At 34.5% G+C, this 144,179-nt stretch overlaps 7 protein-coding genes across 7 annotated transcripts in view; 5 read left to right on the plus strand and 2 right to left on the minus strand.

The window, feature by feature from the left end:
- Positions 1-3,553: 3,553 nt before the first annotated feature.
- On the minus strand, positions 3,554-24,064 carry fbxl3l (F-box and leucine-rich repeat protein 3, like). The gene is made up of 5 exons (XM_056472350.1): positions 23,909-24,064; positions 19,965-20,337; positions 15,341-15,463; positions 9,152-9,323; positions 3,554-6,952 (listed from the first exon to the last, which is right to left on the minus strand). Exons 1-5 carry the CDS (start codon positions 23,941-23,943, stop codon positions 6,309-6,311), a joined length of 1,347 nt encoding a protein of 448 aa, XP_056328325.1. The 5' UTR covers positions 23,944-24,064; the 3' UTR covers positions 3,554-6,308.
- Positions 24,065-29,922: 5,858 nt separating this feature from the next.
- atp7a (ATPase copper transporting alpha) lies at positions 29,923-74,910 on the plus strand. The gene is made up of 23 exons (XM_056471748.1): positions 29,923-30,257; positions 32,980-33,106; positions 36,225-36,714; positions 38,996-39,667; positions 42,727-42,942; positions 46,622-46,785; positions 46,874-47,035; positions 47,286-47,362; positions 49,402-49,624; positions 49,717-49,950; positions 51,718-51,809; positions 51,917-52,044; positions 53,981-54,135; positions 55,242-55,376; positions 56,177-56,371; positions 57,846-58,028; positions 60,369-60,579; positions 60,701-60,847; positions 64,361-64,503; positions 66,037-66,240; positions 67,418-67,535; positions 68,198-68,300; positions 71,335-74,910. Exons 2-23 carry the CDS (start codon positions 32,987-32,989, stop codon positions 71,606-71,608), a joined length of 4,446 nt encoding a protein of 1,481 aa, XP_056327723.1. The 5' UTR covers positions 29,923-30,257; positions 32,980-32,986; the 3' UTR covers positions 71,609-74,910.
- Positions 74,911-78,846: 3,936 nt separating this feature from the next.
- On the plus strand, positions 78,847-80,205 carry sowahab (sosondowah ankyrin repeat domain family member Ab). The gene has a single exon (XM_056471855.1). It carries the CDS (start codon positions 78,865-78,867, stop codon positions 80,203-80,205), a length of 1,341 nt encoding a protein of 446 aa, XP_056327830.1. The 5' UTR covers positions 78,847-78,864.
- A 7,415-nt stretch (positions 80,206-87,620) lies between these two features.
- gdf9 (growth differentiation factor 9) lies at positions 87,621-94,196 on the plus strand. The gene is made up of 2 exons (XM_056472697.1): positions 87,621-87,975; positions 93,295-94,196. The coding sequence occupies exons 1-2, from the start codon at positions 87,621-87,623 to the stop codon at positions 94,194-94,196; spliced, it is 1,257 nt and encodes a 418-aa protein (XP_056328672.1).
- Positions 94,197-96,957: 2,761 nt separating this feature from the next.
- nudt22 (nudix (nucleoside diphosphate linked moiety X)-type motif 22) lies at positions 96,958-105,135 on the plus strand. The gene is made up of 7 exons (XM_056472530.1): positions 96,958-96,978; positions 97,204-97,350; positions 99,467-99,974; positions 102,422-102,535; positions 102,736-102,833; positions 102,939-103,032; positions 104,944-105,135. The coding sequence occupies exons 2-7, from the start codon at positions 97,265-97,267 to the stop codon at positions 105,040-105,042; spliced, it is 999 nt and encodes a 332-aa protein (XP_056328505.1). The 5' UTR covers positions 96,958-96,978; positions 97,204-97,264; the 3' UTR covers positions 105,043-105,135.
- Positions 105,136-107,982: 2,847 nt separating this feature from the next.
- On the minus strand, positions 107,983-121,135 carry si:ch211-107m4.1 (heterogeneous nuclear ribonucleoprotein U-like protein 2). Its single transcript, XM_056472584.1, has 14 exons — positions 120,441-121,135; positions 120,197-120,326; positions 118,462-118,541; positions 118,212-118,351; positions 118,001-118,103; positions 117,755-117,867; positions 115,563-115,826; positions 115,361-115,483; positions 113,320-113,430; positions 112,684-112,852; positions 112,413-112,595; positions 110,562-110,617; positions 110,400-110,489; positions 107,983-110,295 (listed from the first exon to the last, which is right to left on the minus strand). The coding sequence occupies exons 1-14, from the start codon at positions 120,967-120,969 to the stop codon at positions 110,236-110,238; spliced, it is 2,151 nt and encodes a 716-aa protein (XP_056328559.1). The 5' UTR covers positions 120,970-121,135; the 3' UTR covers positions 107,983-110,235.
- Positions 121,136-123,358: 2,223 nt separating this feature from the next.
- Positions 123,359-144,179, plus strand: part of smyd5 (SMYD family member 5) — a 24,106-nt gene continuing 3,285 nt past the window's right edge. Inside the window, exons 1-12 of the mRNA XM_056472117.1 lie at positions 123,359-123,471; positions 123,798-123,906; positions 127,945-128,084; positions 131,305-131,426; positions 131,683-131,752; positions 133,847-133,951; positions 135,095-135,157; positions 136,319-136,389; positions 136,933-137,039; positions 138,971-139,027; positions 139,210-139,304; positions 143,812-143,882. Coding sequence (XP_056328092.1) covers positions 123,379-123,471; positions 123,798-123,906; positions 127,945-128,084; positions 131,305-131,426; positions 131,683-131,752; positions 133,847-133,951; positions 135,095-135,157; positions 136,319-136,389; positions 136,933-137,039; positions 138,971-139,027; positions 139,210-139,304; positions 143,812-143,882 — 1,103 coding nt within the window. The 5' untranslated portion in view covers positions 123,359-123,378. The remainder of the gene's footprint in view (positions 123,472-123,797; positions 123,907-127,944; positions 128,085-131,304; positions 131,427-131,682; positions 131,753-133,846; positions 133,952-135,094; positions 135,158-136,318; positions 136,390-136,932; positions 137,040-138,970; positions 139,028-139,209; positions 139,305-143,811; positions 143,883-144,179) is intronic.

Here is a 144,179-nt window from a genome sequence, read left to right on the forward strand (position 1 = left end):
CAAGGCGGTTTTATGTAATGACGTGTTTCTATCAGGCCGCTACTGCCATCTAGTGGCAGCCTGGCGAACTCGAAACACTACCGTCCATTTAGAGAGAGGAAAGACACAAGATGGTTGATGTCTGACTGTCAAGAGGACAGATTACTTATTGAAGCCGCTCATTTAGTAAAAGATTACTTAAATGGCAGGTATTGTGCCTTGGGTGAAGAGGCTTTGATTAAATTTCAATAAAAGTGTAAATAAGAATGTATTTTTTGTATATTTCTATATTTTTGTATTTTAATAATGCAAGTTTGGGATACTGTTTGAATGAATATGGGCAAAATAGTATTTTATTTTAAGTGAAACAAACAAATGTCGCATTTATTTACGTAAACAGTTTTTTTTAAATAATATTTAATAAAAACATGCAGGCCTGTATGTGAAAGGGTGTATAATGAGAATATTACACTTTACAATAAGCTTGCATTAGTTCATGGTAGTTTATGCATTTACTAACATGAACAATTGATGAACAATACCTTTACTATGGTATTTGTTCATGTTAGCTAACATTAGTTAATAAAAATAGAGTTGTTCATCCCCATTATTATTAGGTTAGATTTAGGTCATGATGTCAGGTGACCAAATTTCAATGTCTAGCCAGCATCTAAGGACAAGGTTATTTTGAGACCCAATAATGACGAATTACGTTAATATTTGGTTGATTTTAGGTTGTGTTGGAAAGTGATCAAAATCCAACATCTGATAGATGGGTGGGGGGTAGGCTAAATTGTCCGAAGTGTATGTGTGTGAATGAGTGTGTATGGTTGTTTCCCAGTGATGGGTTGCAGCTGGAAGGGCATCTGCTGCATAAAATATATACTGGATAAGTTTTGTGGTTCATTCCGCTCTGGTGACCCCAGATTAATAAAGGGATTAAGCCGGAAAAAAAAAGAATGAATGAATAAGTATTGTTCATAATTAGTTAATATTAGTAAATACATCAAGGCCGCACTGTGGCGCAGTGGGTAGCGCTGTCGCCTCACAGCAAGAAGGTCACTGGTTCAAGCCCCAGCTGGGTCAATTGGCATTTCTATGTGGAGTTTGTATGTTCTCCCTTCGGGTGCTCTGGTATCCCCCACAAGTCCAAACACATGCGCTATAGGTGAATTGGGTAAGCTACATTGTCCGTAGTGTATGTGTGTATGTCTTGGTCCTAAAGGTTGGGGGTTAAGCGTTGGGCTAAGACCCACCTCGTAAAAATGAGATGTTATGAAACACCAACTTGGTGCGGCTAAATATCAACTTCGATATAAAACAGCCCTGGAAGTTAGTAAGTAGTAAATACACCAACTAATGAAGCCTTATTGTAAAGTGTGACCTATTTTTTTTAAAGATACCCAGTGGGCACCTTGATGTCAAAATAACTTTAAAAAAATTGTAAAAAAAATGTAAATCGATTTTATGTCAAAAATGTTACATCTATTTGGCATCCACACTTTGATGTCCCATTAACAACCAAATAACAACACAAAAAGTACCAGAATATAAGAATTGTTTTATTCGTATTAAAGCTTCCAAAATTGTACACTGGATTTTGTATGGCTACAAATGACTGTAAACTACCATGATATCAAACATTTTTGACCCCAATGTTGGATGTCAAATTGACATCAAGGTTGTCAATTGATTTCAAAAGAATTTGCATTATTGACGTTGTTTTGACATCAAGGTGCACTCTTGGCAATTAAAGACATAGTTCATTCAAAAATGAAAATTAACCCCCATTTACTCTCCCTCACGCCATTTTACCCATTAACCAGCATTCTTCAAAATATCTTCCTTCAACATAAGAAGGAAACTCAAATAGGTTTTGAACACAAGTGAGTAAATGATTTCATTTTGGTTGAACTATCAATTTAAAGAATAAAGAAGAAAATAAAGTTGATAGTATGGGTTTATTTATTTATTTGTAAACACAAACTTACATTATGATTTATGTTTATAATATGAACAAAGCAGAAAAAAAACAGCTTTTGAACGATGTTATGTAATTCTGCAATGGATGAATTCGAAATAAATAGTAATGTTCATTTCTGTGGCCTCGTTGATTTTTTGGTGCTTTTTAATGGACCATTTTCACTGTTATGATGCATTTAATGATCATCATAATCTTGAATCCTTGAAAGTTGTAAAAATTTTGATTTAAAAACATTTGTATGAACATTTATGTGTATTTATGAATGTATTATATCATCCTTGGGTCAAATTACAAATAACAGATTACCGCTTATGCGAGGTGTTTCTAATGCAGCGTCTATGGGGCTGATAGTACTTTTGATGTTGTTCTCTCCTCAGGCTGTCGTTATCAGTCTCACACTATTTTTTCCCTTTTTCTGAAAGTTTTGATAACACCATCGAAGAGTTTTTCTTTCATTATCTCAGCAAATAGGATTGAAAAAAAATACTTGTTGTACTTTCCGATTCACTGCGCTCTAATTTTACCTAACCATGATGCCTTTCGCTACTTAGAAACCCGAAAAAGTGTAAAAGGTCTATTGTATTTGTATCATTTAATTGTATTAATCCTTTTTAATAATTGTGAAGCATCAAACGTTGGTACCTTCTCTCGCGATAAGACCAACACAAAAAATTGAAGTTAAATTAAAATACCCACTTAAAAAAACAGATCTGGATTTTAGAAAACAATGTAAAACACGTTTTGTTACAATATGTCTATTCATAATATTGACCTCCCTTTGAAATAAAAATATTTATATATCATTCTACATACCAAGCATTGGTACCTACATACAAACATTATGAGACTTGATAAAGTCTAGTGATATAAAGTCCCATAACAAAGAATTCTTACAGTGGATTTCCATTGATCATAGTGTAAATGTATGTAAAAATGTTTATAAATCTAAAAAAATAAACAAGAGCACAGTGATTCAACGGGTCAGAATACTGTGGTCACAATTATAAAACGTGCAAGAATAAATATAAAAATTCATTTGATTAATTCATGACTTTAAAAAATAGATGTAGTGTACAAATAAAAAAAGTTATGTGCAAATTTATTATCTCGCCAGAGGATGGTTGTTCTCAGTGTAGCAACTCATAGTTCATTCATTAATTAACACATTAATTCATTTTCTGTAAAAAAAAAAGGTAACATCAATAAGGTCTCACTTGTTGACATTATTTACATCAGGGGTTCCCAAACTTTCCAGCTCGCGCCCCCCAAAATAACAATTCCAGTAACTCACGACCCCTACTATACTCGTAGGTGGTTATAAACATACACACACAACAGTGCACACACACCAATAGGAACTAAATAAACAAGCTTACTAACAACACAAGAAAAGTCCTATAGTCTAACAACCATATATATTTTAATATTTTATATTATTTATCTGGTTAATGTAATATTAGCCTCACTTAATGAGAATGGTGAGCACGATGTTTACAACACAAGACTATACTTGGTTTAATTTTGGAGACCGCCACTTAGAGATCGTCCTCTGTGTTCAGTCGTGGCCTTTATTTTGAATGTACAGTACATGAGCGCCGTAAAGGTGTCAAAGTTTAACATTGTGAGGTAAAATCAATCTGCTGCAATTAACACTGTTGCTTTGTCATTAATCTAGCATAGTAACCCCAGGGGTCGCAATCCAATGCAAAAAGAAATGAAAGGCTGATGGCTTTTTATTTGCATGTTGTTATTTTATGTAACTATTAAATACTATTTTTATCTTGTAGCTTATGGATAAAATAATTCTAATAGTTTAATAACATATATGATCTTTTTGGAAATCACCAAATGACCCCCCAACATTGTCTCGCGACCCCCACTTTGGGAACCACTGATTTACATGAACAATGAGAAATATTGTACAAATATTTCTAAAATAAAAAGTGTATTTAAGCCTGCAAGATAACTATATAAATAACTATACTAAATTAGCGTTAGCATATACTGTACTACATTAGCACACTACCAGCCACATGAGTGGACAATGCTTTTCTGTTTATTATGATCACATGCTGCAGTTTTGTTGTCTGCTACTTTAAATGCTCAAGCTCTTTAAAGCAGATTTAATTCTGCTGTCAGTGTCTTTATTGTTCATTGACTAGAGCAAAATAAAGTGCAAGTCTTTCCAACTAAATTGTTGCTCTTTGCCGTTATACTGTAATAGTCATGGTGTGCACTGTGCTTTTATTTTATTTTAAGAACATTTTTAGAACTACAGTCCTGGGAAAAATAAGACAAGTTATTGTTTTTTAAAGGTATTAGAGGCAGTTATTAAAGGGTTTAATGGTTAGTGAGTTGGACTTGTAACCCAAAGGTTGCTGGTTCAATTCCCAGTCTCAAAAGGAACAGAAGATGGAGGGAGTGAATGAATCACACTCTCTACATCTTGGATACCCAGCTGATGTGCCCTTGAGCAAGGCACCTAACCCCTAATTGCTCCCCGGGCTCGGGAAGCTATTGCTACCCACTGATCTGGGTGTATGCTCACAATAGTTGCGTCCAAAATTGCCTACTACTCAGTAGGTACTGCATTTGAATTTAAATTTACTATTTGACCATTAGAAAAGTATGTTCTATACAGTATTAATATAAGTAGCATGAATGGAACTCAGACATACTACATCCGCCATTTTGTCATCATCACATGACCTACCCGTGCCAGTTGCGTCGCTTCACTCCCATTCATGAATTCTCTCGTGGTGTATTATGGGACAGCGTAGTGTCCATCAGATGCACACTTCAGAATCTCACCGGAAGTAGTACGTCATCCGGGTACGTCTCACAAACAGTTTTTCAAATTCTAGGAATTCGGACATACTACTTGGCTAACATGCTGTTTTTAGCATACTATACTATTTGTATAGTTTAAAAGGAGAGGACTAATTTCGAGTTTGGGTAAAAACCTTACTTGACAAGGCTCACTTCTCTTTTCACTTATTAAACCCCTTCTGTTATTGTTAGAGACATTAAATTTCTTCATATTTGAAGACACATTTTCAGTAGTTTCTAAAATAAACACTATTAACACACTTATTAGATCCAGAGAACTGATAATAATTCATCTGTAACTAGTTCAGAAAAGTACCAAAAACATCCTCAAAACAGAACATAAGCCTTCAATGGTTCAATCTGAATATTTTCAAGCTACGAGAATCCTTTTTGTGCACATAAAACTAAAATCTCCTCAGTGTCAGTATATTGCGCATGTTCATGATCACTGTTTTGAGAATGTTTTTTCTTTGGTATTTATCTGGACTCAATGCGAGTTGGGAAGCTTGAAGTTGGAAAGTGAGTACCCAGCAACATTTTTTGTTTTTAAAACATGTCTAATAGACGTCTAAACATAGTCATCTTGGCTAAAACAAAGCTAAATTTGGGCTGTCAGTGAAAATCTAATAGACAAATAAGAATGTGCCAAAACTAGACTAAAGATGAATGACTACACATATAAAGTCTGTCTAATCTCTTTCTATTTGACGACTATTCTAGTTTTGGGATATTTCTAGATGCCTATTAGATTTTCACTGACAGCCCCAGTTTAGTCTTGTTTTAGCCAAGCTGTCTACGTTTAGATGTCTATTAGACGTCTATTAAATACAGAATTGTTTGCTGGGTAAGCTCTCTGATTTCATCTAAAATATCTTCACTTGTATTCTGATGATGAACGAAGGTCTCAGGAGATTGGAACCACATTTGGGTGAGTAAATAATAAGCACGTTTACATTTTTGTCTGAACTAACACTTGACCTACCAAATGTTGAGCTTATTGTTATCTTAGAATAGTAAATGCTGTAGATCAATCAGGTTGACTAATGTAGTTAATGAATGTCAACAAATCAAACCTTACTGTAAAGTGTCACCAAATTACCATTGGATTCGCAGATTGTTATTGTTATAAACGGAGAAAAGTGAGTCATCTTTTTTCAACAATTAGTAGCTGAAAGTATTCCGGTTATGTCACAAAATACAGGTTATTTTAACAAGTCCCACAGAGTCATTCTGTGCCCATTGAATACCACAGAAAGTACGGCTTTCATGTGCGTGCACTTGTGTGGATCTGTAAACACTTTGCATTCAAATCCCATCGTCGAGATCCAATCACAAATGATGTTTCTACTACAGCAGCACTTCCACACTAATGATCCAGATGTAGAGTCAGATGTTCCGTTTCCCATGCTAAATTTTAATTACCCAGTTCTGCCTAATGGCTGCCATGCCTGCCAAATGCAAACGGCTTGTTTACATAGGTAGACTGGAGTGGATTTGTCGAAATGTTTGGATTTATCTACCATGTGGGCATCATATCCGGAAACCAAATGCGGCCCAAATGTTTGGAGACCTCGCTGTGGATCTGCTCAATGTTGTAGGTGTTGTCTGGGATGAGCACCTCCTCCATGATGGACAGCTGGCTCAATCGCCCTCCGCACATCTTTACGAACTCCATGAAGCCGCTGCAGGTCACCTCGCATTCACCTAGGCCGATGGCCGTCAGGCTCTTGCAGCGCTCTGCGATACGAATCAGCTCCTCGTCAAGTGGCTCCAGCCCATTTGCACACACCACCAGCTCCACCAGTCGTGGACAGTTGAGTCCGATACGACCCAGCATGTCTTTGCTGACCGCTCGACCAAAATACAGATGTGTGACGGGTGTTTCCTCGCGGAAGAAGGGCCCGAACTCCTCCTCGTACAGGAAGAAGTACATGACGATGTTGACCTGGGGCGAGTGGTGGATGAGGGCATCCCAGCTGCTCTTCTTGATGGTGTGGAACTGAGTCTGGCCCGGGTTCTCGCTCACCACATCAATGCGCAGGTGCTCCAGGTGGACGTGCTTTTCAGAGGAGAGCGCCAGCAGGAGCTCGTCGCTCAGCAGGTGGTAGTTAAGAGCCAGTTCCCGAAGGCCGTGACACTGATCAGCCACACATAGGATGCCTGGATGAGCAAGAAGCCAACAGGTGAGCTTGTGTTCATAAGCGAGGGGAGATAATTATAGGACCAGGGTTGGGGAAGTTACTTCAAAAAAAGTCATTGATTACTAATAATGCAGGTTAACTATGTTTATACAGTATATAATAAATGTAACCGTTAAGAGCTATTAGTTACTAGTTAATTAGTTAAAGGTGTAGTAGGTGATCTGCCTAGATGCTAACTGGTTAGCATAATATCTCTCAAAATAACATCCCTCCCCAGTCGTCCAAAGCCATGCCTCCTGAAAACACGAACACGCATGGTAAAGATTACAGAGACCCACTAGTTCATGTAATTCGCCAGTTAAAAAACTTCATAGTACTTTATAATACTACAATTCAGAAGGAAAAACTGTATTATATCTAGCATGTTTTCAGTTGTGCAGCAAGCAAAACTTGTCATCACTCTCTCATCAGTCTCACTCTCTCACATGCTTTGTCCTAAAGCAACTCTGCTGTGTGGTTGGCCGGCGGGGTGCAGGAATTTCACTTTTTACTAAGCCACTTTCACGCCATTTGAGTGCGAATAATTAAAGTAGCATGGTAAACAATATAGGGAGGGCATCACAGGCTGTCATTGTTCAAAAATGAACCAATGTGAATATAAAACCAACTTCACCTGCGTACACATAATGTTTCCCTAGAGGAGGTCCTGCCCTCAATTGCTGATGATTGTCTTACACAGTTCAGGGGACACAAACATCAATTATCTCTAATTTATGAAAGGTTATTTGCAGCCACTGCAAAGATGATCAGAAAGAATGGGAACGAGAGATTGGCATCGAAATTTCGGAAGAGATTTGGCAAAATAGCTTAGAGGATATTGATAAGCGATCAATCAACACTAGATTATGCTTCATCCAGTTCAAGGTCCTACATAGGCTACATTTCTCCAAAAAGGAATTACATATATTTTCCCCAATATATCTTCCATTTGTGATAAGTGCAAATCAGAAGAAGCTGATTTATCTCATAGTTTTGAATCCAGTCATAAAATACAGGCATTCTGGAATGAGGATTTTAAAGTGCTTTCAGATGTTCTTGATCAACACGTAAATCCTGACCCAATGCTTATTATATTAGGACATTCTGATTGAACATAGTCATTGAGCAGTGCACAACAGAAATTCCTTACATATTGTTTGATTACAGGCAAAAAGCTGCTATTATTATACTGGAAAAATGTTAATCCTCCAACTGCAAAACTATGGCTTGAAGAATTGATATCTACTCTGCACTTGGAACAAACCGGATATATTTTAAAAGGCAACATTGGACAATTTCAGAAGATTTGGGGCCCTTTCTTTTGTCACTTTATGGGGAATTCTTCCTCCCAAAGCAATGTATTGTAACTAAAAAGTTGTTTTGATTATCACTGTATTGTATACTTCCAGGCTGGGCTTGGGGTGTTTGTTTTTGTTTTGTTTTCGTTTGTTTTTGTAAATGTGTGCATATCAGAAAACTAATGCTGGAATCTGTGATTATTGTAAGTTTATTCAATGACCAAATAAAAAACTTATTTGACAAAAAAAAAAAAAAAAAAAACGTCCCCTCAGTAAAGTAGGCTAGGTAGAATAGCGCTATTCTACCTAGATATAAAGTAAAATAAAAAATAAAATAAAAATATGGTTTAAAAAATGCCAATCATTGTAAGGCCAATTTATCTTAGCCAAATCATATCACACAATATTAATATGGGAGTTTATCAAATAAACTTTGATGAAGAAAATCAGTGCTTTAACACTAAACCTTTACAATAAATCCTTCCCTTAAAAAAGGGGGAGTTCTTGCTATTTTTGGCAAAAATCCTTAATTTTAATTGAAACAAAATTTACTCTTACAGTAAAATTAAATATACCTGAAAATGTGTTGTGGTTAAAAAGAGCGGTGTGTTTGCTCTTTTTGGTGGAATACATCAAAAGAATAATCATAAAAAATGTAATAAAATAGATATTCAAATGTGAGTTTAAGCACACCTGCAGTACAGTATTCTACAACCCTACTTAAGCTTATATTAGTTTGTCAATAAGCAAATTAAGTAATTAAAATCGTGCACAGTAAGAACAGGAAGAGGTATTTTAAAAAGCCGATTTCTTGTTGCCTTCAAAGCAGTGTATATTCTCCCCTATTAGATGTGTTATGACTCAGACGGTGACGTACTGACCTGCAGGAGAAACATGCGGACAGCTACTCATCTTCAGCAGCTTGAGCGTGTCACTGTTGTTGGCGACCAGTACCTTCAGGGACGGGTCATCAACCGGTGTGTCATCGATTTTTATAGAGGATAGAGACTTGGAATTCACAAACACCACCGTCAGGGCCGAGACAAAGTGTGACTGAGAACAGACCAGACAAGACGGGCAAAGTCAGTGCCGCTGGCTTCCCATAGCCTTTACACGAGGCATTATTTCATTATTTCATTGAGGTCACCCTGCTGTGCTGCTATTTGTATTGTAGGCATGCTGGTACATTGTCTTGACCTATAAACACAACCCTAATAACATGTCTTAATAAAACGATACACGGTATACAGCATATAATAGTATTTATTTACAAACAAAGTCATGAAGAATTCACAACCAAACTACAATCAGTTCAATGTAAAGCATGTCAATCTACTGTTGAAGACAAAATGATTAGCCCTCCTGCGATATTTCAATTCTTTCTGTGATGCTTAATAGAGGAATGAGCATTTTCACAGTATTTGCTCTTGTATTTTTCTTTTGGAGAAATTCTTTATGGAGAAAATCACACTTAGGATCCTTGGCTTTTACAGAATAGTTAGCCTACATAAGGAAATATACATTTTTAACATTTTCTTCCTAACTTTGTATTTAACCCATATACTAAACAAACATGAAACTATGCCATAATTTGGCTTATGAATAAAAGAATTGAATCGCTGAAATTCTGACCTAAATTCAATCTAAAAGGTTTCTGGATATTGGCTCATAATTTAGGGAAAATACTGCCATCTGCAGGTTAGAGAATAAACGTCCTGTTAAAAAAAAAGAAAGTGCAATTTCCACATATATCCAGCGGGGGTCTATGAAGGCTCATATGTTTAAGGCAGGGGTGCCCAAAAAAGGGCCAAAAACCAAACTTGATTGAGGTTAGTGGGCCAAAGATAAGTATAGTTGCCATGAGTAATTTCCTAATTTATTTAATAATATTTAAAAATAACTTATATTAACTAGTACAGTATAATTATTTTGTGTACATTTTATAATTAACTTATTACAGTCAAACAAAAACAATCTAATTTTTTAACAGAATGGAGTTACACTAGGTTTTGCCTTGATTTGCTCGCCGATGTCTTCTGCGTAGCATTTTAAAATCTCATTTAATTGAAACATTTAGTTTGCTAGCTTTTTTGCTTATCAAAAAAAGATAAGATGGTGGGCCAAATCAGTGGTTACAATTGGCCAACTTTGGACCGCAGGCCCTACTTTGGGCATCTCTGGTTTAAGGTTATTTTTCATCACGGTTTATGGGAACATTAAAAAAATAAAGTAAGAAAATCTGGGTCACCTGTGGGCCAATAAAGGGTTAAGCTAAATACTAGTGAATATTTAGTAAAACATTATGTACTGCCATCATGGCAAAGACAAAAGAAATGAACTATTAGAAATTATATTTATGATGTTAACTATTATGCTTTAAAAAACTAAAATGTTTTTTTTTTGGGGGGGGGGGGGATCTCTCCATTAAACAACACTTAGGAAATATATGAAAACAAATAAACATTTACAGGAGGGCTAATCATTTTGCTATCAAGTGTATATGTACGTATATACTGCATATGCAAGTTAAATTGTCTGTTATATGATGAAAATACTAGTTCGTAACAATCTTGGTTACTAATTGTAGGTTTCTGACTAGTTTTAGATGACTTAGATTTACTTATTTAATCTTTTTTAAACCTTTAAAAGTAAAAATAAGGAAAATACATTCTTTTATTTAATACCAACATCTAAAATGCATAAAATGATCAATTAGATCAGGGTTTCCCAGAGTGAGGTGAATGTAAGAATTAGTAGTCAGTTTGTGAGTTGATGAAACACTACAATAGGACTTCAACACTTAAAAATATTTTATTTATTTTGTTCAACATTTCTTATGGGAGTTACTAATTAAAGTTACTAGTTAAATAATTACTGTACATGCCTTTTTGTCCAAACTTCCAAAATCAACAGTTACTAAAAATCCTGATATATGTTGAGTGTTTCACAACTATACATCACCAGCGTTTAACTTGAATTATTATTTGTTTCATACATGATCACCTAAATTGCTTGAGAGGAGCTTTCCCCCCACAAATTCAGAAATAGGGATTTATTTTTACATCACATTTACATGGCTATTCAATAATGTTGATACAAAAATCTAAATATGACACATATTTTTTGAAAGAAAAATTGAAAAGAGAATAAAAAAATTAGGAAGAATCATTGAGTTATGAACAATCTTCTCCCATTGTGTGAATAATATGCAAATAATGCAGTGTAACCTATAAAAAGTTATCTTGAATCTTACTATGAGCATTTAAATGTAATTGACCGTGGTTACAATTCCTTAATGTTTGGAATTTTAATATATAACTCAAATAATTTCTTATAATTAATGAATACTGCATATGCCCTTCATTATGTAATTTGATGTACTTATTAAGAGTGAGCAGAGTGTATTGACACAACTTCAAGTTGTTAAACATTCATTCATTCATTCATTCGTTTTCTTTTTGGCTTTGTTCCTTTATTAATCTGGGTTCCCCACAGTGGAATGAACCACCAACTTATCCAGCACATGTTTTACGCAGCGGATGCCCTTCCAGTCGCAACCCATCACTGGGAAACATCCATTCACACTCATACACACACATACACTACGGACAATTTGGCTTACCCAATTCACCTGTACCACATGTCTTTGGCCTTGTGGGGGAAACCGGAGCACCCAGAGGAAACCTACGTGAACACAGGGAGAACATGCAAACTCCACACAGAAATGCCAACTGACCCAACCGGGGCTCGAACCAGCGACCTTTTTGCTATGAGGTGAATGTGCTACCCACTGCGCCACCGTCTCACCCTATTATTTGTATTTATTTTTATTAATTAAGCGACCTTCTTGAGTCAACCAGCTAATGAGTGTGAATGGATGTTTCCCAGTGATGGGTTGCGGCTGGAAGGGCATCCGCTGTGTAAAAACATGCTGGATAAGTTGGCGGTTCATTCCGCTGTGGTGACGCCAGAATAGTAAAGGGACTAATTAAAAGAAAATGAACTAATGAATGAATTTGTAATAACTAATGTCTTTTGTCTTTGCTATGATGACAGTACATAACATTTTATTAGTTATTTAGAAGTAGTCATGGGCCGGTATAAGAATCTGACAGTATGATAACTTTGGATAAAAATATTACGGTTTCACGTTATTGTGATTACTGCTCTAAAATATTTTCTTTTTTTCTTTTTTTAATTGTCTGGGTAAAAACAACAATTCTTCCCTCATTGAACACAATATATTTTATTTTAAGAAACATTTAAAATATTTTGGAACAGTAAAACATGCGTCATTAAAATACAGTATGCTGTAAATCGAAATACAGTAAAACAAATGAGTGTGAAACATGACCAATCACAGAAAGAGATTTTCTTTTCTGCCTGGAGAAAGAAAACACAGATGCAAAAACAAGGTGTGCGCAAATGCTCTTATGTTTCTAAAAGTTCTTTATATTCTTGGCTTAATTAATAAAAATAAATACAAATAATAGGGTGAGACGGTGGCGCAGTGGGTAGCACATTCACCTCATAGCAAGAAGGTCGCTGGTTCGAGGCTCGGCTGGGTCAGCTGGCATTTCTGTGTGGAGTTTGCATGTTCTCGCTGTGTTTGTGTGGCTTTCCTCTGGGTGCTCCGGTTTCCCCCACAAGTTGAAAGACATGTGGTACACGTGAATTGAGTATGCTAAAATTGATTGTGTGTATGGGTGTTTCCCAGTGATGGGTTGCGACTGGAAGGGCAAATATATTTTTCGCTGCGTAAAATATATGCTGGATAAGTTAGGGACTAAGCCAAAAAGAAAATGAATAAATGAAAATACAAATAATAAGTAATAAAACTAAATTTGTGTCTGCATCACTTAACGACGTGTGGTTAAAAGGCTAAAAACTAAAAGAAGTAGATGTTAAAAAACAAAAACAACAACAAAAAACTTACATATACCTATGGCAGAAAATTCTTGTGGTTTTAAAACCATGACCTCTCCAAACCGCGGTAAACCTTGAAACCGGTGATCATCCCGTGCCTATTTATAAGATACTTGTTATGATCACAGTTCACTAAAGAACTACAAATTTGCCGTTATATGGATTACAAATCATGCAGAGATAAAGCATGTAGAGATAATAGGTTCGAACTCAGGGTGATGCAGCTATAGATGTTAGGTTGAAAATGCTCTGTTGTTGTAACGTGTTTTGTTTTAACATTTGTCTAACATTGAACACTTTGTGAATAAATCTATCTTGTTTTGGTCATAAAACAGGGTAGATTGTTGCTAGATCATATTCGGTTGCAGTCCACAAAAAGTATGTATGTTATTCATTAAATTTCCCATTTATTGTATTTTATTAATGTCTACCCCAACCATAAATCCAACCATCACAGTACTGTAAAAATAATAATTATTGTTATACAGTGTTACAAAAATTATGCTGTATTGATGGTGTATCCGCAGCGGTATACTATCTAGACCAGTGTTTCCCAACCCTGTTCCTGGAGGCACACAACAGTACATATTTTGGATGTCTCTGTTATCTGACCCATTAACTTCAGGTTTTGGAGTCTCTTCTGATGTTATGATAAGATGATTAAGGTGTGTTTGATTAGGGAGAGATTGAAAATGTGGACTGTTGGTGTGCCTTCAGGAACAGGGTTGGGAAACACTGATCTAGACTACACCATAAAACAGTAACATTATTAAAATACATAAAATCATAATTTCGGCGTATTTGTACAAGTCGAGATTCAAACCCAAAAGCCATTTGCAGCACAGTAACTTTGTGCACACGAACGGTCCATGAGGCTATATGAGACAGAGTTTTATTCTGACCCTGTCAGCCAAATGAATATTCACCAGGTCTCGAAACGCTTCTGAAATGTTCGGTGTGATTGTGACCGTTGCTTGCCTGACCATTCTCAATAAACCTGCATTTGAATCTGCACCTCCCTTGTCAGCAGGTCCACTTCCACATTACAATACTTGTATTCAGATTAAGGTGGATTAATTAGGTTAATTAGTCTTTTGACAACAGTGATCTATACAATATGGTTTGTTCTGTAGCCAATCAAAACTAATCCTTTCTAAAAGGGGCCAATAATATTGACCTCAGTAGTTTTGACCTTAAAATTAACCTAAAAGAAGAAGCCACTTATCTCTTCAAGAAGCCACTTATTTAAAATAAGCTGAATCAACACAATTCTTGAGTCTTTTTTTGAAGGACAACTTGATTGTTTGATGTTCAATCCACTTAACTTAAAAATAATTAAGTTAACTTAATTTGTGTTAGGACAACATGATGTATTTGTGTGGAACCCAGCAGTTTTCACAGAATAGTAAATACCATGAAAAAATGTCCCTGATCTGTGAAACATATTGAAAAAGAATACAGATTTCAAGCAGGGCTAATAGATCTCGGTCTTGAAATATATTATCATTAAAAATCCATTTCCATATAGAGAATATGATAATGCACTTCTGAAGCCTGGTTGTTAGCCTCTGTTCATCCTGTTGATTTATTATTTCTTCATCAGGGTGTTTTGAGGAGCCATTTCCTCTCTGGAGAAAATGGCTCTGACCTCAACAAAGTACACTAGACGAGAGTGAAATGACGACTGAAGGATAATCAAGCCTCCAGGTAAGGGCACTGACTCATCCAGATCTTCCTGACTGTTGTTTACTGTGACGCCAGTAAGTTAAAAGAAGCACACAAACAACAGATCCTGAGCTGCAACTGACATTACAGCGCCATTACTAATCCTGTAAAAATCCCACTATTAAGTCAGTGCCTCACAGTTAAATAAGGACACACATTTTTTTTTTTTTTTGCAGTTGTTGTTCTTAAATCTTTTGTGACTAGTATACACTACAACGAGCCTCAACTTGTCACTTTCAATACTGATTTTACTGCAGCGTTTCAGGCTGTCAGGGTTTTGTAGAGGGTGAAATTGCACAAGTTTGACAGTGGCGACATTCTAATATTTACTAGCGACTGGGTTTAAAACAGATGTTTGATGTTATATTCAGCTACAAGCAAACGCTGTATGGTAAAGAGTAAATGTGTTTCTGTTGTACCTGAGATACGTCCATGAAGCTCGGCCGCGCTGTGGAAATCAGACCCAGTGTCTTAATGGTGCAGTTCACCAGCTGAGAGAGAATGTTGCAGGCTGCTTCTGCAGATTCTGTGCAGCTGTCAACCTGAAAAAACAACAGCATATCCATATATGTTTTATTATTTTATATATAAAAACTATTAAGTATCCCTGTTTCAGGTCTAATAGATATTTTAAGGCCTTTATGTGGAATTGAGAAACGCTTGCTATCAGCGACCCCTGTGGTCATTATGTGAACTGCAGCTAGCAATGTACGTGCAGGTCCCTAAAAGCACATAATAATGTAATGTACAAGAGACTGAATATGATTCAAGGACCTGATATACTCATGACAACATTCTTTTTATATTCTTCGATTGTACGCAAAGAAATACTTTTGTAGCAATTAAAAAAAAAACATCCCCCAAAAAAGGTCAATCCTCATGTGAGGGACTTCCATCATAAAACGTCAAAGGCATTTAAAAAGATTTGCGACCGACCAAGAAGAGGTTTCCACAAAAGCACCGCCTATCAACAAACGTCTTATATTCAACACGCACATTAAATTATTTTATTAGATTCATTTAATTATTATAGTCACTTTCGATATGCAGCCAGGGGCCAGAAGTTTTAAAATGAGTGGACCTAAATAGGGTGGACTCTTAAACTATAAGTGTATAATAGCTTGTTTCTTATATTTATGATCTCTGGTAATATACTAATTGATTTAACAAGTGGCATTTTTGAATATCCAACCCTTTTGCTAAAATAAATAAATTGCAAAAATGTGTCAAGAATGCAAAATCATTCACTTTGCCACGAGGCCAATCGAAAACTGAACTTGTAATTCAACAATAAATATATAAAAATAAGCATTTTTAAACTGTGATTAGGATACTGAACTTATTTTTCTTTATTTAGCTAGAAACAACAAAAAAAGACAATGAAAATATGACAACATAAACTAGCTGTTTATTTGCGTTATCACAGGCTGTTGTAAAATTATAGGCTGCAATAAATTATAGGCAACCATTGCAGAGTAAAGGTGATCTAGGAGTCAGTAGCTAGCGTCAGTAATTGTTTGTTTAAACAAGATTCATATTATTCAAAATACAAATTAAAACATAATTTAAAATCTTGACTTCCCATCACCCCTGTAGAAAACACAGCAGAATTAAAATGCAATCAAGATTACTACACTGGTTAGAATACTACGTTACAATGAAACAACCAAAATAAGGCATTTCATTTAATACTGAAAACAAGTTAAACAAGTTATTATACCTCTTCTCTAACACTCATTTGCCATTTTATTTCTTACGTCCTTGACCAGCAAATCAGAAAAGTCTATTGGCCAGCACTTTCTGTTTTGTTTTCAGAGATGCTGCGAACTCCAGTCAAAAACAGCGCTCATCAGTGCAAAGTTGGACAGTTCCATTTTTGTGCCGAGGGGGACTTTGAATTTGATTGACAAACTTACAATAACTAAAGTGTTCTGTTAATCATAAACATTAAATTACATTCATATTCCGCCTTACACCCATTACGTTTTCAATGCAGTTTTTTTCTTTGCTGCTATCTCCATGGTCTCTGGCCAGGGGGAAGCTAAGCCTTCCCCAGCCTTACACACGATCCGCCTATGGTCAAAGGTATCTAGAATATCTATCCTTCTATCTATTCTTCTATTTTTTTTTTGTTTTGTTATTTATCTAATTTGAATTTATTTGTTTTAAAGGCCCCTATTTTACCCCTTTTTTAAGATTTAAAATAAGTCTTTTGTGTCTCCAGAAAAAGTCTGTAAAGTTTTAGCTCAAAACACTCATCAGATAATTTATTATAACTTTCAGAAGTTTGTAATTTACAGCTCTGAGCATTGTAGTTGTTTTTTGTTGCTTGTGCCTTTCATTTGTAAGTCGCTTTGGATAAAAGCGTCTGCTAAATGACTAAATGTAAATGTAAATGTAAATGCAAATGAGCTAGTTCTCCCCGCCCACTGTGCACGTGCCTGTCAGAGTGTCTCCGTCTCCTGCTGTGTCAGATAAAAAGCACAGTGACAAACTTGAAGGAAGCAGATTTCACGTAACATTTGTGAGAAATACTACAGTAAGAACTTTACCAATGATTATCTGATGTCTTAGTTGTGGAGTTAATTCATGCCTTTCTGCAACGATGGGTCACACACAATGCTGTTACAAAATTCTGTTATGTGAATGTACAAAAAAACCTGATTTAGTGTCTACAAACTGGGATTAAAGCATGTTCTTATAATTGTATACTGACTTGCGCCTGTGGTGATGAATTACAGCAAATTTACTGTCTTTAACTTACTTTATTACAAACATGCAGTGTTTTAAAAATGTTTTAAACTTGTAAAACTCATTCTTGATCACATTTGATGATTGATGATCACAGCGAGCTGAACAGATCTTTTAATCCCAGCTTCTTTGCGCACGTCCTGTTTTGTGGATATTATTATACACGTTACTACAGCGACATGTTAATACGTGGCTGTCAATCAATTTGGTGGGTGGGAAAAACCACACTCCTACATCACATTGTGGTGGGCATCAAAATGGGAGGGATTTGGATCCTATTTTAACATCAAGAAATTAAAAAAAAAGTGAATTACTGTGTTTATATCACCCCCATAATAATTGTGGACACACTATACCTGCACTCAGTTCTGTCCAAACAGCTTACAAAAGATGATTTTCATCATAGGTGCCCTTTAATAACTTTTTGGAATATTTATTTACTCAAACATTATTTAATCATGTAATTTCTACTATAAATATTATTTTACTTGTAATATATTTTATTTATGTTTGATTCTTTTACACTGTTGTTAGATATGCTTTTTTATATTAATTTATTCTTTTATGCTATTTTTATGCTATTTCTCCAAACATTTCAACAGCTCTCAGCACTCTTTTGAGGCCATTTGGGGGTCCCTCAGACCCCAGTATTAAAAACATTCCTAAAATATCAAGTAAATGCTCAAAAGCATGTTTTGTGGTCTCTAAAGAAATATAAGCAGCAACTGTGTTCATCACTAACAATAATAAGAAATGTTTTCAAATGTATACAAATCATTTCTAATGGCTCACACTGAATCCTGAAGTAATAATGCAGAAATTTTAATTTTTAATTTTAAAGGGGTGGTCCAGTGTGTACTGTAAAGGCTTGGTTGAGTTTATAAGATGTAAAGCAATGTGTGCTCATGCTTCATTTGTTTTTTATATATCTTTTTTTATATATATCTTACTTTAATTATATAAGGCTACTCAGCCATCATGAAAATAACAATCGTATTTCCTAGTTCCTCCGAAAGCCCACCCTCAAGAGGATCTGATTGGTCAGCTAACATAATGTGCTGTGATTCGCAGATCGGCTCCACATCACCAGGAAGCGTCACATCCAGTCATGCCTCTACTCCCACGCGCTGTGCCTCTGCTGTGTGAATACTGTCAGTCAGTGTAGCCGTGTCAGTCTGAGCCTGAGTTACACAGAAAATGAAGAGGACACAGCTGTACTTTACGCCTGCTCTCTAAAATAAATCTGACAAGTGTCTTTCATATATATTCGTGTTATAAGCATGTGTAAGTAATATGAAACGTTCACATATCTTTTGTGAGTTCGTTATTTGAGATGTAGAACGCACAGAAAGCATCTGCATAGAGAGACACTGCAGCGCTGCTGAAGATTGTGGTTGTTTACAGCAATTTGACAGATAAATATGAACTTGTAGCTAAATTGTTAACAGTGCTAAACAGCATCTCTCATTGTTTACATCCTTGCTACAACATACCGTTAACGGTAGAAACTGTGCATGTAATTGATCAATTTTAACAAATAAAATACTTACAAGTTGTGGCTCACAAACCACAGCTTCTTCTATTATGGTTGGAGCTGCTCCTTCTTTGAAGAGTTTTTAGCCGAATCTAGCACTGAAATGGGAGAGATTTTGAAAGCTCTCCTTTGTCAAATGCGAGCTATATATTTTTATAATTCTCTGGAACATAATTAAAATTAAACTGTAAGTACTTCTTTATTTATGTCGTGTCCTTTGCAAGCCCAAATACAGAAACAGAACACGCTCTGTGGAAATAGCAGCGTTTGGATAGCATTTTAGCTCTCTCTGCTATAACATAACAGCGCCTCTGGCCACGCCCCTTCGCTGCACGTAACCTCAAGCATTTGTGATCTCACTAACCCTGATGTATTTTTTTTGTAGTCCCCAAACTTTGTTTGCTGTAGGCTTTGCTAAGCTAACTCTGTAAAAGCCAATGTCTCCCTTTGCATTGAACTTTGAGCGTATTACATTCAGCGATGTTGTTTAAAATATGATATCATAGTGCACCACCACTTTAAAACTGCTGCACTAAAATGTAATTATGTCTCAACTTGAGAATTTTACTCCATATTTCATTAAATAAATCACACACCTTCCTCTAGCTCCAAAAGTAGAGAAATTAGCAACACCAATTTTGAGAATTTGATCCACAATGAAAACAAGAACCCTGGGAAAGTGTGTACTTTCTATTGGATAAAGGTGCCAAAAGTGTGTAACTGCTATAAGAGTCTGGCTCTTTCTCAGACAGTCCTACCTTGAAGCTGACGTATTGCAGATGCTGAGCGTGTCTCTTGATGATCTGCTGGATCAGATCCGGATGTGTGGACTTCAGGTAAGATGTAGCCGGCTGGTTCAACTCGAACTCAAACCTCCTCCACAGATCTGGGATGTGAAAGACTTCATTCCAGCGGCGGCACACAGAAGACGCTCGAGCCCGGTCCACCAGAGACAGATACTGGAATATGTGCAGGACCACGTGGTGTGGCAGATTGCCCCATGTCTCCTCTGTGGCGTTCTGTAAATTGGTGGAGCCTGTCTGGGCATACACTGGTGCGGTGCTTCTGTGTCTCTTGTTTCTGCCCTCTAATGGGGGGAAGCTCTGACACTTTGATCTTTCTCTTTTCATCCTGTTTAGAAGAAAAACAATAGGATTCAGAGACTAACTGAACAGCTTTTGGATGTATATGTGATGACATTCATTTAGAGCGCACTAGATAACATGAAGTTGAACTCATAAGGAATTAATTCTTACCCTGACATACCAAGATACAAAATTTTTATTTTTTAGGTGAAACATTGAAGGCGAAAGAGTAGTTTTTCCTGCCTAATCACTTTTTTGATAGATTTTACACATTTTACTTTGATAGAAAGTATAAAACTTTTTAAGTATTTAAAATGTGTTTAAATTCAATTGTAGGTGTTTATTTTATCAATTTGTGTCTGTAGGTTTCAATTACAATATAATTTGAAAAGGTTTGCAGTCTTTTCTAAATTATTAAGTGCTAAAAACAGAGTCCCCTCTATAAAGTACTAAACAAGAATTTTAAATCTGACTACTTATAATGTTCAGATTTTTGTGCAGTAAATGTATGCAAATTTGCATGTTTAATGAAATAATGCCTTATGTACATATTCAAACCAAACATTTTAGAAACCTTTAAAAATCTGAATTCTTAATGCAATCAATCAACTGGGGAAATATAGCAATAACTTTATTTTATCTTCTTATTTACTTGTGGTGCCTTCTCCAAAAGTGACAGCTGATTTGTTACAGTACTGGTCCTCTAAAGGGACATGACGTGAGGGCGCAATGTTGATCATTCAACAATCAACAACCAGATTTTTAACCACTGTTATTCCGCTCTGTTCAAAAGTCTGAGATTAGAGCTTTTTAAAATAATTAGATGTAATTATTCATCAGGACGGTCGTCACGGTGGTGCAGTGGGTAGCACGATCACCTCACAGCAAAAAGGTCGCTGGTTCAAGCCCCGGCTGGGTCAGATGGCATTTCTGTGTAGAGTTTGCATGTTCTCCCTGTGTTCACATGGGTTTCCTCTGGGTGCTCCAGTTTCTCCTACAGTTCAAAGACATGCGCTTTAAGTGAATTCAATAAACTAAATTGGCTGTAGTGTATGAGTGTGAACGAGAGTGTATGGGTGTTTCCCAGTGTTGGGTTGCGGCTGGAAGGGCATTCGCTGCGTAAAACATATGCTGGATAAGTTGGCGGTTCATGCTGCTATGGCCCCTGATTAATAAAGGGACTAAGCCGAAAAGAAAATGAATGAATGAATGAATATTCATCAAGACCACATTAAACTGATCTAAATTGTCAGTAAATGCATTTAGAATTTTGCATAATATTTCTCACTCACTTTCCTTTGGCTTATTCCCTCATCATCAGGGGTTGTCACAGAGGAATGAACGGCCAATTACTCTGGCATATGTTTTTTTACGTAGCAGATGTTTTTCCAGCCACAACCAAGCACTGAAAATTTACTAACTCGTGAACCCCCAGTACTGGGAAACACCCATTCACTCTCTCAGACACACACATTCATACACTATGGTCAGTTAAGTTTCTTCAATTCACCTTTAGTGCATGTCTTTGGACTGTGGGGGAAACTGGCACACCCGGAGGAAATCCACGCGAACATGAGGAGAACATGCAAACTCTTATTTCTGTTTATTTAAACAAGTAATTAAGGAAGTAAATGTTGTTTATTTGAGCAGCAAAGTGTTCTAAACAAAAAGTGTGGTTTCTACTAAAAGTTTTAGGCAGCACATCTGTTTTAAGTATTGGTAATAATAATAAATGTTTCTAGAGTTAATTTGTTCTCAATACATCTTGCATCATAAGAAAATGTATCTTAAAGGACAGCTCAAAATGCCCATCAAATAATTTATTATACTCTACGACAAATGTTCTTTTGGGGTCTGAGAAAATTGTTGCTGTTTTTGTAGCCTGTGCCTGTAAAAGCAAACGAGCTGGTTCTCCCTGCCCACAATTCTGACATGCAAGTCTGCTTCTCATGCTTCACATCAGAAAAACAGCAGTCAGTGACAGACATGGATAAAGCACAGATCCCATTTTTGAGAAATACCACAGTAAAATTGAAGCACGAAGTGTCCCAATCGTTGTTTGATGTATTTGTTGTGGATTTTATTCAAGCATTTCTACAACAATTTTTGCACATCTATTCGCAGCAAATGTGACAGAATACAAGTTAATACACACTGCTGTATGTACTGCATATCCATTATGTTACTGTACAAAATAAATCTGATTTAACGTCCACAAACCAGGATTGAAGCATCCTCTTTTATAGTTGTGGTCCTATGCAGCTGTAGTGATTCCAGCAGTTATGAATTGCATAGCAATTTTACTCTCTTTTCTTTATTACAAACATGCACTGTTTTAAAAAAACGTTTTAAAGTTGTAAAAGTCATTCTTGATGTGCAGCTGATCACAGAGAGTTGGAACAGATCTTTTGATCCAAGTTTCTTTGCAAATCCTGCCTTGTGGTTATGATTATATGCATTACTATTGAGACATGTTAATAGGCGGCTGTCAATAAATTCAATGGGAGGGGAAAAGGAGAAAATGTCATGTTTTGGTGGGCCTCAAAATTGTTGGGATTGGATCCTATTTTACATCTGGAAATTAAAAAAAAGAGACTTGTTGTGTTTATATCGCTTCAATATGACTCTGGGCACAGCACACCATACCTACACCCAGTTCTGTCCAAACAGCTTCTAAAAGTTGATTTTGCATCATAGGTGCCCTTTAGATGTAACAATGTAATGTAACAATGTTTATATATCACTATTAGAAACCCAACAATATTGAAAAATACATTTTTTTAGTTTATTTTAAGATTATGATTTTCTAATCTGTTTTAAGACATTTTTGATGCTGTAACTTTTGATAAAAGGTTGAATTATGACCTGTTGAGACCAGTAGAAACCCCTGCAAAAGTAAGAAATGTTAGAATGAAGTATAGATATTTTAATATCTATACATTTTCAATTATACAATTTTTTTAATGTATTATTCAAAAGGTTGCTGATTCAAAAATATATATGGGTTTTTAAAAATCTTGGAGTTCATGCAGCTAAAAGTGCATTCCCAAAAAAATTCCCAAACTCTAGATAATTTTTCAAATTATCAAATTAAAGTAAGTTATTAATAAGTTATTACAATGTATATTAAAAGTAAAGTTGCAGCACAATATAAACTCATATACTTTATAATACTAATATAAAATACTATAATAATAGATAGATAGATAGATAGATAGATAGATAGATAGATAGATAGATAGATAGATAGATAGATAGATAGATAGATAGATAGATAGATAGATAGATAGATAGATAGATAGATAGATAGATAGATAGGCTACTAAATAGAACTAGCATGCAGTCTATCTATTAATCTATCTATCTACACATACTGTATACTGTTAGTGTCATACTGTAACTAAACAACATTTAAAGGTCAACACATTGAAGGTCAGTATGACACATTGGACAATTTCTAAGCATTGTTTTCTGTCTGTATATCCAATGTAGGCCTATACTGTATGTCGCCCAAGACTCACACAAACAAACAGTCCGAACTATGATATCTTCAAAACAATATTCTGTACGGGAGATAAACATGGCTATTAGCAGTTGACTACGAATTTCCTACTTACTTGTTCCAACCTTCTGCGTCGACATAGAAAGGCATACCATCCCCGGACACGCCGAATCTGATTTGGGTGAAGTTTTACCTATACCAAAACACGATCAGTGACACTGAGTGTCTCTCTGTTGCTCAGCAGCGTCCCATTATAAAGAGAGTCCCTTCCACAGCTCCACTGCTCTGCACGGGGAGCGCGCGGGCACGTGAGCTCCTGAAAACATGTATCAGACTTATCAGGGCGCGCGCTTCAAATGGATGTAATTTCAGCTCAAATCTTAAATCAATATGGGTAATTTTTGTAATAATTAATTTAAAAATGCTTTTAAATAAATCACTGTGTTTTCATGAGCATGCACTTTTAATCCTAGGGGTTTTATTGTGATTGTAATTTCTTTATAGATTATTTATAGATCGCAAATCAAATGACATACTTATTAGGATATTGTTAGTTTTGCTGGGTTACCTGAGTGAGTTAATAAATAATCTTCAAAGGAGTGTTACACACACGCACGCGCACGTATCGCACAAAAGTAGGTCAGTGTGTCAAAAAGAAACGTCACATGCGTTAAGCCTCTCACGAGCTCAGTATAATGAGAATCTGGCGCAGTTGACAAGGTAAATAAGGCGTCCAGTCGCTCGTCTTTGTGTTTACTGGCTGTCTTCAGTATTCGAGTGTTCTCATAAAACTTGTTTTTCGGTTTTGTTTTGTTGGCTTAAGTACGGTAACACGAGAAACTGCAGTACATGTATGCTATTGGAGTAAAATCCCCAGCTAGTCGTTCTGAATATAATCAGCGTATTAGCTTCAGCTGTTATTCAAAAATACAAAGTACGTGTTTAACCTGCAGTAGTATATAAAAAAACATTAAAAAAAAAATAGCATTTACATATTTACAGTCGAAAAAATAAATAAAATAAAAATATTCATGGAATATCTGCTTAATATTGTAATGATTTTTGGCATAAAAAGAAAAAACTAATTTTCACTCAAACAATGTGTTTTTGGCCATTTCTACAAAAATACCCAAGCAACATAAGTCACACACACGTACAGTGATTGGACCATAAAACTGAAACGCCTGTTTTAGACCACAATAATTCATTAGTATTGTGTAGGGCCTCCTTTTGCAACCAGTACTGCATCCATACTATTCATCTTGGGAATGACAGATACAAGTCCTACAAAGTGGCCAGAGGGATTTGGGTCATTCTTGCAGAATAGTGGCCAGGTCACTATGTGATGCTGGAGGAGGAAAACATTTCCTGAGTCACTCCTCCAAAACACCCCAAAGTGCCTCAGTAATATTTAGATCTAGTGACTGTGCAGGTGTCATGTTCATCCAACCACTCTGTCACTAGTCTTGTTGTTTGTATTGGTGCATTTTCATCCTGATACACGGCACTGCCATCAGGATACAATGTTTGAACCACTGGGTGCACATAGTCAGCCAGAATGGTTCGGTAGTCCTTAACAGTGACACACCCATCTAGCACCACTATCGGGCCTAAAGGGAATGTCATGATATTGCAGTCCAAACCATCACTGATCCTCCCCCATGCTTCACTATGGGCATGAAACAGTTTGGGTGGTACAATTCTATGGGGCTTCTCCACACCGTAAATCTCCCAGATGTGGGAAAGACAGTGAAGGTGGACTCATCAGAAAACAAAACATGTTTCACATTGTCCACAGCCCAAGATTTTTGCCGCTGGCACCATTGCAACCAACATTGGCCCAGCCATGTATATTGACCCTGTGGAGCTCCCGACAATTTTGGTGGAAACAGGAGAGTTAAGGTGCACATTTAATTCTGCAATGGGATGAGCAGCTGTGGTTTTATGTTTTTGTATACAATTTGGGTTAGTACATGGGCATTTCCTTTCAGACTGATCCTTTTGAATCCACAGTTACTCATGTTGGATGTGGCTCATTCTTCTTGGTGATTATTCTATTATTATTCAATCAGTGAAGCTCTGAACACTAAATTGGCCAGTGTTTCAGTTTCATTGTCTAACCCCTGTATGCACTGTATATATATATATATATATATATATATATATATATATATATATATATATATATATATATATATATATATATATATATATATATATATATATATATATATATATAAATAAATATATATATATATATATATATATATATATATATATATATATATATATATATATATATATATATATATATATATATATATATATATATATATATATATATATATATATATATATATGTATATAACAAACAGGGACATTCTTGCTGTGAGGCAACACTGCTAGCCACTGAGCCATCGTGCCACCTACACAGTGGTGTAAAAAAGTGTTTGCTCCCTTACTGATTTCTTATTTTTTGCACATTTGTCACATTTTAATGTTTTATTGAAATAACACAAGTAAACACATCATGGAGTTTTTAAGTGAAGGTTTTTATTATTAAGGAAAAACAAAACATTAAACTATGTAGCCCTGTATGCAAAAGTGTTTGCCTCCTAAACTTAATAACTGATTGGGCAATCCTTAACAGCAACAACTGCAATCAAGCATTTTTTTTTATATAACTTTCTTTATTGTTTTTTGATTTTATAACACAACAACTTACATCTTTGGACTAACAAACACAAACATTCACACCACAATTGACAATAAAGCGTGTAATATACAAACAATCTGTATATAAATATGGTAATAATAGATTAATACAAAAAATAGTAATAATAATAATAATAATAATAAAAATAAATAAATAATATTAAAAAAATTAAAAAAAAGAATTTGAATTGAAATTAAAATTACAAAAAGAAAACAAATAATAAATACAATATTAAATAATTAAGAGTAAAGAAAATTTAAAATAAAATAATAATACTCTTCTGTTTTTAAACTAAATTGGTCTAATCCTCTTCAATTTGACTATTTCCTGTCGAATTTATGTCTTTGAAGTAAGCCATGAAAGGTTGCCAGATTTTATAGAATTTGTCTTCTTTCTTTTTTAGGGAGAATCTGATTTTCTCTAGTTCCATATGTTTCATTACATCCCTCATTAGATGTGTATATGTACAATCAAGCATTTTTAATAAGCAATTACAGCGCTGTGGAGGAATTCTGGCTCACTCATCTTTGCAGAATTGTTGTAACATTCTTGGCCTTTTCAAGATCATGCCACAACATCTCAGTTGGATTCAGGTCAGCACTTTGACTAGCCCATTTCAAAGTCTTCATTTTGTTTTTCTTTAGTCATTTGGAATTGGAAATGCTGGTAATAAGCTTTGGATAATTGTCCTGCTGCAGAACCCAAGTTTGGTTTAGCTTGAGGTCACTAACAGATGGCTGGACATTCTCCTTCAGGATATTTTGGTACACAGCACATTCATGGTTCTATTTATCACAGCAAGTCCACCAAGTACTGAAACAGCAAAACAGCGGTTTTATTTTTATGCCACACATACTGGAACACACACCTTCCAGAATGTGTAACTTTTGTATTTTCATTCCATAGAGTATTTTCCCAAAGGTCTTTGGTATCTTTAAAATGTTTTCTGGCAAAGCTGAGACGAGCCTTTATGTACTTTTTGCTCTGCAGTGGTTTTCTTCTTGGAACTCTGCCATACAAACTATTTTTGCCCAAAAATTCTTGTTCTTATGGTGAAGGCATGTTCACTTCACCTTAAGTCAAGAGTCAAGTGAGGGCTGCAGTTCTTTGGATGTTGTTGTTTTTTTCTTAGATGAGTTGTCGCTGCTCTCTTGGGGTAATTGTGGTTGACCGGCCACTCCTGTCCTGTCATTTAATAATTAAACACTTTATTTAAAAACTGTATGATGTGTTTACTTGAGTTATCTTTGACTAATATTCAAAGTTTGATGATCTGAAACATTAAAGTGTGACAAAAAAAAAAAAATAAATAAATTAAAAAAAAAAAAAATAATAATAATAATAATAATAATAATATATATATATATATATATATATATATATATATATATATATATATATATATATATATATATATATATATATATATATATATATATATATATAAATCAGTAAGGGGGCAAAAGCTCTTTCAGATCACTGTATATCATAATTTATTAGATATTAATGTTTGCAATAGTATCTGGATACAGCCTTTATAATGCAAGCTGAGATTGCGTCTCTCAGCATTGCAATGTCAGACACAATGCACTCTAGTGACATTACCGTGAGGTGTAGAGTTAGGGATGGGGTTAAGTGAGCCCATTAAAAGATTGCATGCAGCTCAGATTGTATCTGCACCAGGTCTGCATCCAGATCCCTCTCAATGTTTGTGCATATATTTTTGCCTAAGATAATATTGTATTTTTCCTTTAGCAGTAATTATTTCAGCATCATACTGTCCTTCAGAATGTAATTATTTTTGAGTGATTATTGATGATTTGATGAGTTTATTATTTTGGGTCATGGTTGCCTTACAACAAGAAGGCTGCAGGTTTGAAGGAAAGTGAGTTAATGTTTTATTTTATGATTTTTTTTATATTTTAATATAAAAACAAACCATTTATAATTAAGTCTACCAATTTTCCCCTCCAAAGACACTGCAAAACATATCATTTGAGAAAGGGGGATGTATTTTAATAGTCCTTTTTAATGTATTTGGATCTGTTTTGACCCTCACACCTATACAAATAAGGTTCAGTTCTTTACAAAAATGACTGTGGCTCTTAAAATGACGTATGGAACAAAATTATTAGTTAATTAAAATATTAAATAATTTAAGTATTTGAAATAAAAAGCTTGTTGAATAGCACTCTTTTGGTTTGTATTTAGGCTTTGTATTGTTAGGTCCTGGAATTTAACATACCTGTTTTTTAAGCTGTCAACTAAAAATATTTAACTCATATTTTTATACTTAGCTAAATTCAGTACTTCATATTCACCTTCCAGAATCACTTTTAAGTGATTTACTTTCAGTTCATTTTACTTCACTATAAAAATTTGCTTCCATAAATAAATATAACCAGAAATTAATATTTTGGAAGTGAAATTTGGAAGGTGAATATGAAGTATTACATTTCAGTATAAAAATGTATGTGAAATACTTTTTGTTTAAATACTCACAGCTTAAATAAACAGCTCTCAGGACTTACAAACCCTATGGAGGACGATACCTGCAAAAACAATAAACAATAGATATGCAAATAAATAAAATAATTATTTAATAAACCCACAAATTTCTGCATAAATAAAACAATAAATAAATATGCAAATAAATAAACAAATATATATTAAATACCCACTAATTCCTGCATTATTAAATATATAAATAGTGCAGGCAGATTAAAAAATTAAATAAATTACACTGATGTTGGGGGATAAGAAAATGCTAAACTAAAAGTAGATTTTCCCCCTTTCACACCCCCCTATTAATTATTTGTATATTTATTTATGCAGGAATTTGTAGATTTATATAAACATTTATTTATGTATTTGCGTATTTATTTGTTTTGTTTTATTTATGCAGTAATTTATGTATTTATTTATTTATTTATTCATTTATTAGCGTATTTATTTTTTATTGATTTATTTATGAAGAAATTTGTGTATTTATTCAATTATTTGCGTATTTATTTATTTATGGTTTTATTTATACAGGAATTTGTGTATTTACAAATTCATTTATTTGCGTATTCATTTATTTATTGTTTTTGCCAGTTTCGTCGTCAATAAAACCCTGACAATTCACGTCATTTAAAAAATACAAGCATTTGTTAATTGAATGCATTATTATTATTATTATTATTATTTTTACAAATAATGCTATTCAGCAAGCTTTTAATTTCAAATACTTTGGGCATTAATTTTGTTCCCTAGTCGCTCTAATAAAATACTATCTGATACATCTCAAGCCCTTATACGAAGCTACAAACAGCTCCAAAAATACGCTTTACTGAAGCTCTTGAATCTGCCACGACGCCTATCGAGACTGCGCATTTGGCAGCGGTTGATGATGTTCTCGAACACACTGGGTACGTCGCGGAGCGTGCGCCCGAGCGACATCGAGATAGCAAACATTCCGCATGGATTTAACACTCTTCAGCGTGACTTCTGTAAGCACACACTCTCCTGCTGTCTCCACACACCACACAAGGCTGGGTTTTGTCCGATGGGGGCAGCTTACCCCATAGGTTTTAAGGAAGCGAGGACTTACTGGCTGCTGGAGACTAACAAAGTGTATGTTAGCCAGCTAAGTGAACTGCTGTCACCGTAAAAGTGACAGTAAAACTTACCTAACTGGTGACAACAGCGTCCTATGAGGATTAAACTTGTTGGTCCTGTGACTCAGCATCAGCACTTCGCACGAAAGGTAAAGAAATCCAGCTGTTTTGTTGCTCTTCGTGTCTGTGGTTTATTGTTAGCTTTAGGCTCAAGAGCAAACATCCCACATCTGCATCAAAGGACTCTTTCTGCTTACGTTATTTATAGAATAAATGTTTGTTTCTAGCTAATGACACTTCAAATGTTGGGTTCTTTAATACCTTGGAAATCATGTAAGACAAGTGATGGTCATGGGGTTATTATTATATTTTCAACTCTCCAAGCGAAAGAGATTAGCTTCATAATAAAGCTAATCTGTATTGCTTGGAGAGTTTATATTAGTTGATGATGTAATGCATAATAAGGCTAATCCATTCGCTTTTACGATGAGCAAAACTTTTGTTACAGTATTTATTTGTCTTGACGTTTATTAATAAGAATACAACTGTTGATTGTTTGTTTATGTAAGTTCTGGTCTATGTTATTTTTTTTTTTAAATGTGGTACTTTAGTAATTGTTTTGTGAATGACGCAGTGAGAATGAAGTATAGGGTTAATAAATGCTTTAAAATGTATTTTGTTACAATGCGTTTAATATGAATGTTGAACAGATATAAACTTATCGTTATTGTCGGTGTATTATCATTATACCTTATCGGTAAAAATACAAACATTGACACTATTGTTATTGTCGGTATATTATCTGTATATCTTCTTAGTAAAAATACATAGAGGTAAAGTTGATTTTATATTCGGATATTCAGACATTCTCCCTAATAACATAATTTCAGAAAAGTATTCTTTGCAAATTCTAAATTGGGAGATCATATTAGCAGCCAATGATTATCAAAGTACAACATTGTTCACAGTAAATTAGACGGTGTTAATGTTGTTTAGAAGTCATATTTGCATGCTAATTCCAATCGAATATTCAAAGTAACAGGGTAAACAATATAGGGACTACTAAATGAACAAATGTGCGAATATAAAACCAACTTTACCTCTATTAAAAATACAATCCCTGACGCTGTCAGTATATTATTGTTATACCTTATTGGTAAAAATACAAACCCCGACACTAACGTTATTGTCGGTATATTATCGTTATAGTATCGTTATCGTTATCAGTAATAAAACAAAAGCTTGACACTGTCGTTATTGTAGGTATATTATCATTATAACTTATCGGAAAGTTTTTTGTTTTGAAGAATTGAATTCAAAATGGGATTCAGCAGGGTTGAGATTTTATACTTACTTTGTTGTTTTTACTTTGACTTTTTGTCAAAGTTGTATTCAGATTAGGGCTGATCAATGTAAAGTTTCAGCATCGATACTGCAATGTGTGTGTTCACAATAGCATAGTCACATCGCAGGATATGCAATGTTGAGTTGCGATTATAGTCGATCAGCACAACAGTTGAGAATGCATGAGATTTGTGGAGTCATGGCAAATTACACCAATAGCAGAGTGAAATTTTCACTGTATGTTTAACTTTTATTTTTGATCTGTCATATTTATATTTGCTTGCAATTTGTGATATTTCCACTGCATAGAAAAAGACTTGATCATCCCAGTCAATCTAAAATAATTAAATCTTTCTAAATAGAGCTATTCAAATATTCTGGTGAAGTTTTATTCATATCGCAGTATATATTGCAACAAAAACAAAATGTCAGATAGTTCCTATATCGTGCAGATTGAGGTAAAGTTGGTTTTATATTCGCACATTCATTCAGTGACATCTTGGGACATGCTCTCTATATTGTTTAGCATGGTTCTTTTCAATATGTGGCCTAAAATCATGTAAACATGGATTCAAAGCAACACTAGCACTATTTATTTGACGGTGAACAATGCTGTACTTTGATTGTCATTGGCTGCTAATATGATTTCACTATTTGGTGTTTGCAAAGAAAACCTCTGAAAATGAAATTATTTATATTTTTAAGGAGAATGTCAGAATGTGTGAACATAAAACCAAATTTACCTCAATATCGTGTAGCCCTAATTCAGATGTACAGTAACTGCCCGGGTTTGTGATGTCAGACTGTGTAAATATTGATTTGTTCTAGCGTACGTTTGTGTAAGTCACGTTTATGTTTCTCATAGAAGAGGTGCTTTAATTAAAGCTTGATTCAGATGTGTCCGAAACATTCAATTTCAGAGTGTTTAGTGGGTAAGTTTAGACAGCAGTGTATTTAATATGAGGCTGATATTGTATTGCTATTATTTAATTAGCATTTTATATACTGTACTGTACCATCTTTTGTTCTTGCATCTTCATAACACTATAGTATTTTTACTAGTACTTTAAAATACCATGTGGCATACGTAGGTTTCATTCAGAATTAGCTTTATTTGTATTGTATGTTTTAGATTCACTTGTTGCTAGAAAAGCATATGGAGGAATTATGATAAAGTCTAAAAAAATGCAGCTCTGAAAAAACAAAATATAAATAATAAAAGCCATTGTTTATATATAAATTCTAATGTACTTCTATGCTGTAAATAAAGTGCAATTAAAGTGTATCAGTAACATTTAGCGCTTAAGGTGGCTAAGTTTGGACAGCCTCATTTTTTATTTATAGGATAAGATAAAAATTTGACTTGAATGTGGAAAAAAAAGAAGTAGAAAGAAAAAGCCTTAAAATTAAAATGACTGATGATTGTGGGTCAGAAAGCTGCATGTGTATCCAGTGCACGTTTGTATGTCAGTTTTGCACATCCGTCTGTAAAACCTCTTAAGTTTTTTCATGTTTTTCATCTTCCAGACGAAGAATGGCGTTGAGCACTAACCTGTGTCGTCTGACACTAGGGGTTGAGGGCATGACCTGTGGCTCCTGTGTACAGTCCATTGAAGGCAGGATTGGAGGTCTGCCAGGAGTCTTTCATATACAGGTTAGAGATATGGATGCTAATTACACCAAAGAAACAAAAATGTTAACTCTTTGAAAATGTAAAATATACTAACAGCCTATTATAATTTTCTTTCAGTGAATATTAATTAAACATTGTGTGCAATATTTGTTATTGGGTCAAAAGGCATTACTCAATGTGCTTTTCAAAATTTGATAAGCTTTTTTGATATTTTGAAAGGAAGTCTCTTATGTTAACAAATAAGGCATTTATTTGATTGAAACACCAAAGAAACAGTGATATTGTGAAATTTAATAGAACATTTAGTAAAAAAACACAATTATATCCAAATTATTATTATTATTTTTATTTTACTCATAAATTTTAAGCAAGGCAACAGTGTTCAACTTTGTTAATAAATATTCTCATTTTCTTTGGATTTATGATTGATAGTTATTTGTTTAGGTAAAATAACATTTTATTTAATATTTTGTAAACTACTGGTGACATATACTTGCAGTTTGAAAATATATAATGTGTAAAGAGTTCAGAAATCAATATTTAGTGAAATAACCTTTATTTTCATTCTCAATCATCACACAAACATTATAAATGACAATATTTTATTGGGAACTTGAAAGAAAAGGTTTTCAGACTTTAATAGAATTAAACAAACAATATTATTTTACTCTAACACATGTATAATACATTTAGTAAATTAATAGAAATTGCGAAATTTCAAGGGATCTCTTTTAAAAATTATATTTATTTTTTAACATTGATATATGAAATGATCACATGTACTTTGTATTATTTTTAGGCTGACACCTTAACACATTTCAAAGCACCAGCTTTTAAACTTTCCCATCATGTTGTAAATGTCATCCTGTATCCCTAAACAAGCGCATAAATGTAGCTGAGCCACAGATTAAATTTCCAGGTGTCGTTTTCCATGAATCATTGTATGAGATACACTCCAGGCTTCTCTGGGAGGCTGACAAAGCAATTTGACAGCAATATATGGTGGTAATAATATTTACCAGAGCCTACCCTCCAGCAACTGCCACATAATTGAAGAAGGCCACCCGTATTTTGAACTTAGACACAACCTAATTATTGGAAATTTGTCCTGCCCTTTTCCTTAAAACCCATTTGCCCTGCAGACAAGGGTCAAAAAGCAAAATAATTGAATCAGTTGTTTGTCTAAGATGCTGTTTTAACCTTTGAAAAGCCAACTGCTTGTATTACTATTGACCAGTACTGGCACATGCTAAATACTATGAATGTGACAAACAATATGTCTCTTTCTGAGTGAGCAGTCAATATACTAAACACAAAAAGCAACTCTAAAATTGTGCTAATTGTGCAGAAACAAACTTCCAGTTTATTCGTGAGATTTCAGGGTTTAAGGGTCATGTGATGATAGGAGTAAGTCACCAGACTAAGCTGCCTGAGGAATCACATTGGGTTCATCGTCACACTCATGTGCAAGTGTAATGATCAAGCCTTTTTAGCAAAATGTGCTTAAAAGCAATACTTCTTTTTCCAATAATTGTGGGCTAAAGCTACATATAATAAATGTAGAATAATCTTATTTGCCAGGTGAAAAATTTTGGTTTATCGACTTTGTTAAAAAAATACAGTTGTGAAATATTAATACTATTTCAACTGTTTACTGATTTAATTTAAAAAGTTGTTTATTCTTGTGATGATTAAGCTGAATAAATGTCAAACTATCAGAGAAACAATTATTCTAGTTTACTTTCTGGTTTTGTATCCTGTTTACTGCTTCAGTTCAAATTCAGGAACTTGGAGTTCAGGAACTTAAAATCTGCTGCCTATTGATAAAACTGTGACTGTTTTGACTTGTTAAACTATGAGAAAATAAAGCATTGGCATGATTATTTCTGAGTTTATGAGAAGAAAAGTGGGTTTTAGTGATTAACAATTTTACTGTTACTTCACAACAGAGACAAAAACCTTAAGGCTCATCATGCACACAAGAAAGTTTATCACGTGCAGTTATCACTGACGTCTAAAACCTCATGACTAAACAAAGGGTGCTAGTGTGAGTGAGCACACCGATGCACAAAATTACTTGATTTTTTTCCCTTTCCTTGAGCTGCTGCAGAAGTTACAGTTGCACTTTCTTTCTTGCAAATTTTTGACCAGCTGTTTGTAGATGTGAAAAAGCCTTCATGAAAAACACGCAAATAAAAAGTTGCACAGCTCCACGTTGTGTACTGGACAATTTCATTCATTTTCATTAAGCGCCGTCTCATGTCAGGGAGTGATTTTGTACGGTCACTCATCATCGACATTAAATGTCAAGTAAGAGTTGAACTTCATAATTCCAGCACACTAGCTAGCAGGAACATTTCTAAAAGAGGTGATTTAACAATTGCCTTCAGTTGGTGTTTGGTGTTACACACTCTTCACTGATACACACGCTGGCTGAATATCTTAATTTTAGTACATCTGCAATAATGTTTTATGCAACCACATGCACGTGTGCAATTTCTGGTTACTGGAACAATGCTGTTCTGGATAGCTTTTATTGGGCAATTTGAAGTGTACTGTTTTAGAGGACAAGTTAGCACATTACAGAGCAGATTTACTATCAGGATGAGCTAGCCTATTGTGTCATTGAAAAAAGACACTTTTTAAAAAAAAATATAAATAAATAATAATATAAAATAATAATAAATTATTAAAAAAAATATATGTGGATGCAGTTAACTTTGCAAAATTTCTTGAGGAGATTATTGGAATGAAACATGCAACATGATTTACTAAAGTTCGCATTAGTCAGTTTGACTGTATTTGCACCCTAATCTAGCTGTACGTATCTCTAGAATGTAATATAGGAGGAAAGCTTAGAACAAGACAATGTGTGACAGAAGTTTTTCAACTTGTGTTCGTTTATGTGGAATTCAAGAAGATAATGGTATCCCAGTTTTGAATATTGATTACTAAATGTTTAATTTGTGCTGTTTCATGCACTTTCTTAGTCATTAAGGAAATGAGCTGATGCCTCTGCTTTCCTTTATTTGTGCATCGTCATTACAATCATCAGCAGAAGTTTCCTCTTTCATTTGCAATTTTATGGCTGCACTGTCATGCGAATTTAGTAAATTGGGGCATTTATTTTGTTCCACAGGTGTCTCTGGAGCGGAACAATGCGACAGTGACATATGACCACACTCAACACACTCCAAAATCCATAGCAGATGCCATTGAGGATATGGGCTTTGAGTGTAGCCTGACAAACACTACATCAACACCAGTTCAAACAGAAACCAAAGTCTTCAGCAAAGCAGGCTGTAGCGCAGACTCTGTCCAACAAGCTCTGAGCACACTGACACAGATGAAAGGGGTGATTGAGACTCAGGAGAGTGCTGATAACCAAGACCTTGCTGTTACGTTTGTCCCATCTCTGGTCAGTGAGGACCAGCTTGGGGAAGTGATGAAGTGCCTGGCTCCCGACGCAGCCTGTGGGCTACCGCTCAGCCCAATAGAAGGGTCGACTTCTCGCAGCTCCAGTGGAGTTGAGGCAGTGAAAATGCGGATTGAAGGAATGGTGTGTCTGTCCTGCACTACAACCATCGAGGGAAAGATTGGGAAGCTAAAAGGGGTTGAGAAGATTAAAGGTATAGTGGTTTTGAAGGCTGTGATTTTACCTTTGCTTGAGTAAAGCAATTTTCAGTGTTTGAACTTTGAACTTTAACATTTATCTGTGAATTATGTCACACAATAGGAAGTTTAAATCATAAAATGAAGTTTAAACTCGTTGACATCTTACTGCCAGTAAATGCAGATAAGAAATGAGAGCTTGCACAATCTATACATTTTAGGGTCATGCAATGAACATGGTTTTCTATTTCTCACATCCTATTTAGTTGTAACGTTTTCCAATAAAATTGTAGCTGTACTGAAATCAGTAGTCATTTGTACCAATGTTTAAAATTTCATCCTCATTTTATGAGTGTACATTTCTCTAAAGTTTACTTTGCATAAGGTTGGCCGTGTGTCATGATCACAAAATTCTATTGAACACTTTCAAAATAATTATGCAGTTAATTTATGGTTAGTGACAAAGTAATTAGTGTTGTCAGAATACTAGAATTCCTAACTGTGGCATTTTATAGCATTTTTTTCATACCATAATCCTAATTAATATACACTACCGGTTAATAATTTGGGGTCAGTTTTTTTTTCATGTATTTTTTTAAAAGAAAATTTAAAATAGTTTTGTTCATCAAGGTTTAAATAACTACTTTCTTATTGTATGTAGTTTCAAATGTAATAATTGCTCCAGTCATTATTGCTTTTATTACTATTACCATTAATATTAATAATAATAATAATTATTATTAATATTAGAGTGATTTCTAAAGGATCATGTGACTGAAGACTTGAGTAATGAAGCTGAAAATACATCTTTAAAGAGCCCCTATTATGCATTAAAAAGGGTCATATTTTGGTTTTGGGGGTCTCCAACAACAGTCTATTATGCATGCAAGGTCAAAATTGAAAATTATGTATTGTGTTTTTTTTATTTGTAACCGCTTGTACTGTATCTGGTTAACTCTTTATATTCTCATATCTCATCTAAAGCCACGCTGAAAACACGACGCGTACTGCTTTCTTAAGGAGGGGTTTGGGAACAAATGACTCCCATATGATTTATTTAGCGATTCATTATTTTTTAGCGATTCAGCTTTAGATGAGATATGAGAATATAAAGAGTTAACCAGATACAGTACAAGCGGTTACAAGTAAAAAAAACACAATACATAATTTTCAAGCTAGAGAAAACAAGGAGGCAACCATTTTAATTGCACTTACTTACACTTGTGAAAGGGGGGAAGGAACTGATCCATGAACTGTACTGTGAAGTTCCTGTCATGCTCTGACAAAGTCCCACACATCAATAGTCTTTTCTGATCCTTTCTGTAACAAATGGCCGATGAATCCCCCATTGTAAGCATGTAGATTCCAGAGCACTCATCAGAAAAAATGACGGGAATACAGCACAAGGCTGAGGCTATAATCCTGAGGTATTTTTGCAAAAATAAACTTCAACCGCTGACTCTTCCCAGCCTCATCTTTGGGTAGGGAAAATAACACTTTCCCTCACACTTCAGAGCACAGCATTTTCACTACTTGATTCAACTGGGATCCGCTACAGTGCTTGTCTTCCTCTTTTTTTTTTCCTAGTGTTTGTGGGCGGGGCAGTGGGTTTCAATTTTCCCGGGTCTGTGCGTGCAAGAAAAATGGGTGGGGCTTGAGTTCCGTATCAACGTCACGCCGACACGGCTAAAGACTCGTTACAGAGGCGATTCATTTGAACCACCATGAGTCGACTCTTTTATAGATGAATCAATAGTTTTAAACACGGTGCACTTTCAGATTTGAGCCATAGCTGGTTATTTCACTGCACTTAGAGCTGTGTTACACACTGCATCTAAGGTCATTTTTAAAAACCCATAATAGGGGTTCTTTAAATCACTGATTAAATGTTTAAATTAAATGCTAAACTTCTTTTCAACAGTTATTTTATAGTGCAATAACATTTCACAATTTGTACTGTATTTTTGATGAAATAAATGCAGCTTTGGTGAACAAGAGAAGCTTGTTTTAAAACATTTAAAAATCCTGCTGACCCCAAACTTTTGACCAGTAGTGTATATTTTTTAAATTCTTTATGATCTGACATTCTGCTCTTTGATTATTCTACAGGTCTCTCTGAGAGGGATTAAATAATAATAATAATAATTATTATTATCATTTAATGAATCATTCTTTGATTACATATATTGTTAACATAACATAATATTAACATAATGTTGTTGTTTTTTAAAATTTGATATTAATATGTTTATTATATTATATTATTTAATTTATTCATTTTTTCTGCGCTTGTTTCAGTTTCTCTAGAATCTCAAGAGGCTGCCGTAGTTTACCTGCCTTATATCATCACAGCGGATGAGATTGTGAAGCAGATTGAGGTGGCTGGTTTCAAGGCCACTGTCAAGTCTAAACCTCGTCAGTTAAAGCTGTCAGCTAGTGAAGTAGAGCGATTACTCAGTGCTCCAAAACAGACTGAGGAGAAGCTTTCTGAGCCGCCTGCAGATTCCACAGTCACGACACTATTTCAGGTTACAGGAATGCACTGCAACTCGTGTGTGGTAAACATTCAGGACAATATATCCAAGCTGCCTGCGGTGACTTCAGTAGTTGTGTCCTTGGAGAACAGACAGGCTTCCATTCAGCACAACCCAAAACAAGTCTCAGCGGCGGAGCTGCAGAAAGCCATCGAGGCTCTTCCTCCAGGGAATTTTAAAGCCATCATACCAACTTCCCCAGAGCCAGGCTTTCTCCAGCCATTGGTATCAGTAGCTGAGATCCACATTGAGGGCATGACCTGCGGCTCCTGTGTTCAGTCCATTGAGGGCACACTTTCCCAGAAGAAAGGAGTGAGATCAGCCCAAGTGTCATTGGCCAATCATCAGGGAACCTTTGAATATGACCCTTTATTGACTTCCCCTGAGGAGCTGAGGACTGCTGTAGAGGACATGGGCTTTGATGCTTTTCTGCCTGGTAAGTGTTTTTTGTATCTCACGGGGGCACATTTTCTCTTCTATGTGTCTTCATTACTGACAGTTTATAGGCTGGGTAACAGAACAGTGCCGCTTTATATTGCCTTTTGGTCATAAATAGCCCTGACGCAGCCCTTGCCTTATGTTAAAAAACCTGAATTGTGAGATTTATAGCAAGTGGGTAGGTAGGCAACTAGGTCTTAGTAGTACATGATGTAATTACAGAAGTGTCAAGATTTAAAGGGGCACGAAACACCAAAACACATTTTTCAAGAATTTTACAGTGATATATATCCCACGCTGCTAAAAACACTATTAGGACACTAATATATATTTCACAAAAAAATGTGAAAATTGGTTGTTTCGAGCAAATTCGTTCCTCCGGTTTGAAACTTGTTCTTGAAGCTACGTCACAGCGATGAGATGATTGTGTAAATTCCAGTGTGGAGACTAGATGTCTGTACTGGTGGGCACAATGTGACGTCTTTGAGTTTTCATCATTAATTCAAGAGAAAGATTTGGTTCTAACCAATCAGCACACACTATTGTGAATGAGGTACAACTTCATGAATATGCATGATAGCTTCGAAGACTGTTTTTACATGTTACAATGTTCAGACGGCAGAGAGACCGTTGTGTTGCCAACGGTAATTAAAACAAAAAGAATTGCTTGGAGACATGGGTCGTCAGTGTTGTGTTTATAAATGTGCTGCAACAAAGGTTTTGTTTTCAATACCCCGCTATGAGAGCGCAATTGGACTCATGTGTGTATTGCTGTGATCTGCTAACACGTGACAAAAATACATTTGTAAGGAACATTTTTTTTCGCATCTGGAAATGGAGAAATCCGGATTTGCTGCTCGTCTCCTTTTAAAAAAGGTGCGGTTCCAGTTGGTGTTGATTGTCCTATCTCTAAGGATTTGGTAAATGAGCGATCAGTGTTCTTGTTAATGTTTGTTCAGATGGCAAAGTTCGTTAGTATCGTCAGCAGTACTCTTTCAGTTTTTAAAGACCTAGCTTAGTCGAAATGATTTAGTTACTAACATTGTTAATATCACTACAATATTATAGACTGAAAGATCCACTGTAAATGCTGCTCTCCGAATTTAAACACCTCAATCAAACTATTACCGTCATGTAGGATTTTTGCCGCATTTTGTGACAGGATAGTCTAAACACACGGCTGCCTGACACTATTCTCTGCACCCTACCGAGTGCATCTGGGTTTATGCTAAACTAAACTAAGTGCACCTACAAGACCTGGAGATTGAATGTATGGCTTCAAAAATGTTAAAGCTCGACTGTTTAACCTTGTTGTAAAATGAACCTTTTCCAAAAAAGTGAATTGTTCCTTAACATACATAGAGCATAAGTATTGTTGTGAATTGAAAAAGAGATTGACCAGGAGACATTTCGTGTATCTTCAAAGCAGAATCCTTCACTCAAAAAATAACGTGTGCTGCTTGTTTAAACTACTTATTTAAAATGCATTGAAACAGCACAGTTCTTAAGATTTTTTTGGGGGGGACAACTTAATTGTTTTATGTTCAATCCACTTAAATTTGTAAAAAAAAAAAAAAAGATTTAGTTAACTTATTTGTGTTGGGACAGGATGAAGGAATTGTATGGAACCCTGCTTTTTTTACAGTGTTTAATGAGAACTCACCGTGGCTGTGTTCTTCATCGAAAAATGTAAACTAGTGCAGCATGGCACATTTTTATATAGCGCCTTTAAAAGTAGCATCTCGAGGCACTTCACAGACATAAAATGTACAGCAGTAAATAACACAAGGATAAAAAAAGAAATTAATAATAAAATAGTTTAAAACACGTTTAATAATAAGAGATCTAAAAATCATATAAAAGTCAAATAAAAGCTACTCAAAAAAAGTAAGTTATAAGAGATGATTTAAAAATACTCAGGGATTCTGCATTGCGAATATCAGAGGGTAAAGAATTCCACAATTTAGGTGCCAATGAAGAGAATTCCCGGTCTCCTATTGATTTTAGCCGTGTTGACTGGGCAGTTAAAAGACCAGCATCAGACGAGCATAAAGCACGTCTAGAAGTGTATGGGAGTAAAAACAAAAAGCTAGCATGACAAGTTTAGTTGAAAATCTTGTTTCAGGGTCTTGAATAGATCCTGAGGTTTCACGTTCCCTAACATTTTCATTGCTTTCGAGGAATGACACTGTCTCTCACACCTAGGCAGAGTCAGACCTGATCCCTCAGAATTGCACCTTACAATGTAAAAAACTCAAATAATATATATTATTGTTCATTTGGATAAATCTGTATTCACTCAACATCAAAAATTGTAATGAGAAGCATAAACAAATGAAGAGCTTTGTTGTCATGTTTCAGCAGGTTTGAGTATTTAATTACTCAAATTCATACCATGTTGTCCAATTTTTATCCAATGTCCTTTCATATTTAACCACACACAATAAATAAATAAATAATTCACTGGGGTTTTCTGGCCTTGTCCCAGACCCTATTGTCATATTGTGGAGCATATTTCCTTCCCATTTGTCAGTTCTGAGGTGTGTTTGGGTTATTTATTTTTGGGTATGTATTGAATATATAGAAATGCAAGTCATCTTGATGCAATGCTATAAAAATCTGCATAGAAAATAAACAGTTGAAAATTAATAAGATTGCTGCAATATTAATAGTTCAAATAGGCTTTTCTCTACAATATGTAATGTATATAAAATATGAAAATATATTTTTGACTGTTTTTTGACATTCTTCTAACAACCGTATTTAGACATTTGTCCTATTCTGATAGCATCTAACGTTGTCTTAAGGATGCTATGCAAAGCTATTTGATTTTGCCTCATCTGTATATAAAATGACTGAGAAGATTCTGGCAAAGCAGTTTTTGTTGTTTTTTTTCAATTTCAATTTTTTTTCTTTTCCAATTTCTATTCCTTTTATTGTTTCCATTTCTGTTTTTACATGAGTAATTGGTATATCAGGAAATAAAATTGTCATTTTCTAAATTGTCATTTCCACTGAAACCAACATGCAGGTCACTTTGTCCAATCATGTTTACAGAGACAAATTCATTGGTGCCTTCAGTGGTCAAAAGCCCATCTCCGTCTGTCCGGAGCTCATCATTATCTCCTGTTCGGTCAGCTGTGAAGGAGAATGAAGCAGAGAGTGACGCTGAGCCTTCAACAAACACTATTTCCAAATGTTTTATCCAGATTGGAGGAATGACATGTGCCTCCTGCGTGGCCAACATTGAGAGGAACCTCAAGAACGAATATGGTATTCATTGGTCTTTCAAATGCCATGAAGTTGCCCTTTTGTGTGTTTCTAATTTTGTTTGGAATTTCTCCTGCTGGGTTTACATCAATCAAAGATCAAAAAATATTTTTCTTAAAATGTACATTGCAGCATTAACATTTTTCCTAAAAGTGTCTGAAAAGGTTCATTCAATTTTTCCTCTTTAAACCCCTTCTTTCTGAGAGCCTACTCTACTTATTGGTCAGATGACCAGACTCTTTTGAGTGGGCTACTGCAGGGGTGCCCAAACTTTTTCTCATGAAGGGCCAAAAAATCAAACTTGATTGAGGCTAATGTTAAAGGGCTGAAGGTAAATATAGTTGCCATAGGTAATTTCCTTGTTTATTTAATAATGTTTAAAAATGGCTAGAAAACATTGCTTTATATTAACCAATGCAGGTTTTTTACAATTAATAGTGAACTTATTGCAATAAAATCAAAACATTCTCATTTATAACAGAATTAAACTAGTTTTTGCCTTTATTTGCTTATGATATCTTCTGCATAGTTCTCTATCCGTCGAGTGACAGTATTTACATTTTTAAAACTCTGATATTTATTTACAACATTTAATTGAAACATTTAATATCAGTTTGCTTTTTTTTTTTTTTTTTCAGCAAAGTTCAGCAATAAAACAAACAAAAAAGGTTATGTCAAATTAGAAATGATGATCTCTGTGTTAAAGGCATTCATCCCAACCCTCACCATCATACTCACTTCTCCTCTCAGATGGGGTGATGGGCCAAATCAAAGGTTACAATGGGCTAACTTTGACCTGCGGGCCCTACATGGGCATCTCTGATCTACTGCTTACAGAGCATGTCAGAAACAAAAAACGTATTGCCATATACGAATTTCCTCTCCAGAGGCCCATTTAACATGTATATACACTACAGTATATACTGATTCATTATTTTAGGCGGTTCAAAAACAGTTATTTGTTTAGTGGACATTTTACAAACACCTAAATTGTTACTTAAAAAGTAATATAAAAAGCATAATGGGACACTCTATGTAAATTTATTTATAATGTATATTTAAAGCTGCACTCTATAATACACAAAATTTTTTAAAGCAAGTACATAATCAGACAGCATTTAAAACATTAGCTTAGCCCAATTCACAATGTCACGGTTATAATACTTGGCACACAGTTGAAGTGAGAATTATTAGCCCTACTTTGGATTTTATTTATTTTTTTAATAATAAATATTTCCCAAATGATGTTTAACAGAGCAAGGAAATTTTCACAGTATGTCTGATAATATTTTTTTCTTCTGGAGAAAGTATTTGTTTTATTTTGGCTAGAATAAAAGCATTTTTTAATTTTTAATTGTAAAAAACATTATAAGGTCAAAATTATTAGCCCCTTTAAGCTATATATTTTTTCGATAGTCTGCAGAACAAACCATCTTTATACAATAACTAATTTGCCCTATTACCCTAACCTCCCTAGTTAACCTAATTAACCTAGTTAAGCCTTTAAATGTCATTTTAAGCTGTATAGAAGTGTCTTGAAAATTATCTAGTCAAATATTATTTACTGTCATCATGGCAAAGATAAAATAAATCAGTTATTAGAAAGGAGTTATTAAAACTATTATGTTTAGAAATGTGTTGAAAAACAAATCTTCTCTCCACTAAACAGAAATTGGGGAAAAAAACAGGGGGCTAAGAATTCTGACTTCAACTGTATATGGGACTTTAATATGGATTAAAAGAACAGATTCCTTAAATATAATTCAAATGTTTTGACAATTAGAGATTAGACTTAACAGATAATGAAATCTAAATGTAATGCTTCTATTCAGGGAATCATGCAAACAAAGTATAACAATAAAAATGTGCACACTTTGATCTGAAATAAGATAATTAGCAATCATTAGATTGAATCATGTACGTAGCAGGATTTATTTTAATACTTTTTTACTCAGCTAGCAGAGCTAAAGTGGCAGATATGATTCTTACTTGGTCAAATGACATTTAACAGAGATGTCAAAATGTGGAATCTGTGACTCCAAAGTACAAAAAATCTAAATAGAATAAGCATAATAATGATCCATAAATAAGTTGAATAAAATAAACATAATAATGATAAATCCATAAATAAGTTGAATAAAATAAACATAATAATGATAAATCCATAAATAAGTTGATTAAAATAAACATAATAATGATAATTCCATAAATAAGTTGAACAAAATAAACATAATAATGATAATTCCATAAATAAGTTGAATAAAAAAAACATAATAATGATGAATCCATAAATAAGTTGAATAAAATAAGCGTAATAATGATAAATCCATAAATAAGTTGAATAAAATTAACATAATAATGATGAATCCATAAATAAGTTGAATAAAATAAGCATAATAAGGATCCATAAATAAGTTGAATAAAATAAACATAATAATGATGAATCCATAAATAAGTTGAATAAAATTAACATAATAATGATAATTCCATAAATAAGTTGAATAAAATAAACATAATAATGATGAATCCATAAATAAGTTGAATAAAATAAGCATAATAATGATGAATCCATAAATAAGTTGAATAAAATAAGCATAATAAGGATCCATAAATAAGTTGAATAAAATAAACATAATAATGATAAATCCATAAATAAGTTGAATAAAATTAACATAATAATGATAATTCCATAAATAAGTTGATTAAAATAAACATAATAATGATAAATCCATAAATAAGTTGAATAAAATAAACATAATAATGCTAAATCCATAAATAAGTTGAATAAAATAAACATAATAATGATAAGTTCATAAATAAGTTGAATAAAATTAACATAATAATGATAAATCCATAAATAAGTTGAATAAAATTAACATAATAATGATAAATCCATAAATAAGTTGAATAAAATTAACATAATAATGATGAATCCATAAATAAGTTGAATAAAATAAACATAATAATGATGAATCCATAAATAAGTTGAATAAAATAAACATAATAATGATGAATCCATAAATAAGTTGAATAAAATAAGCATAATAAGGATCCATAAATAAGTTGAATAAAATAAACATAATAATGATAAATCCATAAATAAGTTGAATAAAATTAACATAATAATGATGAATCCATAAATAAGTTGAATAAAATAAACATAATAATGATGAATCCATAAGTAAGTTGAATAAAATTAACATAATAATGATAATTCCATAAATAAGTTGAATAAAGTAAACATAATTATGATAAATCCATAAATAAGTTGAATAAAATAAACATAATAATGATAAATCCATAAATAAGTTGAATAAAATAAACATAATAATGATAAATCCATAAATAAGTTGAATAAAATAAACATAATAATGATAAATCCATAAATAAGTTGAATAAAATAAACATAATAATGATAAATCCATAAATAAGTTGAATAAAATAAACATAATAATGATAAATCCATAAATAAGTTGAATAGAATAAACATAATAATGATAAGTTCATAAATAAGTTGAATAAAATAAACATAATAATGATAAATCCATAAATGAGTTGAATTTCTTAAACAGAATTTGACGCAAAATGGCAAAACTGATTGATTGATTGATTGATTGATTGAATGTCGTGTATTGTTGTTGTTATGGCTGTAATTAATTTGTTGTCACGATTATTTCCTCAGGTATACACTCCGTTTTGGTGGCTCTGATGGCCAGTAAAGCTGAGGTTCGATACAGCCCATCAGTCATTGATCCTCTGAGAATAGCAGAGCTGATCCGAGAGCTTGGCTTTACTGCCACAGTCATGGATAATTATGATGGCTCAGATGGATCCCTGGAGCTTGTGGTAAATATGCCAGCAGGTCCTATTGTTGATTTTTGACTCTCTTTTCTTCTATCAAGATAAGTTTGTGGACACTGTCTCTTTTCAATAGGTCAGAGGGATGACATGTGCCTCTTGTGTTCATAAAATTGAGTCTAACTTGATGAAACAGAAGGGCATCCTCTACGCTTCAGTTGCCCTGTCAACTAATAAAGCCCACATCAAATATGACCCAGAAGTGACTGGCCCCAGAGATATAATCAGATTGATTGAGGTGAGCTCATGCTTATTTTTCATCTGGACTCATTATTTATATATGAAGCTGTTTTAAACCATAGTAAGTTGCCTGCTTAGACTGCCATTTTGTTATTGAGGAGTCAGGGAAGTTGGCTTTCTGAATCAGTCACTTATGTTTGCTTTCAGTACATTATGTTTTGGAACAGCTATAAATAATATAAAAGAGTAGTATGAAAAATGTTGATGATGTAGGTTCTTACATGAACTTCCCTTTATTTGATGGATAGAACATGGGATTTACTGCCTCTCTAGTGAAGAAAGATCGTCCAGGAAGTCATTTGGATCACAGTGGTGAGATCCGACAGTAAGTACAAGAGTAAAAAAAGTTTCTGGAATGATTATTTTTAAAACAAGATTAGCTAATAGGTCAGTCATGGCATTTCAACATAATCGTCTTTGATTTTGTGTTCAGTTGTTTTATTTGTTTTTTACTGATCTGAAACATATGGTCAGTCATGAAAATACTTTTGTTTTTTAATATTTTTAAATATATTTTTACAGATTTTTAGATGCATAAATACAAATAAAATTCTAAACCAGAGGTGTGGATTAATTACGATTCTCCCACAGTTCTGAATAGACAATTAAACAACCTGTTTAAAAATATTTCATATATTGAAATTACTTTTTCTAACTGGTTTTAATGAATTATTTCATGACTCAGTTAAAGATTTCAATTGTTTTAATTGCAGTCACTTGTCACTTAAGCAAGTGATTGATACAATTTAACAGTGACTTGTCACCACCTATTTGCCAATCTTTTTGAATAGGTATTAACACATATGATTACTTATTAAAGAAATTACTTTGTAAACAGTGACTGCTACAAAGCATGTTTTATATAGTATGAATAAAGCCTGAACATACCACAGGGGGTCTGCGGGGTCTCAGCATTTTAGGCCCTAAAAGGTCTTAAATTTTCTGAAATTCAGGGTGTACTCACACTAGGCTATTTGAACCGTGCCCGGGTGCATTTGAGCCTCATTTCCCTGTTCGTTTGACAAGTGTGAGTGCTCCCAACTGTGCCCAGGTACGGTTCGGTTGGGTGGCCCTGGCCTGGATGGGAGAGATGGTCCAGAGCTCGGTTCAGTTAGACTTGTAGTGTGAGTGCAAAGCTCAACTGAGGAGGACTGGATTTATTAATCATTCTTGCGTTTCAATGATTGTGAACATAGTTGTGTCATAGTTTATTAAAGATACAAACCCCTCGCTGCTGGTCAGCTGCCACCTTCAGTAAACCTCCTAAAACGTGCACCATGGTGAAGTTCACGAAAATTTATGAGCGTCAAAAGAGGTGGATCTATTCAGCAAAAGATTTGACTGTGAGTCGCTGCATCCCAAACGACTTAAAATAATACAGAACAATATAGCTAAAGCAATCTCCATTGTACTAAGTGAGAGTGCTTCTCTTCCTAACTAAACAGCCACCTCTTCGATGACGTAAGCAAGCTCAGGCTCAGAAGGTAAAAATGCAGTGTGATCAGGTCTCAATCTTCCTACGTCCATGTAAATCTATATATATCTGCGGGGTCTTAAAATGTCTTAAAGTCTTTTAGCCCTTAAAAAGTCTTAAATTTACTGAAATATTGTGTTGTAGGTCTTAAATCTTTTTAAATCAGGTCTTAATTTTCCTTTTTTAATGTATAGCTACCCAATCTGGCCAACATCCCTACAATCTCCATCAATACATCTCAAGCCTTTTAACTTTTTATTTAAAAATGTAATTGTTTAACTCATAATGGTTTAATTATTTTCCTTATAACATTTGTTAAAAATTTCCCCATGTATTTACTGCTGAGGACACTGACCTGGACAGACTGTTGTGTATACATTTAGTTTATTATAGTTTTTTAAATATTTGTCATTTTTTATTTAAAAGAAAGTTGATGTTGAAAAACGGTATATGTTTACATCTAGAGCTTGCTTGTTTTGACACAGAATTTAAAATATTTTGCTAAGAAATATATTAAATATACATTTTGTTAATTAAAAGGCCTAAAATTTAATTCATAGTGGTCTTAAAAAGGTCTTTAAAAGTCTTAAATTTAACTCGGTGAAACCTGCAGAAACCCTGTACTCAATCAAACTGACACCCATTCAGTCATCAGCAATCCATCTCAATAGAACTTTTACAAAACTTCAATTATTAGCTCTTTTTATCAATATGGTTTAATTTTCTTCCTTGAAAGTAAGGGAATTTTGTATTTAGGTTAGAGTGGGAACCCTGTAGCTTAAAATCTTTACTATACCCTCACTGCACCTGTAATGCCCTAAAATGGGCCAGCACACAGGGTAGCAGAACAGAACTAACAATGTTTTTGATTTTTGTTTGTTTCTTCTCAGGTGGAAAAGATCATTCCTGATCAGTTTGTTTTTCTGCGTGCCGGTTATGGGCATGATGATCTACATGATAGCCGTGGATCACATGATCGACAAGTGCCACCAACATAACGCCACCGCCGAGGACAGAGCGAAATATCACTCCACAATGTTCCTGGAGAAACAGCTTCTGCCAGGCCTTTCCATCATGAACCTCATCTCGTTTCTCTTCTGTGTCCCTGTGCAGGTTGGTTAAACACTTTCTTTGTTTAAATTGTTCAGTTCTGCATGAAAGATCTTTTTGTTTTTAGTGACCATACCGGTTTTGTCTGTCTGTAGTTTATCGGTGGGAGGTATTTTTACTGTCAAGCCTACAAAGCTGTCAAGCACCGGACGGCCAATATGGATGTGCTGATTGTTCTCGCTACAACAATCGCCTTCACGTATTCAGTGGTGGTTCTTCTGGTTGCCATGGTCGAGAAGGCAAAGGTCAACCCCATCACCTTCTTTGATACTCCGCCGATGCTGTTTGTGTTCATCTCGCTGGGCCGCTGGCTGGAGCAAATAGCAAAGGTGAACAAGCATTTCAAGTTACATAAGCTATTCACACTATACCTAGTGTAAGAGCTGCTTGTACATTACTCAAACATTTAGAAGGATTATTAACTCTTTCCCTGCCATTGACGAGATAACTCGTAAATGAGGAGAAAACACTTCCCTGCCATTGACAAGTTGTTAAGGCAATCAGTGTTTTAAGTATATTATGGTAGTAGCAAGCCTAACGTATGCCCTGCATGAAATTGGCTTTGTGAGTGAGGTTCATGACATCACATGCTCCAGGGACTGAAGTCTGATAAAGAGAAAGTAAAATTGCAGGTAAACATTAGTTATTCAACATTTCCTTTGACTTACTCCCTAAAATTACAATACCAGGGCTCGCCACAGTGAAATGATCTGTCCTTGTCGATCTGCATGAGGTTAGAAATTAGTTTTCCATACAAGCTTGCATGTGGACACACATATCTTTGTGTATTTTATCCTATAGTACATATATTGAAAATACACTACTTTTTTGTAAAAAGGTTACATTTTCCATGAAACCTACCTTTTATACCTAACTTGGTATAAAAGATGAACACATGAAGATAGAATAAACAGTTTTTTTTGTTTATTTGAAAGCAGTGTATCCCTCCCATTCTTTATGTTAATATATATGATGCTCATATTATTCATATACATGCAATATGGTCGTTCCTAGCTGAAAATATTCTGAGGACTGTCAAATTTGGCTGTAAATCATTGTAAGCGTAAAAACCACTGGCAGGGAAAGAGTTAAATTATTAGTAAATATTTTGGTCTCAAAGGCTGCAATTATTTGATTTGGTAATACAGTAATAGAGAAGGTTGAAGAGGCTGTACGAGTGCTGTTATTGCAGAATATCGCACGGCTATCAGCCAATCAGATTTGAGAATTAACTAATAACAAAACAGTATGTTAAGTAGCACAAAAAGTAATGTTTAAAACAATTAGCAAATTTTTTCCCAGTGATGGGTTGCAGCTGGAAGGGCATCTGCTGCGTAAAACATATGCTGGATAAGTTGGCGGTTCATTCCGCTGTGGTGACCCCAGATAAAGGGACTAAGCTGAAAAGGAAAAGAATGAATGACAATTAGCAAATTTAAGAATCTGTTATCTATTTAAATATATTTTAAAACATTCCGGTGATGGCAAAGCTTTTTAGCAGACATTAAGGTATGATCCTTAAGAAATCATTTTAATATTCTGATATGGTGCTCTAAGTAGAACACAGTTGTGATGAAAATAGGTTAATTGATCACATAAAATATTTACATTCAAAGTGAAAGCTTTTTGCCACAAATATAGCCATTTTGCTGACATGGTGTACAATAATGAATGAAGGAATGTACAGTTTGCTTGTGTATTATTATTATTTATTAGTCTTTTAAAGTTCTTTGTGAAGGACATGTTTAATTGATTAAAAATGTCAGTGTTACAAAAGATTTCTATTTCAAATTAACTTTGTATTTATAAAAGAAAATATTGTTAAAACCTTTTAAAAATTAAAATTAGCTTATTAAAATGATTTCTAAGGATCTTGTGAGTTTTGTCTAGCTTTGCCATCACAGGAATAAATTACATTTCAAAATATATATTCAAGCTGGTATTTTAAGTTATAATTTTTCACAATATTACAGTTAATTTTTTTTTTTTACTGGAAAGAAATGTCAGAAAATTTTCAGAAAATATTAAATATTAATTATCCTGCAGATTTTTTTAATATCCTGCTTCACTTTTGATGTTTGTTTTTTTTAATGCAGAGTAAGACCTCCGAGGCTCTGTCCAAGCTGATGTCTTTACAGGCCACAGAGGCCACTGTAGTTACGCTCAATGAGGACATGTCAGTGTTAAGGTTTGTGCATTTCCTGTGCTGTTTTAGTTTTAATTGTCTTCGTGCAGAAAGCGCATTCGATGCTAATCAGCCTTCCACTCATGACCTTGTATCTCTATCTCTCTCAGTGAAGAGCAGGTGGACGTGGAGCTGGTGCAGAGGGGAGATGTAGTGAAAGTTGTGCCTGGAGGGAAGTTTCCAGTGGACGGCCGGGTGATTGAAGGACACTCCATGGCAGACGAGTCTCTCATTACGGGTTGGAGAGGGCTATTTCCTCTACACTAACATAAATGAAATCAAAGGAAGATGCATAATTGTTGTGCTTTCCATGACGTCATACAGTGACATCCAAAAGCTTGAGTACACTTGTAAAAATACTTCCTTTGCATGATGATTATTATTATAAATTATATTAGCTGCAGAAATATTAACATGTGAAACAAAACAAGCCATTTATGTAATAGCACTATATTATATAATTATAATAACTATGTTAATTATTTATTTTTTTGCTTGGGCCACCACCTAGAACATCCTAGCAGTGACTAAACAACCAGTCCAGTAGCATAAGCAAGAAACTCACATTTTTTTCAGTGTCTAGGATATTTTTAGTGTCTAGGATATAACACTAGCTATGTTTCCAATCCAAAGATGCTAATTAATTTTATGCACAAAATTGGATGATCTCATAAAAGACGTGCGAATAAAGCAGCATTTCCATACAACGAGTCAAAGAGAACAAAATCATCACTTCCTGATTATCTGGCACAAAATATCAAAAGTAAAAATGGAAGTCTTTTCTTTATTTAATAAATGACTTGCGCCTCAGAAGACAAATGCCAACATGAAATGAACGGGTGGTGGTGTTTGAAGGCATGAGACGCGGAGCACAGAAGCTCTTGACAGTTCTGAAGGTAATTAATAATATAATAACGCTAATACTTAAATAGTTAAGGTGTTTTAGAATGAACAAAACAACATTTCAGATTTTTTACAATGTGCTCAGCCTGCTGGTTTGTCCATTCACACATATTTTTATCATCACATGATTTTGTACATGATAACAAAATCATATGACTTTATTTAATGCGCATACTGGAATTTGTTCAGTAAAAGTGTTTCTATCATAGTTTATGCGCTTCTTATGCGTAGTTTATCCTACTTCCTTATTTTCAACATTTATGCGCATCTTGACATTTCCATCAACCATTTTTTTAATGCGCACATTCAAAATACGCATAAAATTGATGGAAACATAGCTATTGTCTAGGATATTTTCAGACTAGTGTTTCTTTCCTTGAAACACTACTGGTCAATAGAGTATCAAATATATACTCTGGATAAAATAAATGATGAATAGGATAAAATTAATAGACAAGTAGTTATCACCAAATTTCACCAGTTGATTGATTAAAATTGGCACACATTGTTTCACGTTTTCTAAAATGTTATGTTTAGATATACAAATGAGACATTGTTTAATTAAATATTTGCTCATTTACATACATTTCTAGATCAAGCATTGAATGGACATTCAGTGAAGTCAGGTTTAAAATTCTAGTTTTATGATAGTTTTCTTACAGAGGGGATTTGGGGAATTTAATTTTTATTAATCACTCTATTTAAATAAATAGTATAAAATACAAACAGCCAGTTCACAACATGCAATTTTTTGTGGGATAACATGTTGTATATAATCCTATAAATTATTTATGAACATCTATGAAAAATATTATTAAAAAATATCTATTTTTGTGTAATTGAAATCTACACACACACATTGATTAAATGTGACAAAATGTTAAATGTCTTAAATCAGGGGTGTCCAAACTTGGTCCTGGAGAGCCGGTGTCCTGCAGAGTTTAGCTCCAACTTGTCTCATAACACCTGCCAGGATGTTTCTAGCAAGCCTATTAACTGCCTTATTACCTGGCTCATGTGTGTTTGATTAAGGTCGGCGCTAAACTATGAAAGACACCGGTCCTCCAGGACCTTGTCTGGGCACCCCTGTCTTAAATTTTTAATTTTTTTGCATTAGACTCAAAAACCCTATGAAAAGCCAAAAACCCCAAAGTCTCAAAATTGATTGGTGCATGAAAGAAGCGGCATTTTTTCCTGCAGCGTCTCGCCTTAATTTTCCATGCTGTGCAGAGCCTGAATGTAGTGCAATAACGATATGTGTTGTGGTGCAGGTGAAGCCATGCCCGTCACCAAGAAGCCGGGAAGCACTGTTATTGCGGGCTCGATCAATCAGAACGGCTCTCTGCTGATCAAAGCCACTCATGTGGGCACAGACACCACCCTCTCTCAGATCGTCAAACTGGTGGAGGAGGCACAGACTTCAAAGGTGCGTCTGAGAGCTCAGCATCTGCTAGCATTTCAGCTCTTTAGATAACTGCTTCTGATTCTTCAGATTATCACACATGAACGCTGCTTTAAATCTTTTTTGTTATGCTAATAGTACTTTTATTTATGCCTCTGTGAGGTTGTATTTAATTATCCTTTTTTTAATCAAATATTTCTCAAAAGATGTTTCAACAGATCAAGAAATTTTTCTCAGTATTTCCTGTATATTTCTTTTCTTCTGGTGAAAGTCTTATTTGTTTTATTTTGGCTAGAATAAAAGCAGTTTTAAAATTTTTAAGCTCAATATGTTTTACCCCCTTAAGCAATATTTTTTAGATAGTCTACAGAACAAACCACTGTTATACAATGACTTGCCTAATTACCTTAACTTGCCTAGTTAACCTAGTTAAGCCTTTACGTTGGATACTAGTATCTTGAAAAATATCAAGTAAAATATTATAAATTGTCATCATAGCAAAGATAAAATTAATATTGAAATACTATGAATAAAAATACTTTATTAGAAATTAGTCATTAAAATGAGTATGTTTACAAATGTGTTGTAAAAAATCTTCTCTACATTAAACAGAAATTATGTAATTATATGTATAATATAAAAGAATAAAAATTTAACAGCAAGGCTAATAATTCTGTTTTTTAGCATGTTTATTTTAACGTTCTATTCATCAATCTTTACAAAACTGTATAATGGCTTCTGTAACATTAAAAGCAGTACAATCTATTTTTTATCATTGACAATTTTTTTTAAAAAGGACCAATAGCAAAAGCAATAAAAATGTGACCCATAAATGTCACATAAATGTGTAAATGAGACTGCAAATGTAATAAAAAAGCTATTGAAACTTTAACTGTGAACATGATGTAACCAAAATCAAAACTCTCCTCACTATCTGGTTATAAAAGTTAAAGAAATTCATGCATTGATTATTCATGCTTCAATTATGCAATCTAAAGTTTTTTTTTAATGATGAGAAGCTTTATCTACTTTTGTAAAATATTTGGTTCTGTGTTTGTTCAATACAATGGATGCACTAAATCTAACTTCACCTTTGGTCTATATAAACCTTTTTAACTTTACTATTTCAGGCTCCAATCCAGCAGTTTGCAGATAAAATCAGTAGCTACTTTGTCCCGTTCATCGTTGTGATCTCCGTCCTGACTCTCTTGGCCTGGATTATCATTGGCTTTGTGAACTTTTCACTTGTGCAGAAGTATTTCCCAGTAAGTGAAGCCTGTCTTAGCACATGAGTGTTTAAAGGGAACGTTCACCCATAAATAAAATTCTGTCATAATTTACTCACCCTCCACTTGTTCTTAAAAGATCCATTACTTTCTTCTTTTGAACACAAAGGAAGATAGACTGAACAATGTTGGTAGAAAGAAAAGTATTTTTCTTCCTACTATGGATATCAATGACAGATATCTTTTCTTCAGAATTTTTTTCATGTGTTCAACTGAAGAAAGAAATTCCTAAAAGTTTGGAACCTGTGTGAGTGTGAGGAAATTAGGAAATTTTCATTTTTAGGGAACTATCCCTTTAAGCCTGAGAGTATCCTTCCAAAATGCTGTTTTCCCACGTCAACTTATAATGTTGGTCAGAGTTTAATTTCACCAAGCTTTAAGTTGTTCTGAATATTAGATCAAACTTTCTGTTACATGAAGAGCAAAAAAAAAAAAAACTTTTTTTTTCGGGCACTCTATATTCTCTTTAAAGGAGCAGCTCACTTCCAGAATGAAAGTTGTGCAATCATTTACTCATCCTCCACTTGTCCCAAGGCTGTATGAGTGTCATACTTCTGTTGAATACAAATAAACAATAGATTGTTGGTATCTGAACAGTTGATGATCACCATTGACTTCCATAGTAGAGAAAAAATACTGTGGAAGTTAATGGGGAATATTAACTGTGGGAGTAAGCTGCTACTTTAAAATATTCATACTAAAAGGTTCTGTTTTTTAAACAAGGCCAGGTTTCTATTTTGTCTTTGAGGATATTGAATGGAGAGTGTGTTTCTCTGCAGGGTTATGATAAGAGTATCTCTGAGGCGGAGGCTGTCATCCGCTTCGCCTTCCAGGCCTCCATCACTGTCCTCTGCATCGCCTGCCCCTGCTCACTGGGTCTCGCCACCCCCACAGCGGTAATGGTGGGCACAGGGGTCGGAGCCCAGAATGGGATCCTCATCAAGGGAGGAGAGCCATTAGAGATGGCACACAAGGTCAGAGATTTAGAGCGCCCCTTTTATGCTACATTAAAGATGATAGATTTAGCATTGGAGGTCTTCTGCAATGGGTTTAAATGAACCTAATTCCACACAGTGTCTAGAATGTTTTTTCATGTTGCTTTAAAGCCTTCCTTTCTGAGAGCAAACTCTACGCTGATTGATCAGATGGCAAGCAGGATGAATCAGTGCTCAAAAAACAATCGTTTTGTCATCCAGCTGGTAGTAGGAAGAAAATCGAACCATTTTTTAAAACTCAAGACATGATGAGGTTGTTTGCACAATATGCCGTATCGGGACACACAAGACTTATGGACCTTTACTAAAAGGAGAAGTTCCCCTTAAATGTCAGTATTGCTATAGAAACCAACGTGTTTAACATATACTTTTTCGAGAGCTTATATTTATTGTTATTAGATAATGATTTTTATCTGGAGAGACTTTAAAGCAGTGGTGTCCAAACTCGGTCCTGGAGGGCCGGTGTCCTCCATAGTTTAGCTCCAACTTTCTTCAATACACCTCTCTGGATGTTTCTTAAGTATACCTAGAAAGAGCTTGATTAGCTGCTTCAGGTGTGTTTATTTGGGGTTGGAACTAAAATATGCAGGACACACCAGCCCTCCAGGACCGAGTTTGGACACCCCTGCTTTAAAGGAAATGTTTTTAAATGTGAGTCTTTCTAATATGGTACTATTTCTATCAAAAGTAAACCTTTTAAAACTGTTAATTTATTTATTTATTTATTATTTTAGAAAAGTGATCTTTATAAAGTGTTGTAAATTTGATCTGGTTTTGCAATGAAAAAGCCAGAATAAATTTAAAACTCTCTTTTTTCTGGTGAAGTACATGGTGGAAACGATATGAATTTCTGGAGGGTTCCTCAACATTTGTAAACACAGTAATACGAGAAACAATGGTGTCAGTTTTACTTGATCATCCTTTGGAAAACCAAGAACTTTTAGGCCTCAGATCGAATACCGTGTCAGAGTGTCAGTGTACAGGCAGCAAATGAAAATTGTAGTGTGGCATTATGCAAATTTGTTACAAAGCTGCATATCAATACTGATGACTTGTTTCAGAGCACGCAACTTCCTCTGTTTGAAACAAAGCACAGGTGCATCCAAACTACAGTATATGCCAGCCGCATAACTGAGCACATTATGCATAAAGAGCACATCACTCTTGTGAATACATGCCCTATATTGACACTGAGGAAAAGGAACTATTGAATGAAGTTGTTATTATTATCTTAATTTCATTTTTGCATGATTTTCATTTTTGCGTAAACTAACCCTTTAACGATGCACCTTGACCTTCACAACTTTTCAGACCTTTTATACTGACAAAGAACCTCAGTACAAGCTATGTGAATGTTGATATGTGCTAAAGCATAATATTTCCACTTGTCGTGTAGCTAGAGTAGTTGTTGTCTGAAAGAAAACTTTTTTCATATATTTGTTTGTGCTTTCAGATTCAGTCTGTGGTATTTGACAAAACAGGCACCATCACATATGGAGCTCCCAAAGTAGTCCAGTTGAAGATGCTGGCAGAAGGGAATCGGTTGCCACGCTCTAAACTGCTGGCGATTGTCGGCACTGCTGAGAATAGCAGTGAACATCCTCTGGGTGCTGCTATCACCAAATATTGCAAACAGGTCAGTTTGACTTGTGCTGTTCTTTACTTATATGCTCTCATAGGGTTAAGTTCGGTTAACATATACAGTGTCCATACAGCATAATTTAGGAACACAGAATAAAAAAAAATAAAAAAAAAATGTAAATAGATTTTCTGTTTATTTTGTGCTGTTTAATTAAATTTGTCACACTTTATTTTACGGTGTTGTTTTACAAATTCATACTTATAGCCATTACTGAACATAAAATGAGGTAATAACTAGATTTATTCCTAAATTTGAACTTATTCCTAAACCTATCCCTGAACTTGATCATAACCCATGTAGTTATCTTATTCAACCCGGTTCTTTCAAGTAATTGTTAAGTGCATATGCTGTAAAATAAGTGCAGTCCTTTAATCTGTTAGGGTGTGGCGGGGGTAAATAACACTTTTGTTCATCAAGGATGTAATTAATTAATCAAAAGTTACCATAAAGTAAAATAGGTGGGGTTGTGCCAATAAGGATTAACTTGAATGAACTGTACAGTAGGGCTGAACGATATTAGAAAAATCGGACATTGATCGCAATTTTGTTTTTCATGCGATATACTGTATCTATACTATTTCCCCAAATGATTAAATATCACTATTTGCAAAGAATTTATGATCACATTTTATTTTAAGGTTCAATTCTTGATATTAGCAAATAAATAACTATGACATTTGCTTCAATAAACTCCTAATTAGCTCCTTTTTGAGTAGTTATTAGTTAGCAGACTATTTTAGGTATTGTGTAAGATTATGAATATCTAATAAGATCATGCAGAATACGTAATTTACTCATAAGTACTCATAAGAAGTAACCAATATCTCAATAACATGCATGCAAATAAGTAGCTAGTTAATAGTGGGGACTGGTCTCTAAAGTGTTACCAAATGTATTAATTTTGATTGATTTAAGATGATTTTGTAGAGGAGTGATTCATGCATAGAATGTAATAAACAAATTATAAGCATATGATAAAAGCAATAAAGCAAGATATAAGTTAAATAAACAGTGGATGCTTTATGGTTGTGTATAAGTAAATGTAAAAGTTATACTAAAAGTCTTTATTGTAAATAATTCAATAAAATTATTCTTTATTAAGCTTTCAATTGGTTACATTTTTGTGCCTGAATACTTTAATCTCTCACAGGCCTTATAAACATGCAAATGATAAAAAAATTCACTCCATTGTGATTAAACTGCATCAACATTAAAGTAACAATCTATCTAAGCGATGTGACTATTGCAGATGCACACATTGCTAAAAAGATGTATTGTGCAGCCCTACTATAGAACTAATCAAAGATTTTTTTTTATCTAATAAGTGAATCACATATACGATTTTTATTTAGATAATATATACATTTGTACTGTGCATATATATATATATATATATGTACAGATGTGGATAAAATGTTGGTACCCTTCAATTTTGTCAATTTTCAAGTTTCATTAATTTGCCTTTTTTATTGATTCAGTTGAAACACAATTTGGATGCAATATCTTAATTTCATTTCTTTATTTTCATCAATTTTTTAAATTAATTATTACTTATTTCAGTTTTGAGTTATTTTTAAAAAAGTAGTTTTTAATTATTCCTTACATTTATATAGCGTTTTCTGGACACTCAAAGCGCTTTACACATTTTTGGGGGGAATCTCCTCATCCACCACCAGTGTGCAGCATTGGAGGAGACAGGGTGATGAAGCCAATTATGATATGGGGATGGTTAGGAGGCCATGATGGACAGAGGCCAGCGGGCAAATTTGTTGGCCATGATGCCAAGGTTAAACCCCTACTCTTTTTCGAAGGACATCCTGGGATTTTTAATGACCACAGAGAGTCAGGATTTAAAGTTTAAAGTCTCATCTAAAAGATGGCACTCACTGAACAGTATAGAGTCCCCATCAATATACTGGGGCTTTAGGACACACACAGACCACAAGTCGAGCGCCTCTTGCTGGTGTCACTAACACCACTTCTAGCAGCAACCTAGCTTCCCCATGTGGTCTCCCATCCAGGTACTGACCGGGCGCAGCCCTGCTTAGCTTCAGTGGGCGACCATGTGAGAGTTGCAGAGAGCTAGCTGCCGGCATTTTCTTTCTTCAGTGAAAGGGTACCAACAATTTTGTCTATGTCTGTTTGTCTATGACACTCATACTTTTTTTGAGCTTTTAATAACCTCCTCTCAGTGTCATAGTTTGTCAGTACAGCAATTTTTAAGGGGATTTTGTGACTATTTTACATCAGTCCTCGTATCAGAACTCCCTATGCTTTGAATTACATGAGAATTTTATTTGGCATTTGGATTCACAAAGCGTCTTCTGTGTTCAGGAGTTGGGGTCGGAGTCTCTTGGCACTTGCACAGATTTTCAAGCTGTGCCAGGTTGTGGGATCAGGTGTCTGGTCAGTAACACAGAAAACCTGCTGAAGAGGGAGGACAGCGACTGTGAGGAGAACCAGCACAATGCTGTGTTGATCCAGATCAGTGATGCCAGAGCACACAGCACTGAACACCCGCTCATCATGGACCCACAGCCACTCAGTCAGTGTCACCATTAGAGGAATATTGAGAGTGAAATTGTGAAATGTTATTCTGTCGCAGTGTGGTGCTTGATCCTGAGCGACTGAGTTAACTGTACTATGTGTGTGTTTTGTTATTTCAGCTGTAGTTCAGACGGCCTCATACACAGTGCTGATAGGGAACAGAGAGTGGATGAGGAGGAATGCGCTGCAGGTGCGAGCAGATGTAGATGAAGCCATGACGGAGCATGAGAGGAGAGGATGCACTGCTGTGCTGGTGGCTGTGGACAGTAAGTGTGTGACAGGGTTACTTCAGACCTAAGCACTAGAAACTTCTTTTAGAAAACATTAAGGGCCCTTAACATCCGGCGCAATAAGGCAAAAGACGTGTTTGGCGTGATTTGTTGCTATTTTCATAACAACCACAATTCCTAATTTTCATGTTTTGCGCCACGTTGTTTAAATAGCAAATCCATTTGCGCCACTTTGTGGACTCGTGTGTGCTGGTCTAAAATAGAGGTACGTTAAGGGGCATCGTTGGCGTGTTGCTATCTTGAAGAACTGAAATAGACGGCGCCATTGACCCACTGAAAGCTGGTTTAAGTTCCAGCGCAGTTCGTGTTATGCGCCTATGTGGGTTCAAATGCTTACACGTTGCTTAATACACTCATGATGTACAGCAATACGCAAATATCTTTACATATGAAAAAAAAAATTTCAGGATTAAAATGTTACAAAAATGATAATTTTCAACATAAATATAAAAACCACTTCCTCCATGCCTCATCTCGGGGGACTTTTTCAGTTAATCAAGACAATTTGCATGTGTATAATGTTATTATTATTAGCAGTTTTATTTATTATATGCATATTTTTATTTGTTTTAATAAAAACAAGTTTAGATTTGTCCACCTGACGGGTTTTGGAGACGCATGCGTCACTATATGAGGCATAAGAATAGGACATGTGTTTGGATATATCTCAGTTTTTTTACCACACTTCGTTATTATTGTTCATTTTTTTTGTCTGCTGGAAATTAGAACTGAAATTAAAAATAGTTTTGAAACAACTTTTTGCGCTTAAACAAAATCAAATATGTAAGCTAATAAATGTCTTGAATGGAGTGTGTACAACAATGTTTCCTTATCCAGGAAAGTAAAGGCGTAAAGTAAAGAGTAAAAGTGAAGAGAAAGTAAAGAGGCCGAATGGAGGAGGCTCGTTCTTTATCCTCATGCTGCAGATGGTCTGTTTAACTGTTTTCTCGCTAGTGAAGTGTTCAGTTTTTCCACTTACAAAGTCCACAATGTAAATAGCAAATGCTCCATGGCGCGACATAACTGACTCTTAAAGGGAATGAGATGAGTCTCTGATTGGTTTAATGCACGTTATGCTCAAAACACACCCATAACTCATTAAGAGAATAAGCACAACCCTGTTAGACCATGCACAGGGGTGCAGAGCAAATTTTTCCTTCCTTAAAATAGCAAATGTTGATTCGGACACACCCTTTATGCTTTTGCGCTATGCGCTTTAGACTTTGATCATTAAAATAGAGCCCTAAGAGTGAGATTAATTGTAAAACTACAGTTGAAAAAACAGTTGTCAATTTTGGTTCATTTCTTTTAAGTAGCTTCTTGAATGCAGCTTTTAAAAGTATAGTTGAACCAAATATTACATTTGCTGTAGGCCTTTCAAGATGAAGTTAACATTCGTTCATCAGTAGAACATTAAAGTACATGTGAAATCAAAACTAAACATATTGATTTGGTAAGCTCACATTGCTAGTTTTTTGGTGAACGGTTCATCTCTGCATGTCATTAAGAAAAAAATAGTTTGCCCTTGTAATCTAAAATTAAAATCTGAAAATGCACTTTCTGTTTGTTTTCAGTTAAATTGTCAGATTACTGTCTCAGGCCGTCCAACTGTCAGTTTTAATAGTGCTATGACAACAAACAGAAATGGTGAGGAGGAGGAGTCTGTTAGGTTGTAATAACTCTCTCCAAACCCTTTTCCCAATCTTTTTGCATGAAATACATACTTTACTACATCCAATCAGCTTGCAGATTTCTCATTGAATATTCTGTTTCTCTAGGAACTGCGTCACAAAAAAAAAAAGCTTTCTGTTCTTGCCGACTTTAAAGTCTGGTCCTTGTTGATTCATAAAATGCAATGTGTCAACCATAACTTTTTTTTTTTTTTTGAGAGGCAAAAAACCATATGAAGGAACAGAAACAATTACATCTGTGGCTCCTGATACAAAAAGAGCGTTATTCACAACATTTTCAGTGATCCAAAACCTCTGCAAATAGAATTCATGTTCTTCATGTAATTCATTTCTGCAATTTTTTAAACATTTGTAAACATAGTAATATAAGAAACAATGGCGTCTGTTTTACTGTATCATCCTTTGGAAAACCAAGACCTTTCAGGCCTCAGATACAAATACCATGTCTGAGTGTCAATGTACAGGCAGCAAATGAAGATCATCGTGTATCATAGAATTGGTTTATTCAGGCAGTTCTGAATCGATTTGCTAGTTTATGTAATCTCATTGCATTGACAATGGATAAATTTAGGATAACATTTCGTTATGTCAAAAAAGCGCTAATTAATGATTTAAAACAGATGTTTTACCTGTCTAAAACATGTCAAATGAATGAACTAGTCTTTGTCAAATCACTGTTTTATATTAACTATTTGAAACCATAAACATTCTTTTTGACTAAATCATTCATACAACTTTCATTTCTGCAGTCAGAGCTGTTTTCTGAGCACAGGCATTCCTGAAAGAGTTTTTATTGAGTAACTTTATTCTGGCTCGAGTTGTGAACTGCTTGGTTAATTTGGTGAATTGGTTCATGTAAAAAAGATGAATAAAAATAAAGCACATCTAACAAAAAAGTTTCACTGCATCAAAAGTTGCATTGGTTTTATAATTGCATTCAGAAACGGCGTCAGCTATGCTACCGGTAACCTTAAATTAATCTAAACATTTACAAACATAAACTTATTTTAGTTCCTCTCTAAATATCTTAACATTCATTAGAAGAGTACAAAATACTAAAAAGTAAAAAGTACTTTCTGAGATTTGTTGGTTGCAATTGCTGACAGATAAGATACTTTTAATTTTGGGGTTTTCTGAACAAATGCATTCGTTATCGAGTACACAACACAATCTGCTCACATAAAACTTAACTATAGCCATTTTCCATCGTACAGCCTATTACTATCAGGGTTCATAAGGTCATGGAAAACCTGGAAAATTCATGGAATTTTGACGTGGCATTTTCCAGGCCTGGAAAAGTTTTGGAAAAACAGAAAAACCCACAAAGTTTGGAAAAGTCCTGAAAATTAGTGTGAATTAGAGTGAATCTCGAATAATAACATTACAAACATAGATAAATAAAATATAGTAAAGATAAAATAATCAACACTGCATAGTCTTCATTCATATTATTTAATCTTTATTAAAGTTACAAAACATTTCTTGTGGCCGGATGTTTTAAAATGTGAAATATTAAAATGTACTCACTATTTACTCACACTTCACTTGTTTCAATACTATAGGAGTTATCAAATTATATTCTTTTTGTGTTCATTTAAAAAGAAAAAATAAATAAATAAATAAAAATATCGCAATGAATTTAAATTTAAATATTATACAATAGTAAACATGCCAGCACGTTGTTTAAAGTAGAAGTCATTGCAAATTAACTGAAAAATAACTACATAATAATCAAATTAAAATAACTTTGCTAAGTAGTGCAGAGTGTTTTAATTTTAAGATTGTGTTTTGTTCTCAGATGAGCTTTCTGCAATGGTGGCGATAGCAGACACAGTGAAGCCTGAGGCAGAGCTGGCGGTTCACGTTCTGTCTGCGATGGGGCTGGAGGTCGTGCTGATGACTGGAGACAACAGCAAAACAGCTCGAGCCATCGCTGCCCAAGTAAAGAACCATTTAATATTCCCTCAAAATGCTCCTATTTTGCTATTTAGAATGGTATATTTCATAAACACTACCTGACAAAAGTCTTGTTGTCAATCCCAGTGGTAAGAGCAACAAATAATAACTTGACTTCTAGTTGATGATTTTGAAAAATGGCAGAAGGTAGATTTTTCAGATGAATCATCTGTTAAACTGCATCCCAATCATCACAAATACTGTATAAGACCTACTTGGAACCTGTATAGACCCAAGATTCACACAGAAATCAGTCAAGTTTGGTGAAAGAAAAATCATGGTTTACATGGGTTACATTCATTATGGGTGCGTGCAAGAAAATTGCAGAGTGGATGGCAACATCAACAGCATGATGTTTTAAGACATTTGTGCTGCCCATTACATTACAAACCACAGGAGAGGGCAAATTCTTCAGCTATACAGCACTCCTTCTCATACTTCAGCCTCCACATCAAAGCTCCTGAAAGCAAAGAAGGTCAAAATGCTTCAGGATTGGCGAGCCCAGCCACCAGACTTAAACATTATTGAGCATGTTAGGGGTAAGATGAAGGTGGCATTAAAGATGAATCCAAAGAATCTTGATGAACTCTGGGAGTCCTGCAAGAACGCTTTCTTTGCCATTCCAGATGACTATTAATAAGTTATTTGAGTCATTGCAGAGATGTATGGATGCAGTCCTCCAAGATCATAAGAGTCATACACAATATTAATTCATTTCCACTGCACCATGACTTTATATTCTATACTGTACATTATTTCTTTTAAGTGACAAGACTTTTGTCTAAGTAAAGTCAAACCTTAATGTCCTAATTAAATAATTAAAAATCAAGGCATGATCATACTTTATTTTGGTTAAACAAGCAAAATCTAAAGGGATTTGCCGTTCATATAAGCCACTTCTGATACCAAATGATCGACTAGAAGTCAAGTTATTATTTATTGTTCCTAACATTTGGAAAGGCGACAGGACTTTAGTTAGGTAGTGTAGCTGTATATAATATACCTGTTTGTAAATATAACATTTCAGCAATCAAAAGGATAAAGTGAATTATTGTTTCCCAGAAGAATATATTATAAGAAGTATAATATATTACAATATATTATCAAACGCTTACTTTGATGGATGTACAACCTATTATAGTAGAAGAACTCCAAAACGTAATGACAAAAATTTAAAATGGCATAATTGATGCACTTTAAATTATAATAATTACTATTATTAAAGGCATAGTTCATCAAAATAATTACTCACCCTCAAGTGGTTCTAAACGTTTATACGTTCCTATATTCTCTTGAACATTAAAAAAGATATTTTGAAAAAGCTAAAAACCTTTAACCAACGACTTCCATAGAAGGAAGAACAACTACTATGGGAAGTCAGGGTTTAGGGGTTTTCAGCTTTATTTTGTATTTAACAGAAGAATAAACTGCTATGAAACAAGTAAAGGAAGAGTAAATAATGACTTTAATATTGAGCAGTAATAATATTTACAGCTGTTTGTGCTTTATTTTATCCAGGTGGGCATCAGGAAGGTGTTTGCTGAAGTCTTGCCGTCTCATAAAGTGGCGAAGGTGGAGCAACTCCAGCAGGCAGGAAAGCGTGTGGCGATGGTGGGTGATGGAGTGAATGACTCTCCTGCTCTCGCCATGGCTGATGTGGGCATTGCAATTGGCACAGGCACAGATGTAGCTATCGAGGCTGCTGATGTGGTGCTTATCAGGGTATGAATGTTAATGTTGTCATGGCTGGGCTACACTCTATGTTATGTCATGATGTTGATAATGAGCTGTCAAAGCTAGCAGAATTTTAAAGCTTTTGTAGAATACACACTACTATGGGATCAAATTCTCGCCAAAAGTACCGTGGTCGCAAATATATAAAAACAATGCACGTAAATCAAATTATTGACATCGCAAGTAAAATTATTATGCGCAAAAGCGATGACTATACGCAGAATAAGAAACAACGAGGTGGTGTATCAAAGGTTAATGAGCGTTTTGTGTGCTTACTGTCTTTTCCCCTTCGCACTTGCTCCCACATTCTGAGCTTGCATTTACAAAACATGCAATGTGAGTTTCATTTAAATCACAAGCTGGTTTCAGCATCCTCGTTGGTCCACTAGTCGAGATTGACCGTTGCTCCTCTAGCCAATCAAACGAAGCAGAAGTTGACGTCACTCCAATGGAATTTGATCCCATACACTAGGCTTAATTCATGTTTGCTTAAAGGAGCTCTCCACCTTTTTTAAGTCTCCCAGAGTTAAACAGTTGGCATTTTTGAGTCCATTCAGCCGATTTCTTGTTCGTTTGGGGTCACTTATAAAGTAACTTAGGATTAAATAAATTGAATCTGATTTGACAATTAGCATTTCATTCAAAAATGAGTTTTGATAATTACGATGAGCCTTTTTCAAAAAAGGTGGAGCGTTCCTTTAATGCCGGTGTTACGGTTTAACTGGTGACTGGTGTCCCTTTCCAGATGTAAGCTATTTACGTTTGCAGAGTGGCAGATTCGTCACTTTTTCACAGCAACAAAACATGCCCATACCAAATAAACATTCTTATTACTTGGTGTCAGTTTCATTGTGAGCATTATTGATTTTAATATCTGTGTTGCAGAACAGAATATAACCAAAATTAATCTAAAAAGATTTTACATATCATACAAATTTACATGTAACACCGGCATTCAAATGTTTGCTTTTTTTAGATGGTAGGAATTTTTGTTATTATTTCTATTACATATTTTGGAATTGTTATCAACATTATTGCCCCACCCAAGACAAGCATACAAAGAAACTCTTGCTTGCTTGGATGTTTTGGTAGACCCAAGATGTTTTTCGTATTTTTCACGGTGTATTTTTCTGAACAACTTTTGTCATTTCTTTGTTTTAAACAGAATGATCTTCTTGATGTTGTTGGGAGCATTGACCTTTCAAAGAAGACCGTCAAAAGAATCAGAATCAACTTTGTATTTGCACTAATGTACAATCTTGTAGGCATTCCCATTGCTGCAGGTAATCCAAACTAAATTACTAGCTAAAACATTTAAACAACTAAATTATAAGTGGTGCTTGCAACAAAGTTAGAAGTTGTGAGGAAAAAACACTTCATTTCTTTTGTGAGAGAAAAAAAAGAAATCTTACTGACCCAAAACATTAGAACATTAGCATACATGGTTGGTGTTCACAGTTATTTTTACAGGTGTTTACAGCATTTCTTAAATGTAAAAAAAAAAAAAATAAAGTTAAATATTTATTTATTACTTATTGTATGTATATTCAAATTCAATTATTAGTCCAGTCATTATTGCTTTTATTTCTATTACGTTAATAATAATAATAATAATCATAACAATAATAATTAACATTAGAGTGATTTCTAAAGGATCATGTTACTGTATTTTTGCTGAAATAAATGTAGCCTTGGTGAGCAGGAGAAGCTTATTTTAAAACATTTAAAAATCCTACTGACCCCAAACTTTTGACCGGTTGTATGTAAGTTTAGAAATCATGTAGATGTTTGATGTGTTTAAACTAGTCATTTTTCATTTGAGGTAAATATTATGCTGCATAATAGTTGATGGGATTTGTCCTTTTAGTGAACCTCCAGTCTGTAGCTTTTTCATAGAGGTGTCTGTTATTGCTTGAGTTGCATTATGGGATGCTGTTGTTTGCAGGTGTGTTTATGCCTGTGGGCTTGGTTCTGCAGCCCTGGATGGGCTCTGCTGCTATGGCTCTATCTTCAGTGTCTGTAGTGCTGTCCTCCCTCCTGCTAAAATGGTAAACCTTTCAGAACATTTCGATTTGAAATAGATGGAAATAATTAAACATGTTTACATGCCTTAACAATGTTGTTTATACTGATGTCATTTAATGTGACAGTTATAATAATTTGAGTTATTTGGCTTTTTTAAATCCTCTCAGATATGTCACACTTTTGAACCTGGGTTTGCACATTGTTTAGATTTACATTCTATGCATTCATGCAAATCAGTGTTTGTTTATGTCTATCATCATCCATAAACATTCCGATAATGCCCTTATTTTCATATTTAAACAACATTTTCGAAAACTTAAAATAGCAATAACGAAATAGCAATAAAATATACTGAGGCCTTTCATGTAAATCAATCAACTGCTAAAATACTGCAATGTCTATAACTTAAAGGGATAGTTCACTCAAAAATTCATCATTTACTCAACCTGTTAGAGTTTCTTTCTTCTGTTGAACTCCAAAGATAATGTTTTGAAGTATTTTGGATATACCAATAAACTAGGGGTGTCAAAATCAATTGTTTCTTCGGTGCATCGAGAGATGCGGACAGTTCGGTATCAGTTCAGTAATAGATCATAACCAGTTATTACATACTGACGTCATTTAATTCATATGTGCTATATTGCGGTAACTTACTATGGCGAGGGAGGCAAGCGCGAGTAATTAAAACACTCCAACTACTTAAAAACGCAGGAACTCTGCACATTTGACTGTGTGTGTGTTTGCTGGACAGTCTTTCTCTGACACTGAAGTTACAGCAGAAGCTTTGTTTCACTGTTATGGAGAAAATGAATGTAAACTCCATTCCTCTCTCCATCTCTCTCTCACTGTGGACCTTTGACCTGCTAGCGTGAGGTAACGTTTCCTTTCCTCTCGGCTGTTACAGCGATACTTCTGGATACAGATGCGAGCGCATGTCTGCTGAGTGAGTTTTCTCCTCCGCATCTATCATGGATCAGCTGTGATCGTCGCTGGCATTTATCAGTGTCACTCATCGGTGAGACAGCACCAGAGTGTTAGAGACAATCGCAGCACTTTCTGTTGAGCGTGGGACCAATCAGGGGTGTAAGAACTCGCTCAACAATGCTCAGAAAGAGCGGGATATTTACGTTTGTTTATGTGCTATAAGGGCTTCAATGATGCTGTTCCATGCATGTACTTAATATTTTAAAGGTGCAGCTCATATATCTGACTGATTGTATTAAAAATAATATATAAATATTAGTGGCGGGCTGTTATCGGCATTAACGTGCTGCGTTAACGCGAAACTCTTATTGCGCGATTAAAAAATATCGCCGTTAATCTATTCTCAGAGTTGGGTTGGGAGCTGGGTCTATTCTTCACAAGCTATGATGATTTTCACCTTGATATTTTAGCGCAGATGTATACCTGACCGGTGAGCCATCTGACAAAAAAAAAGTGCCCTTCTGAATCAAATCAGCAGGATGCCCTTATCTTACACTTACTTCAAAGACATTATTGACTGCATTTATATGGACATCTGTAATCTAGTTATTTGCCTTAATAAACCATAATATAATTAAGGTGTTTATATGAAGTGCTTTCATGCAAGAGTTTCCTGTAATTTTGGGTGACTTTAACTGCAGTTCGGCAGTTTCAATTTAACTCGTGAACACTTAATTCATGCCCCCATGACAGACTGGGGTATTAGACGCAAATAAGGAGTAAGGACTGGTGAGAGTTTTATGGAATTTAATAACGCACGCCAGATAGAAAAAAAAAAAAAACTTCCGCATTCCATGATTGTGTGTGTGTGTGTATGTGAACGTGTGTGCGCGGTCCTTTAATGACAGCTACGTGTGTGGATCTTGTCGGAAAATATCAGTAGTATCTGGATGCAGCCTTCATGATGCAAACTGAGATTGCATCACTTAGCGATGCAATGAAAATATGGCGAAAAGCCCTACATGACGGTAATAGTTTGATTGCGGTGTTTACTTCAATAATGCCACTAATATATGCATACTTCACATCTTAATTCCATTTCTGTTTAATTCAGTTTACTTTAGTTATGACTTTAGTCGCATTAAGGTGATCAAAAGTCGCTGTTTGGAGCTTATGTAGGCCTACAGTTCAAAATTCATGTTTAACTGAATAAACAGTTAGTAAACACAAGTACATCTTATTGAACATAATTTATTTTTATCACCAATAGTAGAACAGTTTCTCAAGCAGTTTTTGATCCATTTTGGAAACAGGAGATGAGCCCCTGGTCTAATGCACCACCTGGCTTGAGAAACCCGTTCTCAAAACCTATTATTTGTGTAGCACACATATTCTGAATGTGCAGAATTCAAATGAGCCATTTAATCTAGAATAATCTAGATTAATTCCGAGATTAATCTAGATCACTGTTTCCCAACCCTGTTCCTGGAGGCACACCAACAGTACATATTTTGGATGTCTCCCTTTTCTGACCCATTAACTTCAGGTGTTGGAGTCTCTTCTGATGTTATGATAAGTTGATTCAGGTGTGTTTGATTAGGGAGAGGTTGAAAATGTGTACTGTTGGTGTGCCTTCAGGAACAGGGTTGGGAAACACTGATCTAGATTATTAAAAATGAATCTATGCCCACATATAATTAAAAATAAATATATTTATGAATTTTAAAACAAGAATTGTTGTGCTGTGAAGTAAAATATAAAATTGTGTATGGAAAGCATCGTCAATGCACTGTGATGCAGCGAGATATCGAATTGAACCCAATCGATGGCATGATAATCGTAACCGAACCGTAAGACCAGTGTAGGTTCACACCTCTACAATAAACAATTGACTTTCATAGTATTTTCCCCCTAATATTAATGTCAGTGGCTAACAGAGCCCAGTATTTCTCAAAATATAGTTTATATTCAACAGAAAAACAAAAGTCTTGAGAAAATGGTGAATACATTTTTATTTCTGGATGGACTATCCCTTTGATATTCTATACAGTTGATGTGTTGTATCGCTGTATTATCATTAATCAGCCAGTGCTTGTTTCAGTATTACATAATACCGACTTTCTGTTTCTGCAGTTACACTAAACCCACTGTTGAGAAGCTAAAAAGACGACTGGGAGATGTGAGAACCCATGGCAGCCTGTCCGATGTCAGTGTTCACATCGGCATGGGAGAACTGCGTCGCCCCTCACCCAAACTCAGCCTGCTGGACCGCTTTGTCAACTACAGCCGAGCCTCCATCAACTCGCTGCGATCCGACAAACACTCGATGAACAGCATGGCCCTCAGCGAACCCGACAAACACTCTCTACTGGTGGGAGACGATCACTGCGACAACGAGATAGTCTGAGGGTCTCTGGAGCCTCGCTTTACCGCAGTGCCTGCAGACCAGGAGGATCTATTGAGGGTCTTCCTGCTTCAGTGGCCCTTTGATTGTCCAGCCATTTACTTACTTTCAGATGGCCTCCGTTTACATGGAAATGGGTTGCATTTTACAGTAAGGTCTCATTTGTTGGCGTTAGTTATCGTTTACTCTTCCACATGTCCTTCCAAAGGACTTTTATTTATCTTTGGAATATAAATGAAGAGATTTTTAATCAAATTGGAGAGATTTTTTTTTATTCCTCTGTTGCAAATCATAAATCAGATGCTTCAAAACATAAATTAAGATGTTTATTTAAGTGTTCTGAAGAGATATGATTGCTTTATTAATTGAACAAGTTTAATATCGGGAACATTGATCGGTGATCAAAAACCTGCTTGGTGTGAAAGAACCAACCTCATTGGTTTATTGTGGAAGCTTATATAAGCCTTATTGGCTCTCATGCATCAAGCAAGCATCCTTAAACCTCTGTGACCAAAGTGCTGTTATTAAAGTTTATATTTGAATATTGTATCTGATCATGATATAAAGTGATCACATCTCTTCAGAAGACTTTATTGATCGATACAGATTTATTTTTTGGTTACTTTAGGAATGTTTTGAAGCATCAGAGTTTTGTGTGAACAGATGTTAAATGGAAGGACAGAACTCTTTTAGATTTGATTAAAAACATCTTCATTTATGTTCTGGAGATGAACATTTTATTTCTGTTTTAGAATCAGACAAGTTTCAAATGATTGGGGGACAATTTACATTGTGGGGTGAACTATCCCTCTAATGGGATAGTTCACCCAAACATTTAAATTCTGCTGTCATTTACTCACCTCCACTTGTTTGGAACAACAATCTTCTTTCTACCTATATTCTATAGAATATTCAACCTATGTTCTTTCTTCTTTTGAACACAAAAGAAGATATTTTGACCAGTTGACTTCCATGGTAGAGGAAAAAATTGCTATTGAAGTTGATGGGTGCCAGCGACCAGCATTCTTCAAAATATCTTAAACTCAAAGATTTAAAACCCTTTTTTAAACCAGGGTGAACTGTCCCTTTAAGGTTTTAGTTGACATTTTACAGCATTTATTAATTTATTTCTTATTTTTAAAATAAAAATATTAGGGAACACTTTAGTTTAGGTCACAACTCATGCTATTTACTACTGGCTTATTACCTGCCTATTATTAAGATATTAATTGTTCATTAGTAGTTATAAAGTATGAGCTTATTCAGCATCCATAATCCTACTCAAAACCTAGACCCAACTTCTACCTTGCTAACTATTAATAACCAGCTAATCAGTAGTTTATTAAGGTATCAGTGTTAGTTAATGTTGTTAATACCGTGAATTGTGACCAGTGGCGGATTTAGTGATTTGGGGGCCCTAAGCAATTCCAGCCATGGTGCCCAAAACTTCTAAAAGGCACCTATTGTACTTTCATTTATTTTTAGTTAATTTACATGGCTGTTATTTTTTTCTTAAATCACTCAATCTCCTTTTCTACATTTCTTCTTAATGCAAAATAATAACAACATGTTAAGCATCTTGTAAAACTTTTTAAAAGATTTGCTTTCTTAAAAGGAATTCACAACTAAACATGATTTATAAACTATTTTGTTTTTAAAAACAAATCTTTACCTAATTTGACTACTGGACTTCTCCATGATTGAGGGTGGGGGATACGTTTGCGCAGATGTAATAAACAATTTTTTTAGACCCTCATCATACAGAATATGATAGAAAATTATGTTATACATCATTTATATGTATAATTTATACTTCTAGGTATTTATTTGTAGGGCCCTTAGATTTCCTGGGCCCCTAAGTGGCCGCTTATCTTGCTTATTGGTTAAATCTGCCCCTGATTGTGACCTTAACTAAAGTGTTACCAAATATTGTTTCATTGTGAGTTACAGTGCATTATGGAACATATAACGTTTGAATTTAACGTTTGATGGAACGTTTGATTTTAAAATAAATTGTAATTAAGTATTAAGTATTACTCATTTTTAGCACAAAGGGATGGTTTACTCAAACTTTTAATAACCTCACCATTTACTCAACCTTGTGTGGTTCCAAATCTTTCAGTTGTTGTTGTTTTTATTCTGTTGAACACAATAGAAAATATTTAGAAGAATGCTGGAAATGGGTAGCTGTAGACTTCCATTGTAGAAAAAGAACATCATTATTATATAATATTATCCAGAATATCAAGAGAAGAAAGAAACAAATGTTTTTTAGGCGAACTGTACCTTTAAGATAGCCAAGTTAACAAATGTAGTCAGTCAATGAAAACAAATGAAACCTAATGATAAAGTTCTCCCAATATTCTTGGTGGCTAATTTAAGATGACAATCCGCTTCAAGGAAAATCAACTACACCACAGATTGTCTTCAGAAAGTGTCAAATCTATTTTATTTTTGTGAAAACAACCATTTAAGAGTGATTTATTGTGTTTTATGCTAATGATCAATATTTATTATATCATTTATTTATAGTATATTATGTACTTTTTGTGGGACATGAAGGAATGTGAAGATTTATTTTTAAAAAAATGAACAAATGAACTCTTTTTCTAAGCTCGTTTTCTGAGATGTCGACCATTCCAAAGAAAGCAGCGTTTCTGTTGTCTGAGAGGGATCAGTGAGCCGCCGTTCCACTTCAGGAGGAATGGTGAGGACACAGGTTAGCAAACAAAGAAACGCTAAACCATTATATGTCCATTTTGTCTTCATTTGTTTATTGTTCAGCACACTATTAGCAACACTTGAGCTGCCTTTGCGATATTTAAATGTGCACTAGTGCTTGTCAACTTGGCTTTTAAATGTATTGTTTTTTTACAGATTAACTTTATTTTAAAACCCAGTGCTTTATGTGAACTGAGAGTTTGACTGACATTTTATCAGCAGCCGTTAGTGCATTAATGCCTTTAATACCTACATACAGTCAACACAACCTGAATCAGGTTACTGACGTACATTACTGAATATCGTTTTGAAGATGAATATCCAAATTGTAGAATAGAATTATGCGGAGGATGTTTTGTTACTGTGTTATTCAAGGTCAATTAAGCAATGCAGTCTTCATATAAAACAAGTGCTTTGATGATTAGCTGTTGCTTGTTTTGCCAAACGTGTTCAATGTTTGTATGTGAACATCCTGAAATTGTGATTTATGCACTTCGTCGTTTCACTAATGTGGTTGGAGATCATTTTTGTGTAGTTTTGCATCATATTCATTAAATAAACCACCAGTTTTCAATAAGCCGACATTCACTGCTTGCTTGTTTTGGTGTAACAGTGTTTGCATACACTTTTCCTGCATAGCTAGAAAATAATTCAGATAGTGGTCAGATTTATCAGGTTTGGTTGGATTGAAATGAACTATGGTTCCAATAGTGTGCAAGGGGTGGAAGAAATATCCCAGACCAAATGAGTTGAGCTACAAATGTGAACAACCTCAATTTGTGATAACAGTGTGGAGATACAAAAGCCCAATTTGCACTAGTTGCTTTCAGATTAAGCAGCTTTCTGTAAGTCAGCACAGTTAGTTCAAGAGAAATGTTTCACCCTCAGCCCAAGTTCCCAATTGTATTGAAATGTGTTGAAATTGAAAGTTTGTCATGCAAATCCCAATTTGCACTGGTCACTTCATTATGCTATTCTTCATTGCCATTCATTATGCTATTCACAAAATACCATTTTTTTTAAGTGCAATTAACACATCATCAGTAAAGTGAATTTCAATAGACCATTAAAGAACAACTGAAAACTTGTGAGGTCACGTTTTAGTCATATATTTGGAGCTCCTAACAGGATAAAATGCCTTTTTTCTTCTTTTTTCCATGGGATCTATTCTAAATTAAAGCTATAGGCCCAAATATATCTTAAGAATCAGAATCAGAAAGCTTTATTGCCAGGTATGTTCACACATACAAGGAATTTGTTTTCATGACAGAGCTTCTACAGTGCAACAGGATTACAGAGACAGGACAAAAAACAGATAATAAATGTATTTTAGAAATAGAAGTAATGAATGCAAATATACAATTTGACAAGTATATACTGTTGAAGTCAGAATTATTAGCCCCCTTTGATTTTTTTTTTTTCTTTTTTAATGTTTCCCAAATTGTTTGACAGAGCAAGGACATTTTCACTGCATGTCTGATAATATTTTTTCTTCTGGAGAAAGTCATATTTGTTTTATTTCACCTAGATTAAAAGCAGTTTTTAATTTTTTATGAACCACTTTAAGGTTAAAATTATAAGCCCCTTTAAGCTATTTTTTCCCGATCGTCTACAGAACAAACCACCATTATACAATAACTTGCCTAATTACCCTAACCTGCCTAGTTAACCTAATTAACCTAGTTAAGCCTTTAAATGTCACTTTAAGCTGTATAGAAGTGTCTTGAAAAATATCTAGTCAAATATTATTTACTGTCATCATGGCAAAGATGAAATTAATCAGTTATTAGAAATGAGTTATTAAAACTATTACGATTAAAAATGTGTTGAAAAAATCTCTCCGCTAAACAGAAATTGAGGAAAAAAATAAACAGTGGGCTAATAATTCAGGGGAGCTAATTATTCTGACTTTAACTGTACAACTTTATATGTGCTGCTGTTGTGTGAAAATTAGCAAGTAAAGTATGTTGTTAAATAGATAAGCGTATATGTGTATTAAAAATAGTGATGTTTGTTTCACAAATACTATCATCAAGTGTTTACGAGATGGATTACGTGAGGGAAGAAACTGTTTCTGCGTCACGCTGTTCTGGTGTGCAGTGCTCTGTAGCGTCGACCAGAAGGTAGAAGTCCAAATAGGCAGTGTGCTGGGTGTGAGGGGTCCAGAGTAATTTTGGCAGCCCTTTTGCTTGTTTTGGATAAATACAGTTCTTGGAGAGTAGGGAGGGTTGTACCAGTGATCGCTCAGAAGTCCTAACTTCGGAGGTCAGATTTGGTAGCTGAGTTAAACCAGACAGTTACTGAAGTGCAGAGGACTGATTTGATGATGGAAGTGTAGAACTATTTCAGCAGCTCCTTTGGAAGGTTTAACTTCCTCAGTTGACGAAGGAGGTACAGCCTTTTTTTTTCGACAATGGAGTCAATTGTGAGTGTCCCATTTCAGGTCCTGAGAGATGGTGGTGCCCAGGAACTTGCTGCCACAGAGCTGTTCATGATGCTCAGTAGGGGAGAGCAGGGGGGTTTCTCCTAAAGTCCACTATCATCTCCATTGTTTTGAGCATGTTGAACTCCAGGTTGTTTTGACTGCACCAGACAGTCAGCTCAAATGTGGTGTCTTCTGCAAACTTCAGGAGCTTTGCAGAGAATGACACGGAGGCAGCCATCGTCGTCGGCACCATCTTGTTAAGTGATGAAAACAAAATTAGTTTATTTGAGTCCAATGGGAAACATTATGTTCATCGTGAAACTAGAGAAAATTTTACACCAAAGTGCATCAATAAGTCAGTGAAAAGTGTCATGGTGTTATGCAGCTGCATTTGGCCTCTTACACAGATTGATACATGGCTGAATGAATGCAAATCCTTTAGCACCATGCGGTTACTTCTCTGCATTTATCCCTCAATCATCCTGCAATTTTGAGGAAAATCAGGTAAAACAATCCACTGAAGCTAAAAGCATTGCGATAATGAAATGGCCACCTAAAGTCCTGCACTAAACCTGACTAAATCTCTGGGAACAATGGTCAGGAAAACCCATTAAAGATTTGTAAGAAGTACATTACATTGGTAATGTTTATCAAATATGATTTGATCTGATTTTGATCTTCACTGTATATTCGTTTTGTACTTTAATTATCACTTGCTTAATACATTAATATTGTAGTGTGATTGCTCACTACCTTAGCGATTGTTTGTCACATATAGGATTAAGTTCGTATTCTACTTCAGAAATTAAGTATAATTACATTTTCCAGTTCAACATATTAGTCAGACCTACAACAATTGCACATTCTGATTCAGACGCTGTTCAGCAGTTGATAATTAATATGATTGTAAACCTGTTACAAGATGAAATGAGCAATGCCAAATTTGAAGATTTTAAGGTTAACATTGTCATGGGAACATATTTTTTTCAGGCGGGTGTTGAGAAGTGGAGTTTCTCTATTGAATATTAAAATATTATCGTTATTACCAGATTTATGGAGGACGAAACCGGCAAAAACAATAAATAAATAAGAAAATAAGTAAATGTGTATATATACATTTACAAATTCCTGCATAAAACAATAAATAAATAAATACGCAAATAAATAAATAAATGTATATATAAATTTACAAATTCCTGCATAAATAAAACAATAAATAAATAAATACGCAAATAAATAAATATATATAAATGTACAAATTCATGCATAAATAAAACTATTAATAATTCAATACACAAATAAATAAATAAATGTATATATAAATCTAGAAATTCCTGCATAAATAAAACAATAAATAAATAAATGCGCAAATAATTATATAAATATGTATATATTTATTTACATATTTCTGCATAAATAAAACAATAAATAAATAAATACGCAAATAAATAAAGAAATGTATAAATAAATCTACAAATTCCTGCATAAATAAAACAATGAATAAATAAATATGCAAATAAAGAAATAAATTTCTATATAAATCTACAATTTCCTGCATAAATAAAACATTAATAAATATGCAAATAAATAAATAAATGTACATATAAATTTACAAATTCCTTCATAAATAAAACAATAATTCAATACGCAAATAAATAAATAAATATTTAAATGAAAAAATTCCTTATTCGTGTTACTACCATATCATAATCAGTCGGCAGGGGGTGCTGTGGCATGTCTTAAAAATACATATAACGACTACAATCTAAATGCTGGGATGTTTCAAGTTTGGGTTAAATATGAAAAGGCCAAACCATTGGGTTAAAAACATAATTTAACATAAGTTACATTGTCAGTTAAAGTGTTACAAGTGTACTAACAGTTGTGATTTCCTTTTGAGCATCGGGTAGTTATTTTATGAATAGCGGTGAACAAGGATGCCGCTGCGCGTGAACTCCGCTTCCCTCTTACATGCACGCGCAGTCGCATCCTTCATTCGTTGCGCGTTCATGCGCTAGTCTTGGATACGAGCAGGCACGAGGATTTCGGAGGATAACCGGAAACAGCAGGTTGTTGTTGGAACATCGCTCATAACTATTACAGCGGCAGAGAAATGGCTCTGACTCAAGAAATGATCTTAACCTTTATACTGGAGCACGGAGGAAAAGTGAAAAACTCGGAGCTCGTGAGCAAGTTCAAAGGACTTATAAACTCCAGCGATCCCGCAGAAAAGAAACGAAACAGAGACCTGTTCAAACGCCTGGTCAACAACGTCGCCGTGGTTATAAAAGTCGATGATGTGAAGTACGTGGCTGTGAAGAAAAAATACCAAGGATTCATCACAGGTGAAAACAACTCACATAATAACAGTTTACATGAGTTAAAATCGCCTTGCAGTAGCAAACCGTCGAGTGAAATAAAGAATGTGGATATTATTAATAACAATATTTACCATTGTTCCACCCAAACTATGAGTAATAGCAGTAAAGGTGGATTTAATGATCTTGGTTGTCCTGAAAGTCCAGAGTCTATAACAGCAAGAGTCCTCAGTGTGACCAGTGATGCAAAAAGTGGCAAAACTGGTTCTGTATTTGCTCTTGTAGCCGTAAAATCTCCACCAAATCCACAATACGAGGAAAAAGGAAAAAACAACCCCAAAACGCTTACATCAGTTACTGAACCACCACCTCCAGTAACTTCTCAAAGGACTATGAAAGTCAAGGCGACTGCATTTCAGAGCTGTGTCGGTGGAGAAGGCTTTCTCTACAGGTCTCTGAGAGTCAAACGAAAGGAGCTGGACGTGCAGGCTTCACCACAACTGAGAAGGTGTAGCAAAGTCACCAAACCTGGTGAGGCTAAAGACTCGGATGTGATTCCTTTGGGAGCAATGGAGCATGAGTGGCTTGTGAAATCAGCAGCAGGAAGCTGGCGTCAGATTTACAGCCTCCTGCTGCAAGACCCTCACCTGGCAGAGAAGAGAAATTTCATGTCTGGATTCACAATCCTGCATTGGGCTGCTAAAAGCGGAAAGGGTGAAATGGTGTGTAAAGTCATTGATGTTTCAAGACAGAGCCATGCAGGGATCGATGTTAATGCAAAGTCTTATGGCGGCTATACCCCTCTCCACATTGCCGCCATTCATAGCCATGAACAGGTGTTGTCGGTGCTGGTGTGTGAATATGGTGCCAGCACCAACATTCGGGATAACAGTGGTAAAAAAGCCTACTATTATCTAAATCAGGACGTGTCAGTTGAGATCAGAAAGATGCTCGGAGACCCTCACAGCCTTCGAAAGGATGCTGGGTGTTATTTGAAGGATGAGCAGAACCTCTCTAAAGGATTCAACACATTGAGTAAATTATTTCAGCCTCACACTGCTGGACATAAAAAGACACACAGACGTCGGATGAGTTTCCATTTCATCAGGGATGAACAGAAAGAACAACGCACTTAATCTCAAAGCATTTCAACTTACAGATAAAGCACTTCAGAAAACATAACTTGTGTAGCTTGGTTTAGGTTTCAAATAATCTGTAAAAATAGTGTTGTTAATTTAATTAGAAATTAATGTACAGCCTGGAGTCTATTGATAATTATGTGTGTCAATAACTTAGTAAATATTTACTATATTTATAGCTAATTAATAGTTTCTAGCAAAGCTGAAAGACTGAAGAACTTGTTCAGGTCTAAAGAAAATGGCCCTAAAGCAATGGTCTCAAAATCAATTCCTGGAGGGGCGCAGCTCTGCATAGTTTAGTTCCAACAAGCTCCAACTCACGTCATCATCAACTGCCAAAGTTCAGTTCCAGATGCATGAAAGTTCCCGGATGTGTTCTTGATATCAAGGATGTGTCGATGCAGACTTCTCGTCTGCATTGAGAAGTCCCAGAAGTCATTGTGACTGAATAAAAGAGGTGGGAAGTGCAGCATTAAATATTGGTTTATTATTAAAGTTCAGAGATATAACTTATTTGTCTCAGGAGTTTCCCTAAATGACATTACTATGAAAATCTTAATAAAGGCATAAACACATTAAGGGTGCTTATTTGCTGAAATTCGTATTAAAATTTGTTTTATTTGTATTGTGAAAAGTATATTTGTAAGGTCTTTATGCATAGTATATATTGCGAAAAGGGGAAAAACAATAAATCGTTGAATGCTGTAATGTAGTGTTTCTCAACCATGTTGCTGGAGGACAACCAGCACTGCATGTTTTAGATGTCATATGACCATCAGGAAGAATGCAGCATTTCATTTCTCATAGGACGTGTTCTCTGTTCTCGTGGTCTCCTGAGTTAATTCTTCCGAGGTAACTTGGCAAGAACGATCTCCACAAGAACAAGAGTCCGTTCTCTGTTCTTGCAATTGAGAAACAGTCGTAGTCTTGAACACCTTGATGAGTTGGATTAGCTGTGTTTGATTAGGGTTGGAGCAAAACTGTGCAGAGCTGTGGCCCTCCAGGAATCCAGATTGAGACCCATGCCCTAAAGGGTTCATTTTCCCCAAGACTATTGTATATCTTTGGGACAGAATTGAAGATGTTTTTCCCTCATGGTCTCACTCTTTCTCAAAATTCTGATCCTTCAAAATATTAGTAAAGAAAATAAAGCAGTTCAATCCAAGTCTCCTGAAGAGACTCGATCGCTTCACATGATATATTTAATGTAGCTTTTTATTCATGTTAAACCATTTGATTGGAGTAAACTGCTCATTTTCATTTTGAAATAAGAAGTATTGGGTAAAAAGACATTCAACGAAGAGAAAAATATCTTCTTTTATGTTTCAAAGTTAAATTAAAGTCTTACAGATTTAGCGTGAGGGTGAGTAAATGATGGGGGAAAAATTATTTTCCAGTGGAGTAACAATTTATTTTCTTTATTTAAAGAAAATGTCTCAAGCCTATTGGTTTGCACCGACATTTCCACAAAAATGTAGGTAAATCTCAAAGCTGCACATAAAAACAAAAAATGACCAGAGCACTAAAGTAAGTATTTCATTTTCATGGCACTAATTATGCTGCATTTATGCTGAAAGGATAGGGGGACTTGCGCTAACATTTGAATGTATTTTAGGACGTGATTCAGGATATTTGGAATGACAAAAAACATCCAGGTGTTTGGATGGCAGGATATTTTGGCAAAATTACGCCTAAAAAGATTTATTCACATTAAAAAAAAATGCAAAAAGCAATTATTTTATCAGCACATGCAAGAAATTCAAAATCTGTAACTGGGCCACAAAACTAGTACATTTTGGTCAATAGTTAAAATACACTGTCTTAGTTAAAATTACCGAATTTTCCTTTATGCCAAAAATTGCCTATTGTAAATATTCATACATTTATTTTCCTTCAGCTTAGTCTCTATTCAGAGGTCGTCACAGTGGAATGGACCGCCAACTATTCCAGCATATGTTTTACGCAGTCAATGCCTTTCCAGCCGCAACCCAGTATTGGGAAACACCCACACACACTCATTCACACACTAATACACTACAGACAATTTAGTTTATTCAGTTCACCTACACCGCCTGTCTTTGGACTGTGGGGAAAACCCATGCAAACATGGGGAGAACATGCAAATTCCACACAGAGATCCCAACTGGCCCAGCAGAGACTTGAACCAGCGACCTTTTTGCTGTGAGTCGACAGTGCTAACCACTGTGCCACCATGCCACCCTACTGTAAAATGTCAACTTTTTTTCATTAGTAATTTGCATGGCTAAACACTTAATTTAGACCACTCTAAAAGTGATTTTATTCATAATTAGCTTTATTTGCACCTCCAGCCCAGATTCCAGAATTGATCCAATCCTAATAAAGAATATATCAATGGAAAGACATGTTTATTCAGCTTTCAGATGATGTATACATTACAGCATTTTTAAAGAATTACACTTATCACATGTGTATGAATGTATGTCTTCTGCTAAACACAAAGTATCTTTTAAATAATGTCGGTAACCACGTTTTTTTCTGGTCCACACTGACTTGCACTGTATAATTGTTGTGATTCTTCAAACTATTATCTTTTGTGATTAAATAAAGAAAAAAGAAAAATCTGGAACAACTTGAGGATGAATAAATGATGACAAAATCCTCAGATTGTCCACAAAAAGATAAACATAATCAACGTGGCATTTTCTGATTTGCCTCAAACAGTTACTCATATTATCAGAGTGTTGTACTCTGCAGAAAGCCCAGGGAAACACTCATGTCATTGAATGAAGGCGAGAGGCCTCTGTGTGGGACGTGCTGGCCTACAACTCATTTTATGTCTGTGCAATCTTGGAGATATAAACATTAGCACAGAACTTTAATAACTAGATAGACCATGTTAAAATGAGGTCAAAACTTATGCAAATGATCACGTTACTGAAATAACGTGTGAGAATAAAGGCACGTCTTTTTTAACCAGGAATTTATGAACGTTTGAAACAGCCTGGAAAAGATAATGAGGTCTTTGTCCCAGTCAGGCAGTGATTCAGGCATGATTTCATGGGCGCCGGAGCTTAGCATAACTTCATTCAGAGGCTTTTGACTGGTGTGCAATGATCTGTAATGATGCGAAAGCTCTTGCCCCTCAGTCAGAGCTGCTCTTGTTCATCTGTGAAGCCAAGGTCATTTTACAAACTATATCCTTTGGCTTTACTGTTCACCGTTATGAAGCTAATTTAAGCACTTGCACTGCACATTCTGACAGAGATTGTGAAAATCTGATTAAGGTTTTTTTGATGTTGTTGCTATAGACCATTTTGAGGGATGAAACAAAAAACTATGGTCCCAATATATTTCCTGTTTTACATATTTAATTTCCACAGCTTCTGAGAATCCAAAAAGAGCTACATAATGATAATGTTATGACAGCTGTTTCAACTGTTTAAGTTATGATTGAAATGCCTCTTGTTACAGTTATGAAATACTTTGATAACAAGCAGGAAATGTTCATGGGCCAATGACATGACAACATTGAAATGGTCTATAATTAAATTTTTCATTTCAGCATTAGACTTTGTGTCAGAGAAGGCAAAAATTGTTTCTGTGTTCTGACTACTGATTTCAAGTGGCTTTGTTTGACCTCCAGGATGTTCCCTTGTTGTTTCTTGAACATTACACAGGGTTTCAGGGTTGCCCTCAATGTTTAACTGCTTCACTTCAATGGGAACATAATGGAAAACGAAACTATGGAGAATCTATATTGGTTGCCAAATGTAAAAATCTTAATTGTGATTTTTTTTTTTTTTTCAAATAAAATAATGCACTAATAGCATTGTTTCCTGCTTAAGTTTTTTTCAAAGACAACAAAATGTATTTCTGAATTGAGTGGCCCAGGAATAATAGAATAGGATAATCGCTGAGGGTTTTTGAAATGGTTGTTTTCAACTAGTAAAATAAATTGATTAGCAAAACAGCGTACACTATATGTGACCCTGGACCAAAACCAGTCATTAGTGTCAGTTTGTTTTATGAAATGGGGTATATGCACCAGGGATAAACTCTGGCCACCTCAATATGATTTTGCTGTTGATATTATTGATTTAAATGTACTTACGTAAATTCACAATATTTCAATGAACAAATGGCAGCCACTAAATTATTGTGGATTAATTGGTGCCACTGACGTAGGTGATTCACTGCTTCTCCCCGATCGTCATTGACAGCACGCACACACCTTAAATAGACAGCAATGACAATTTTATATTTACGTTAAGGTACATCAGTAGAAGAAGCTGGATTAATAATATTGTGGCTCAAAGAGAAATATAGATAAATGATATTATTAAGGCCTGTATAGTGAGTTCAGTTTGTTCATTTGTTTGTTTTATTAATTAATTCATTATCTTTATTAATTTTAGATATGACATATACTGTATGCTGTACAATAAAAGTATGTGAAAAACTGAAAAGTTATTTTAATATATTTGAAAAGTGTTTTTATACTAAATATAGATTTTTATTTGGTTTGCACATGTACTTGCTAAATTATTTCAAGGAATAAATTGCAATATTTCAAGAGTAATTAATTAAATTAATTAAAAAACACATTATTTAATTTACCAGAAACAACAATATAATATTACACTGAATTCATAATTTTTTTGTGTGCCACCCCAAGATTTTGTGTGCCCTCCTCTGGCCACCCCTACGAAAATTTTTCCACTAATATGCACACGGACTTTTGATTTCAGCTAGCCAGCCTCATCGCTTCCGGTAAACTGTCTTTCCATTATGAAATTGACACGTTTAAGGTCTGATTTCTTTAAAAATCAGTGATTTTCACTGCCTGCAAGATATACTATATAAAGTGGGTCTCAGACCAGACGAGAAGCAGTGCATTAAATCCCATTTTCCCCTGCCATGTCTTTAAAATATGACCGTTTATTTTACCCCAGTATTTTCAGTGGAGTTTCTACGCTAGCCTGCTGGTACCAATAGCGCTAGCTGTTACACGATCTTTCATCTTGTTTTACGCTTGAACAACTAATTAAATGCTTAACTCTATTTAACTGATTGTATTGTAATTACATTACAACATCGATGCTGTAAAAGGAACCTTATGAAATTGATAATAGTCACATTAAGCTTTCACCGGAAGTTTATCATTGGCTGAAAAACACTAGCTGTGTATAGTCCATTATATACATCACATGAAAGATTACTAAATATGCTCTCCATTGATGCGTGGTTTGTTCAGATAATATAAAATGTTGATTTAAAAAACAATTGAAAATCTGCAGTGTGAGGGTTCAAAATAAATCTAAATTCTGAGAAAATTGCCTTGAAAGCTGTGTAACTGAAGTGCTTAGCAATACACATTTGATATACTGTATATGTCAATACTGTTAAACAAACTACAAATGATGAATAAAATTAGTTTTGTCATAATTTAAATGCAGTAAATGGTTAAACATTTCTTAGTCTTTCATGGATCTCGTGTTATTAAAAAACTGTTGTGTTGTTATTTTTTGAGGCAAACTCAAAACTGTCCTATGATGTGGTTGTCCCAAACATAGTTCAATAAATGACAGCAACAATTTAAAAAATCGTAAAATCATTAATAAATAACTCATGGCTATTACAAGAGGCTGTTTTAGTGAATCTCAATCATATTTTTTCATTTATAATTAAAATAAAATTGAACTTGTTTTTGTTACTGAAAACCATGTGCTCTGGTCTGACATTATTTACTCATTTAAATTTAGTTAAAGAGTTAAAGGACCCCATTCAGGTCAAAACATTTTATCAGATTATTTTAATAACTGTATAGTGAAAGAATGCATTATTATAGAATGATTTTGATGATTTTGTAGGAGTGCATCTGCATTATTTGGCCAATACAAATTAGGATAGACTATAGTTGGTAACAGGGCAGAGGTACATTTGAAACACATGAAAAATCTGTGATATTTGTATTATTTATTTGTAAAAATCAGGGATATTTGTATATTTTACTTGTAAAAACAGTGATATTTGTATAATGTATTTGTATTATTTGTAAAAATCTGTGATATTTGTATGATATGTGTATGAGTGTTATCTTTAATTTTTGGGAAATTTTAAGTACACGTGCCTCTCCATTCTGAACATATTAGCATCTTTTTTTTTTTTAACAAATTTTAATTACCCTTCTAGATTGAACAGTTTCTGATCCTTACATGTTACTGTTAACCTACATTTTAATAAAATGTAAAACTCTGACAACTGGCATTATTGCATGAACTTATGTCATACAAGTTTATCATAAAATGTTTGATGATGGCTGTGGGGAAGAAATGAGACTCAATATATCAAATGCAAAATGTATAATCACCTTAATTGCATTCTGACAATGCAAATTAAAACAACGTTTGAGGTTTGTGATATTTAAACGGTCTCATTGACATTTTCTAACACGAAGGGCAAGGATATTAGGGCATGCTGTAAAATAGGGGTATTGATACAACCTTCCAAATTTATCTGCAGTTAAAGTCTTTATTTTAAGGGATATTGCAAATATGAAAATTACTTCATTTATTCTCCCTAATGTGCTTTTAAACCTTTATGAGTTTCTTTCTTCTGTTGAACACAAAAGAAGATATTTTGAAAAATACTGGTTTCTGGTGTAGCTTTAGCTGGTTGGCTATCAGGCTGGTTTTAAAGGGGTTTTGGCCACTACCAGGTTGGGAGGCCATCCAAAACCTGCTATGTTCAGCTTAAACAAGCTAAGACTAACTGTCTACTAGGGCTGGTTTTTAGCTGGTTTTTCTAGCTGAACATCGAAGACCAGCCTGGAAGTGACCCAAACAAAACCCATCTAATTTAAGCTGGTTTCTTCAGCAGGAATACCATGAACTTCCTTAGTAGAAAAAAGGATGAGTAAATTATGGCAGAATTTTCTTTTTGTGTCCCTCTATTGAAACTCTGATGCTTCAAAACATTCATAAGTGATCATAAAATAAATCTGTATAATTTAATAAGTTCTTCTAAAGAGATGTGCACTTTATATCAATATCAGATTTAATTTAGCTTTAACTGCAAACATCAATCAGCCAGCTCTCGTTTCACTTACTGAAGCGTTATCATGTCTGTCAACATTAAATTCGCCCTTAATTTGTTGCTTAAACCATAAAGAATTGTATATAGAGAGTTAAACATAAAGATAAAAACATTAAACATAAAGACCTATATAACACCAAACCCGAAATTACACCAAAAGTCGCGTCTAAACCCACTGATGCACACTTGGTGGAAACCTTCACCGGCTTTTGAACCAAAAAATCGGTCTGATTGATTGCGCACACCTGTCAGGAAAGGGCGACGGAAGTGTAGTTTGGCCGAAGACACCGATGTTTTCTCCGGGACCGTTCTTAAATAAACCCACATTATTTATTATGGCGACGCTGTTTTTTAAATGTAGTGCGTTTTGTTACCTACCCAGATCATTAATGGTTCTTGCAGTTCTCGGACTGTCATTTACATCAAGCTACAACTTTGAAAACGAGTCTGTTGAACCCGACGTGCCACTTCAACATGGTAATATCCTGAACCCTTTGTTAAAGGCTTTGTCAGAGCAGAACCCATGGGGAGAGTTCACACACCGAACCAAACCTGACTCCAGATATGTGCGCTACATGAGGAGACTGTACAAACAATCATCCAAACCCTACAGGAGCCCCGAGGCCTCTCACCTGTACAACACCGCTCGTCTGATCACTCCTAGAGAAGAGTGTCTCAAGCAAAACAGAGGTATGCCTATACACTACAATCTAAAAACACAGAGTTTGGTTAAATACACGAGGAGGATGAATAGACACATAGGGATCAGAAGCTGACATTGGGCTATGCTGATGCTAAATCTTTCTGAAGTACAGTAGTAGGCCTATAAAAGTTATGTAAATTCACCTAGATGGCCTGCTATATTTCTATCTCTTAAAGTATTTACCAAAATGCAATTAATACAATAATTAATTAATATCTCATAAGCTCTCCTAAATATATCATGTTTAGAGATTAATATGTTAATAACAAGCACTTTTTAAAAATTGAATAAGCTTATTTTAAGGCAAAATGTTCAAAATCAATCAATCAATCAATAAATAATTCAATTCAATTCACCTTTATTTGTATAGCGCTTCTACAATGTAGATTGTTTCAAAGCAGCTTCACATAAAAGGTCATAGTAAATAGTAAATAGGAACAGTGTTATTCAGTTTGTAGTGTTTAAGTTCAGTTCAGTTTAGCTCAGTTCAGTGTGGTTTAATAATCACTACTGAGAGTCCAAATATTGAAGAGCAAATCCAACGATGCGCAGCTCTATAGACCCTGAACCATGCAAGCCAGAGGCGACAACGGAGAGGGGAAAAAAAAAACTTCACTAATAATTGGACAAGTTGTTGATTTATACAATTAAGGCAAGTTAAAAATGTAAAATATTAACTAGGGATATTTAAATTTTATACAGTAGAAGATTTGTATTGATGCGACACTGTGGCTCAGTGGTTAGCACTGTTGCCTCACAGCAAGAAGATCGCTGGTTCAAGTCCCGACTGTGCCAGTTGGCATTTCTGTGTGGAGTTTGCATGTTTGCCCTGTGTTCTTGTGGGTTTCCACCAGTCAAAATACTTGCATTATAGGTGAATTGAATAAACTAAATTGCCCGTAGTGTATGTGTGTGAATGGGGGTTGAATGTCTCCCAGTACAGCGCTGCAGCTGGAAGGGCATCTGCTGTGTAAAACATATGTTGGATAAGTTGGTGGTTCATTTCACTGTGGCAACCCCTGATGAATAAAGGGACTAAGCCAAAGGAAAATGAATGAATGAGATTTTATTCTTGACTTCATTCTTGTTGGTGGATCTGCTTAGTGACGGCTCATCCAAAAAACAAACAAACTTCCAAAAAAAAATCCAAACCAGTGAGATTTTCAGTATTTTCTGAAGACTGCTGGAATTATATTTATTATATATTTATTTAAGTTTATTATTATATTTATTATATAAACATTTCATAAGCATCAGTGTTTAAGATTGGAGTTTATACATTTTATAATCATTCAGAAATTTATTACAGCATACTTTATTACAAATATCTTGTTTTTTTTTATGAAATAAACAAAATAAATAATGTAATAAATACCTAAATACCTCACAGCCTTAATTTTGTATCTGTAACATTTCAAACATGAATATAACGTGTACTTTTGACAACTGTACAAAAAATCCTTTCACTTTTTTTTTCCGGCAGCTGGGGTACCGGAAAAAAACATAAATTATCGGCCGTTAAATTACAGACATTTACCGTAAAATAATGGATGCTAAATTACAGAAATGTCCTTAAATTTAATTTCCGGTAAATTTCTTTAATTTACCGTCTGTTATTTTATAGTAAATGTCTGTAATTTCACGGACATTGTTTTACGTTTTTTTTTTTCCAGCAGATGGGGTAAAAAAAAAACAATGCATGTTTCTATTTGGAATACCACTGTTGCATAATGTACTGTACAACATAATGTATTATAAACACTAGATGCGTAAAGTACTACACTAGTATTCCAAAAACCTTTAATATGAAGGTTCTTTGAATAAATGCCAGGTTCAGATTGCTCAATATCAGACTGATTTGTAACAATCAATTTAATCTAGGGTGTTTTGGTGATTCGTGAGTTGATTATTTTATCTTGAATAGTTTGTATTCAAGCAATGCTTCATTTGGAGCTCTTCTCAATCTCCTGACATAAGGACAAGCAGGTTATTTCAGCCAGGGATGCCCAAACTTTTTCTTATAAAGGGCCAAAAACCAAACTTGATTGAGGGCTGTGGGCCAAAGTTAAATATACCAAACCGTATTACATTAAATTTGCTCATTTGTTTGCTTATTATTTAAATAACTAGAAAAGGTTGCTATATAAGGCCCAAGGTGTTTTTTTACATGCATTTTTATTTCTCTTTGCTATTTGGGCTTATTGGAACCTAATTAGAATAAAAACCTAAGTGTCATCATTTGATACGATGTACTTTTTAGAAAAAAATGATGTTCATATATGTGGACTCATGGTCCGAATTTACAATTCTTTTAATGCATATTTAACACAGACTTTTTTTTACTTGCTTTGACTATCAGAGAGTAAAAACATTTTTTTTTCCATTTTGAACAGTTAAAAATAGAGTTTGGGACATTTCATATGCAGCAAAACAGTTGCAGGATGACACTGTAACAAAGTATAAAACATTCAGTGTTTTAAATAGCCACTTAAGGGCTAAAATATGCTGTCCATGTATGTTTTATAATCATATTTTTATAAAAACATAAACAATCTCATTTATAACACAATGGAGCTCAATATTGAATATGCTAGTATTCAATGTCTTGCACATGTCAAGTGATAGTATTTACATTTTAAAAGTCTGATTCAGATGAAACATTTAATTTTAGTTGGCTTTTTTGTAGCTCCTCATTTAAACAAAAAAACAAAAGGGTATACATTAATGACGATCGAAATGACGATCTTTGTCAAAAACACCAACCAACTCCCCATCATTCTCCCTTTCTTTTCAGATGGGATGGCGGGCCAAACCAAAGGTTTCTATCAACCAGTTTTGGCCCACGGGCCCTACTTTAGGCATCTTTGTTCTAGACATTTGTGTAAACTGCTATCAAACATGGCTAAACAAAAGGGAGACAATGGCTCATTTGTCTGACCAACAAAAATATAATGCTTTGGCAGCCATTGTTTCCAGAAGTTAGTAGAATGCAAAAGAGTCCATCTTGCCCCTCTTATATGAACCAAACCTTATATGAGCATAATTGCAATATTTTTCTATTTTGCTAATCAGCATAAGGATTGCAGTGTTTTAATATGAAATGGTGATTTGAAGATTGAAAATCAGGCAAAACGACCTGGGAGAAGGAAAGACCTGCAATCTCTTGAAGAATCACAAATGAAGGACGATTTAAAAATGACAGAAATATGATACAATTGTTAGGGGATTAACAGTTAAATTCAAAGGAGCGGTAAGAAGAACAAAGACAAGGAGTCAGACATACAATTAAAGAAAAATTAGCTGAAGAAGAAAATAGTTTGCAGTTTTATCATACACTCAAATCAACAACAGGTCACGGTCTAACACATCTTAGGTAGAAATATTTTGGTTGGTCGAAACATAAACTTAGAAAATCTCCACAAGTGTGCGTAAAATGTGGTCAGGATGAAGAGAGAGGTGAGATTCTGCTCCAGTCTTTGTCTCCTCCAATAAACAACACACAAAGAATGCTTATCTACTTCAAGGATGTCTCGTTTAAGCACATTACACACACTATAAGAACAGGATCTCTCTTAACACAATGAAATAGAAATTACAACAGAAAGAACTACTGCAAGTTTCTAATGTGCAGTAGTATTAGTTTTGCAACTCTCATGGTCACTCCACATGAGAGGTCCCAATGACCTCTTGACCTGGCCTGAAAAGCCTGAGAAAACAAAGAACTTTGTATACAGAAAAAGCAATGACAGACACATTGTTCCAGCCTTACTCTAAGATGGATGACACTACAGTCATCATATAATCCAGGGACTTAAACATATATTAAATCTTAATAATAATCAAATTATCCCTATCCAACCATCCAAAGCTGTGACCGTTATGTGCATAAAGTGTTCAACGTTCCACACTCTTCATCCGAGTATTTAAAAAAGTGCACTTATTAATTTTTTTAGAATTTTCGGTGTATGTGATTTAGGACGCACATAGAGACTATCCTAGAAAAAAAAAATGTTTCATCCATATTACTAAATATGCTTTATATTGGAGAAAAGATGTTCTTTAGATGATTACAATGTGAAGAATTTCAAGAATTTGGAGTACAAAAAGGAATTTGATGGCAATCAAACTAAGAAAGCGGACGTAATCTGTTTTTTTTTGGCTCGATTTTCAGTTTTTTATTTTAGGGTAGAAAAAAAGATTACCCACTTTAAATTCATTATGCACATGTAGGCGGTGCTAAAACGCTCTCTTTCCTCTGATTGGCCAACCAAATCTGAGCTCGTGACGTTGCCCCCTGCGAATCCGCACCCAGGCTTTTAATTATTATTTAATTATTTAATTAATTTCATTTTATTTATATAAATAACCTAAGTTTACATATTGTATCATTTGTTCAGTTAGCAGGCTTACATTGCAATAAATGAAATAAAAACGTAATTAGCAGTACTATTAGACCTATTAGCAAAGGCCTATATTATAATAATAATAATAATAATAATAATATAAAGGGACTAAGCCAAAAATAAAATGAATAATAATAATAATAATATGCTTATAGTTCGCTGCCAAACTTTGCCGCACCTGTTGCTGAGCAAAGATAGCCATTTCCGAGCAGCACCTGCATGATTGTTTCAGAGCTACTGTAGGCCTAAATAATAATAATAGGCTTATAATAATAATTGATATTGTTTACTTAGCTTTTTTGTTGTTTACTTTTTAATAGTTGTTTGCAGGATCATAATAAGAACACATTGGGCCCTGGGGCTATAACAAAGGGTACCGTTTGTTCTTATTTTATTTCCTCCAATTTTAAATATATATATATATATATATATATATATATATATATATATATATATATATATATATATATATATATATATATATATATATATATATATATATATATATATATATACATACTATATACTATATATATACTTTGAGGGCGACGTCACAAACTCAGATTTGGTTGGCCAATGAGAGGAAAAAGGCCATTTCAGCACCACCAACCTGTGTATAAAGAATTTTGAAAGTCGTTTATCCATTTTCCTACCCTAAACCCGAAAACAAAAATTGAGCCAAAATCTTTTTTTTTTTTTTTTTTTTTTGTGAGCAAAAGAAAAACCAAAAAAAAAAAAAAGCGTCAGTTTTCTTAGCTTTGCTTTTTTTTGTTTGAAAATTAATATGGAATGGACGGAAGATGCCCTGATTGACGGCAAAGCAGTTGTTACTTTAATTTTGAAGCTTCAGTTAAACAAATAGATGTGTTGCAGAAAGTAACATGGCTTGTTTTATTTTGTCAGAATTCTTCATGCAAGACATTTCCTACAGTCTGAATCGAGTGAGGTCTCAAGAGCACTTACTAAAATCCGTCCTGCTGTACTCCTTCGACCACAACCACCTCTCTCCATTCTCGTTGCTCTGTTATCTTGACATGAAGGAACAGAAATCCTCCAAGGATCAGATGTGCTCCAACCATCTGGGCATCCAGCACTCGGTCCCCCTGCTCAGCTTCCACGTCCGTCACCGCTGGGTGGAGGTGGACGTGACCTCCTTCCTCCATCCTCTCATTCAGGCCCATAAGAAGGACATCCACCTGCTGATCAACCTGACCTGCGTCGAAGATATGATCCCCAGACCTGGAGGCCAGATTCACAAGAGTCCTGTTGAGTTAACTCACAGATCTCCATCTCTCCTTCTCTACCTTAACGACACCAGTGAGGTGGCGTACCAGAGAAGAGCAACGCAGGGCAGGATGGTGGATCTGACGTCAAACCATTGGGATGGAAAGTCCACATTATGGGAGTCGACTTCTCGAAGGCGACGAGGCACCTTAAAGAGTTCAGAAACCAGCTTGCCCAAACCTGTCCCCATGTATGAGTTTGCGACCGATGATTGTGATCTGTATGATTTCAGAGTGAGCTTCAAAGAGCTCAAACTGGACCATTGGATCATTGAGCCTAAAAAATACAATCCGAGGTACTGCAAGGGATCTTGTCCAACGAATGTGGGCTATATGTATGGGTCACCGATGCACACCATGGTTCAGAACCTCATTTATGAAAAGTTGGACTCTTCTGTGCCCAGACCTACATGCGTACCATCAGAATATAACCCTTTAAGTGTTTTAACCTTTGAGAATGACAAATCCTATGCTTATAAAGAGTATGAGGAGATGATTGCTACCAAATGCGCTTGTCGATAAAATTAATTTGGCTGGTTGATTTATTTATTTTTTTTCCCTATTTTTTTGTGATGCTACATTGCTTTGTAAAACACTGACCTATTTTTTTGCACTGGCCATTCTCAATATGAAGATGATTAATGACCATGTGTGTCAGATAATTTGCTGAAATGTTGATTTGACATTACCTTTTTATCTGACTCTGTAATGCTCCGAATATTTGAATGAATTTCGCAATTGAGTTGTTTTGGTGTTTTCAGGGTTTTTTTGTAATATAGTTGTATATGGGGGTATTTAATTGGCTTAAAGGATCATTTTCTACTTTGATGAGAAGTTCTATTATTTTAAGTTTTTTTTTTTCCTCTTTAGGTTGATGGTCTTGTCTTGCACTTTCTATTCCTTAAACATGAATGGCAAAATTTTAATACTTCTGGTTCTGGACAGAATATGAAAAGTGTGGTTCTATTGTCTTATCAGAACACTTTTACATTGTTTTTTAAAACCTGGGAATTGCAGACGGTTGTCTCATGGGCAACCTCTCTCTTCTTGATGTCCAGAAAATAAGTTGCCCTAATTGTGGGCAACTTGATATGTGTGTATTAACTGCTTTAAAGAAAGTATTGGATGAGAATGTGTGTCACGTGCCTATTTATGTCTTTATGTAATTTGGTCAGACTGGCTTTGGTTTCACAGAAAAAAAGTGTAGATTAGAGAAAAAGAAACCCATATGAAAATATAAAATAAAAACAAAAAATTCTGCAAACACACTTAATTTGTTTATGTTTTTAATAAAACATAAATGTTTGTCATAAGAGAAAAAGGTTTGTTTTTTAGAGAAAAGCTGACATCGTTCATTTTCAATCTTTATTAGGCTAGTACTGGAGTCAATGTGATTTGGTAAAAACATTTATTGTGGTATTTAACAAAAAGTCAACTTTAATAAATATGTGACTTTTTGCTTTTCGAAGTGATTTCAGAATGATGACTTAAGAGTATTGTATTTATTGAAAATTGATGGAGCAATAGCATTTCATAAATAGTAATAAATAAATATAAAGTCTGATAAAGGGCTATTTTACTCTTTCGAGTAAAATGATATGTATATTTCCAAATTTGAAAAAAAGTATACACAATATTTGCAATATACATATTTGTTATATTTTTTTAATTCTGCAAATAATTTTGCCATTCTTTAAGCTTTATTATAATATATATATTCAATTCGATAAATAATATATATTCTATTTTAATATTGAGGCCAACAGTTGCAAAATGAATTTGGCATATATTTAAAATATATTCGAAAAAAAAAACTGCAAATAAATAAATAAATACCGGTATGTATACTGAAATATGTGACGTATGCAAGTTAGACTAACATTATAAGCATGCAAATGGCATTACTTTTGACATGTCAAGAGCGTGTTCAGGCTTTATTAAAATATATAGTAGTAAACATTTGAAATGGATAAAACTATTGAACAACACTTATTCTTGTCCAAGGACTATTCTGAAAAACATTTCTGACTCACTTTGAATGTAGACTACTGTATATTCGATTTGATATTATATTCGATTTTAATATTGAGGCCAACAGTTCCAAAATGTATTTGGCATATATTTTAAATATATTCGCAACAAAATCGCAAAAAAAAAAAATAATAGAAATGTGTGTGTATATATACTTGCCCCCCTTTTATTTTTTTCCATTTTTAAATATTTTCCAAATAATGTTTAACAGAGCAAGAAAATTTTCACAATATGTCTGATAATGTTTTTTCTACTGGAGAAAGTCTTAATTGTTTAATTTAAGCTTAAATAAAAGCAGTTTTTAATTTTTTAAAAACATTTTAAGGTCAAAATTATTAGCCCCTTTAAGCTATATTTTGTTTCGATAGTCTACAGAACAAACCATCGTTATACAATAACTTGCATAATTACCCTAACCTGCCTAGTTAACCTAATTAAGCCTTTAAATGTCACTTTAAGCTGTTTAGAAGTTTTGAAAAATATCTAGTAAAATATTATTTACTCTCACCATGACAAAGATAAAATAAATCAGTTATTAGAAAATAGTTATTCAAACTATTATGTTTAGAAATGTGTTGGAAAAAAAATCTTCTCTCCGTTAAACAGAATAGAGGGGGGGGGGGGGGAGAACTATAAGCCCCGTTAGCCCCGTTTATTTCCCCCCTAATTTCTGTTTAACGGAGAAAAGATTGAGAAGAACAACTATTCTTTCTATTCAACTATTATAATATTATTTCCAAAATAACAAAAACGTATACATAATATTTGCTGTATTTTTTTTAATTCTGCGAATTATTTTTGCGATACTTTAAATTTTATTACTATATATTTGATTCAATATATCTTCGATTTTAATATTGAGCCCACAGTTGCACAATTTATTTGGCATATCTTTTAAATATATTCGCAACAAAATCGCAAAAAAATAAATAAATACCGTTGTTTATAGTGAAATATGTGACGTATATAGACTAACATTAATTATCCAAATGACATTATTTTTGACAAGTCAATAGCGTGTTCGGTTGAGCAACAAAACCACAACAAAACATAAAACATACAGTGTATACCATGAGATTTATAAAACATACAGAGTGTACAATGTGATTTATAAAACATACAGAGTGTACCATGTGATTTTTATATGTTTCCAACTGAACGTTACGCTGTTGCCTGAATTTCACCTTGGGACTTTCATCTTCATACCACAGGAGACGTGCGAGCTTTTATTTTGAATCATCAATCTTCCGGAAGTTGTTTTATCAACGTTTAGGTAAGGAAGTAAGTTCTGGTCACAGGCTGTCAACAACAGTATATATTATCATTTACAAGCTGCGTTTCATTTTAGAATTCCCAAGGCATCAAACTAAATATTTTTATTTAAACATTGTCCGCTATTTTTGTGCGTTTGTGAAGCGAATTCAGCTTTTAAAACAGGCATCAGTCAGTTGATTTATTACTAACTTAAACTTTGTCTCAAAACATCCTTCCTGTCTAGATGTAACGTTACACTGCTCAGAAATCATGGCTAGGTAGGCAGCTCACTAACAAGTTTTGTCATGGATCCAGAGGTTTCGCTCATGCTTCACTGTGATCCATCACAGGCTCTTGAAGAACATCAGATGCACGTAGAAGTTTCAGACAGGTAAAGTGAAAAACTTTCCATCCTAAACACCTCTGTAAAATATTCTGTTTATGTAAATTGTTCTTCACATTAAATATAATTGAGTTTTTTTTATTTATTTAAGAAAGCCTACTAAATTGAAAAAGTATCTAAATGTTAATTATCTAATGTTATGTTTTCATTTCCATTACTCTAGCATGTAGCTGATGTACTTTTTTAAACAATAAGTGATCATGATAGATGTACTGATACTTATTAATCAATATGTCAGAATTATTAGCGCTCCTGTGAAATTGTAATTCTTTTGAATGTTGAAAATAATTTTCCAACACATTATAAAACATATTTTTTTTCTTTAAATAACTAGTTTCTAATAATAGATGCATTTGGTCTTTGCCAAGATGATTGTACAGAATATTTTACTAATTTTACAAGATACTAGTAGTCAGCTTAAAGTGCAAAATAAAGGCTTAACCTCATATTGAGACAAAGTTGGTTTTATATTAGCACATTCGTTCAGTGACAACTTGTGACATGCTCTCTATATTGTTTACTGTGGTACTTTAAATATTCGGCCTGAAATCGCAAGCAAGTATGACTTGAAAACAATAGCACTATTTAATTGTCTGTAAACAGTGCTGTGTTTTGATAGATATTATGTACTGATGTGCCTGAGATTTTGATAAAATATTTTTTCAATTTTTTTGTAGGCTTATTGCACATCACAATAAAGGTCTGGTTGTTATTTTGATGTTAATTCTCATTTAATGTTTAATAACTCATTGAAATCAAAAGTGGGAACTGTTTCATTTAACAGAGCTTATTACTTTTAACATTCAGTTGCATTTCTTTAAAACTAACTATAACATAAAAGCTTCTGTAACAAATGTATCTGTTGATGTTAATGCATTAACTTGCGTTCTCTAATAAGACCTTATAGTAAAGTGTTACTTGTTGTACTTCCATTTACTTCCATAAATTTTTGTATTAATAGTTTTTTTACTCTGAACATTTATACACGCATAGATAATGTAGAATGTAGACAAAAGGAAATGATGAGTTCTTTTTATTATACTAGTTCCAGTAACCCTTTTTTGCAGCTTATGTGAAGATCCTGTTGAAAGCTTTTAAAGAATATGCCTATGTCATACTAAAAATATTATTTGAGCAATTCCATGTAAATGTCAACCTTGCCATAAAAAAAGGTTTTCACCAAAACAGCGAAACTCTTAAGTTTTTGTGTATGCAAGTATTTTACAGTACTCTGAAAATACTCAAAAATGTCTCTGTCAAAGTTTTTAAACAATTATATTTGATTTACCAAAGTCACACAAGTGCCAATTTCATATGTCACATGCCAGAGAGATGTGACATCCATAAAGAATTTTTTCCTCATTAATTCAAAAATGTTAAATAAAATAATATTAATAATTTTTGTTCTATAGAGCAACAACTCGTATCCTTTTGATTAGCATTGTTTCTTTTGGGTTGTGCAGTTTAATTCACAGAATTTCTACTAAGTATGTTAGTGTAAGCTCGCATACTTTTTTGGTCACATCCATAACGATGGTTATTTTCCTCATTTAAACTATAAAAGTTGTTTTCAGATTGATATTTTTCTGATCCCATAACTCTGTGGTTAGTTGTTGAAAATATAAACCAGAAAATAATGTTAACATATAATTTCTGTGTGAATTTATTTTGAGAATTTACTTAAGATGTCACATCCATAATGCTGAAATTGTTCATTATATTTTAAATTGTGAAATGATTCCTGCTGACAAATAGGTAAAACCTTGTGGTTTGAGAGAAATAACAATTTAAAGTGACAATGAATTAGTATTGTGGGGCCTTAAATATCATCAAATGATTCTTGCTGTAGATTTTGTTTTGATGTGTAAAAACTATTGTTACTCTGATTTACATTTATTTGGTGTTTTCTGTATAACATGGTAAAAAATTATATTAGTAATATAATATTATATTAATTATATTAGTAAATTTTTTTGCTTGGAAAAACAAAAATAAAGAAATAAAGTTGTATCACAGATATGCTTGATAAAGCCTATTTTCATCTGTGAGCGAAGTCCATTTTGATGCTTTAAAAACAAATATATTTTTTAACTTTCCACACTAGATTCAATCGTCAGCGTTTTCCTGAAATCGAGCAGCACATTGAAGCCATCTGGACTGACCGAGTGACCAAAGAACCATGGCTTTTCAATGGCGCCAAATTCAGACTGCATTCAGCACTGCTCGCGCTCACAGAAAACGGACCAATGGGAGAACAGGCCCTCCAAAACACAACGCGCTTGCGGCACGATGAAGGAGAGCACTCAGAAAGCACTCGCAACAAATCTTCGGGGGGATTGGCAAAAAGAGAGCAACCATGTGTGGTGAAGTTACAGTTGGGCCTGACTTGTTATAAAGACTATCTGGGGACGAACTGGTCACGAGAGGCAGAGAAGCTGCAGAGTCACGGACGGAACGAGTGTTTGGACCCTCAGGCATTTCTGTCGCAGCCGCTGGGGGTCGGGGCTGTTTTGGCCACTGCGGATGGAGATGTCGTCCTGCTGAGGAGAAGTCAAAAAGTGGCTGAAGCTGCAGGTCTGTTAGACATTCCTGGAGGACATCCAGAGCCGAAGGTCAGATTTGTGTTGTGTATATATGATCTTTCTTTGAGGCGAACGTGCTACCTGCTGCGCCACCGTGCAGCCCTATTATTATAATTTACAACCCCAATTTAGAACAAGTTGGGAAAGTATGGAAACTTCATTATTTTTTTTAAATATACATCCTTTCCTGTCATTCATACCTGCAACACATTCCAAAAAAGTTGAGACAGGAGCAATTTAGGGCTAGTAATCATTGTAAATGATGTGATGTGAAACAGGTGATGTCAACAGGTGATTGTAATTATGATTTGGTACAAAAGCAGCCTCCAGGAAAAGTCTAGTCCTTTTGGAGCAAAGATGGGCAGAGAATCGCCAGTTTTCCAACAAACAGATGAGAAAATTCTTGAAATGTTTAAAAACAATTTTACTCAAAGAATAATAGGAAGACATTTGCATATTTCACCTTCATCTGTGCATATCAAAGTTAAAAGATTCAAGGAATCCGGAGGAATTTCAGTGTGTAATGGACAAGGGTGCAAGTCTAAGCTGAACAACCATGATCCCTCAGGCGGCACTGCATCAAGAATCGATATTCATCTATAAGCGATATCTCCACATGGGCGCAAGACTACTTTGGCAGACCTTTGTCAGGTACCACAATATGTAGTTACACAACTGTACTGTGCCAAAAGGAAGCCCTATGTTAACAGTGTCCAGATGCACAGTTGAATTCTCTGGGCTCTGAGACATCTGGGATGGACCATCACACAGTAGAAACGTGGTCAGATGAATCAGTATTTTTTGGGGGAGAAATATGTGCTGTGTGCTCTAAACCAAAGCAGAAAAAGATCACCAGACTGTTACAAGCAACATGTCCAAAAGCCAGGGTCTGTCATAGTATGTTGTGTCAGTGCCCTTGGCAAAGGTAACTTGCACTTCTGTGATGGCTTCATTAATGCTGAAAAGTGCATAGAGAATTTGGAGCACAATATGCTGCCTTCTGTTCCAGGGACGCCCATGCATATTTCAACAAGACAATGCAAAACCACATTCTGCACACATTACAAAGTCCTGACTACGGAGGAAGAGGATACCGGTACTTGTCTGGCCTGCCTGCAGTCCCGACCTGTCTCCAATACAGAATGTGTGGTGCATTTTAAAGTGCAAAATGTGACAACGAAGACCCTGTACTGTTGCCCACCTTAAGACTTGCAGGAAGAATGAGACAAAATTACACCTGAATCACTTGGTGTCTTCAGTCCCTAAACATCTTTTAAGTGTTGTGAAAAGGAATGGCAACATTACAAAGTGGTAAATGCTTTACTGTTCCAACTTTTTTTGAAATGTGTTGCAAGAACCAAAATTGGAATGTATTTATTAAAAAAAAATAATAATAATGAGGAACACATTAAATAATGCACTGTTGCATTGTCTGCAATGAAATATAAGTCAAAGTAAATTTAGAAATCACTACTTTTTTTATTTGCGTTTTTCATCCTTTTTGTGATTTGGGGCTGTAAAACAACACTATTTTATTTAATGTCTCATTACTTATTCTTATAGCAATGTCACACGGCTCTTCAGAAGTCATTCTAACAATTTAAAATTATTATTGGTATTCATTTAATAAAAACGACAGCAAGATTTAACAAAAGCATGTTATTTATATTGTTATTGATGTTCAGTTGATTTTGCTGCCTAATATTTTTTGGATTTATGATTTTGATTATGAAATTTAACATTTTTAGGTTGTTAAAAAGGAAAAAAAAAACAAACAAAAAACATTTATTTCAGCAGACATTTGTTAAATTGATCAAGTGAAAGGCAGTTCAGTCATTATTGTTTTTATACAATTGTTCTATTCAGTTTCTATATTCTTCTGAGCTTTATTCACGTTTCAGTATTGAAAAACAAATACGGTGTCAGTTTCATCAAAAATATTAAGAAAAGTGTTTTCAATATGATGATAATAGCAACCATGAAGCAGCTTATAATTATTATTTTTTACTTCTTTAACTGCTCAGTTTTTTTGTGGAGCAAAATTTGGGGCAAATTATGCAAAAAAATATATATTATCAAAAAATTCTAATTTCTAATGTTAATCAAAAACATTTCAGCATTCATAACACCATCACTTTATTAATAAAAGGGACACACTAATAATTTTATATGCAAGCATTAATTCAGCATTGGTATTATTTCCAACTAAAATAATTTGTACAAAATTATTATAACATAATCCAGCATTGAAGAATAGAAAGCAGTTAATTGAAATGTAATAATGTATTGTAAACGATTTGATTTATTAGACGTTCAGTAGTTCTACTAGCCAAAACTATAGTTTTATTAATAAATGATTAAGATGCTTATATTTCAACTGAATTGTTTTTAATAAATATTTAATTTTGATCTGCTGTAATGGATCTATTCTCTTTGTGTAGGTATATATAAATGTAAATGTGTACATGTGCCTGTAGATGGTGTGCCCGGGGGTCAGTGAGGAGGATATTTGTGTTGAGCTTCTGCAGGGTAAAGAGAGAGCCGTTGTCTCTGAGATCTTCTCCTCTGTGTGTGCAGAGGTCAGCGATGAGGTGTGTATCTATGAACATCACATTTTATACAAACCTCTTTAATTACACATTTGGATATTTTCTTCATTACATCACATAAAATGTGCATTTTCCTTATTGGAGTGGCACATAGTCACTCTTTTGGTATTTTTTGCCACAATTTTGGTCCCTTTATGTCCCATTTATTTATTTTTTTGCTGTTGTTTTGACACTCATTTCAGGTGAACGTTCCTCTGGCTTCTCTCAGTAAACCGTTGTTTATGGGAATTGCCCTGAACCACACCAGTGCAGGTCGACCCAGTGCTGAGTTTTATGTTCGGTAAACCTGACTTTATGTTTGAAATTTGAATGTCTACATAATGAGCTGTGAGTTTTCACAACTACACAACTGTGTGTGTGTGTGTGTGTGTTTTACTTTGTGAAGGTGCACTTTGACGACGGAGGAAGTGAGAGATTTCTATAGACGTGGAGGTCCAGAAGCAAATGAGTCCACTGATATACTGTTTCTCAGTCGAGAGGTAAGCATACTGTATATAAATGCAATGGTGGCCAAGAAAACACATACATACAATTAAACTAGCAAACTGGAAAATATCTACATCTATTTATCAGCACATACAAATACAGAAACACACTGCAAATAGACCACAACAGAAATGTATCGGGGATCCAAAAAAGTGATAAACCTGGCTGCTTCCTGTTAAAGTCAGCGGTGTTTTCAGAGATGGGAGAGGTATGGTTTTTGTTGTTGTTTATTTTAATGTCCTGGCAGTACTAGTTTCTTACTGGTATGTTTTTAAACTTAATAATCTGACTAATTGCACAACAAATGGTAAATGAAACATTTTAAGGCCATGTTAGGAAGAGTTACAGCAAAGGATCTTCAACTAAACAAAAACTCCCCTCTCAAACAGGAAGAAGCGGTCTGTTGCTTTTTTGGGTCCTCTGACACATTCTTGTTTGCACTATTTGCAGCATAGGGTATATGCCGAAGCCTGCTAATAGGACTTTGAATTTGCCAGTAACCCGGTTAAGCGCTTCCAGTCAACTGTATGCCAATGCAAAAATCGGCACGTTTAAGGTCTGTTTTCTTTATAAATCAGCGATTTGTGATAGTGATATCTGATATAAAGTGGGTCTCAGATTGTACAAGAAGCACTGCATTAAATTAATTTTCCCCGCCATGTCTTTATAATATGAGCATTTATTTTACCCCAGTATATTCAATGGAGCTTCTGCTCTAGCCTGCTGATTCTGACGGGCACGTGCGAGTAAACAGCGTTTTGTCTCGTTTTACGCTTGAGCAACTAAATGAATGCCAAAGTTTATATAACTGAATGTATTTTAATTACATTTTAACATCGATGCTGTAAAAGGAACCGTATAAAATGGAAAAAAATTCACAATAACAGGTCACCGGAAGTTTATCAGTATAGGAAAAACACTAGTTCGGCATATACCCTATTGAAGCTCTCTTGGCCACCGTAAAATACAGACAAATCACCACAGCAAGAGGTACAGAAGTAGCTGTGAAATAAAAATGGACATTTCTAATGGATGGAGTATTGCAGGTTTTATTATAAATTAAGTTTATCTTTGCAAATCATTATTATTGTTTCTCAAACTTTGAATATAACGAACGCAATAAAATAAAACATATACACAGTGCTCAGTAAATGAGTACACCCCATTTTGAAAATCTATTTCTCAGTGAATATAGGTCATATATTTTGGTGCTTTTGAACTAAACCAATTTATTAAAAATGAATATTTATTAAAATAGAACATCTTTAGAATAAGATACCGTTTAAATTCAAGCAAAATATTGCAAAAAAAAAAAAAAAAAAACTACAAAATTTCTACTTTCAATTTCAAGTTGTTTCTCTTGATTTTTTTTTTTTCTTGTAATTTTTAAAAAAAATATTTTATAATATATTCCAATATAAATTTTGTTTTTCAAATTTTTTTGCTAGATTAGCTCCAGATTTGGCTTCAGTGCTGACTAATCTATTTAAAAGGTGGATTTGTGAGGGATGTTGAGCACGTAAACAAACTGCATGTATAAGGCAACTGTTACTCAAATACAGAACTTGTTGCAGTTTTTGAATTGGCTAAAAAATGTGATATTAAAAATAATCACACACCTTTTTAATGATGCGTACTACATACAAGCAATAAGGGAAGTCAAAAATAGAAGTTTATCAAGCATTTTCTGTAGAACTATTTGTTTATAATGACAAATTATGTTCAAGAAGAGGTTTCACTTGTATCACTTACATCACAATATGGAACTTTTTTGCAGTTTATTTCACTTTTTTTTTTTTTTTTTTTTTTTTTTTTTTTTTTACAAAATGTATCATGAGCTACAAATGTTAAATCGTTTGAATGACGAAAAAAACATGATTCAAACATGATTTTTTTTTCTACAGAAAATGCTCCAGTTAAACGAGCGCTCCCCCTTGTGGTCAGAGATGTGTCCTTCAGCAAAGGGTGCAGTTCTGCTCTATCAGAGGGTGATGCCTGAATAATTCACTTCATACACACGAGTGTTATTTTATGATTTGCCAACATTCTGTGTTGTCTATCATATAGTGGTGTTATGTAATACATAATATATTCTATCTCAGCCCTGTTCCTGAAAGCACATCAACACACTTTTGAATGTTTTCTAATTAAACAACTAATTTAACTCATCATCAGCTCATTAGTAGAAAGAGTTCAAGACTTTACATTGAATGGTCAGAAATGACAGATATTCAAACTGTGTTCATGAGCAGGGTTAGGAAACACAACTGGTAGATATGTATAAACCTATTCAAAATAACTGTTATCTTCTATTTTGTATACTGGTGGGCAAGAGGTCAAATTATTTTCATATTTATACACAAACATTCAAAGTATGTCAAGTATATTTAGCAGATTTTGTTCTATGAAAACGTATTCTTTAAAGTGAATTTGAACAAACTTTTCATACTGAATAAATAAAAAGTGTTTTTAAATATACAAAAGACCAAGACCTTTAATATATGGTGCTAAACATGTTCATAAAAACACATTATTTGACTAGAAATGTCAGATTTATTGGTGGAGCAGTTTTTACAATAAATATATTTCCTTGGAGAATCTTCTCTAAGTAGAATCTACAATTAGCTAAATGTGACAATGAGAAGTAAATATCTGTAGATAGAATTACACTATGTTCTTGTTTGTACAAATAAGTAGAGATATCAAAGGGTAAGCTTAAAAAAAAATACAGGCTAAACAAAATCAGTTGCTATGCCTTCTGGTCCATTTGCTGAGTTGTTGATCATACAGATATGCGTGTAAATAATAATCAACGTCTTGCTTAAACTGTTTGTTTTACTTCATAAACTCAATCTAGTGTGTTAAACAGGAGTGACATTCAAAATGTACAGAGTGATTGAAAATCACTGATCTAGTTTCCTCACCGCTCTTTAAAAAAATGAATTAAAGGGTTAGTTTACCCGAACACTTCTGTTATTAAAGCGACAGTTCACCCAAAAATAAAAATGTTCTCTCCCTCGTGTGGTTCCAAACCAATGTTGAACACTAAAAAAGCCCTTTTGAAAAAGATGAAAAGCGATAACTATTGACTTCCATAGCAATAAAAACAAATACTATGGAAGTCAATGGTTACAGTTTTTCAGCATTCTTTAAAATGTCTTCTTTTGTGTTTAAAGAGGCATATTATGCTAAAATCACTTGTATAAGGGGTTTAAAGACAGTTGTGTGAATAAGTGTGTGAATATGGGCAGCTTCTAATGGTAAGTGTAATACTTATTATTTTTTATAACACTTCATAAAAGCAGTCTACAGAAAGACTTTGATTGACATTCTCCCTTTCTATGTGTTATCAGAGGGGGAAAGCCCTGTCCGGTTAGTTTTGTTGTTGAATCTGCCACTATGCTGACACATAGGCATTGTAGCTCCGCCCTAGACATGGGCCGGTATAAGATTCTGACGGTATGAAAACCTTGGATAAAAATATCACGGTTTCATGATATCACGGTATTGTGATTACTGCTCTAAAATATGTTCCTTTTAAATGTCTGGGTAAAAAACTAACTTTATTTTGAACACCCTTTGAACACAATATCATTTATTTTAAGAAACATTTATAATATTTTAGAACAGTAAACATGTCAGGCTAAATAATTCAAATAAATCATTGATTTCTGCTGTCTTTTTTAATAATGATTTCTTTGTTTAATATCTTTTCTGCAGGAGAGACTGTTGTCCTAAAAAAAAATAAATAAAATAAAAAAACATTAACAAAAAAAGTCTTCCATATATCATAGGATTGGTATAGCAGATAATTTTGGCGGCTTTAAAACCTTGACTTTTCCAAACCGCGGTATACCTTAAACGCTTAATCGCCCCATGCCTACTCCACCCTCTACTGAAAAAAGGAAAGGGTTGGGAGCATAATCTCATTTGATTTTTCTATAAGAGACAGTCACCAAAACGGCTCAATTAGGATCAAAGCCTAAAAGAAGCAGTTTTAAAGACTTATAAAACATTATCAGTCTTCTTTTGAGCTGAAACTTCACATTACATTCACTTATTTTACATCTTGTTAAAGGGGGCATAATAGATCCCCTTTCTCAACAAAAACCCAATCACAATATTCATTTTAGAACTCTTTCTCTAATTACTCTTCCTCATGTTGTTTCAAACCCCTGAGAGCTTTGTTCATCTTCAGCATGCAAATGAAGATATTTTAGATGAAATCTGAGAAATTCCTCATCCTACATAAACAGCTAAGTTCCTGACTTGTTCAAAGACCTGAAAAATGCAAAAAAACAAAAACACTTAAAATAGACCATATGTATGGATACCCCGAAAGGTGGGAGAAAAAAATAGATCGGAGAAAAAAACTGAGTGATAGGATCATTCTTACTAACAATAGTTTTTTATTTTATTTTCCTTTCCATTGCAAAAATGTTGTTCCACAAACTGTTCACTTCATATACGTCAACCCTCCTGTTTTTGCTGGGATTCTCCCGAGTTTTACCATTCCATCCCGCTATCATCCAATGATTAAGTATTTTCCCATTTTTCTCCCATGTTTTTAATCTTGTAAGCACATTAAAATTAATGAGATCAGATTCTGTACACGCCATTTAAAGTGACACCAAACAAGTGAAGAGCAGCAAATCAATCTCTTGTTTTGTTTTGTTTGATAAGAGAGGTGTCACTGTAATGCACAGATCTATAATGAAAGCGTTCGATTACCTTAGTAACTGTTTGTGGTAATTTAAGAGAAAATTAGTTGTGTTTCAAATAAAACATGCAGGATGGACATGTTTACATAATATTAAGTGTATTTGTCTGTTTAAACACACATCTGAATCCAGCACTTTAGCTTCTCTTTAAATGGCATGTACAGAAGCTGATCTGGCATCAGTTTATTATACGGAGTGCATGCCATCAGTCAGTGCTTATACATGCATTCGCTGATTCAGAGGTTGCATAGAAAGAGCGACAAATGATGCACAACTTTAAATAGAGAGAAAGTGAATGCAGACATTTTTATATTAATTTCAACGTGCTTTCAAGATTAAACATATGGGAGAAATATGGGAAAATACTTAACGATAGGATGATAGCGGGATAGATCCCGGCAATCCCGAGGGTTGACATGTATAAAGTAAACAGTTTGTGGAACGAGTTTTGCAAGGGAACGCAAAAACTTTAAAAAATATATTTTCCTATCATTCAGGTTTTTTTTTTCCTCCCACCCATTTTTTTTTCTTTCACCCATATATTTTTCCCCACCATCACGTTCCTTCTGGGTCTTCGTACATATACCCCCAGTGGTTCCATCTGATAATTTTCCAGCTACGATAATACTTTTGTGCACTTATAACAAAAATAACTCTTTATTCAAGTGTTACTCCTCCTCAGTGTCAGTATATTGCACGCCATTAAGAACACTGTGTGCTGTGACGCACACCACACAATTAATAACAGAATTTGTATTTTTGGGTGAACGAACTCTTTAAAACTATATAAAAATTAAGCATTGAGAAAACTCATTGTGTTGACTACATTTTAGGTAGATATTTGCTCTTTGTGGAGCTTGTCAAGTAACATATGATGAGCTTGGACAATCTGCTTTTGTGTTTCACCAAGATAACAGGTTGCTAAGGGCGTACTCACACTATGTACAGTTGGCTTGAACCGGGCTAAAGCACGTTTGTCCCCCCTCCCATCTCCGTCTCCCCCGATGGCCCGCACTCATATTAAATTCGGGCCGGAGCACGCTTATGTCATTGATGATGCGCTGTTCAGTAAGTGCTTTCGCTTAGCACAGTGGAGATTTCTTTAACTTAGTTTTATTGTTGTTTTAGTCGTTTGGGATGCGGTGACACAGAGTCAATTATTTCGCCGAACCGATCAGCGACTTTTGAAGCTCATAAACAATCATAAAGTCCTCATGCTGCAGGAATTAGGAGGTTTGCTGAAGGTGCAGCTGCCGTGCAGTGAGGGGTTTGCGTCAGGGGCGTTGCTAGACAAAGCTCTACTGAGGCACGCACCCCCTTCCCCCAACCCTCAAAAAAGATATACTAATATATATATACACAACTGGAGTGATATGCTAACATCTAAGAAATCTTTTGCATGAATATTAATTTCATTTGAATGAAATTCTATAGACAATTCAATAGAATACAATAAAATATGTTTTAAAGAATTATCTGTTGTCTTAGACTTGACACATGGCAGAGAATTAGCTTTATTAAGTCTTTTTGTTTCAAACAAAAAAAAAAACAATCTATCAGGAGGCTTAGTAAGATCACTATCAAACATATTGTTTAAAAACTTTAGTTTTGTCGACTTGCAAAACAAAAAAGGCTGTTATGCCGGTTTTACAACGCATGAGCAGCAAGTTTTTTTGGAGTGCATGTTAACTACCGGGACTCGCACTGGAAGAAGAGCAGCGCATGCGAGCGGCGTCAGTTTGCTTTGTTTACACTGCTTTCACCAACGTTGATTCAGTTGAACATAGAAAATAACGTCTTTATTTGGGAATTACCACTCCTAATAAATACACTTGCATATGAAGTAAATCATATCTCAATGCATTTACTGGGGCACTGGCGATTTTTATTGGGACACATGCCCCAGTAAATTGGGTCTAGCGATGCCCCTGGTTTGCGTCTTTAATAATCAACGACAGTTTTTGTTCATTGAACAGTAACGATTAATAAATCCATACGAAACAATCCTGTAAAAGTCACGTCTCCAGTTTCGGGCTCTGGTGCGCTTTTCACTCACACTATAAGCGTACTGCGCCAAAGCCCAAGTGAACCGCACTCTGGCACACCTCTTCCAACCAGGCCAGGGCCGGCCAAGTGAACCATGCCTGAGCCCGATTCAGAGCACTCACACTTCTCAAACGATCCGGGAAACGGGCATGGGTACGCTTCGGAAAGCATAGTGTGAGTACGCCCTAAAAGACAGACACAAGGCTGAGAAAATGAATGTTCATTTTTGATTTCCTACCCTTTAAAAACTAAATGGATTCAGGCACTCGGGCTAACTCATTATAATCAATGACCTTTGCTAATGAAATTACTGACAGATAGAGCCAATTACTTCAGTAAAGGTGAACCTCTGCTAATCAGAACAAAACATGCTCTGATTTGGGCTGTTTTTCTTGCTACATAACTTTTGGGTTTATCAGAGTCCTCCAACTAACTTGAAGAGCTGTGATACGTGCTGCCATAGCTCTGGGTTAGCTCACACAAGCTCCACTGCAAGAAAAACAAAAATACATTCAGCATGTTCATATTTCATCATATTTATCCCATTTTCCCCAATAAGCCTTCGTTTTTAACAATATGGTTGTTTTTCTTACCTGCCCAGTGTATGGTCTATAATAATTCCTGTATCTCTGCGGGTCACTGCTGCATCCGTAAGGCTGACCGAAAGCAGGTGAACTCCAACCCTAAAAGTATAATCCAGTCATTACTTCAACTTCCTGCAGAGTTTGAATTTCTAATGGTAAACTTAAACTTACATGGGCTTTCTGAGACATGTAGTGATTTCGACAGCTGTATGGACCTCCCCTACGTCCTTAGAAAATAAAAATGCACATATTTACTTGTTACTTTTGAAAGGTCAACAACATCCCATCACACTGCATAGCCCACAGCCTTGGCATTTTTTGGGCAATAAATTGAATCTGCTCTTCTGCAACATAACAAAAATCACACAGTTGAATAAATCAAGTTTAGTTTTTATTAAGAAACTGCATTAACTATAAAAATTATTATAGAAAATATGGTCTTTCATGCCCCCATTATGATCAGTCATTTAATATTGAGTATCTGCCAATACAGAGAGCTAATCTGACGGATACTTCTGTTTTCTACAGCTAGATGCACAACTCAGAATATTAAAGTTGATCACAATTAAAACATGGGACTACTGATATAAATTGTCCTATCAACATAAAAACAAGTAGCTACAACAATTATTTAAAAAAAATAAATAAATAATAATATATATATATATATATACACACAATATACACACACACACACACCGCCCACTTTAGTACAACTTCGTTAACGCAAATTTCTAATCAGCCAATCACATAGCAGCAACTCATTGCATTTAGGCATGTAGACATGGTCAAGATGATCTTGAAACTGCTTATCTACTGGGATTTTTACACACAACCATCTCTAGGGTTTACAGAGAATGGTACGAAAGAGAGAAAATATCCAGTGAGCGGCAGTTCTGTTGGCGCAAATGCCTTGTTGATGTCAGAGGAGAATGGTCAGACTGGTTCAAGCTGATAGAAAGACAACAGTAACTCAAATAACCACTCGTTACAACTGAGGCATGCAGAAAAGCATCTCTGATCACACAACACGACAAACCTTTAGGCAGATGGGCTACAGCAACAGAAGACCACACCAGGTGCCACTCCTGTCAGCTAAGAACAGGAAACAGGCTACAATTCTCGATTTCTGCTGTGACGTTCAGAGAGTAGGGTCAGAATTTGGCACCAACAACATGAAAGCATGGATCCATTCTGCCTTGAGTCAATGGTTCTGGCTGGTGGTAGTGGTGGTGTAATGGTGTGGGGGATATTTTCTTGGCACACTTTTGGCCCATTAGTACCAATTGAGCATCTACGCCACAGCCTATCTGAGTATAGTTGCTGACCATGTCCATCCCTTTATGACTTTCAGCAGGATAATGCGCCATGTCAAAGCGTGAATCATCTCAGACTGGTTTCTTGAACATGACAATGAGTTCACTGTACTAAAATGGCCTCTACAGTCACCAGATCTCAATCCAATAGAGCACCTTTGGGATGTGGTGGAATTGGAGATTCACATCATGGATGTGCAGCTGACAAATCTGCAGCAACTACGTGATGCTACCATGTCAATATGGACCAAAATTTTGGAGGAATATTTCCAGCACCTTCTTCAATCTATGCCATGAAGGATTAAGGCAGTTCTGAAGGCAAAAGGGGGTCCAACCTGGTACTAGTAAGGTGTATAAAGCCGGTGAGTGTATATACACTATGTATAATTATGTATATATAAATACACTTGTGTATATATACACATTTTTATGAATGAAACGTTATTTACATAAAATAATATGTAAATTACATATGTAAATATTTTAAAGCAACTACATGTATGCGTGTATATTTGTCTATATAATAAACATATTGTGCAAATACAAACCTAGATTTTTTACACAATATTAATTGTTAAACAGTACTACAGCCAAATGTAAAACTTTGAGTTATTGTCTCCTTCATTGGTATCAATACAAGTTAACAGTGTTGTGTGGGGATCTCAAAATCCCAATACTGCACAGCACAAGTGAAACCATCTCTTACCACAGTGATGAATGAGGCGTTTCTGACATCCTTGTCTGTATTTTTTGCGTTTGGGAGGTGTGGGAAGGAGTCTGCGTGCTTCCTCTTTGTACTGCGTTAAGAGCTTCAGGGCTTCTTCAGAATTGAGCTCCACAAACATCACCTCCTCCAGATGCTGTCCCTGCTCGGGCACTGTGAAGCTCACTGAAAACAGCATGAGACATCAAAGAATTGTTCTTTTACCAGAGTGGACGGAGGGCGACACTTGTGATGATTTAGGGTGCAACCTGACCTTTGGCTTTGAGAAGAGACGTCTCCTGAACTGCAATGCCCTCTTGCTTCTGGCGCTGTACGAGGCGGCTCCTCCACACCTCATCGGGTGGAAAAACAACCACTGCTTTTCGCTGGTAACCATGGAAACAGAGCATCTTGTGTCGCTGAGCAGATGGATAAATATTGGCCTTGGAGAAGAAAGTGAACTTGTGTGATGATATGAATAGAAAGACAGTTGATGAAGCTCCAGCACACTTTACCACACACATACTGCAACATTTGGGCAGCGCGGTGGCTCAGTGGTTAGCACTGTCACCTCACAACTAGAATGTAGCTGGTTTGAGTGCCAGCTGGGTCAGTTGGCATTTCTGTGTGGAGTTGGCATGTTCTCCCCGTGTTCGTGAGTTTCCTCCGGGTGCTCCGGTTTCCCCCACAGTCCAAAGACATGTGGTATAGGTGAATTGGGTAAACAAAATTGGCTGTAGTGAATGCAAGTGTATAGGTGTTTTCTCAGTAATGGGTTGCGGCTGGTAGGGCATCTGCTGCGTAAAACATATGCTGGATAAGATGGCGTTCATTCCGCTGTATTGACCCTTGACGAGTAAGGGACTTGGCCTAAGGAAAGTGAATAAATAAATGAATACTGCAACATTACCTGATCAAGGATGTAGTTCCTCTTCTTGGCTGCAGCTATTTTGATGAGTTGACTGACACACTGAGTGGCCTGCTGCAGCATCAGCTCTCTGTGATTGGCTCCAGCGGACTCCTGTAGTGCAGGATAATTTAGTAAAACGATAGTGTTTTAGGGAAACGAAACCGCTTCAAAGTTCATGCTTTTAAAAATAACCCCCTATCGTCTGTGTTACCCACAAAAGCTCAATTTTGTAAAAATGGTGGTATTGTGAACGTAGTTGTGTTCAGTTCACATAAATACTTTACAACTAAAACAGCCACTTTTCTCTGTCACACAGTCACAAAACAACTGGCTAACCAATAGCGTTTAAACCTTTTACATAAAACTAGAGAACAACCTTAAACCAGATAAAAAAAATAAAACAAACAGCCTTTTGATTAAATGCCAAAGCGACTACAAAAATCCTGATAGAAGGGATTTGTCGTCAAGAAATTACAGGTCTTAATATAATATCTAAATATGTGGACTCTAATTGGGATTAGAATCAACCAGGAACCATAGTTCAGAATATGTCATTTGTGGAGTGCTTCCCACACATACACTTTACTTGGGCGGGCCGCCCAGGTATATTAACGGCCGCCCAACTATATTTGATGGTGACACATGAATAATGCTATTATTATCATCATCCTTTTACACTTTTTTGTATCCGCCCAAGAAAGCCAAACATTCACGATTTTGCTCTGCACGTTTCCTACTGCTAGTTCTGTGAGTGCAAGAACTGTCAACATTCACACAGACAATCACGTGCTCTGCAGAACCACGGATGTGCCTTTTGTGCCAAAATGTGTCCGGCCATAGTTTCTGAATCTCCTAAAATGTCCGGGAATCAGATTTTACTTTCGCTTTCTAAAGTTGCTGTTATTCGTATGCGTTTTTGCATTACCTTATTGCAGCTGACTATGTGCGCACAGCCGCAAGAGAAACATTAAATGATTAATCATTTAATAAACGACTCTTATAATAAATAAAATAAGTAAAGAATAAATACTATATACTCTGAGAGAACAAAATGACATCTATACTGGCTGCAAAATATTTGTACACCATTAGAAATGGTTAATTTATTTGCCTCATTTAAATAATCTACACTTTTTATTTTTGTAATTATTTTTTTAGCAATCATGTTAACAATATTGTTATTCCTTTTTTGTTATTTATTTCTCATTTGCTGTATATTTGATTAGTTTAATGATGTTAATATATTACATACCTCATACATATCTACAGTGAAATTACTCTAGAGAGGAAGAGAGCAGCCTTTATCTGTCAGTGAGTGCACATGGCTCCTAAATAGGATAAAAGTAAGAGAAATAGTGGATTTTTTTTTATTTCAACAACCTTTTTTAATAACTTTAACCCATTAAAAAAAGAAAAGGTTTATAACCGTGTCATAATAAATAAAAATATAGTGAATCACATTTTTTTTCCGCATGCAGTTTATGTGCTGTGGATAAAAGGTGTATTTCAATCTGGTTGCTGTTACAAGTATATTTTAAACCTGCACTGGTTAACTCCAATCTTATAAAGTAAAAGATTTTTTTGATTTGGATGTTTTTAAGGCCTGTGACAGTGAGATTTCAAACAAATTTAAACCATTTGAGCAAACGAGTTAATAAAGTTTGCTGCTTTAACAAAGATTGTGTTTAATTATTTATGCAAACAAGACTATGCAGTGTTGTTTTATCTGTATTATTGTTAGACAAAACACATGAAGCACTGTTTAATTTAATCTTTGTTTTCATCTGTGCTTTAATTTGTTTAGTTTGTTGGATAATTTTCTATAATTTATACAGATTCTTACAAAGCCAAAGCCCAACCAATTGATGTAAAATTCTGAATTCTTTACAGAGTTAAGACATAACAATATCATATAATACATTATATTCATATATCACAACATTTGTTGCAGAAAAACAAAACATCACAATGTCAGTTTTTTTTCCCAATATCATGAAGCCCTAGTAAATGTTTCAAACAGTATCTTAATAGGTTTTCTTACCCTCATGCAGTTCAGAATGGAGTTTGTACTCAGCAGATCATATCGTTTGCTTGGGTTCTGCAATATATGAGCTTGAGCCCAGTGGGTTTTACCAGAACCTGGCATCCCAACCATCATTAACACCTGTGAGATGAAGACAAAGGGTGAATGTGACTTTTCATGCAAAAATTCAGATGTTTTCATTGAATCCACATTTTCCTACCTCACAGTCACTTTTAGATGCTGCTGGCAAAGGTGCGCGAGTCCTCTGGCCAGGAGGAAGTGTGGACAGTGCGCAGAAACCAGCAGGAAAAGGATGCCATGGGTTATCTGGATCGAGATTTACTGAAACCGAACAGTTTTTGCAGAGAACGTGAGGATAGATAGCTTGACCTCCAAGAATAGAGGAGTTCAGGTGAAACGCCACTCCAAGAGAACGTCCATTCTTGTGAAATGAAAGTATTGCTTCTCCCGTCTCATTGATGTGCTAGATAAGAAACAGATACAAATCAATAATGAACCAAAATTTAATTCATCCAAGAAAGTAGTAGTACGGATGTGCAATATTGGAGAAAAAAAAGATCGTTTTTTTTCCATAGATATTTTCCCCCATAGCAATGCCTGAGCAATATTTTGCCAAGTGTGTTTTTGCAGTGGTTTAATCATGTTACTGATAGTGATTTTTGAGCCCATCATTCAATCTATTTTTTTATTTATGTAAATTATGTGTGTAAATCCAGTTTAGTGGAGGTATTGCATGAGAAATCTGGTGTAGCTTTTGTTTTAGCAAACAAATGGTTCTAATTCAGATTTTGATTGTATTTGTTTATTTTTTGTGTATTTTTTTCTTTTTATATCTTACATTTTCACCTTCTACACTCTCAAAATCATTCTACAGGTTTTTTACACAATTATGTGCAGAAATAGCAAAGAAAATCCATATGTTCTGTCTGGTTCTGGTGATACGTTTACAGAACAACGATCTTCTAAAATGTTTGAATGACGATGACAACACTATTTTTGCAAACAGGGTTTCTGCAGCTTTGACAAAGTCACATGTAAAATTGTTTTAAAACCTTTTATGATTCTGAATTAAAATTTAGAACACATAATAATTTGGTTCCATTTGTTGTCAATATAGCCAACTATATTTGAACTAGTAAAAAAAGAACTAGCATGGAATTAAGACAAAATAATAATAATAATAATAAGCATTCTAAAGTGCTGTAGGAATGTGTGTTACATAGACATAGGAAAATTTATACAGGTTTAAATTATTTAACCTAGAACCCAGTACTTCATTGAATTTAAAACTTCATCTGCTAAAATGGCCATTTTTACATTTGTGACTTGAACACCCAACAGAAACCCTGTTCTTGACTTTCTTTTAGACTGATGTGAAAAATTCAAACCTTCTCCTAAACATTCCTAAAACTAAGGAGATGATTTTAGAGAGAGAACACAAAGCAAAACTCATCCCACATTAATTAAATTAAAGCAAATTCAGTTAGTAACAAATTATAAATACTTGGGTATGATGTTGGACAATAAACTTAAGTGGGATGTATGAACTGACTGTGTAACAGAGAACGTACTTTTTAAAGAAACTATTTTCTTTTAATATTGACAACACATTGTAGATCATGTTTTATAGTGCTTTTATTGAAAGTATTGTAACATTTTGTGTTATCTGTTGGTATGGAAATGCTTCTGAGGCCCAGAAGAGGTCACTGGGGAAGGTGGTGGCAATGGCCAGTAAGCAATTGGGAATAAAACTAAAGAGCATTGATAGCATATACAAAGAAAGATTAATAAAAAAGGCTATCATGATTGTCAATGATGAGAGACATCCTTTATCAAACACCTTCCAATTGTTACTATCAGGTTGTCAATATTGTGCTCTCAAATGTAAGAAGGTCAAAATTATCATTTATCCCACAAGAAATTATTATTTTTTTAATTCCTTTTTCCTCAGTAGCGGTTGATGGCCAGTAGACTGGATATTTATTTAGAGTAGGGGTACCATGTTTTTAAACGATTGATTTATATACGGTTGAAGTCAGAATCATTAGCCCCGCTAAATTATTAGCCCCCGTTTTTCCCCCCAATTTCTGTTTAACAGAGAGAAGATTTTTTTTCAACATATTTCTAAACATAACAGTTTTCATAACTCATTTCTAATAACTGATTTATTTTATCTTTGCCATGATGACAGTAAATAATATTTTGCTATATATTTTCAAGACACTTCTATATAGCTTAAACTAACTAACTAACCCTGTAGTCATACTTGAAAATGTCAACTCACATGATTAATTATGGTATTATCATTGAAGATAAATATTGCACACCCCTGTAAGCATACTCCAACCTAATTCTCTAACATAATTCTGTAGAATTCATATTGAAACTTACTGCATAACAGCCAATGACATCTCCTTCTGTGAATGGCTCACCAAAGGACTCATCCTTTCCTCCCGTTACTATCCTCCCCCGTCCATCAAAACCATAAGACAACTCCACCTCTCCTGAGAGAGCAAAAATAAAAATCCAATATACACATTTGCGTAAAACCTTTTTAAGAAAACGTTTTTTTTAAAAACTTTTTAAAAAAACTTCTACAATATTTTTAATCATCAAACTGTAATATGATTCAATCACCTAACTGAAGACTCGTGTTGTCCACAGACCAGCCCACTCTTAGCACATGTAGATCAGGGTGATTATTTGTGTCTAATGCAGGTGCTGACAGCCGCTTTAAAAACTACAATCAAACAAACAATAAATATTATGAAAGTTCAATGTGAAAATTTTAATTAATACCTTTGTTGCTGCATATAACCTATGCAGGACATAAAGCTAAAATTCACACCATGGCTTCGAATCCGACCTTTCCTTGACAAAAGCCATGGGTCATCCTACATCCTGACCACAGAAGAGGGAATTTCTCCCAGAAGAGCGGCTGACCACTGCTTCCATTAGAGTCCACCTCAAAATGCAGGTCACAGTTATCTGTAAAGCAAAAGCACAGCGTTCCTGAGGACAGACTTTTATTAAGGTTTTACCTTGAACCAGACGACTTATTCAAAATCTGAGCATGGACTAGATCTGGATAAATTTACAGGAATCCAGTCGAACAAAATCTACTTCAGCTTCTTCCACAGGCTCTGGCTGCTCTTCCACAGGCTCTGGTGTCTTCGCTCTGAGAAAAAAAAAACATTATATGTATAAAATGATTGTTGTTAATAGTTTCTTTTAAAAAATTAAGTAAAAGAGTTTTTTTTTTCCCAACAATCAGTACAATATCAAGTAACACCAAACAAAATAAAGCAAAAGAATTAGCTTAAACAGGGTGCAAAAATGAGTTCATCATCAATGACCTTGCATAAAATCCCTTTATGGCACCAAAGCAAGCCAAAAGACAGAAGATCAGTCATAGCTTTAAAATCTATTAAATCCTAGACTTCAGAGAATTAAAAAAGACCACTTCCAAATTACCATTCAATTTTTGTTCAAGTTTGTCTCTTCTGGTCTTGTAAATAGCAATTTTTGCTTGTCCTAACAAAAAATTCAGGAGTTGACACTTAACTCAATGTCTCTGAACATACTTAAAACCACAAATAAAGGTTTCCTCAAAACAAACGAACAAATACTGAAGGACAGTAAATAGTAATTCTTTATAGAGTGTAGAGAATAAAGAGAGAAAAATGGATGTTCAAGTCAATAAAATGTGTTGATGTTCAAAACAATAAAAGTGAAGTATAATACAGCTTTTGTATTTTTTTCTGCACCTTACTGTCTTTGGAAAAATTTATTTCAAGGCAAAAAATAATGTTTATATCATACATTTTACCAATATTTACCAAAACAATCTTGCCATTATGCTTCAAACCACTGAACTATTATCTTTTACACTGAATGACGATGAAATATTACTTCACCCATATTTAGATATCTGCTTTTCACAATTGTTTTTGCGCCAGACAGAATCTGCAGACATTTTTTGCTATTTCTACGCAGAATTTTGTAAAAAAAAAATCTGTAGATTTATGAGGAATGATTTTGGGAGGAATGATCGTAACTAAAAACTTAATATATGAATTAAAAATATAATACCTTTTTAACTTTTATTTAATGTTTACAATGCAGATCCACTTAATTGTTCAACAAAGCAAGTCTCTCATAAAATATATGTACTAGAAAACAGAAAATATTACTTTACAAACTGTATGGTAAATAAATCATAAACATTTTATATTGGTCCTTAATACTACTGAAAAACTGAATGAATATAAATTTACACACATTTACACAAGTAAATAAATCGACTCAATGATGGGCTAAAAATCTGCGTATTTCTGCATGCACAGATTTTGTGCAAGCCTAGTTATAACTTTTGTCAATTTAATTTGATGCCAAAAACAAATTAGAACATCTCATATGTGATCCATATCTATAGCTATGGAAAGACCACAAATTTAGACCACACAAAATTTACTACATTCTTTGAATTTACTACATTTATTAGGTATGGGTTTGAGTAAAATGTAAATATTGGTTTTGTTGTATGAAGGTCTAACAACCTTTCTTACAAATTACCAAACACAATTACTGTCATTTAGAGCTTTTTTTGACATTGTCATGACTAAAAATCTGGGTTATTTCAGCTCTTCTAAAGTTTTATGTTTAGTTTTATACAACAAAAAAAGTTAAAATGTTACTTTCAATTTGAAAAATAATGTCATCAGTAGTTTACAGAATAAAAAAAAATTATGTTTTACTCAAAAAACATAACTATCATAAACTATCATATTTGAACTATTAATTCTTGCAATGTCTACAATCAAATATCAGTACCTATTGTAATGAATGTCCTCTTTGAACTCATAATAATCTCTGCCTCTGTCCTCATAAAATCTCGTCGGTTCTCTGCTTTCCTCTGGCGTGGAGTCCACGGTCTCAGGTCCATCTGATAGATTATAGAGCTCTGCAGAAGACAGACAGCATTATCATTATCATTATCATCATCATCAACAACAACAACAACAACAACTTTCCTTTCAATATAATGATCAGTTTTTAACTGAGCTCTGTGACTTGCCCTGTTCTTGCTCCTGTGGTGTTTCAGATATACCCAAGGCTGATAATGAGCCTCCTGACACTGCATTTTCTTCAGCTTCTCTCAGGACTGACCGCTGTGGATCAACGTTAATCTGCTGTAACCTCTTCTCTCCAGCCTGTGAAGTCCTCGTGGTCAGCGGCTCTGCGGTGGCACTAGCATCGGTAAGGCGACATGAACAGAGCTGCTGTGGCTCAGTCTGTGTACTTTGATCAGTAAAATCTTTCATGCTGGTGTTTGAAGAAATAACGCACACTGGTGACTGCGTCCTAACACACGGCTCATGTCCAACAGAGAGAAACGCTGACGAATCTTCTGGGGGCTCTTTGATCGTCTCTTCACAAACATTTTCCACAGTATCTCCACGTTTGACGGGTTCATTCTCAGCTTCAATCGCTGAGATTAGCCGAACAACCAGCTCGGCCTTCAGGCCCTTTGCTTCAAGTCCTCGCTCTTTCAACAGGGCCCGCAACTCGGTCACTTTCAGCTTTTTCACTTCCTCCCGCAGCATTTTTAAAAATAATTGTCAGTTACACATTAAGACTTAAAAACTAACACAAATGTTATCCAATTGTATATAAAAGGTCGCAGAGTTAAGCTTTACTCCTAAAACTTATGGGGAATTTTCTCCCTCAACTAACGTCACCAAAACATACACAGCAACCCGCTGTAAAGGATTCAAGAGAATGGATTGAGGGCTGATTGGCTGGCGAGAAAGATGACCGTTCATTGGTTACCAGCGGTGACGTATACGAGATTCATATTTGTGAATCGATTCTCTTGATTCAACTGTTGATATTTGTGTTTATTTCACGGGCGTCGGCAACACATTGGCAATCATCTCTGATCATGTCTTGGAAACGAGTTTGATGTGACAAACATCAATTTTTCTTTGATTTCAGGCAATTTGCTTGCAATTTTGTCGGGCAATTATGATTTCTTCTTGTTTAATACGTGTGGCCGATATTTGTAGATTCTTATTTTGTTTCTATTCTATAATTTACAGAATATACAAAGAAAGCATAATTTTGTTCAATTTTGTCAATAATAAAAAATATGCTTAGACAATTAGTTAAAAATAATTTAAAATGGCTGGACCAGGAGGGCTTTCTGTGTGGAGTTTGCATGTTTTCCCAGTGTCCATGTGTTTTTTTTCTGAGTTCTCTGCTTTTCCCCACAATCCAAAGACATGTAAGATAGGCAGGGGCGGACAAAACCGATAAGTGAGGTAAGCAGCCGCTTAGCACCCCAAAGAGATGCCAAGAAGCCTAAATAATTCACATAGCTCTTTTATTAATCTACTATCATATGTTGTAAAATCTGTCTATGACCATTAGGATTTTAACAGTATTACTTTTTTTTAAGCCTGGGCCCCCCATGAATAGTGGAACTTTTCTTTCGTACTGCACATGCAAATATAAAAAGCTAATCACAAATATGGCTGATTAACTGTTCATATAGTTAGTTTGTAAAGTTGTTGTTTTTATTTGTGAGTTTATTGTATTTAATTAAGAACATAAAGGTTCCACTTAAAAATATATTTATAAGATGCAGCTACATCTACAGACGAAAAAAAAATATTTAGAGAGAAAGAAAGTTTAATGCTAGGGCCCCATTCCTGGAATTGCTTAGCCTCTGGCCCCCAAATTTCAAAGTCCACCCCTGATTATAGGTGAATTGAATAAACTAAATTGTCTGTATTGTGTGTCTGTGTGTGAATGAGAGAGCATATGGGTGTTTCCCATGCTGTGCTGGGTCATGCTTGGAAGGGCAACCGCCTCATAAAACATGCCAGAGTAATTGGTGGTTCATTCCACTGTGTTGACACCCGTTTAATCAGGGACTAAGCTGAAGGATATTGACTTAATAAAATTATTTACAATTCTTATTAAAATAAACATTGGTTCCCTCAAACTGCAGCAACACTAATGAAACTTGAATTTTTTAAAAACAATTTTTACTCATTTTTTTTTCATTTCACAAAAGTCCAAAGATAAGATTATCTAATATTTATTTGTTATCAGTGATGTAAGTGAGATTCTTTTTTGCAAATAGATTCTCTAGAACATTTTAATGATTCAACAAATTCAGGCCCATAGCCAGCCTGGTAAAAGGGGTGGTTCTTTTTTCCCAAAAAGTGGACCTTTTTGGTAAGTCTTATAATTAGCTTGTCAGAAGGTCATCATAACCACACGTTTTTATGTACGAAAAACATTTGGAGAAAAATCCCACAAAATATTTATAATTAAATCTAAAATTATAAATGATTGATTAAAATATTAAAATAAGTTAAAATCATTAGATCAAAATAAAGAAAAATATTGTAGTTAACTGTAATAACTGGATTAAAATAATGTTATGTAATACTAACAAAATCATCATTACAAGAAACTGATATTAAAATGAAATTAAAATAAAGAACTCCAACATTTGACACTAACAAATACAAATGAGATCAAATAAATATGTTCTGAATAAATAAATAAATAAATAAATAAATAAATAAATAAATAAATAAAGTACTCTAGCGAGTTGAAAGAAGTGCAATCATTTCAAATAATAGAAACTAAATTATACCGAATCATATTTAACACTTTAAAACATTTACTTTTATGTAGATGCTTTCACGTCTTTGATGTTTTTTCCAAAAATCATATAGTAAAAAGATCCGACTCAGATGAACGATTCAATTGAGTTTATGTGCTCCGCCTTCCAATTCCACATTAGACTATATATATATTTTATCTAGCAGTCTTTAACGTATCATTTACGTTTATAGCAGGCAGCACAGATAATCTCTCCCAGAATGAGAATAAATATCTCAGTACGCAGCGAATGAAAGAAAGAAGAAAGGAGATTTCTCTCTCGCACACTCATTGGTCAGGTTGAGAGGTTAGAGGTTAAAATGTAAATATCCAACATGGCGGCCTCCGTAGATGACATGTTTTCTCGCTGCGTGGATCCAGTCAAAGCAAGTAATTGCGTGGATGTCCGATTTATCAATAATGTCAAGGTATGTGACAGTCCCATAATAGAGAGGAACCCCCATCAAACAATGTTGTTTATTTTAGTTTTATCAAGCATCTCAGCTTTGATTATGGTAATCGCACCCCTCCCAAGTCAGCCGGCGTATTCCTAATGCATGACACAGGTCGATGATCAGTTAAATGTAGACAGCCTAAAAAAATCTAAACTGAAAAATAAGTTATTATGTTGAGACGTGTATTTTTAAAAATGTTTTAATCTCATTTCGTGGTTCAGACAGACTCAAAATTAAAATTCATATTTATATCATTGATATTTATTATTATTGATATTTATATATTTTTTTATTTCCAGGGCAAAGGGTTATTCGCCAAAAAAACTTTCAAAAAAGGAGACACCATTTTTGTTGAACGACCTCTAGTCTCATCTCAGTTCTTGTGGAATGCCTTGTACAAATACAAAGGTGAGTGCATAGTATCCTGTATTCAGATGTTCATCATCATGTTGCTGATTTTGGTAACTCCTTTAACTCAAAGATTTATCTTTAAGTATTTGCTATCAACAAGATAGCAATAGTGCCAAATTAGTGTAGATTTATTAGCTCCACATCCCTGATGTGAATAAATACTGGTTAAAAGAAAATACTATAGTAGTATGGTAAGTAAAATAATAGAGTGTTTTGGAGCCATACTGTAAAGTACTTGAGTTAGGCTGTTGTACTACTTTGTTGTGCTACTTTGTGCTACAGTTGCTGGACAATGACAGGGGGGCGGGCGCTGGGTGATTTAAAAAAAAAAAAGTCAAATAAATTTTATTAAACTATTAGAGTTACAATATTTTAACCATAACCCACAGAAGATAAAAACAATAGTTTTTGAACAAAAACAACATGCAAATGAAAAGCCATCAGCCCTTAAATCATTTCTTTATAGGATTGGTATGTTTACCTTAGATTAACAACACAGCAATAGCGTCAGCTAGAGCAGATTGATTTTATAGCACCTGGTTAAACTTTCTGACATCTTCATGGCAATCAAATGCATTTAAAAAAAATACATGTATATACAAAATATATATTTTGTGGGATTTTTCTCCAAATGTTTTTCGTACATAAAAACGTGTGGTTATGATGACCTTCTGACAAGCTAATTAAAAGACTTACCAAAAAGGTCCACTTTTTGGGAAAAAAGAGCCACCCCTTTTACCAGGCTGGCTATGGGCCTGAATTTGTTTAATCATTAAAATGTTCTAGAGAATCTATTTACTAATTCGACAGTTTTTAGACTGCTTAATACTACCATTATAATAATAATTTTGGAATATTTTAACTTATCCATGTACATGATTTCTGCAAGAGTCCCATAGGATGTAATAAAGACCACAACTCCCATGATTCCACACTCAGTCACAGCGTCCTCAAACTATGCCCTGGTTTGTTGTGAATACACTCCCTCTAGTGGTGAAAACTACATACTGTGCCTTTAAACTGAGTATAATTCAGACTGAAGTGCCAGCTTGTGCCAAGAAAGTATTATAAAGTGACAGCAAAAATCAAGACTTATCAGACACGGAAAGACCTTAGTTGTATTTAGTTATTTGAGTTACTGTAGAGTTACAGCTCAAACCAGTCTGGTCATTCTCTGGCATCAGCAAAGTGTTTTTTTCACAAAGCAGCTCACAATATATTTTCTTTTTTTTATTAAACCATTTTCTGTAAAGCCTGCTGTGCATGAAAATCCCATCAGATCAGCAGTTTCTAGATGCGCAGACCAGCCTGTCTGGCACCAACAACCAAGCCAGTCACTTAAATCACCTTTCCCTCCTAGTCTAATGCACAGTTTGAATGTCAGGGGTCAGTTGATCAAAAGGAATCTGATGTGATTTTTGGCCATCTGAGAGGATCAGGTCTTGAAGATGTGTTGTTCAATCACAAAATCCAATCTTTCTTTTGATCTGGATGATTTTAAATATGAAACATTTGTTTTTTTTCTTATCCCAGCAGAAGGGAGGGTTTCAGGAACAAAATTAGAACAAAACTTTACAATTAGTTAAAAATACAGAATTTCCATTATGTTGTGTATTTTTTATTTTGTTAATTTTTGAACATATACCCTCTTTATTATTGAAAATGCGTGTTACAAATGTATATGTTTTGTAATCTATCTATTATTTGTTTGAAATGTTAAAATTAAATAAAAAAGGTAACACTTATGTTATAAATTCCACATTGATGAAAATGTTTAAACCTTCTAGTTGTTTTTATTGCTACATGATAAAAATAAAACTAGATGCTGCCTTATTTTGAATTAATCACATTTTTAAAAAGTTTTTTTTCACTTCATTGCATTATATTAAAGGTTTTTCATTTTTACTTATGAAACTTATTGTTAAAGGGCACCTATGGTGAAAAATCCACTTTTCAAGCTGTTTGGACAGACATATGTGTAGTTATAGTGTATAAACTGTCATATTGGGGTGATATAAACAAACAGTCCTTTTTTTTTCAAATTTAACAACATAAAAACGGTGGACCAATTGGAGCGGTTTTCAGATCGACCGCAACTTGACGTAGGAGTACGGTCGCTCCACCCACCAATATTGATTGACAGCTGCGCGTATTAACATGTCTCCATAGTAACGCATATAATCATATCAACAAGACAGGACGAGCGCAAAGCAACCGGGAATAAAAGGTCTGTTCAGTTTGCTAGGATCATCAATCATCATCAAACGTGATCAAGAGTGAGTTTTACAAGTTTAAAATGTTTTAAAAGAGAGCATGTGTGTATTGAATTACAGCGATTTACTTCAGATTCACTTCATCAGCACAGCCGCATGTCAGAACAATTAGAAAAGAAGATGCTTCAATCCCGGTTTGTGGACGTTAAATCAGGTTTATTTTGTACATTAAGATCACAGATGTCCATACAGCAGTGGATATTACCAGTATCATGTCACATATGCTTGCAAAATGAGTGCAAAGCTTAACGCGCTGTCTGTCTCTCTGTGTCTGCGCTATGTGTGTGTGTGTCTGCGCTGTGTGTGTGTGTGTGTGTGTGTGTCTGCGCTGTGTGTCTGCGCTATGTGTGTGTGTGTGTGTGTCTGCGCTGTGTGTGCGTGAACTTTGTAATGACATTGTGTGTGACTCATTGTTGCAACTCCACAAAAAATGCATCAAATACTGATTGTTAAAGTTCTTACTGTAGTATTTCTCACAAACGCAACGTGAGATCTGCTTCCTGAGGCAGCCGAGGGTGGTGATTGAGGCATGTTGGTGACAGGCACGTGGGAACGGTGGGCGGGGAGGACTAGCCTTAAAGGCCCAGAGCAAAAAAACAGCAACAACCTTTTCCCAGCTATAATAGAGACACTTCAAACAGCTATAATAAATAATCTTATGGGTGTTTTGAGCTGAAACTACAGACACATTCTGAGGACACAAAAGACTTGTATTAAATATGAAAAAAGGGGTAACCTATGTGCCCTTTAAATGATACTTATTTTAAAAATGAAAAGTTGTAAAGATATAAATGAATATTTCAAGTGAAATGGAGTTGAAATGACAAGAAAAATTTATTTGAGGCAACAGTTAAAAAAAAAAATATATATATATATATTATTTATTTACTACAGAGTATTAGACAAAATTATTGTGATATGTATTCCCATTTAGATCATTAATTAATAATATAGAATTGAAAATCTAATTTTTTTTTCATCTGGATCAGGGTGATACAAAATAAAAATTTGCTGGTACAAAAAAAAAAAATCTGGCACAAAATGATGGATCGCAAAACATGGAATTTCCCAATTCAGATAATTGGGATCTAAATTTCACCTTTTGAACAACAGGCCCCAGCAGATCCTCTTGACCACGTCTAAATGCATTACTTAATGGGTATATATGCAGAAGTATGCAGAAGAACTTTAAATTTTTCAGTAACCTGGATCAAGCACTTCCGGTGAACTGTATGCCGTTACAAAAGGTCTTCATCTTGATCTTCAGTGCCTGATTGATATACGATATGAAGTGGGTCTCAGAATGTACACAAAACACTAATAAATTATATTTTTCTGCGCCATGTCTTTAAATATGAAAATGTATTTTACCCCAGTATTTTCAAAGGAATTTCTGTGGTTGCCTGCTGATCCTGACGGGCGCGTGCTTTTTGTCCTGTTTTACGCTTGAAAAACTAAATGAATACAGAAGTCTATTTAACTGATTGTATTTTAATTACATTACAGCATGGATGTTGTAAAAAGAACATTATAAAATTGAAAAATGTCACATTAACCATTCACCAGAAGTATTGTGGGAATGGGAAGAAACATTAGCTGCGCATATACACTATTCTCATGTGATTGGCTTCTAAACTTTTTGTGTTTACAAGTAGCTAAGCAAATAATACCCAATAAAGTGGCCAGAGATTATTATAATATTTTTTTTAATGCTAGTTAGATTTATAAATATGTCTTCATGCCTGTTTTTCCCTATCGTCAGCATGTGAATACTGTCTGCGTGCTCTGGAGACTGCAGAAGAGAATGCCAGAAGGTTGAGTGGTCTGCCAGCTCTCATCTTACCCCATCCTGAGTTATGTAAGGTGCGACCTGACAGACACCAGACCTGTCCACAATGTAAGGTACGTTTGATTTAATATATTCCTAGGTTAGTTTTGATTTAATCTATGATGTTACTTAATAGTGGGTTTGACACTAACGTTGATATTTAGCCAGTTAGCATTGATTGCATGGTTAAAGGGATAGATCACACAAAAATGACAATTTACTCACTTTTTACTTACTCACCCTCAAGTGTTTCCAAACCTTTAGGATTTGTTCTTTTTCTGTTGAACACTAAAGAAGATATTTTGAAGAAAGCTGAAAACTTGAACCCATTGATTTCCACAGTAGAAAAAACAAATACCACGGAAGTGGTAATAAATAATCACTAGGTCAGTTTTTGGGTGAAATATCCCATTATTATACTTCTGAGTATGTTGTTCTGCCTGTTATGCTTTCTAAATCATGAAAACTTCTAAATAATATTAGGAATTAGTAAGCAGAAAAGGCTGACTTTAAGATTTTTTGTAAGATATAAGCAGTATTAGGATCTCAGTCTAATATTTCACCTGCTTGACTTGTAATTATGAGAACAAACATGAATGTTGTCCAGATTCTTACCCTGGAAATTCTGGTTCAGTTGGCCAAACACCTTTTGTACCCCAGACAATTTCTTTCTCTCTCTTCTGCTTGATATTTTAGAAATAAATGTGGGATATGGCAGTGGTTCCCAACCTTTTTTTGCCTGAGACCCACTTTTCCCCTGGAAAATATTGTATGGCCCCCTCAGCATTTAATGATATTATTGCTCGGATAAGTTTGCAGTAAGGATGACAAAAATGTTGTTTTCAAACAAACTGTTTATTACTATATCTAGATATGTTTATGTACAAAGAATAGCCTACATGCATTCATTAGCAAGAATTTTGCTGCAGATAATGCTCTGTGGCTGGGTCAGGGACTCCTTGCTTCGAGAAAATGGAAAAAAAAAACATAGTTTAGGTAACTATCTTGGTATTTCCTGCATTTCATGTTTCCAGTATTGCTAGCGCTGCAACCTGAAATGTTTGGAGCTTCGTCACCTGGGTTCAGTATGCTTGGGTCATTACCATTAGCTGCTGAAAGCAAATTAGTGAGACTTGTGCTGCGTCCCAATCCGCATACTATCTGTCCTAAATAGCATTTGAAATTAGAATTAGTATGTCCCAAACCATAGTATGTTGAAAAGAGTATGCCAGAGGTTCCCGGATGGTTTGCTATTTCAGGTAAAAAATTTAAGAGTAGAGCTGTCCATACTCTAACCGCTGATATGGCCCACAATACATTGCGTGTTTGATGTGAATTCGATTAGAACTACAAACACGTGTGAAAAGTGTAAATAAACTACAAACATGATGGACGCGCGAGACCAATCGTCAAGTAGACAGGCTTCGGTAAAGATGTTTGAATGACTGAGTCAATATCTAGCCCACTGGAAAATATTTAAATCGCATTATCTGTGTTATATTTCATCTGCAACAACAATACTGAACTTATATAAAGATGTGTTTAGATGTCTGAACGTCTGAATGCTTAATTACCCAAAGACCTGAGGAGATTTCACTGCATGAAAGACCTGTAAAAGCGAGATTACCCTGCTGCTGCTTCTCCAATAAGGTGAATTAAATACGACAGAAATGTGGATGATTGACAGGGGGCATAACTAAGCAACACAACGATCTGTTAAAGAGGAAGTAGTACGTCCCAAAGCTTGCATACACTTTATTGCTTACGTTCTGACTGTCCAATTTAGTGGTTTCTTACACAGATTTGGTGATATTTAAGGTCTTTAGGATAAAATTCTCATAGCTAGTAATGACATCAATGACATTCTTACAACATTGTAACAGACAACTTTCAGAAAATGCAAAGAAATATCTGCGTTCAATCTATACTTCCCACTAATATGTCTTGGTAATATGATATTAAAATTCTAAAATAATTTGGTCGAAACTTGAATGCAGTGCTATACAAAAATAAAAAGAGCCATGACCTGAATGTAAACATATATTTAAGGAGTATTTAAGCGAATATGAAACCACACACTTAATCTGACCTGCACTTATTAAATTATAAGTGATCGATACTCATATTTATAGAAAGATGAAAAAAATCTATTTGTGACTTGTGTAAGAATATTTTAACGATAAAACATATCTTAATAGAATGTGTATTTTTAAATGATATTAGAAAACATTTTTATTCAGAAAGGGCAATGTTTAAAAAGGTGTCTTCTGGTGAAAAATTGAAATATTTATCATTAAACAAACTAAAATATTGTGTATGACTCTTTTCAGTGTTGTTATTTGTACGTTTTTTTTTGTACAATGAATGTTTTTTAAGAAACAGATATGACTGTATGTTACATATTGTATATTTAGTATTGGTTTTGCCTAAGTATAGCTAATGCTGCTGATAAGGCATTAAAACATAAATGAATAAATGATAAGTGATCGTGCTAAATTAGTTTATATGTTAAATTGATTACAAAAATCTTTCTGACGGATGATCTTTTTTTGAAATTTAAAAATGACACTTTATTTTTGGGCTGAATTATGATTAAAATTTTCAGATTGCATTACTTAAATTGAGGTTTTTATAGTGCATGTCTGTGTGTTTTTCAGCATTTTAATTGAATAAACCACCTCCTCCCCCCAAAAAAGATAAAAAGATAAAATGTTTTGATGCTTGAAAATTCCTTTTCATCTTGATGTGCTTCTATTGCCTTTATATTTTACTTTTGCTCTGGATAGAAGCATCTGCCAAATTAATAAATGTACAAGTGAATCTAGGACTCAGAGTACATGCTATTAAAAAGCCAATGGAAGATGTAGTAGATCATTTAGCAGAAGTTTTGTCTGCAGTAGAAGTTTTTAATCCTCTTGATATTGTAATTAGTTGCGTATCAAATGTTACCGCTGGCTTGATGAGGAAAAACATTTTTCCATTAGATAAATGACCGTACAAAGAATGCTGATTAAAAATCTGACCAATTACATTTTCCACTAAGTAGTCTGCTGCCTCATGCTGTTTAACTTTCATGTCATTATGACCTGCAAAATATGAACTCAAAGTCTTAATGTAAAAAGTATGTTGTTTTTAATTCAATTACATTACAAGTGTTCATTTTTAGCAGTAACTGAGTACAGTACAGATTCTTCTAAAATAGGAATTAGTCATTTAATTCAAATGCTTAGGCCTACCGCTGTGTATATGTGACTCAATCCTGAATGTTGTTGAATGGATGGTTGCTTTCTTCAGGTGATGTACTGTAGTCCTGAGTGCCGACAGGCTGCAATGGATCAGTACCATAAAATCCTGTGTCTCGGCCCATCCCATGATGATCCTGATCATCCAGTCAACAAGCTGCAGGATGCGTGGAGGTGAATAGTATCTCATATGCTGAATGTTTTATGCAGAAGCGTTGCAGTTCATTGCTTTGTCAGTAATTGATTGCTGTAGTTTAAAGACTATTGGTACAAATGTATTCTTTTAGCATGCAAGGGTGGAATGTTTTCTTCAAGGTTATCGTTAAATAGTTTGTGTGTGTGCGCGTGTGCGTGTGCGTGTGCGTGTGCGTGTGTGCGTGTGCGTGTGCGTGTGCGTGTGCGTGTGCGTATGTGTGTGCATATTATCCAGGAGTGTACACTACCCTCCAGAAACCTCCAGTGTCATGATACTGGCAAAGATGGTTGCCACAATCAAGCAGGTTAATATTATTTTTCTTTATTGCTGTCTAAATATTTGTGTGAATATTGAGGTGTGCAGTATTTCAATTTTTTTTAATAACCATACTTTGCATGTTAGTTTTTGCTTTGTGTTGGATTTCTGGCTGGATTAGGCTTGTTATGTATGTATATATATATATATATATATATATATATATGTATGTATGTATGTATGTATGTATATATATATGTATATGTATATATATATGTATATATATATATATATATATATATATATATATATATATATATATATATATATATATATATATATATATATATATATATATATATATATATATATATATATATATATATATATATATATATATATATGACGTTAAAAAGGCTGTTAGGGTTAGACCTGGGCACCATTTACACGACAACATTATCAGCCAAAAACGGGAAACTTTTTTATGTGCTTTGCCTGTTAGTTTACCTGACAATGGCATTTTGGGCCTAAAACTGCATAAATCTAAAAACTGTTTAAAAAGTTGAAGTTTTTGAAAACGCAACCTTTTTTGTGTCTGTGTAAACACACAAAAATGAAAATATTCAAAAAGGATGACTTCATATGCGTGTGTAGTAGGTGTTTAGGGAGGTTTAGATTAAAAGCAAGCACAAAAAAAAAAAAAAACACACTACCATACCATAACCAGTAAGTGGTAATGGTGTTGGTGCTCAAGTGTTATCTAATGCCTCCTCAGCAAAATATGGATTTACATCACATTACAACAAACAATGGAGACTCCTCTTACGTACACAGCAAACTTACATACATTCCAGTGCCAAGCCACCAACAAAACTTCATTGTTACTTCCTTACGAGTATTGCTTATTAACAAATTGACAGCGCCAAAGGCTGGCCTGGTTTATGTAATGCACCCTTTTTGATCATCCCAGTTTACAGATGCACAAAAATGGTTTTTAAAAACATTGTATAAACGTGGAACTTTTTAAAATGCATGGGAAAAGCATCTTTGTTTCTGGTTGCAAAATTGTTGCGTAAACCTAGCCTCAATTAATGAATCATTGAACCATTTGTTCAAATGGTTCATTCAAATTGCTGATTCATTTACAAAGCAAAGCTGCATTCCTGTCCAATTTTTTTTTATGCGCCTCACTCCCTAACTTTCCTCCATCTCGTTCACTCGGATGTTTGTCATTGATTACATCACACAAATGTCCACTAGGGCGATGCTGTGGCGCAGTAGGTAGTGTTGTTGCCTCACAGTAAGAAGGCTGCTGGTTCGACCCTCAGCTAGGGCAGTTAACGCTTCTGTGTGGAGTTTGCATGTTCTCCCTGCTTCGCGTGGTTTTCCTTCAGGTGCTCTGGTTTACCCCACACTCCAAAGACATGCGGTACAGGTGAATTGGGTAGGCTAAATTGTCCGTAGTGTATGAGTGTGTATGGATGTTTCCCAAAGATGGGTTGCAGCTGGAAGGGCATCCGCTGCGTAAAACAAATGCTGGATAAGTTGGCGATTCATTCCCCTGTGGCGACCCCAGATTAATAAAGGGACTAAGCCGAAAAGAAAATGAATGAATGAATGAAATGTCCACTACTGGCAGAACATCTGAATGGTTTTAAATTGAAGGCCCTAAACCCTTGAGCACTTAGGAACTACACTGTTGTGATGTCACAATCACATTGCATTCTGGGATATAAAGGTGCTGGAGTGGACACATGAAGCTGACTCGTCCCCTCGGTCAAGAGTGACTTGTTTGTAAAACTTAATATTACATTGTGATCAGGCTCCCATGCTGATATTCAGGAAATTGGGACTCCTGCTTGTGTGTTATATATATCTATCATACAGTATCTTATATAAAGATAATCTTAAATATATTGTTTTAAATACAGTGGTGTGCAAACTGCGTTCTAATGGGCTTTATCTCAAGTAAAGTGATTGTAGCATATTCTAAAGTCAACTTCCACATTGTTAAAATAACAATTCTGAGTTTTCTTGAATGATAAATATTGCACATCCCTCAATATATGTGTGTAAGAGGATTGTATACGTGAATGAACATTTGTTGTGTGTATATAAATATTTTTTTACATTTCTTTTCCAGACTCAAGATAAGGAACGCTGGCAGCGGTTGTTTACTAATTTTTGTAGCCGTACAGCAAACGAGGAGGAGGAAATAGTTCATAAATTGCTGGGAGAGAAGTTTCAGGTAAATAGAAAGTCCTTAATCCTTTGTCTCCATCCATCACAATCTTATCTGATAGACATTAGTAAACATCTCAGTGGAAAAATGTAGTCTGAAACACCAAGTTTACCTGTTTGGAGAAAAAAAGCCATGATTTTCTTATGATGTAGAAGTATTTATAGAAGTGACATTTTATTAGGGTTTTATCCAAGCGGCAACCTCCCGCTCTCTCTCGGGAAGCCAATACGGAAGTAACTGAAACTGCAATTCATCAAAATTCCGCTAGTCCAGCAATCTCGCTACTAATCTCGGCATATTCATCGTATTTTTGTTCTGTTTTATGTGGCTTTACACAGTCAGTTGCCTTTTGGACTTATTTCTTACAATTATCAGATGATATGGTATGCTGTGTGCACTTAATTGTGCTCACAAACCATTCACGTGGCCTCGTTTCCCATGTGAGTAAAGTTATATACTTGTATACCATCTCTATAAATGTATTTGTTTTATTTAAGATCATTTATCATTAATAATTTTCTTTAGACCCGTAAAGCACTCCAGAATGTGACAGATTGATTAGCTGTAGGCTCTAGAACAGTCATCTGAAGCGTTGTCATACACTGTTATGTTGGAGTTCATCAATAGTCTTGCATTTACTAACACACACACACACACACACACACACATCTGAAGTGTTTGGAAGTAATTCGCGTTTTCCTCCTGTAGAAAAACGTCATAAGAACAATGTTTAGTGGCTCACTGTATTACTACAGTGTTTTTAAAAGTCTAAACACTTTATTGATATAGTGTACAGCCAAGCACATGTGGTCAGAACACAAACGAGTCGCAGGTAATAAAGTGTCAAGCGTTTCTCCCAAAGTAAAGTCTGTCTGCTAGGTCTAAGCAAAGTGCCAGCAGGCGTCTGTAGCTCCGCCCACTCTCCGCCTCTTTGCCCTTGTTTGGTATCCCGCCGTGGGTGCGATGACGCGCGAACAAAATGGCGACGGTTGGCCGCGCCTACTTGTAGCTTCTTTTGCAGTGTTCAGAAACCTATGGGTGACGTCACGGATGCTCCGTCCATATATTTTACAGTCTATGGTTTTATCATGTGCATTCACATATGGTTGTAAATCATCAAATAAAATATTCTTTTTTTCTTTTTGTCAGGGACAGTTGGGTTTGCTGCGTAATCTGTTTACCACAGCACTCTATGAAGATCGTCTCAGTCAGGTATCCATCCATCCATCCATCCATTTTTTTGTTCTATCATTCTGTCTTTCATTTTGTCTCATTCTAATATATCACTTGTTTCTGTCTTTTTATCAATTTATAACTGTCAGTTGTTCTGTCTGTCTCTCTATATCCCTTAAACTGTCTGTCATTCTATCTATATGCCTTTTTATCAATTCTGTCATTATTATTCTTTCTACCCTTCATTCAGTCTGTCTGTTTTGTCTGTCATTCTGACATTGTATTATTCAGTCTATCTATCCTTTATTTATCTTCATAGCATATGCGCTATTGTTCACTCAATCTTTTATTCAATCGTTTCGTCTTGTCATTCATTCTATTGTTTTGACAATCAACTGTGTCATGTTTCTCTGTCTAAATTTGGGGTTAATGCATACTTTTTAAAAATTATTTCAAATTCTTTGTTCAGCAAAGATAAATTTATTTGTTTAAAAGTAAAATAAAAGAAAGTATAATCTTTCAAAATATTTCTGTTTCAAATAGATGCTGTTCATTAAATAAATTTCCCAGTAAAATAATTTTTCTTTCAACTAAAACATTAAGCAGCGTAATTGTCTTCAAAACAGTAAGAGAAATGGCCCTCAAACCAGCATATTAAAAGATTTCTATAGGAGTGTATGTAACTAAAGTTATATATAGACTATTTCAATGTGGTGATGCCATTGGCCCATAAACATTTCCTTCTTGTTGTCAAACCATTTTAATAACTGTAACAAGGGAATTCAGTCACATCCCAACATTAAAACAGTTGTCGTAACGTTATTTATGGATATGTGGAAAATTTCCTTGCTCTGTTAAACATAATTTGCTAAATATAAAAAAAAAATTCAAAGGGGGGCTAATAATTCTGACTTCAACTGTATATGTCCAAATTTCTGATTTAAATAAAAGTTTTTCTTAAAGAATACTAGAAAAATAAATGACGTTTCCACAAAAACATTAAGGAGCTTAATTTTTGTCATTATTGGAAAAAAATTCATTTCAAAATCAAAGTAAAAATTGTAAGTTGGACCTCAATCTGGTCAACATGTTTTCTATATATATATATATATATATATATATATATATATATAATCTGTATCTAACTGTATCATCAAATAGTGAATCTGTTCAAAAAGATTGTTCTGTTCTGTATTACAGTGGTTCACTCCAGAGGGATTTCGCTCTCTCTTTTCACTTGTTGGGACCAACGGTCAGGGTATTGGTACCAGGTAACATTCAATCAATTCAAATGATTACTCAGTAATAGGGCTGCATGATATTGGAAAAATCTGACATTGGGATATTTTGTTTTTCTGCGACATGTATTGCGATATGAATATAATTTCACCAGATTGATTGCAAAGCTCTATTTGGAAAGATTTCATTTAGATTGACTGGGATAATCAAGTCTTTTTCAATGCCGTGCTTTTGCATAAATTATCATAAATTACAAACATGTATAAATACAATGGAGCAGAGATAAAAGGTAAATAAACAGTGGTTTTCAATATGGAGTCTAACAGTATTCAGGTACAAAAATTAAACAATCAAACCTAAAATTACATGGTCATCAATGTATAAACAATAAAAAAAATATATATATATTTAATAATATCTTTATTTTTAAATATTTAATAAATAATTTAATCCTGCGATGTGACTATTGCAGATACACACATTGCGATATATTGCTTAAATGATATATTGTGCAGCCCTACTCCGTAATATAATATTCCTGAAGTAACTCTGTTGTAATGGGTGTCTGTCTGTAGTTCTCTGAGTCAGTGGGTTCATGCTTGTGATGCGCTGGAGCTTCCCCGCCAGCAGAGGGAGCAACTGGATGCGTTTATCGACCAGCTTTACAAGGACATCGACAAAGGTCATTTTTCTCATAGACTCCCACCTGTTTACAGAGCGTAGACCCTCACACTTGCTCACACATTGATCTGTATACCTGCAAAGACTGAATCCATCTCTGCGTTTGACATCTCCTTCCTCAAGCGCAGCTGAGACAGAGACACACATTTTACCACTTAGATGGCCATCGATCTGTGTAAAATATTATTGTTTTGTGCAGGAGTGTGAAATAAATCCAACAGATGAAAGCCTTTCATAGATCTTTCTCTTACTTTTTTGTTATAGGATGTGTTCAAATAGAAAGTAGATTTTAAAAACAAAACCACAATAATAAATGTTTTAATTCAGAAAAAATAAGGCCCTGTTAATCTGGCGTTTATATATAAATCTGTCTTTCTAGATTCTATTTTATTGTTTTCCGAATTTCATTTTTTTATTGTAATCCATTTTGACTACACAAAATGTCGGATTAATTGAATTTATGAAACATGCCAAATTTAACATTCTATATATTTACCTTGTAACAAAGTGTAAAATACATCCAAAGAGATCAAAGTTTTTTATATATATTTATTTTGTTAAAGATGAATAAAGTTGTGTATATCTATCTTTCTATTACAGAATTATTAGCACCCATGTTTATTTTTTTCCCCAATTTTTGTTTAGTGGAGAGATTTTTTTTCAACAAATTTCTAAACATAATAGTTTTAATAAATCATTTTCTAATAAATCATTCAGACTTTAACTGTATATGTATCTATATCCATGTATTTATTTATTTTTTATTTTTTTCATATTACTATTATAATTTTTTTATATTACTGTTTTAGTGTATTTTGATATAGTACATTAGGGTTCTAATGCATTTGATTTATATATATATATGTGTATATATATATATATATATATATATATATATATATATATATATATATATATATATATATATATATATATATATATATATATATATATATATAATATTATTTTATTTTTCAATTAATTGTTTTTCTGGAATACAGTGTAGTGGTTACATTAAATTTAAGTACTCTAATCAGCAACTTGTCTGATTTTACTAAAATTATAAAATTTGTCAAATTGAACAACTTTACAATTTGTCACAAAGTGTCTAATGCATCCAAAAAAATGAAAGTCTTTTTAAATTTTTTATGGACCCTTTTTCACAAGACAGTTATGACGCGTTAAACGGTCATCAAAATGTTAAATCCTTGAAAGTTTTTAATGTTTTGATTTTTAAAAAATCGTATGAACATTTATATGCATTGATGAATGTATGATATCATCTTTGCGTCAGATTACAAAAAACAAATTACCGCTTATGCGAGGTGTTTCTAACGCAACGTATATGGGGCTGAGAGTAAATTTAATGTTATTCTCTCCTCTGGCTGCCGTCATCAGTCTCACACTATTTTTTTTTTCCTTTTTCTGAAAGTCTTGATAACACTATCAAGGAGTTTTTCTGTTATTATTTAAGCAAATAGGATTGTAAAAAGAAATATATGCTGTACTCTCTTATTTACTGCTCTCTATATTTACCCAACTATGACGACTTCCGCTACTGAGAAACCCGGAAATGTGAAAAGGGTTTGTTTATTGTTTTAAAGAGCATGTCAAAATAAAAAACATTCGTATTAAATATGTATGTATTATTGCTGTTCCAGTAAGATTCAGTAAATTAAAATTAGAACTCTATGAGATTTAAAAAAAGTATATATATTTCACTTTCCTTTTTTTTTTCCATCAAAGTTTTATTTCTGGACACCATTTTAATGGTTACAAAAACATTTAAGTAATCAAAAACTTGCCTTATACAACTTAAAATTCACATCTAAATTCCTGCTGTATTCACATGGTAACAAAGTGTGAAATAAATGCAAAGAGAAAAAAGCCTTTCATAGATTTTATTATGGATTTTATTATTTTCTCTTACAGAGACCGGCGATTTCCTCAACTGTGAAGGCTCTGGTCTTTTCCTCCTGCAAAGCTCCTGTAAGAACTTCCTTCATTCATATTGGCATGTCGCTCAGTTTATACAGCTGTGATATTTTAATTTTGCACTGAAGTTGACTTTGAGTTTAAAAAAAAAAATCAGGTCGCTTTAACAAATGAGGCCTGTCTTGTTGCTCTACAAAAAGAAGAGAAGATTTATGAGCTTTTCCTCTGTTGTACAGGTAACCACAGCTGCGTTCCCAATGCGGAGGCTTCGTTTCCAGACAACAACTTCCTCCTTCACCTCACGGCCCTCTGTGACATCGGCCCTGGAGAGGTCAGAGGCGGATGTTAGATAATAGACGCTAAGCTGATTCTCGGAAAAAGAGGGCCTGATATTCGAAAGCCTTGAGTGTTTCGTTGTCTGTAGGAATTACAGTCTAGGCTCTGGAGATCGGAACAGTTTTGGCAGCTTGTCAGATAGATTGAAAAGGCCTACATCTGCCTGCCTTCATAGCATGCTACTGTTCACAGAGATTTATTTCTTAGGTTTGTTTTTTGAACCGCATTAGCTGGTAGATGACAGCCAATCGTGAATTTGTTTAGGCGTTCGGCATTGAATTGTAGTGTGCGAATTAGTGTAGTGTAGAATTATACACTGACTATCGGGGGTTGTTTTTTTAAAATGATTTTCTAAGAATGAAATAGTAAAATATATAGATAAAATTATATATATAAATTTGGCGGTGTTTACAATAAGGAAGCGGACATCTGAAAGAAGTCAGCTGCACCCAATTTTGAGATTATTTGATATTTATAAAATGTCCCGCCCGATCTCACGAGAAAACATAACTATTTTGTGTATTGTCAGAAAAGTCACACTAATTCATACAATTCAATTTGGATGAAAACATACTGTTTTAAAAGAAGGCATCCCCCCAAACCCCACCCTTACCCTAGCCCTCATTGGGGGATGAGCAAAACATAGAAAATACAAATGAATATGAATTAGTCATGAATACAAATACATTTATGCGCTGCGAAGTTTTAACTTTCACTTTTGCAAAATGATCTTACAACAAATTTTTTGCTCAAAATTTTTAATGAATGCTCAAAAAGGTCCATTTCGAAAAAGTTAAGTGTAAACTCGTCTGCACCATTTTTTTGTGCACATGTTTGCTTTCTCCTAATCGCACTTATGCACTTTTGTGAAATGCTCTTTCAACAAATTTAGAGCAATTTCTTCACAACATTTTTACTAAATGAAACCCCAGTTGTTTTAATCTCATGCGTGAAAATGCTCCTTGATGGTTACAATTTACAAATAAGTGTAAACGTGCACACAGTTTTTTTTTTCGTGCGCACGTTCGTTTTAGCTTACATTTTTGCGAAATGCTCTTACAACAAATTTAGAGCAATTTCTGCATGACGTTTTTTATAAATGAAACCCCTGTTGTTTTAATCTCATGCGTGAAAATGCTCCTTGATAATTACAATTTACAAATTGCTGTAAATGCGTATGCAGTTTTTTGTGCGCACGTTTGTTTTAACCAATTCTTTTACAAAATGATCTGGGAACAAATTTAAATCAAGTTCTGCTCAATTTTTCGAAATAAAACCCCTGTTGTTTTAATCTCATGCGTGAAAATGCTCCTTGGTAGTTCAAATTAACAAAAATTTCTGTAAATGCATACGCAGTTTTTTGTGCACACGTTTGTTTTAACTATCACTTTTGCGAATTGATCATACAACAAATTTAGAGCAATTTCTGCACAACATTTTTACTAAATGCTCAAAAAGTTCCAAATCAAATGTTGTCGTAAAATGCATGGCCTCAGTTTTTTGTGCGCATAATTTAGTTTTCTCTGAATCTCACTTCTGCACTTTTAAATGACACCGCTGTTGTTTTAATTAAATGTGTGGAATTACTTTTTGATAATAAAATAGTTCAAATTTACAATAATGCACTATTTCACATATTGTCAGAAAATGGGCTGATTCGTACAAATTCATACAATTTAATTAGTTTAAAAATGTGCGGTCAAATTTATATTTTTATTTTCTTTCTCTTCTTCTTCTTCTTCTTCTTTTTCTTCTTCTTCTTATTATTATTATTTAAATTGCAGATCAGTGCAAACTATTTCCCACTATTTAAAGAGCAGACCACCCACACATCTTTTTTGCCACCCTTCAGGTATGATCAGGTGTTAATTACCTCCCAAACCCCCCTTTTAATTTGCACCGTGGTTATAGTTGATAAAGAGCTTCATGAATTTTTATAGAGTTGCTTAATTCCAGGTGTGTCTTCACTTTGCCAGAGAACCTAAAGGTATTTTTTTTTCCTTCTTGTTACTCCTTCTAGTTAAACAGCAGAGTTTAATTCAGAGTTTAATTTGGGATATGGTGGCAAACAGGAATGCAGAATTGGAAGGAAGTGGAATTAAATTGTAAAATAAATTAGTTTTTCTGATGTTCCAAGCTCCTTAATCAAAATATGCAATAATTCAAAAGGTTTATTTAGCAAGTGTGCATATAACTGATCAAAACCGATTGTAGAGTAGTGCTGTTAAATGATTAATCGAGAGTACAAAATATTTGCGTTTACAAAATAAATTTGTCTGTAAAGTGTATAATCATTATGTATATCTAAAAATGCACATGTTAAGAAAATCTTTATTTATTTTTATATTTTGTAAATATGAATATATGTATTATGTAAATATTTTTGAAGTACACAAGCATATATTATGTAAATACAAACTTTAATTTTGTATGCGATTAGTCACAATTAATTGTTAAACGGCACAATTGTATACACGTGACACCAGTGATGTTCAGTTGAACTAGGGCTGCACAATATATCATTTCAACATCAATTTGTGATCATTTGCAATATTGAGTCTGAATTATAATTTATTATTTTGAAAGTGTTTTTTGAGGCCCGTGACTGTGTGAGGGAAAAGAAAATGTACTGTTTGTAGATTAGAAAAATTAATAACGATTCATTTTATTGAATTGTTTATAAAAAGAAGACTATGCCATATTATTTTACATTTGATTATTCAATTATTGTATAGCTAAATGCATTCGACTCTTAAGAATACAGTAAAACAATATTTTTACTACAAGCTCTATTTAATTGTAGCTTGTAGATTGTTTGGTATATTTTATGCACTCCTCTACAGAATCATCCCAATGAACCTATAAATTCTTTCCAAAAAGTTATTCAACTCATCTAGTGAAATTGTAATCATATCTCAATACACAATTGAAGTCAGAATTATTAGCCCCCCCCCCCCCCCCCCCCCCCCCCACCCCCCTTAGAATTTTTTTTTCCAAATGATGTTTAACAGAGCAAGGAAATTTTCACAGTTTGTCTTGATAATATTTAAGTTATTAAAACTATTATGTTTAGAAATGTGTTGAGAAAATCTTCTGTCCGTTAATCTGAAATTGGGGACAAAAATAATCAGGGGGCTAATAATTTTGACTGTATATCACAGAATAAAAAAAATTGCAAAAACATTTTCAGTATGGTGCGGCCATAATTGAAACCTTCTTTTAGTCAGAAAATCATGAAAGATATGTCTTCGTTTCCACCAAAAATATTATTTTCATTATTTTTAATACTTAGAAATTTTTCTTGAGCATCAAACCATATTATGATTTTTGAAGTATCACGTGACCCTGAGGACTGGAGTAATAGTTTTTTTTAATTACCGAAATGAATTTGATATGTATTAAAATAGAAAACAGACATTATAAATAATGTATTACCCATAATATTACTATTTTACTGTATTTTGATCCAATATACGAGGGCCATAAATTTTAAATAAAAAAAATACTATTAAGAGTAAGCTGACAAGAGTAAAAAGTCTTATTTTTCTGTCACAGCGTTAACTGCACTGTTATTTTTGGAGGATTGTTATGAAGACTTCTGCATTTCTCTGTATACATAAGTCATATTTCTGCTAATTATATACGAATAATGGTCATGTTCATGTCTTTTGTTGGATTCTCGGTGGCTATAGAAATTAAATATGTCAAACAGGAAGACCGTGGGGTCTTAAAGTATTAAAAGTTGATAAATCGATATAGAGAAATATAAGGCCCTTAAAAAGTATTAAAAAGTCTTAAATGCTATTTTATAAGGCATTACATTTTATCCAATTTTTCATTATGCACTGTATCTTTGTATGCTAAAGTTTGCCTGAATTAAATCTGCGAATATCAGGATGCTGTGTAGTTTTTGAAATCAATAAAATCCTAATAGATTTGACATCATGCTGCTTTGTTTACTGCAGTTGCCAAGGAAACATCATTATTCCTGCAGCTCTATAGGCGCCAACCTGCTGAATTAGCTAGATTTAATAGATTTTTATTCAGTATATGAAAAATGTTTTAGTTTTGGATTAATTTCTTACATTAATATTTAGTAAATATACTGCAAGTTAAAATCTCGCCAGTGTTTCCATTTGAAACCTAAAGTGGTTTAAGGTCGGAAAATGTACAGAAAGAGTCTTATTGAATTTCGCTCTATAATTCCTGTATATACTCTGCATTGGGACCATTGTTTTTGTTTACATCCATCAAAATGGTCTATAGTGAGATTGTGGAGGGAAAATGTAATGTTTACTGATTTTGAGAAAAAGGTTATACTTTGCATTGAAAACAACATTACAAAAGTATATGAATATAATACTTTTCTGTATTTTTCCAATTTTACGGTACTGGCCAATACTTGATAAAACAGAAAACATTTCATAAAATTTGATTATAACATTTCTGTATAACAAAACTGCGCTGTTGATTGTCATAAATTTCTCCTCTTATTTCTGTAGGAAATTTGCATCAGCTACCTGGACTGCTGTCAGCGAGACAGGAGTCGTCATAGCCGGCACAAGATCTTGAGGTAAACCAATGCAATCTCTTGTTTAAGCATTCTCTGTGAAACTGGCCAGCTGAGTCTACCTCTAGAGAGGATCAATGGCCTTGGTCCCTGGCAGCAGCTTTCTGGCCTGGAAGAACCACAGGGGCCGCTGCTCCTGCTCTCCTATTGATCATTTACCTGTCAATCGCCTCCATGGCCAATGAGGGTCTGTTCAGAAATCCCACTTAATCTATATTCACTTTATTCCTGACTTCACCTTGAAAAGAACTGCTGACCTTCTTGCTTGTGAAGTCGAGATCAGAGATGGACCCCCTTGGA

This window comes from Danio aesculapii, chromosome 14 (genome assembly GCF_903798145.1).
Source record: "Danio aesculapii chromosome 14, fDanAes4.1, whole genome shotgun sequence".
In the NCBI taxonomy this organism is placed as follows: domain Eukaryota; kingdom Metazoa; phylum Chordata; class Actinopteri; order Cypriniformes; family Danionidae; genus Danio; species Danio aesculapii.

Coding starts and splice junctions, on each gene's coding strand:
- gdf9 (XM_056472697.1), top strand. CDS start 87,621: ATGGCGACGCTGTTTTTTAAATGTAGTGCGTTTTGTTACCTACCCAGA. Junction 87,976..93,294: donor GTGTCTCAAGCAAAACAGAG/GTATGCCTATAC, acceptor TTATTTTGTCAG/AATTCTTCATGCAAGACATT.
- fbxl3l (XM_056472350.1), bottom strand. CDS start 23,943: ATGCCTTTCTATGTCGACGCAGAAGGTTGGAACAA. Junction 9,324..15,340: donor GCTTCATGGACGTATCTCAG/GTACAACAGAAA, acceptor GTCTGTTCTCAG/TCACACTTTGTCTCGGCCCT. Junction 6,953..9,151: donor TCCGCATGTTTCTCCTGCAG/GTCAGTACGTCA, acceptor TTGCTCATCCAG/GCATCCTATGTGTGGCTGAT.
- sowahab (XM_056471855.1), top strand. CDS start 78,865: ATGGCTCTGACTCAAGAAATGATCTTAACCTTTATACTGGAGCACGGA.
- nudt22 (XM_056472530.1), top strand. CDS start 97,265: ATGGATCCAGAGGTTTCGCTCATGCTTCACTGTGATCCATCACAGGCT. Junction 102,536..102,735: donor GTGCAGAGGTCAGCGATGAG/GTGTGTATCTAT, acceptor CACTCATTTCAG/GTGAACGTTCCTCTGGCTTC. Junction 103,033..104,943: donor TACTGTTTCTCAGTCGAGAG/GTAAGCATACTG, acceptor TTTTTTCTACAG/AAAATGCTCCAGTTAAACGA.
- si:ch211-107m4.1 (XM_056472584.1), bottom strand. CDS start 120,969: ATGCTGCGGGAGGAAGTGAAAAAGCTGAAAGTGACCGAGTTGCGGGCC. Junction 118,352..118,461: donor TTTTGTTCGACTGGATTCCT/GTAAATTTATCC, acceptor TTTGCTTTACAG/ATAACTGTGACCTGCATTTT. Junction 110,490..110,561: donor ACATGTCTCAGAAAGCCCAT/GTAAGTTTAAGT, acceptor TTATACTTTTAG/GGTTGGAGTTCACCTGCTTT.
- atp7a (XM_056471748.1), top strand. CDS start 32,987: ATGGCGTTGAGCACTAACCTGTGTCGTCTGACACTAGGGGTTGAGGGC. Junction 39,668..42,726: donor CTTTGATGCTTTTCTGCCTG/GTAAGTGTTTTT, acceptor TCATGTTTACAG/AGACAAATTCATTGGTGCCT. Junction 58,029..60,368: donor TCACCAAATATTGCAAACAG/GTCAGTTTGACT, acceptor TTCTGTGTTCAG/GAGTTGGGGTCGGAGTCTCT.